Below are 144,179 nucleotides of genomic sequence, written 5' to 3'. Positions count from 1 at the left end.
CTGCTTTAGCTATTCAGGGACTTGTGTTTTATGTATGAATTTGAGCATCATTTTTACCTAGATCTGAGAAAAATGTTATTGGCATTTTGATTGTGATTGCATTGAATCTTTAAACCGCTTTTGGGAGTATGGATGTTTTGATGAAATTAACTCTTCTATTTCTTTAATGTTTTGTAATTTTTATCATAGATATTTTTGACCTCCTTAGTTAAATCCATTTCTAGTTATTTAATTTTTGTAGCTGTTATGAGTGGAGTTCTTAGAAGTTCTTTCTCAGCCGTGGCCGTGTCTGTGAATAAAAAGACTATTGATTTTGTGTGCTAATTTCATATCCTGCTATTTAAATTTTTAATTTTAATTTTTTAATTTTTTTATGAGTTTCTATAGTCACTTAGTGGTCTTTTGGTTCTGCTATATATAGAATCATGTCCTCTGCAAGCAGGAATAGTTTGACATCCTCCTTTGCAATTTGTATCCCTTTGGTTTCTTTTTCTTGCCTAATGGCTCTGGCTAAAACTTCCAGGACTACATTAAATAGCAATGGTGAAAGTGGGCATCCTTGTCTGGTTCCAGACCTTAGTGGGGATGTTTCCAACTTTTCCTTATTCAGTAAGATATTGGCCGTGGGTTTGTCATAAATTGCCTTGATTTTGTTGAGGAATGTTCCTTCTATACCCAGTTTGCTTAAGATTTACATCGGGAAAGGATGCTGTATTTTCTCAAATGCTTGATCTGTGTATTTTTAAATTATCATACAGTTTTTGTTCTCCGGTGTGTTAATGTAGTGTATCATATTTCTTGATGTGTGATTGTTGAACTATCCCTGCAAACCAGGGCTAAATCCAACTTGGTTCAGGAGAAAGATCTTAATGATGTGTTGTTGAATTCAATTGACTATTATTTTTTGAGGATTTTTGCATCTATGTTCCTCAAGGATATTGGCCTATAGTTCTCTTTAAGTGTTGCAACCTTTACAGGTTTAGCAATTAAGGTGATTCAGGCTTCATAGAAGGAGTTTGGAGGGATTCCTTCCCTTTCAATTGTTTGGAATAGCTTGAGAAGATTTGGAATTAGTTCTTTAAAAGTCTAGTAAAATACAGTGTTGAAGCCATCCGGTCCTGGGGTTTTCTTTGTTGGGATGGTCATTATTACTGATTCAATCACCACTTTGGTTACTGGTCCATTATGTCTTCATGGCTGAATTTTGGTGTCCAGGAACCTATCCATTTCGTTTAGGTTTTCCAATTTGTTGGCATACAGCAGTTTATAGTAACTCCTGATGACTCTTTTCATTTCTGCGGTATCTGATGTTACATTTCTTTTTCTTCTCTCATTTTATTGATTTCGGTCTTCTTCCTTTTTTACTGGTTAGTTGGGCCAATGGTGTATCAATTTTGCTTATTTATTTAAAAAAACAGCTCTTCATTTCCCTGATCTTTTGTATTTTTTGTTTCCATTTTGTTTATTTCTTCTCTAATTGCAATTATACTTTCCTCCTACTAATTTTGGGTTTGGTTTGTTGTTGTCTTCTGGATCCTTGAGATGCATGGATAGATCATTTATTCTGTACCTTTCCAATTTCAGACACCAATTGCTACAAGCGTCCCTTTTAACATTGTTTCTGCTGTATCTGATACATTTTGATATGATGTATTGTCGTCTCCAATTGTTCCCAGAAGTTTTTTGTTATCTCTTTGGATTACTTCTGTGACCCATTGTTTTTTCAGGAGCATGCTTTTCAGTCCCCATGTGTTTGCATATATTCTAGAGAGTCTTGAGTTCTTGATATCCAGCTTCATTCCATTGTGGTGAGAGAAGATGCATGGTATGATTTTGATTGTCTTGAATTTGCTTAGAAGTGCTTTATGGCACAACGTATGGTCTATTCAAGAGACAGTTCTATGCACTGATGAAAAGAATGTGTATTATGCAACTGTGAGATGAAAAGTTCTGTAAAGGTCAGTTAGGTTCTTTGGGTCCACAATGCCAATTAACGCTGTTGTTTCTTTGTTGCCTTTCTGTCTAGTTGGTTGATCTGTTGATGAAAGTGGGTGTTGATGTCCCCCATTATTCTTACATTGGAGTCTTCGTCTCCCTTTGGAATCACTAACATTTCTTTTAAATAGACAGGGACCTTGAGATTAAGTGCATATACATTTATTACAGTCACATCTTCCTGTGGAATGAATCCCTTAATCATTACATAGTGCCCTCTTTGTGTCTTTTGGCCGTCTTTGCATTAAAGTCTGTTTTTCTGATATTAGGATGGATACATACACCAGCCCTTCTTCATTTTCTGTTAGCATGGAATGTCCTTTTCCATCCTTTCACATTCAGTCTACGTTTATCTTTGTTGGTGACCTGTGGTTCTTGTAGGCAGCGAAAAGATGATCTTGGTTTTTAATCCGCTCAGCCAGTCTGTGTCTTTTAATGGAGAATTTAGGACATTTGCATAAAGGTTACTAGTTATGAGTAATGGCTTGCCCTGGCCAGTTTTCCAGAAATATTCACACTGTTTACTTTGGGTTTCCTTTGTACAATTACAGGGGGATTTTCTGTCTTTCGAAAGGATGACTATCAGTCTTTGTTTCTGTGTGTAGCACATCCTTAAGAGTCTTTTGTATGTCTGGACTAGCCATGACAAATTCGTTCAATTTCTGTTTTTATAAAGATCTTTATTTCACCTCCACCATAAATGAGAACTTTGCAGGACATAGTATTCTGGGTTGACAGAATCTTCCTCTTAAGTCTTGGACTATGTTCTCCGTTCTCTTCTAGCCTGTAGAGTTTCTGAGGAGAAGTCAACTAAAGTCTAATCGGAGATCCTCTGAGAGTAATCCGATATTTCTCTTGTGTACATGTTAGAATCATAAAACATAAAACATAAAATTTTACTGTTTAAAATTTGACTACACGTGTGCTAGTGAAGTTCTTTTCTGGTCATGTCTATTAGGAGTTCTATGTGCTTCCTTTACTCGTATGTCCCTTTCTTTCTCTAAATCGGGGAAGTGTTCTGTAATTATTTTGCTAAACAGGCCTTCTAATACATTCTCTCTTTCCATACCTTCAGGAACTCCTAAGACCCATATGTTGGGTCATTGAATAGTACCCCATAAATCTCAAACATTATTTTCAATTTTTCTAATTTCTTCTTTTTTGAGGGTCTGACTGAAAAATTTCCAAAGATTTTTCTTCTGGTTCAGATATTCTTTCTTCTGCATCACCAAGTCAGTTGTTAAGGTTTTCTGCTGTATTTTTTGTTAGACATGTTGAATTCTTCATTTCTAATATATCTCATTTTGATTTCCCTTAAAATCTCAATTTCATGGGAAAATTTTCCATTCATGTCATGTATGGATTTCTTCAGTTCGTGAATTTGCCTCTTATTGCTTCTGAGTAATCTTGAGATTAACCTATCAAATTGTGTTTTTGGCGTTTCATCAATGCTTCCACCTTCCCATTTGAATATTGGTGTGTTGTTGTGTTTCTTTGGGAGGTGGTCGTGTTGTCTTCCTTAACCTTGTTTCTTGAAATTCTGCATTTCTTTTTAGGCATTTGTGAAGATACTTGGTTTTTTCCTCGGCTTGCTTTTACCTATGAACTGTGCTTCTCTGGATTAGTGGAGTGTTTCTTCTTTCAGTGAATACCCAGAGGTCTGTGCTGAGTATGGCCAGGGAGCTCTGGTCAGTGCTACAGTGTGGGGCAAGTATCCAGGGAGACTCCCAAGGTGGGTGCGATGGCTCTCCTCTTGTTAAAAGAGAGGAGAGTGTAATTACTAGTGTTGGTGTAGTCGCACTCTCACCTCCTCTCTTCCGAGCTGATCAATGCCCAGGTGTTAACCCTCGGTAGGTGCCATACTCACTGTGCTTCTGCATGAGCTGCACAAAGACCCAGCCCATGCAATCAGGGAGCTCTGAGCATGAGAAGCTGTACACAGTGATTGCCCCAAACCCAGATACCCCTTGTGCCCTCTCAGGCAGTCACACAGTTCCCAGAGTTTCAGCACACAGGGCTCCTACACACACGGGGTGCAGAGGATCCACTCTGCCCCACTAGCCTGTCCTGACTAGTGAGAGGCTGAGACATTCCCAGAGCCAGCTGTTTGTGTGTACTCTGTCTAGGCAGTTTGATCCCTGGAGCCTTGATATCTTGAAAGGTGGGGGCACCTCACAGTTGTAAGAGGGTGTCCAATTCCCTGTCAGTCCTCCCAGCCAGACATAAAGCCAGTGGCAGGGAGGGGAGGAGGCACTGTGGTGTAGCAGTTAAAGCCACTGTCTGCAGTGCCGGCATCCCATATGGGTGCCGGTTCAAGTCCCGGCTGTTCCACTTCCGATCCAGCTCTCAGCTATGGCTTGGGAAAGCAGTAGAAGATGGCCCAAATCCTTGAGCCTCTGCAATCTCGTAGGAGTCCTGGAAGAAGCTCCTGGCTCCTGGCTTCGGATCGGCAAAGCTCCAGCAATTGCAGCCTATTAGGAGTTAACCTCTCTCTCTCTCTCTCTCTCTCTCTCTCTGCCTCTCCTTCTCTCTGTGTAACTCTTTCAAATAAATAAATAAATTTTAAAAAGGCAAGTGCAGAGTGTGGATTTTTCCCTCTAGAAAGGTCCTTGGATCACACTCGTGCACAATAGTCACCGGTTGCAGCCGGACTCCTTTCACAATTGTCCCTTTTCCCCACTGGTTGCTTGATGCATACATCAGTCTCTGCTGCTGGTACTGGTGTCTGAATGGTTCCTTCTCCCCGCCTGTTTCAATGTGCATGTACCTGATATGCCACAGGTGTTTTGCTGACAAGACGGCATTTTGTCCTTACCAGTTGCTGGGTGCTCACACAAGATCTGCTGTAACTGCTACCTGCTGATGTCCAAAATGGCAACTGCCCTCTCTCAAGATGGTGGTTCTCTGGCTCATGGCTGCTGGGGTCATATGTTGTGTCCCTGTTTGTTGCTGTGCATCTGCACCTTCCACACAGATCCATGGTGTCTCTCCTCCTGGGACGCAATCTCCACTGCAGATTTCTCCCCAAATCTCCCTTGAGAATGCACTTTCTCCACTTTTTAAAAACTATTTTCCCCTAGCCGAGAGCAGACTGCCCTTTCCCTCATCCACCATCTTGGAATTCCTTGTTCAGTTTTTCATAAAATGGTAAAATATTTTGTGTAGTGTGTCACCCCACTGTGCTGCGGAACACTACAGCTAATTCCTTAGATCTAAGTGTGTTTTCATTTCTGATATCTAGCCTCCCTCCATCCCTTCTCTCCCACTCTTCCCAGGCTCTGGTAACCATCATTCCCACATTCATATTGACTATTTTTAGTCCCTGCCCAAGAAGGAGAACATGTGGTACTTGTCTAATGTAGAAACCATGGATGATGTCCCTAATGCTGATAAAAGCTATTGAGAATATCTAGATGAGGCAGTTGTGGTAGGCCTCTGGAGAGGTGCACATCCAATCTTTGGAACTTTGGAATGTCACCTTACATGGCAAGAAATTTGCGGAAATTTGGCTGCAGTATCTGGGTGGGCTTTAAATGTCATCACAAGCAATTTTATGTAGAAGGAGCTTGGGACAAGCCAGACAGAAAAGGAGAAGGGAATGTGACCACAGAGGCAGATATGGGGTGATGTAACCCCAAGTCAAGAAGTGACTATGACCACCAGCAGTCTGAAGAAGTAAGGAATGTGTAGCAACATTTTCTAAGAGGTCTCATGCAATTAAAGAAGTTGATTGGCTTTTGCACCAAAAAAGCTGGCAATCGAGTAGCTTTTGCTTCTACAAAGATATGGCTGGTATACCTCATGACCTTCCGCTCAATTATTTATTTTGAGACTACCTTGATTTATGGAAATAGGTTCACAATGTCCACCCAGCTCAATAATCATGGACATATGTTTTTCACTCTGATGATCACTTTCTAATTGGTCTTGAGGTATCTCATCTTGGTCTTCTGGGAATGACCAAAAGCCAAGACAACCACTCTGTAAGAGATCTCTGACCATAAGAGAGTCAAGCTTGGGTTGCCAGTCAGGTGAGACTACAATGAGGAAGTGAAATCAAAATGCTTGAAAGAGAAAGGATTTATTACTCATGGCTTCAGAGAGTAAGGGTGAATGAGAGGTTAAGGGGACCTCTGGATGTGACAGAGAGCTCAACCTGTTGTGGGAATATAGGTAGCAAGGGTAGGGAGATCAGGTCTGACAGCCACAGCCTAAGAGCCAAAGAGCTACTGACGATCCTTGAGACAGCATGGACCGCTGATGCACACAGGTCCGTTGATTGAGGTCCATTGATTGACGGGTCCAGACAATCCACCATTTGACAGCCACGAAGACCTGCTGTGCACTATCCAACTCCCCTTTCCTTTCTGTGCATTATTCAGGCCCACCGTCCATGTAAAGCCAGTCATCCTCTACCATTTTCCATCTAGGGGAGTCCCCAATGTTGTACAATGTGGCAAACTTGGAACCAGCACTAGCTGGGAATGGTCAACGTGGCTGCAGGATGTGTTTCTCAGATGACCTTTAGGTCATTATAAAGTCAATATAAGAAAATTACCTTAGGGGTCATGCCCTCACACTCCCATCATGCACCTGATGCCATAACACTTCTGGTATTTTTTTTTAAAGCCATGGAAATGGGCTGTGCTTGAGCCTTCCTTCCCCAAATGCCACACCCTTTGAGTATTCCATTAGGATCCACTCTTATCCTTATGCTTCTGGAGCGCATATAGGGAAGGCCTAAACTTTTTGATGGGGGCTCCTTTTGATGGTTTTTTTTTTTTGATGTTGCGAGTTTCTCCTTGGTGTGAGGTGTTTCTCTGAGGCATTTTTGTATTTTGATTGTTTGTTCACACACTCTCTCTAGCTGACCTTAGATCTCAAGTTTGCACATTTTCTTTATTCTAAAATCCTGCTATCTTGTACAACTTTATGCATCCATCTTTCAATTCTAGCACAAGTGGAGGGGAGAACCTTCCATCAAGTCTAGGTAGGAGCCATTCCAGCTCGTAACAGACCTGTCAATGAGATGACAGCATGACCTGTGGAAACATGCGTTTTTGGCAGTCAACATGTTCTCCATAACGAGAAAGAATTTTTTGGCATTGGGAAAGGTAGCCAGACATTGTTGTGCTTACTATTGTTGTAATCAACATGGCCTGGGCCCTCACTGGGCTCCTGATGAATGGTAGCCTGCTGTTCTCCCTCTTCCAGTGTGCCCCTGGATGAGGGCTCACACACATCAAATGCTCCTCAGTTTTCACTTAAGCTGTCACAGTGTTCTCAGCATCACTTCTGGTTTCCAGGAAGTTAGGTGATTCAAACTTCAAACTACCTGACCTACAAAAAGAACGTTTTAGAAAACACTAAATGAAATAAGGCCCCATAGAAAACTAAAATCTCTGATCTGGAGACCCAGCCAACAATATCCACAAAAGAATAAAATTCTCCTTGACAATATTTACAAAGTTCTATTATGCTATGAAAACTGATTTAGTTTATGTTTTCCTTCAAGTTGGGTTTCAAGATAAGGCTTGAGTGGCTTCAACACTTCTTTACCACATCAACTCACAACACGCTTTAGGTCAAATCACAAGCCAACTCAAGGACAAAACTGTCACTTTAGGGAGAGACTTGGGGCCTGTACCACTGCCTAAATTTTAAAATTGACATGTAACTATACATGTGTATTTACAGGGTTCAACAGGATTTTTTTTTTATTACAATGGCTTCCCCCCCCATACCGTCCCTCCCACCCACAACCCTCCCCTTTCCCACTCCCTCTCCCCTTCCATTCACATCAAGATTCATTTTCGATTATCTTAATATACAGAAGATCAGCTTAGTATACCTTAAGTAAGGATTTCAACAGTTTGCTCCCACACAGAAACATAAAGTGAAAAATAATAGATGATTTTTTTTAAATGATGATGAAATCAGATCAGACCTATTGTCATGTTTAATCCCAGTGAGAGTCAAGTTGGGAATTGATAATTTCTTTCTTTCTTTTTTTTTTTTTTTTTTACAGAAGATCAGTTTAGTGTACATTATGTAAAGATTTCAATCGTTTGCACCCCCCATAGAAACACAAAGTGAAATATACTGTTTGATTACTCTTTATAGCATTAAGCCTCAATGTACAGCACATTAAGGACAGAGATCCTACATGAGGAGTAAGTGCACAGTGACTCCTGTTGTTGACTTTACAAATTGACACTCCTCTTTATGGCATCAGTAATCTCCCTATGCACCAGTCATGAGTTTCCAAGGCTATGGAAGCCCCTTGAGTTCTCCAACTCTTATCTTGTTTAGACAGGGTCATAGTCAAAGTGGAGGTTCTCTCCTCCCTTCAGAGAAAGGCACCTCCCTCTTTGAAGACCTGTTCTTTCCACTGGGATCTCACTCACAGAGATCTTTTTGCCAGAGTGTCTTGGCTTTCCATGCCTGAAATACTCTCATAGGCTTTTCAGCCAGCTCCGAATGCCTTTAGGGCTGATTCTGAGGCCAGAGTGCTATTTAGGACATCCGCCATTCTATGAGTCTGCTGAGTATCTCACTTCCCATGTTGGATCACTCTCCCCTTTATTTATTCTATCGGTTAGTGTTAGCAGGTACTAGACTTGTTTATGTGCTCCCTTTGACTCTTAGTCCTTTCATTATGATCAATTGTGAACTGAAATTGATCACTTGGAATAGTGAGATGGCATTGGCACCTGCCACCTTGATGGGATTGAACTGGAATCCCCTGGTATGTTTCCAACTCTACCAATTGGGGCAAGTCAGCCCGAGCATGCCCCAAATTATACATCTCTTCCCTCTCTTATTCCCACTCTTATGTTTAACAGGGATCACATTTCAGTTAATTTTCAACACTTAAGAATAACTGTGTGATAATTACAGAATTAAACCAGTCATATTAAGTAGAACAGACAAAAAAAATACTAAGAGGGATAATGTATTAAGTTGTCCATTAACAGTCAGGGCTATGCTGATCAAGTCACCATTTCTCATAGTGTCCATTTCACTTCAGGAGGTTTCCTTTTTGGTGTTCAGTCAGTTGTCACCGATCAGGGAGAACATATGGTATTTGTCCCTTTGGGACTGGCTTACTTCACTCAGCATGATGTGTTCCAGATTCCTCCATTTTGTTGCAAATGACTGGATTTCGTTGCTTCTTACTGCGGTATAGTATTCTAAAGAATACATATCCCATAATTTTTTTATCCAGTCTACCGTTGATGGGCATTTAGGTTGGTTCCAGGTCTTGGCTATTGTGAATTGAGCTGCAATAAATATTAGGGTGCAGACCGCTTTTTTGTTTATCAATTTAAACTCCTTTGGGTAAATTCCAAGGAGTGGGATGGCTGGGTCGAACGGTAGGGTTATATTCAGGTTTCTGAGGAATCTCCAGACTGACTTCCTTAGTGGCTTCACCAGTTTGCATTCCCACCAACAGTGGGTTAGTGTCCCTTTTTCCCCACATCCTCACCAGCATCTGTTGTTGGTAGATTTCTGAATGTGAGCCATTCTAACCGGGGTGAGGTGAAACCTCATTGTGCTTTTGATTTGCATTTCCCTGATTGCTAGTGACCTTGAACATTTTTTCATGTGCCTGTTGGCCATTTGGATTTCCTCTTTTGAAAAATGTCTATTGAAGTCCTTGGCCCATCTCTTAAGTGGGTTGTTGGTTTTGTTTTTGTGGAGTTTCTTGATCTCTTTGTAGATTCTGGTTATTAACCCTTTATCTGTTGCATAGTTTGCAAATATTTTTTCCCATTCTGTCGGTTGTCTCTTCACTCTCCTGACTGTTTCTTTTGCAGTACAGAAACTTCTCAATTTGAGGCAATCCCAATAGTTGATTTTGGCTTTGACTGCCTGTGCCTCCCGGGTCTTTTCCAGAAACTCTTTGCCTGTGCCAATATCTTGAAGGGTTTCTCCAATGTTCTCTAATAACTTAATGGTGTCAGGACGTAGATTTAGGTCTTTAATCCACGTTGAGTGGATTTTTGTGTAAGGTGTAAGGTAGGGGTCTTGCTTCATGCTTCTGCACGTGGAAATCCAGTTTTCCCAGCACCATTTATTGAATAGACTGTCCTTGCTCCAGGAATTAGTTTTAGATCCTTGATCAAATATAAGTTGGCTGTAGATGTTTGGATTGATTTATGGTGTTTCAATTCTGTTCCATTGGTCTATCCATCTGTTTCTGTACCAGTACCATGCTGTTTTGATTACAACTGCCCTGTAGTATGTCCTGAAGTCTGGTATTGTGATGCCTCCAGCTTTGTTTTTGTTGTACAAGATTGCTTTAGCTATTCGAGGTCTCTTGTGCCTCCATATGAATTTCAGCATCATTTTTTTCTAGATCTGCGAAGAATGTCTTTGGTATCTTGATTGGGATTGCATTGAATCTATAAATTGCTTTTGGGAGAATGGACATTTTGATGATGTTGATTCTTCCAATCCATGAGCATGGAAGATTTTTCCATTTTTTGGTATCCTCTTCTATTTCTTTCTTTAAGGTTTTGTAATTCTCATCGTAGAGATCTTGAACGTCCTTGGTTAAGTTTATTCCAAGGTATTTGATTGTTTTTGTAGCTATTGTGAATGGGATTGATCTTAGCAGTTCTTTCTCAGTCATGGCATTGCTTGTGTATACAAAGGCTGTTGATTTTTGTGCATTGATTTTATATCCTGCCACTTTGCCAAACTCCTCTATGAGTTCCAATAGTCTCTTAGTAGAGTTCTTTGGATCCTCTAAGTACAGAATCATATCGTCTGCAAAGAGGGATAGTTTGACTTCTTCCTTCTTGATTTGTATTCCTTTGATTTCTTTTTCTTGTCTGATGGCTCTGGCTAAAACTTCCAGAACTATGTTAAATAGCAGTGGTGAGAGTGGGCATCCCTGCCTGGTGCCAGATTTCAGTGGAAATGCTTCCAACTTTTCCCCATTCAATAGGATGCTGGCTGTGGGTTTTTTATAAATTGCTTTGATTATATTGAGGAATGTTCCTTCTATACCCAATTTGCTTAGAGTTTTCATCATGAAAGGGTGTTGAATTTTATCAAATGCTTTCTCTGCATCAATTGAGATAACCATATGGTTTTTCTTTTGCAGTCTGTTAATGTGGTGAATCACATTGATTGATTTGCGAATGTTGAACCATCCCTGCATACCAGGGATGAATCCCACTTGGTCTGGGTGGATGATTTTCCTGATGTGTTGTTGTACTCTATTGGCCAGAATTTTATTGAGGATTTTTGCATCTATGTTCATCAGGGATATTGGTCTGTAATTTTTTTTCAGTGCTGCATCTTTCTCTGGCTTAGGGATTAAGGTGATGCTGGCTTCATAGAAAGAATTTGGGAGGATTCCCTCTTTTTCGATTGTTCTGAATAGTTTGAGAAGAAATGGGATTAGTTCTTCTTTAAATGTCTGGTAGAATTCAGCAGTGAATCCATCTGGTCCTGGGCTTTTCTTTGTTGTGAGGGCCTTTATTACTGTTTCAATTTCTGTTTCAGTTATGGGTCTATTTAGGTTTTCTATGTCTTCATGGTTCAATTTTGGTAGATTGCATGTGTCCAGGAATCTATCCATTTCTGATAGGTTTTCAACAGGATGTTTTGATACAAGTGTATATCACTTAATGACAAAATTCGAGTAATTAGCATATCTGAAGACTCAAACATTTATCATTCCTTTGTGTAGAGAACTTTCAGACTCTTTTTTAAGCTGTTTGGAATAGACAATGTGTTCTCGTTAGCAATGGAACACCAGACCTTGTTCATGCCAGCTGTAACATTTTATCCATAGTGTAACCTAAAGAATTTCACTAACAAAATGTATAAAACGCTTATGAAGAAAACAGAACACCATTTTCCCTCAGATGATAGAAAAGGTTCAAGCATTTTCCAACTCATTTATACAGAACAACAGCGATGGACTTTGGTGCAGTGTTTATGACACCACCTGGAAACTCACATCACATTTTTGAGTGCATTTATTCAAGCCTTAGTTCCAGGTCCAATTCCAGGTTCCTGTGAATTTGCACCCTTGGAGGCGGCATCAGTGATGGTGCACATAATTCGGTACCTGCCAGCCCCAGGGAGACCTGGATTTTGTTTCAGCCCTTGGGTTTTTTCTGGTTCACCTCTGGCTGTTGGAGACATTTCATCATTGGACCTGTGTGGTATATTTCTCCCTCTCTCTGTCTCTTTTTCTCTCCCACTCCCTCCCCCTTTTCTCTCTTTCCCTCTGCAACTCTGCCTTGACAAATATTCAGGGGAAAAAATACTTTGGTGCAATCAGTATGGGTTTAGCAGTAATTTGTTGCCAGATTATTACTTTACAGTTAAAGTGCTGCGCTTCAAGAATACCTAGCTCCAAAGCATTGTCTCATGAAGCAGCAGCAGCAATGAGAGAGTCTGGAGGATGAACTAAATAGTTTTCCTTGGGGCCTGGGGTTTCATAAGGCTTGAGCTAGCAACTATGGGTCATGCAGTTCTTTGACTGTGTTGTACTTACCAGATAGGATGCTTCTTGGTTAGTGGTATGAGTACTTGTTCTGAGAAATCTCCAAGAAAATCAGTTGTGAAGAGTTCCTATAGAAGAGGCCTCAGAGAAAAAAGAAACTTAGCTGAATATACATTTTATTTTGAGTTGAACAGGGATGGGATCCTTTTTCCCTAAGCCTCCTCTATTTCTGCCTCTCTTTCATAATAAAACAAGAAGGATAAGACAGTTCTGATAATTGATATTTAATCCATACTGCCATGGGACTAAATTTCTAATTAATATAAATGAAAAAATCTCTAGCTGCATACCTGATAAATCAAATGCGGAACAATTAAAATGAACAGAAATCATTAGTTTTTTTCCTCTTCTTTCTCTTTTGTGAATCTGCTCTAATGTTGAGATATGCATTTTCACCATGGTAGTTATCATTTCACTTCTAATGAAGGCCTCCCATGAGTATTTCTTGGTGGGTCATTCCAGTGGTGGAGATTATGCCTTTATTAAGGTCCATGAATGTTAACACATTTAAAATAACTTATTAGTTATTTACTAACATATGGAAGTACACACATACACACACAGGGAGAGACAGAGAGAGACATAAAGAGAGAAAGTCAGTCATCAGCTTGGTTTGCCTACCTGCCCTCAATGACCACTGTTAAATCAGGCTGAATCTCAAACCAGCAACTCAGTCCATGTCTCTGAAATGTATGGCTGAGAATAAGTAATTGAGCCATCACTGCTGCCTCCAAAGGTCTGCAAAACAGGAATTAGAGGGACAAGCCAGAGATAAGAGCAATACTGGCATTCTGCTCTGTGATGCAGGTGCCCCAACTAGTGTCTTCGTCACTAAACCAAATGCCTGCCCCCATTTCTATTATTCCATAGGAATTCCAGTGGACCTGCCAGTTACCCAAGTAAAGGAATCTGGGCTCAAAGAGGAGAACTTATTTCCATGACTGTGGAGTTGACCTTTAGGTTTATAATGGTCAGCATCTGTGTGGTGTGTTGGGTTTGGCACTAACAGAACAGATCTATATCGAATTGGAGTGATTAGTAGATTTTTCCTCAAAGATTTACCTTTTTGTGTTTACAGCATTAAAAATCCTCTTCTAATTGTTTTGGGGAAATTTTAAGTAGGCCAAATGTGATGGAGTGTGACTGGTTTCAAACAATTTACATCAGGCCTAAAAATGGATATTGACACAGAAAGTACATTAAACAAATTTATGACAGCACAATTCATAGCCTTTCATTTGCTCCATTGAGTGCTCATTGCAAGGAGAGGAGCATGGCATGCTCTAGTATCAAAGTCAAGAATAAGGATGCCTTCACAAAGTAGAATACAAAGGGGAGTTGTGTCAACTACTCAGGAAAATCACTATAGTTCAGCAGGTCTTATGGATTGAAAGTTTACGTTCCCCCACTCCAAATTCAAATGTTGAAATTTAATCCCCAATGCAATAGTATTTGGAAGTGACGTCTATGAGAGGTGATTGAATCAGGAGAGTGGGGACCTCAATAATAGGATAAATGCCCTCTTAAAACAGACCTCAGATTAGCTAATGTTTTGTTGAGGATTTTTGCATCCATATTCATCAGGGAAATTGGTCTGTAGTTCTCTTTTTCTGTTGCATCTTTTTCTGGCTTAGGAATTTAAGTAATGCAGGCTTCATAGAAGGGGTTTGGGAAGATATCCATCTTTTCAGTTGTTTTGAATAGCTTGAGAAGAATTGGAGTTAGTTCTTTTTTAAATGTCTGGTATAATTCAGCAGTGAATCTGTCTGGTCCTGGGCTTTACTTTGTTGGGATGGCCTTTATTACTGATTCAGTTTCTGTCTTGGTTATTGATTTGTTTAGATTTTCTGTCTTCATGACACATTTTGTGTAGATAGTATGTGTCTAGGAATCTATTCATTTCTTCTAGGTTTCCTAGTTTGTTGACATACAACTCTTTGCAGCAAGTCCTAATGATTCTTTTAATTTCTGTGATGTCTGTTGTTACATTTCCTTTTTCATCTCTGATTTTGTTGATTTGGGTATTCTCCTTCTTTTCTTGGTTACTTGCATGAATGGTGTATCAATTTTGTTTATTTTTCCAAAAAAACAGCTCTTCATTTCACTGATTTTTGTATTGTATATTTCTGTTCAATTTTGTTTACTTCTTCTCTAAGTATAATTATTTCTTCCCTCCTACTTGTGAATCCAACAACACATCAGAAAGATCATTCACAGGGACCAAGTGGGATTTATCTCTGTTATGCAGTGATGGTTCAACATTTGCAAATCAATCAATGTGATAAATCACATTAACAAACTGCAGAAGAAAAATCATGATTATCTCAAAAGATGCAGAGAAAGCATTTGATAAAATACAATATCCTTTCATGATGAAAACCTTAAGCAAAGTGTGTATAGAAGTAAGATTCCTCAACACAGTCAAAGCAGTTTATGACAAACACATGACCAGCATCCTATTGAATAGGGAAAAGCTGGAAGCATTCTAAGATCTGGAACCAGACAAGGATGCTCACTCTCACTGCTGCTATTTAATATAGTAATGAACATTTTAGCCAGAGTCACTAGGCAAGAAAAAGAAATCAAAAGGATACAAAATGGAAAGGAAGGAATCAGACTATCCCTATTTGCAGATGGCATGATCCTATATATAGGAGATCCAAAAGACTCCACTGAGAGACTATTGGAACTCGTGGAAGAGTTTGGTAAAGTAGCAGGATATAAAAATCAACATGGAAAAATCAATGTCCTTTGTATACACAGACAATGTTATAGCTGAGAAAGAACTTTTAAGATCAGTCCCATTCACAATAGCTCCAAAAAGAATCAAATACCTTGAAATAAATTTAAACAAGGCTGTCAAAGATCTCTACTATAATGATTACAAAACACTACACAAATAAATAGAAGAAGACATTGAAAAATGGAAAAATCTTCCAAGTTCTTGGATTGAAACAATCAACATCATCAAAATGTCCATACTTCCAAAAGCAATTTACAGTTTCAATGTGATATTAATCAAAATAACAGCATTCTTTGCAGATGTAGAAAGAATGATGCTAAAATTCATATGGAAACACAAGATACTCCAAATACCTAAAGGAATCTTATACAACAACAACAAAAAAAAGCCAGAGGCATAACAATACCTGATTATTTCAAGATATACTTCAGGGCAATTATAATCAAAACAGTCTGGTACTGGCAGAAAAACAGACTTTAGAACAATGGAACATAATAGAAACTCCAGAAATCAATTCATGCATCTACAGCTAACTCATTTTGACAAAGGAAATAAAATCAATCCGTGAAGAAATGACAGTCTCTTTAACAAATGGTGCTGGGGAAACTGGATCTCCAAGAGTAGAAGTACAAAACTAGACTCCTTCCTTACATCTTACACAAAAATCAACTCAAAATGGATCAAAGACCTAAATCTATAACCTGATACCATCAAACTACTAGAGAACATTGAGGAAACTCTGCAAGACATTGGCATAGGCCAACTCTTTTTGGAAAACACCCCAGAAGCACAGGGAATAATAGACAAAATTGAAAAATGGTTTTACAGCAACCTGAGTAGCTTCTGCAATACAAAAGAAACATTCAACAAAGTGAAGAGGCAACTGACAGAATGGGAGAAAATATTTGCAAATTACACAACTGATAAAGGGTTAACTTACAGAATCTATAAAGAACTCAAGAAATTCAACAACAAGGAAACAAACAATCCAGTTAAGAAATGGGGAAATGGGCAAAGGACTTGAACATGCATTTTTTCAAAAGAGGAAATTCAAATGGCCAAGAGATACTTGAGAAAATGCTCTGGATCACTAGCCATCAGGGAACTGCAAATCAAAACCACAATGAGATTTCACCTCACTCCAGTTAGAATGGCTCTCATACAGAAATAAATAAGTGACAAATGCTGGTGAGGAGATAGGAGGAAAAGTACCCTGGTCCACTGTTGGTGGGAATGTACACTGGTGCAGCCACTGTGGAAGACAATATGGAGATACTTCAGCAATCTGAATATAAACTTACCATATGATCCAGCCATTCCACTCATGGGAATTTACCCAAACCAAAAGAAATCAGCATATGAAAGAGTTAACTGTACCCTCATGTTCATTGCAGCACAATTCACAATTGCTAAGATATGAAATCAACCCTGATATCCATCAACTGTTTACTGGATAAAGAAATCATTGTATATATACGCTATGGAGTACTATTCAGCTGTAAAAAATGAAATCCTGTCTTTCACAACAAGATGCATGCAGCTAGAAACCATTATACAGAGTCAAATAATCCAGTCCCAAAAGATAGATATCATATGTTTTCCCTAATGCCAGGTAATAAAGTACCTGAAGTGTAATATATTGGAGTAAAATATTCATTTTGAAAATAGATGATTGTTTATAGCCCTTGTCTCTTTTTTTTTTTTTGATAGGCAGAGTGGACAGCGAGAGAGAGAGACAGAGAGAAAGGTCTTCCTTTGCTGTTGGTTCACCCTCCAATGGCCGCCACGGCTGGTGCACTGTGGCCGGCGCACCGCGCTGATCCGATGGCAGGAGCCAGGTACTTCTCCTGGTCTCCCATGGGGTGCAGGGCCCAAGCACCTGGGCCATCCTCCACTGCACTCCCTGGCCAGAGCAGAGAGCTGGCCTGGAAGAGGGGCAACCGGGACAGAATCCGGCGCCCCAACCGGGACTAGAACCCGGTGTGCCGGCGCCGCAAGGCGGAGGATTAGCCTAGTGAGCCACGGCGCCGGCCAGCCCTTGTCTCTTCTGTTGAGGAACAGTGTTTTGTTTTGTTTTGCTTTTTTCTCTTCATACTATTGTTGAATTCTTTTACTTGGGATAGGGTTAACTATATGACAATTAAGTATACTGAAAACAGATCATTGTAAAAATTAAGAGTGGGAATCTGAGAGGGAGGGGGAGGAAGGGTTGGTGTGTGGCAGGAGGGAGGGTAGAGGGGAGTGCCACTCTATTCCAAATCTGTATATATGAAATATATGAAATTTTTGTAACTTAAATAAAATTTGAAAATAAGAGAGACCTCAGAGAGCTTTCTGATCCTTTTTGATATGTGACAATATTGTCCTGTATGAATTAATATTTGATCCCTTGCCAGACAGTAAATCAGAAGACACTAGGATCTTGGTCTCAGCCTCCAAAACTGTATATATTTTCTGGTTTTATAAGCCACTAATTAAGTACTAGTCTGTTACAGCAGCATGATTAGACTGAGACAATTCCCATCAACAGTAACCCTCGCCAAATCTAAGCAGATTCCTTTTGAAATGGACACCTGACCATTATTTCTCCCAGGAACATTAACCAATTATAGAACTTCCTTTCTAAATTTAACTAGTCAAGGGTTATTAAGGTGTCCTGGAATCACTGACTTCTCATGAAGATCGTCCTGAGACCAGGTCTTTACTTCCAAAGGTAACATTACTATTGAGATAAATCTATTTCAATGTTTCCAGTACTGCCTCTCCCCACTACAGAGCTCTAATCAAAAGATTAGCTCACCTGCTACTGGTGAGTCTGTAACCTGGTGTTCTGCACCTACATGCTTTGGGCAATACCCCAGGAAGCTCTTGCTTTTCAATGACAAGCTGTATTCGTCCATATTTTATTACTATAATGAAGTACTTGAGGCCAGCTACTTATAAACAAAAAAGTCAGTTTATGTAGCTCACAATTTTGGAGTCTGAAATTTCAGAATCAGACAGCTCCATTGGCTGATTCTCTGGTGAGGCCCTAATGATGGACAGCATCATGATGGGAGCATATGTGGGAAGCCAGAGGGATTTGGGGGTAGCCTTGTTCTTATAAGAACTCACTTTTTCAAGAGCTTAGCCAAGCTTTCACCAGAACTACCTTAAGTCTTCTGAGGGCATTCCCTCAATGACCTAAGGACCTTCCATTTGGCACCACCTCTTACCATCACGACACTGAAGACCAAACTCCCTTCATATGAACTTGGGGGACAAGTTAAAACTCTATCAAACCATAGCTATGTAGATCGTTCTGTCTCCTTGTTACATGGACCTATCACGAGGAACAGGACTATATGTCCCATTCTCTGGCTTGTGGCATGCCCCCAAACCCATGGTGATCACAAAAGGAAATCTCCTATGTTGCTCCATTGGTTGCCACACAGTGCCTTTCCTGGCCTTGATTGATACTGGTTCCAAATTACAGTGATCCCCAGAAACCCTATTAAATTGAAGTGAAGATCTTTGTTCTCTGGGTTATTACCTGACATAAAATAGAGGCAAACTAAATCAATTGTTGCCACAGTAATTTGCCCAATTTTTCAGAAGTCACAGTTCTTGCTTCCACCAGATTTTCTATTATTGGAAAGGATGCTGTAACTGAAAAAGAGGTTCAGTAGAATTAAATAAAAATCTAAGCTCTTGCTGTTACCTTTCAAAATGGAGCTCTGTAGTTCTGTCTCAGTCTTTAAAATTGTTAATACAGCCCAATATAAATTGGAAAAAAGGCTTTCAATGATTGGGTCCCATTATATAAGATCTATTCGGTGAAAATAATTATTACCACTTTGTCTCCATCTAATAGTCCAATTTTGCTTTTTCACAAACCTGAAACAAATAAATGATGACTCACAGTTAACAGCAGTTTAATGCCATGGTACAACCCATTAATGCCCCTGCACCTACAATGATCAGAATGAGCAATACTGTACATTCTTCCCCTCACACATATAATTATATCTACTGTTAAATCTACTGTTATAAATCTGTACAATATGTTCTATTTGCAGTGCATTTAATGGATTTCAGCCTCAGTTTGTATTCAGCTGTGAAAGGACACAATAAACCTTTACTCAGTTACCCCTCAGTATCTCAGTCATTGCAAAGAACCTCTGCAGGCCATATCATCATTGGATCTAGGTTTGGTATAACATTGGTGCTTTGCTCTTGCATGGAGATTTACTAGATATTCTCAAATAGGGTATAAAAATGCTCACCACTGCATTCATTGAGAATGGATGGATTATTGTTTTATCTAAGTTTCAGAATCGGGTCACTCCTACAAAAACATAGTTCCTCTCTTTACCCCTATCTCTCTCTCTAAAGGCAGACACTTGCTTTCCATTTCTTTTGCTTTCCTCCAGAATTTTTAAGTACATATCTGTAATTCTTTATGCATTTAGAAATGTACAAAAATGGGATGCATGTTTTCTCCTGGATCTATAGCTTACTTTCATTTTGAGCACTTAGTTCTCTTTCAGGGGCTAGGCAGTGGTAATCTGCTGATATGGCCATAAATTTATAGCCCACACCTGTTCTAATTTGTTGGTAGCCCTCTATACCTGTTGGTAGTCGTTCAAATTTAATCTTTTAAAAATGTATTTCTGGGTTATTTCCTTTCAAATTATATATTGTAACTTATTTAAAATAATCAATATGCAGCTGGGATTTTTTTCTGGCTCAAAAATCATGTAGTATCTTTAAGTGTTGATTTTGATGGGTGGACCTGCCAGAAAGTTCCACATTATACCACCAGCAGATTCACAATGGTTGCCTATTTCCCTTCACCTTTGATAACATGGAGTATGTTCAGACATTTTGATTTTTGCCAGTCTTAAAAAAGTCTGAAATGATCTCTCAAAATGATTTGTTTTGGAGTTCATGAATGAATTAAACTGTGTAGTAATATGTCATTTAAATTTTTTTGTTCAAAATCTGATCTTTTGTTCATTTTTCTAATAATGCATCTTTTTTAGAAACATAGATTTGTCATGTCCTGGCTTCTCACTTCCAATCCAGCTCCCTGGGAATGGCCTACAAATGCAACACAAGATGGCCTAAGTGTTCAGCCTCATCCAGCACTGACCATTGTGACAAACTGGGGAGTGATCCAGCAGATAAAAGATTCTCTCTCTCCCTCCCTCTCTTTCTCTCCTTCTCTCTCTGAATCTCTAACTTTCAAAATAAACAAATAATTCTTAAGGAAAAGAATCAAACCAGTTCTCCCACTCGAAATTAACAATTGAAAGCATGCTTGATTTTAAAATCAAAGACCCTGAGACAATGCAGAAATTCCAATATATTTTAACAGGCTTTTTAAAGTTTTAAAGTAAATTGCTTGTGGGAAAGGGGAGGGTTGCGGGTGGGAGGGACGTTATGGGGGGGAAGCCATTGTAATCCATAAGCTGTACTTTGGAAATTTATATTCATTAAATAAAAGTTAAAAAAAATTAAACAACAATAACAACAACAAAAAAAAACAAAAAACAATACATCACATGGTGCCCCATAAATATGCACAATTTTTATGTCAAATTTTTTCAAATAAAAAATTGTATTGAAATTTCTCTAAATTCACAAAGACAAAAAAAGTCACTGATGTCAAAAATAAGAGTGTTACTTTTTTTTTTCATGTTCAATTATCTTTATATACAGAACATCAATTTAGTATATATTAAGTAAAGATTTCAACACTTTGCACTCACACAGAAACACAAAGTGTAAAGTATTGTTTAAGTACTAGTTATAAAATTAATTCACACTGTACAACATATTTAGGATGAAGATCCTACATGGGGAGTAAGTGCACAGTGACTCCTCTTGTTGATTTAACAATTGACATTCTTGTTTATGGCGTCAGTAACCACCCTAGGCTTTTGTCATGAGTTGCCAAGGCTATGGAAGCCTTTTGAGTGCACCAACTCTGATCTTATTCAGGCAAGATCATAGTCAAAGTGGAAGTTCTCTCCTCCCTTCAGAGCAAGGTACCACTTTCTTTGATGGCCCGTTGTTTCAGCTGCAATCTCACTCGCAGAGATCTTTCACTTTGGTCTATTTTTTTTGCCAGAGTGTCTTGGCTTTCCGTGCCTGAAATACTCTCATGGGCTCTTAGCCAGATCTGAATGACTTAAGGGCTGATTATGAGGCCAGAGTGCTGTTTAGCACATCTGCCATTCTATGAGTCTGCTGTGCATCCTGCTTTCCATGTTGGATCATTCTCTCCTTATTAATTCTTTCAGTTAGTAATAGCAGACACTGGTCTTGTTTATGTGATCCCTTTGGCTCTTAATCCTATCATTATGATCAATTGTGAACTGAAATTGATCACTTTGACTAGTGAGACAGCGTTGGTACATGCCACCTTGATGGGATTGAATAGGAATCCCCTGACACGTTTCTAACTCTACTGTTTGGGGCAAGTCCTTGAGCATGTCCCAAAATGTACATCTCCTCCATCCCTTATTCCCACTCTTATATTTAACAGGGATCACTTTTAAGTTAAATTTAAATGCCTAAGAATAACTGTGTGTTAATTAAAGAGTTCAACCAATGTCATTAAGTAGAACAAAAACTACTAAAAGGAATAAAATAGTGAGTTGTTCATCGACAGTCAGGACAAGGGCTGATCAAGTCACTGTTTCTCATAGTGTCCATTTCACTGCAACAGGTTTCCCCTTTGGTGCTCAGTTAGTTGTCAGAAATCAGGGAGAACATATGATATTTGTCCCTTTGGGACTGGCTTATTTCACTCAGCATTATGTTTTCCAGATTCCTCCATTTTGTTGCAAATGAGTGGATTTCATTTTTTACTGCTGTATAGTATTCTATAGAGTACATATGCCATAATTTCTTTATCCAGTCTTCTGTTGATGGGCATTTAGGTTAATTCCATGTCTTAGCTATTGTGAATTGAGCTGCAGTAAACATTGAGGTGTAGACAGCCCTTTTATTTGGCAATTTAATTTCCTTTGGGTAAATTCCAAGAGTGGGATGGCTGAGTAATGTGGTAGGGCTACATAAAGGGTTTCTGAGGAATCTCCAAACTGACTTCCATAGTGGCTTTACCAGTTTGCATTCCCACCAACAGTGGACTAGTATCCCTTTCTCCCCACATCCTCACCAGCATCTGTTGTTGGTAGATTTCTGTATGTGAGCCATTCTAACCGGGGTGTGGTGAAACCTCATTGTGGTTTTGATGGCTTTGATTTCCATTTCCCTGATGGCTAGTGATCCTGAACATTTTTTCATGTGCCTGTTTGCCATTTGGATTTCCTCTTTTGAAAAATGTCTATTGAGGTCCTTGGCCCATCTCTTACCTGGGTTGTTTGTTTTGTTGTTGTGGAGTTTCTTGATGGCTTTGTGGATTCTGGTTACTAAACCCTTATCGGATGCATAGTTTGCAAATATTTTTTTTCCATTCTGTCAGTTGCCTCTTAACTTTCCTGACCATTTCTTTTGCAATACAGAAACTTCTCAATTTGGTGTAATCCCAATTGTTAATTTTGGCTTTGACTGCCTGTGCCTCCAGGGTCTTTTCCAAGAAGTCTTTGCCTGTGCCAATATCTTGAAGGGTTTCTCCAATGTTCTCTAATAATTTGATGGTGTCAGGTCATATATTTAGATCTTTAATCCATGCTGAGTAGATTTTTGTGGAAGGTGTAAAGCAGGGGTCTTGCTTCATGCTTCTGCATGTGGAAATCCAGTTTTCCCAGCACCATTTATTGAATAGAATGTCCTCGCTCCAGGAATTGGTTTTAGATCCTTGATCAAATATAAGTTGGCTGTAGATGTTTGGATTGATTTATGGTGTTTCTATTCTGTTCCATTGGTCTATCCATCTGTTTCTGTACCAGTACCATGTTGTTTTGATTATAACTGCCCTGTAGTATGTCCTGAAATCTGGTGTTGTGATGCCTCCGGCTTTGTTTTTGTTGTACAAGGTTGCTTTAGCTATTCGAGGTCTCCTGTGTCTCCATATGAATTTCAGCATCATTTTTTCCAGATCTGAGAAGAAGGCCTTTGGTATCTTGATTGGTATCGCATTGAATCTGTAAATTGCTTTTGGGAGAATGGACATTTTGATGATATTGATTCTTCCAATCCATGAGCATGGAAGATTTTTCCATTTTTCGGTATCCTCTTCTATTTCTTTCTTTAAGGTTTTGTAATTTTCATCGTAGAGATCTTTAACGTCCTTGGTTAAGTTTATTCCAAGGTATTTGATTGTTTTTGTAGCTATTGTGAATGGGATTGATCTTAGAAGTTCTTCGTCAGCCAAGGCATTGCCTGTGTATACAAAGGCTGTTGATTTTTATGCACTGATTTTATATCCTGCTACTTTGCCAAACTCTTCTATGAGTTACAATAGTCTCTTTTTAGAGTTCTTTGGATCCCCTAAATAAAGAATCATATCGGCCGGCGCCGAGGCTCACTAGGCTAATCCGCCTTGCGGCGCCGGCACACCGAGTTCTAGTCCCAGTCGGGGCGCTGGATTCTGTCCGGGTTGCCCCTCTTCCAGGCCAGCTCTCTGCTGTGGCCATGGAGTGCAGTGGAGGATGGCCCAAGTGCTTGAGCCCTGCATGCCATGGGAGACCAGGAGAAGCACCTTGCTCCTGCCATGGGATCAGCACGGTGCACCAGCCGCAGCGTGCCGGCCACGGCTGCCATTGGAAGGTGAACCAAAGGCAAAGGAAGACCTTTCTCTCTGTCTCTCTCTCTCACTGTCCACTCTGCCTGTCCAAAAAAAATCATATCATCTGCCAAGTGGGATAGTTTGACTTCTTCCTTCCCAATTTGTATCCCTTCAATTTCTTTTTCTTGCCTAATGGCTCTGGCTAACATTCCAGTACTATATTGAATAGCAATGATGAGAGTGGGCATCCCTGTCTGGTACCAGATCTCAGTGGAAATTCTTCCAACGTTTCCCCATTCAATAGGATGCTGGCCATGGGTTTTTCATAAATTGCTTTGATTATCCTGAGGAATGTTCCTTCTTACCCAATTTGCTTAGAGTTTTCATCATGAAAGGGTGTTGTACTTTATCGAATGCCTCCTCTGTATCTATTGAGATAATCATATGGTTTTTCTTCTGCAGTTTGTTAATGTTGTGTATCACATTGATTGATTTGCAAACATTGAACCATCCCTGCATGGCTGGGATAAATCCCACTTGGTCTGGGTGGATGATCTTTCTGATGTGTTGTTGCATTCTATTAGCCAGAATTTTATTGAGGATTTTTGTGTCTATGTTCACCCGGGAAATTGGTCTGTGATTCTCTTTCTCTGTGGAATCTTTTTCAGTTTTAGAAATTAGGGTGATGCTGGCTTCATAGAAAGAATTTTGGAGGATTCCCTCTTTTTCGATTGTTGTGAATAGTTTGAGAAGAATTGGAGTTAGTTCTTCTTTAAATGTCTCATGGAATTCAGCAGTGAATCCACCTGGATCTGGGCTTTCTTTGTTGCGAGGGCCTTGATGGCGATCAGTGCCTGAGCACTAGCCCCAGTGGGTATAATATTCATCTGCTCTGTCCCAAGGACCACACAAAGATTATGTGCAGTCCTCAGTATAAGCTCAGATTCCCTTGCAGTGTCTCTCACCAAGTAGCCAAGGCTACCGAGTTTGTGGCGTCTCACACCAAGACTACTCACCTCTCAGTCACACCAAGACTACTCACCTCTCAGTCGCACCATGAGTTCCCCCACGCACCCTCAGTTTTTCTTTTTTTCACAGTCCTGGTTCATAAGTTCCACACATTGACTAGGTCTTAGTATCCTGGTATTACTCCCAACCAGAGTGAGGTCTTTCTGTTTTGTTGAGGGCGGGCGCAGCCCCGAGCTGGTGTAGCTGTTACATATGTTTAAAATTGCACCTGCTCTATTGTCTTGCATGCCTTTCTAAGGCGTGTGGAGAGACAAAATTATTTCTGTACCATACCTTTTGTTTTTTCTCTCCTCTACTTAGGCTGGTCACTTTCCTCCACGGGGATTCAAACCTCGTTCCCTCTAGGCTCTTCCTGCCACTTTTCTGCCAGTTTCTCGGGATACTGTGGTTTTGCCTCACCTCTCTTCCCAGCGCTGGTGTGGAGGAGAAGATTCTTGACAGCTGGGCTCCTGAGCCGTGGGCGCTCATGTCCTCCATGTAGATCCATCGTGACTCTCTATTTCCAGAAGCGCTCCCTCTGCAGTTTTTTCCCTAACTCTTTCCTGAGACTTCACTATATCCAATTTTATTAAACTATCTTTTCTTGGACTATCAGTGAGCTCCCTCCCTATTCCGCCATCTTGGAGCCCTTTCAAGCATAGAATTTAGGAATAAAAATATACACATGTATAGCTCAACAATAAAGAAACAATGTATTTAAAATATGAGAAAAAGTTTGAATAGGCATTGCTCCAAAGATAATACTCCAGTCACCAACAATCACATGGAAAGATGCATAGTCATAAGGGTAATAAAATTGGAAACTATAATGGGATACCATTTTACAGCCACCAGGATGGTTCACTGTGTTCTTTTCATAAAATATTATTCATTCATTCATTCATTCATTTATTTTAGAGGTATAGTTACAGACAGAGAAGGAGAAACAGAAAGGTATTCCATCCACTCCCCAAATGACCACAATGGCAGGAGCTGTGCAGATCTGTAGCCAGAGGTCAAGAGGCTCTTCTGGGTCTCCAACGCAGGTGCAGGGGCCCAAAGACTTGGGCCATTGTCTGCTACTTTCATTGGTCACAGCAGGGAGCATGATATTAAGAGGAGCAGCCGGGACATTAACTGGTGCCCATATGGGATGCTGGCTCCACAGGCAGAGGCTTAGCCCACTATGCCACAGCAATGGCCCCTCATTGTGTTCTTAAAACTGTGTATATCAAATATATGGAACTGTTTTTATAGAAATACATAAATACATAAATAAATTTATTTAGAAAAGAAATTATAGAAATTTTTAAAAGGACATTAAGGAGAGTTCCTGAAAATGTGGACAAACTTGGAGTTCTCATTCATTGCTGGTGGAGATGTGCAATTGCACAGTCCCTCTAGAAAACAGTCCCTCAGATTGCTATACATAAACCTTATGAACCAGTAAGTGCATCCTACAAAGAATCCAAAACATACATCGGCACAAAAATGTATATACATGTTAATAGAGCAATATATATAGTAGTCAGAAAAGAAAACAACCCTAATGTCAATCACTTGACTAATATATAAACAAAAGTGGTATGCCCATATAACTGAATATTGTTTAACTATAAAAGAGAATAAAGTACTGATACATGTGACAGTATGTATCAACATTGTAAACATTTATGTCAAGTGAAAGAAGTCCATTACGAAGACCACAAAATGTATGATTCCATTTATACAGAATGTTCATAATAGGCAATTCCATAAGACAGGAAACAGATTAGTGATTGACTAGGGCTGGAGGTGGGGATCACTGGAGAATGATTACTTAATGGTCTGGCATTCCTTTTGGCATGATGAAATTATTCTAAAAATTGATTGTGGTGATGGCTGTGCAATTATGTGAATATACTAATAACCATTAAATTGTACCCCTTAATAGAGTGATTTTAACTGTATTTGAATTATATAACAATAGAAAGACAGATTAAACTTTGGGAAAGCTTTGATAAATGGCCCTCCAAAAAATGTGATACTAACACTCTTAAGAGTAGCATAGAATGGCATCCATTTCCCACCACCTTCTACATTTCATGTTATTAATGTTTCAAAATTCTAAAAATTTTATGAAAATTTGGGAAAATATTGGTAAAAGTCTCCCTTACATAAGCCTTGAAGGTACACAACTTCTCTTCCCTAGCATCCTTTCACAGGTCAAGCCCTGGGGATTCAGATATGAATGAAACTCAAATGGTTCCCCACTCATGGGTAGTGGGGGACATGGAACATGACAATTACAATAGAGAGGGATGGAGGGAGCCTTCAGGGCTCCAAGGGTGTTCAAGTGGCATAATCACTCAGTGTCAGGTAACTGAATGAGTTGGGGAAGTTTTCCAAGAGGAAAGAAATCCTTAAATAAGTGAGGAAAGAAGGCAGCCGGGATCAGCATCTCAAAGTGAAGTCTAACACAGTAAAGTGAGTTAGCATAACTGCATACAATCAAACTTAGCTTTCAGTTGTATGTAGTATTGAAATAAAAGTCAGGTACAAGAGGCAGAGTAACAATAGAAAAGTTTGTGTCAGTATGACCAGGAATATTTTAACTTAAGTTCTTAAGAATCCTGATGTTCCATCATGGGCCACATGTAGTCCTGGGTAACTTTCCAAGTTCCAGCCCTCTAAAATACACAAGGATATGTCCAGAGCCTTATCTATAGCTTTTTAAACATTTCACTGGGTCTTATAGCAGTGACATCTGCCCTCACATCAAAGGATCTTGCCTAGCCAATTCCATTTAGCTCACAGTTCTGAGTTATGACAGAAACTTCAACAATGATGAGGGGATTGAAGATGAAAAGCAATTGTGAAAGTCTCAGGGAATGGAGTCAGTGGAGAACCATGTGATAAACATTCCCCCAGAGCAACAATGCCCTCAGGGCCCCAGAACCCAGTATTTCTGGTTGGCACAGCAGCTAATAATTTACCAATCTTCTCGTTTCTATGCCATCACAGGATATTAGTCAGGATCATGTTACACATGGGAAAACTGAACCTTTTTTTTTTTTTTTGACAGGCAGAGTTAGACAGTGAGAGAGAGAGAGAGACAGAGAGAAAGGTTTTCCTTTTTCCATTGGTTAACCCCCCAAGTGGCCACTATGGCTGGCTCATTGTGCTGATCCGAAGCCAGGAGCCAGGTGCCTCCTCCTGGTCTCCCATGCAGGTGCAGGGCCCAAGGACCTGGGCCATCCTCCACTGCCTTCCCGGGCCACAGCAGAGATCTGGATTGGAAGATATGCAACCAGGACAGACTCCGGCGCCCCAACTGGGACTAGAACCCAGGGTGCCGGCGCCGCAGGCGAAGGATTAGCCTAGTGAGCCGTGGCGCCGGCCAAAACTGAAGCTTTTATAAAGGAAGGAATGGGTATATCTGAGCTTGAACAGAGAATTTATAGCTTTACAGGCTGAGAGAATAAAAACAGGGCTATTTGTGGTCATATGGTAGGTGAGGCCACTGTGACTAAGACTGATAGAGGAAATAGGAAAAATCTACCAAGAGGCTTTGCTGTATGGCATTATCTTGGTGCTTTCAACCGCTGTTCAGTTTGGTCCTCAGTCTGGCAGTCTCAAAAACTTGGTCTTCTCAGTGTCTCAAAACTGGAGAAACTCAGGAGGCTTACTTGTGCTGATTACCTGCAAGAGTCTGGTGTAAGAAAACCAGGATGCTACTTAAAAACGGACAGTTTATATTGACCTGCTCACTACATTCCCTCTCTTTAATGTGTAAACGTTACCAGGTATCAGGTGCTATTATGTTTTATATGATAATTCTATGAAGTAGATATTCTTATTAACTCCATTTTTGGCATGGAGAAACTAAGGCATACAAGATGATGTAAGAGACAAGTCTGCTCTGTCCACATGGGCTTCATTGACTCTATTATGCTTCTTTGGCTCATGGATACATTCTTTCGTTAGATATGTCAAAATTGTCATCCAAGTTATAGTCAGGTCTTGTCACTCTGCAAGGCATTATGTTTCACAAAGGTGATTTTCCTATCTAATTCATTATACATTTAAGTTTAATTCTCAAAATTTTATTTCCAAGTTCCTGGGAAAATTTTGTTGCTTTCTTATATTGCCTAGAAGTTTCAATCATACAAATTTTTATAAATCCAACAAATGTTTTAAAAGATGTATTTTTTGAAAGTCAGAGTTATAGACAGAGAGGAAGAAAGAGAGAGAGAGAGAAATCTTCCATCTGCTGGTTCACTTTCCAGATGGCTTCAATGGCCAGTGCTGGGCTAGACCAAAGTCAGGAGCCAAGAACTTCATCTAGGTCTCCCACATGAAAGGCAGGGACCCAAACACTTGGCCATTTCTGCTCTTTTTCCAAGGCTATTAGCAGGGAGTTGGATCAGAAGTGGAACATCCAAGATTCAAATTGGCATTCATATGGAATGCTGGCATGGCAGGCAGAGGCTTTGCCCACTATGCCACAATGCTGGCCACTGGAAATGCAGCAATTTTTAGACTTCACATTTTGTAAGTCTTTTCTATGGTTTTAGATTTTACATTAATGGCTGCATTAATTTTCCCTCTAGTAGATATCTCACAGTTTCCATAGATACTCTCTTATTAATAATAATAGCTTTATTACAAATCTTGAAAAAATATTTTTATTCACTCTCAATAACAATTATTTTTAAGACTACAGAAGTAACACATGAGTATTTTCTCCATTAAAAAAGTTGAAATTTTACACACAAGATTAATTATATCATTCCACAGTTCCTGTTACCCCACTTCTCAAGGATATCCACTATTACAAGCTAGGTTTGTATGCTTCCAGATTTTTTTCTGTGAACTTACACACACACACACACACACACACACATGCATATAAAATATATAATGCTATGTTCTGTGTATCTTTTTTTAGCATAAGCAAAACTATACTAACATTTTCAGATTGCTTTACTTATCCAAGATGAATTTCATCATCATTTTTTCTGTATCTGAGAAGAATGACCTTAGTATTTTGATTGAGATCCCATTGAATCTGTAAATTGCTTTTGGTAGTATGGACATTTTAATGATATTGGTTTTTCCAATCCATGAACATGGAAGATTTTTCCTTTTTACATGTCTTCTTCAATTTTTTTCTTTAATGTTTTGTAATTTTTGTTATAGAGATCTTTGACATCCTTGGTTAAATTTATTCCAAGATATTTAATTTTTTGTAGCTATTGTGAATGGGATTAATCTTAGAAGTTCTTTCTCAGCCATGGCATTGTCTGTGTTTACAAAGGTTATTGATTTTGTGTGTTAGTTTTATATCATGTTATGTGTTAGTTTTATATCATGTTACTTTACCAAACTCTTCTATGAGTTCCAATAGTCTCTAAGTGGAATCTTTTGTATCACCTAAGTATACAATCACATCAACTTTAAATAGGAATACTTTGATTTCCTCCTTTCCAATTTGTATCCCTTTGATTTCTTTTTCTAGCCTATAGCTTTGGCTAAAACTTTCAGAACTATATTGAACAGCAATGGTTAGAATGGGCACCCTTTTCTGGTTCCAGATATTAGTGGGAATGCTTCCAACTTTTCTTCATTCTGTAAGATGCTGGCCTTGGGTTTGTCATGAATTGCCTTGATTATATTGAGCAATGTTCCTTCTATACCCACTTTGCTTAAGGTTTTCACCATGAAGGGATGTTGTATTTTATCAAATGCTTTATCTGCATCCACTGAGAGAGTCATATGGCTTTTGTTTTTCAATTTGTTAATGTGATGTATCACATTGATTGATTTTTCAAATGTTGAACCATCCTTGCATATCAAGGATAAATCCCACTTGGTCCAGGTGAATGATCTTTCTGACGTGTTGTTGGATTTGATTGGCTAGTATTTTGTTGAGGATTTTTGCATCTATATTCATCAGGCAAATTGGTCTGTAGTTCTCTTTCTCTGTTGCATCTTTTTTCAGGTTTAGGAATTCAGGTGATGCTGGTTTCATAAAAGGAGTTTGGGAGGATTTTCTCCCTTCTAATTGTTTTGAATAGCTTTGGAAGAATTGGAGTTAGATATTCCTAAATGTTTGGTAGAACTCAGTAGTAAAGCCATCTGGTTCCAGGGTTTTCTTTGTTGGGAGTGTCTTTTTTACTGATTCAATTTCTGTCTTGGTTATTGGTTAATTTATGTTTTCTGTGTATTCAGAGCTCAATTTTGGTAGGTTGTGTGTGTCCAGGAATCTATATATTTATTCTAGGTTTTCAGATTCATTGGCATATAGCTTTTTGTAGTAAGTCTTGATGATTATTTTTATTTCTGTGGTATATTGTTATATTTCCTTTGTCATCTCTAATTTTATTGATTGAGGTCTTCTCCTTTTTTTAGGTTAGTTAGGTCAATGATGTATCTATTTTGTTTATTTTTTTCAAAAAAATAAGCTCTTAATTTCAATGATCTTTTGTATTGTTTTTTACTCATTTCAATGTTGCTTATCTCTAATTTAATCATTTTTTGGGTTTGGTTTGCTGTTGTTTTTTCTAGGTCTATGAGATGCATTGATAGCTCATTATTTGGTGTCTTTCCAATTTCTTTATGTAGGCACCAATTGCTGTAAACTTCCTCTTAACACTGCTTTTGCTGTATCTCATAATTTTTTTTATTTTGATAGGCAGAGTGGACAGTGAGAGAGAGAGAGAGACAGAGAGAAAGGTCTTCCTTTACCGTTGGTTCACCCCCCAATGGCCACCGCGGCCAGCACACCGCACTGATCTGAAGCCAGGAGCCAGGTGCTTCTCCTGGTCTCCCATGCGGGTACAGGGCCAAAGCACTTGAGCCATCCTCCACTGTACTCCCGGGCCACAGCAGAGAGCTGGACAGGAAGAGGAGCGACTGGGACAGGATCCAGCACCCCAACCGGGACTAGAACCCAGGGTGCCGGCGCCACAGGCGGAGGATTAGCCCATTGAGCTGCAGCACAGCCTGTATCTCATAAGTTTTGATATGATGTTCTGTCATCTTCATTTGTTTCCAGAAACTTTTTGATTTCTCTTTTGATTTCTTCTATGACTGACTGTTCATTCTGGATCATATTGTTCAGTCTCCCCTTTTTGTATATGTTCTAGAGATTCCTGAGTTGTTGATTTCCAGCTATTTGATTGTGATCAGAGAAGTTGCATAGTATGATTTTGATTTTTTGGAATTTGCTGACAGTGGCTTTATGGCCTAGGATGTGGTCTATCCTAGAGGAAGTTCCACACACTGGTGAGAAGAATATGTATTCTGCAACTGTAAGATGAAACATTCTGTAGATATGTTAGGTACATTTTGTCTGTATTGTCGATTAACTCTTGTTTTTCTGTTAATTTTCTAAATGCTTGATCTACCCGTTGCTGAAAGTGGGGTCTTAAAGCCCCCCATTACTATTGTATTGGAGTCTATGTCTCCCTTTAGATCCACCAACATTTCTTTTAAATAGTCAGGTGCCCTGTAATTGGGTGCATATATGTTTATATAATCACATCTTCTTGTTGAACTGATCCTTTAAACATTACGTAGTGCCCTTCTTCATCTCTTTTAACAGTTTTTGTGTTAAAGTCTATTTTGTCTGATATTAAGATGGCTACACAAGCTCTTTTTTGGTTTCTGTTAGCATGGAATATCTTTTTTGAAGCCTTTCATTTTCAGTCTGCATGTATCTTTGTTGATGAGATGTGTTTCTTGTAGGTAGCAAATATATGAGTCTTTTTTAAAATCCATTCAGCCAGTCTGTATCTTTTAATTGTAGAGATGAGGCCATTTGCCTTCAAGGTGACTATTGATAAGTAACGACTTGGCCCTACCATTTTCCCATGAATATTCCTATTGTTTACTTTGGGTTTCCTTTGTACTTTTACTGGGAGAATTTCTGTATTCACATTCTTTCATATTAATGACCATGTTTATGTGTTTCTGTTTGTAGCACATCCTTAAGCATCTTTTGTAAATCTGAATGAGTGGTAACAAATCCCTTCAATTTCTGTTTGTAATGGAAGGTCTTTGTAATGGAAGGTGTTCTGGGTTGACTTTTTTCTCTGAAATCTTAGAATGTATCTCACTATTCTCTCCTAGACTGTAGGTTTCTGATGAGAAGTCACTAGCTGTGAGTTTAATTGGGCTTCCTCTGAAAGTAATCTGGTATTTCATTTTGCACATTTTAGAATCTTTTCTTTATGTTTTATTGTGGAAAGATTGACTACAACGTATCATGGTGAAGATCTTCTCTGGACATGTCTATTAGGAATTCTATGTGCTTCTTGTACTTGGACACCCATTTCTTTCTACAAATTAGGGAAGTTTTCTATAATTATTTCACTAATAAAGCCTTCTACTCCATTATCTTTTTCAATGCCTTTAGGAACTCCTAAGACCCATATGTTGAGTCATTTGATAGTATCCCATAAATCTCCAACACAGTTTTTAATTTTTTTAATTTCTCTTCTTTTTTTGCCTAACTGTAAAATTTCCAAAGATTTGTGTTCTGGCTCAGATATTCTTTCTTCTTCCCTAATAAGTCTGTTGTGAAGGCTTTCCACCACATTTTTTAATGATTTATTTTATTTCTTTGAAAGACAGAGTTACAAAGAGAGGGAGAGAGACAACTCTTTCATCTGCTTGTTGACTCTCCAAATGGCTGCTATGGCTGGAGCTAAGCCAATTCAAATCCAGGAGCCAGTATCTTCCTCCAAGTCTCCCAAGTGGGTGCAGAGGCCCAAGGACTTGAACCATCCCTACACTGCTTTCCCAGGCATCAGTAGGGAACCAGATTGGAATTGGAGCAGCCAATACTCAAACTGGTACCTGTATGAGAGGTCAGTGCTGTGGCCTGGGGCTTTAACCCACTGTGGCGCAATGCTGGCATTTTTATTTGATCTATTGAATTCTTCATTTCTGTTATTTCTTTTTGATTTCTCTTTAATATCTCAATTTCAAGGAAAAACTTTCATTCATGTCATGTATGGATTTCTTTAACTCATGGATTTGCTTCTCTTACATCTGAGTAATCCTACAGTCAATTTTTTGAATTCCATTTATGGCATTTCATGAATCTCTTCATCTTCATCCTAGTATTGAAGTGTTGCTGTGTTCCTTTTGGGAGTCATGCTGTCTTCCTTATTCTTGTTTCTTAATTTTCTGCATTGATTTTTAGGCATTTGTAGAGACACTTGTTTTTTTTTTCCCTCTGATGGGTTTTACCTTTGGACTATACCTCTTTGGCTTAGTGGAGTGTCTGCTCTCCCAGTGAGTACCAAGAAGAGTGTGTTGGGTGTGGCCAGGGAGCTCTGTTCAGTGTTCCAGGGTGGGAGCAGTGTCCAAGGTGACACCCAAGTTGGACATGGTAAATCTCTCTCTCTCTCTCTCTCTCTCTCTCTCTCTCTCTTATTTTTTTAAATTTGAGGGTAGGGTTTGATCAAATCTGTTGGTGTAGTCTCACACTCGCTCATCTCCTCTCCTCCAAGGCAACCAATGCCCAGATGTGGTAGCTCCAGTGTGTGCAATATTCATCCAAGATGCCACAAAAACCACACAAATGATCTGTGCAGTCCTCATTGTTAGCATGGATCCTGCTGCAATGACCCAGTCCAGGCAATCAGAGAGCCCTGAGCACGTGGAGCCAATCACAGTGACTGCTTAGAGACTCAGCCACACCATGTACCCTCCCATGAAGCCACAGTGTTTCCACAGTCCAGCACACAAGACTCCTACAGTCATGGTGCACTGAAGATCCACTCTGCCCTGCCAGTCTGTCCAGTCCATAGAGAGACATGAACGTTCCCAGAGTCAGCTAGGTACTTCTCCCTGGAAGCTTAAACCCCAGAGTCTGTGACATGTTGGGAGACTGGAAGTACCTCACAGTCCTATGTCGTGCCCACTCCCTTGTCAATTCTCCCAGCCAGGCTCAGGCATTTCCTCTTGGCTAGTTGCTGGGCCTGCAGATACAAGCTGGTGCAGCTGTCCAAAATGGCACCCACCTTATCTCAGTTAGTTACAGGACACCATTGTTGGGTATTGAGGGAAAATATGCCCCTTTTTTTTCTAGGTTGGCGGGTACACTGTCTCCCACAGGGCTCCAAGCTGGACTCGTGCCAGGCTCTCCCCACAGCTTTATTGCCTGTAGCTTGGGCTGCTGCAGTCTGGTCTCATCTCACTATCCAAAGCCGGTGCTGAGGCTCTTGACTGCTGGGGTCCTGTGACGTGTCCATGTCCATGCTGTGCGTCCACACCCTCCACGTAGATCCACAGCATCCCTGTAAATGCAGTTTCTACTGCAGTTTTCTCCCTAACTCTTCCCTGAGATTGCACTCTCTCCACTTTTTTAAAACTATCTTCCTGTAGACTAGAGCAGTAAGCTCCCTCCTTATTCTGCCAGCTTCTCCCTGCTCCCTGACTTTCAAATAAATATTAAAAAAGAAAATTCCCATTTCACCTTATCCTTACCAGTACTTTATAATATTAAATATTTATTTTCACTGATATGATGAGTGCAAATTCACACTAAATTTTAGCTTTCATTTTCTTGAATACTAATATAATTGAGTATCATCTAATGTTTATTGTAATTTATGTTGCTTATTTATATTGTTTATCTATTCAGTTTATTTTATTGTCTCTTCTTGTTCATAAATTCTGTTCATTTGTTTAGTCTCTATTAGGTTGTTTATCTTCTTCTCATGGAGTTAAAGAAAAAAGTATATATTCTGGATTTTTATCTATTTTCCTAAGATAAATCTAAAAGAGATACTGCAATGTTTTCCCATAAGGAACTTTTCTATGAATACTATTTATGATTTCTCATATAATTTTTATTTTCAATGAAGTAAAATCTATGATAATTTTCCTTCTGTCTTAATTTAGAAAGTCTTTTTAATGGTTTGAAGTATTGTCCTTCCTCTATATGTATCTACCTGGAACCTGGAACCATGACCTTAATTAGGAGAAGATAGTCTTTGCCAATGTAATTAAGTTAAGGATCTTGGCCGGCGCCGCGGCTCACTAGGCTAATCCTCTGCCTTGCGGTGCTGGCACACCGAGTTCTAGTCCCAGTTGGGGCGCCGGATTCTGTCCCGGTTGCCCCTCTTCCAGGCCAGCTCTCTGCTGTGGCCAGGGAGTGCAGTGGAGGATGGCCCAAGTGCTTGGGTCCTGCACCCCATGGGAGACCAGGATAAGTACCTGGCTCTTGCCATCGGATCAGCGCGGTGCGCTGGCCGCGGCGGCCATTGGAGGGTGAACCAGCAGCAAAGGAAGACCTTTCTCTCTCTCTCTCTCTCTCACTGTCTACTCTGCCTGTCACACAAAAAAAAAAGTTAAGGATCTGGAGATAAGATCTTTCATTTAGACTTTCAAATTCTCCTGCCCCAACAGACATTTATCTGAAGCAAATCTCAGAGCAGAGTTTATATATTCTCTTTAATAAATATATACATACAAAAGATAAGAGTTTATTAAAAATAATCACACTGTCATTATTATATCTAAAAGTATAATTCCTTATTATCATCAAATATCCTTTCTCACCCAAATTTCCCAGGTGTTTCATACATGCTTTTGTGTGCGTAAGTGTGTGTGTGTATGTGTGTGTGTGTGTGAGAGAGAGAGAGAGAGAGAGGCTTAATAGCTTGTTTGAAACAGGATCCAAATAAGGTCTATTCATTACATTTGATTCATGCATCTCTTCAGTCTAAGTTTCTTTCAAGCCATTGATTTTTCTTCTTATCTCTCTATTTCTCTTTGCAATTTGTTGAAAAAATCAGGTCGTTTGTCCTGTAGGGACTTTGCTGATTGCATTCCCATGGTATCATTTAACATGTCATCTGTTGCTTTTCCTACAAATTGGTGCTTTATTTTAGAAGCTTAGTTGGGTTCAGGCTCATAAATTGTATGGAGTTCTCCCTCAAGAGTCACATAATGCCTCAATAGCTATGTCTCTTAATTTATTAAGGTGGTGAAATAGTGATAGCCTATCATTACACATTCATTTATTAGCTGAGATTCTTTTATAAAGATAAATTTCCCCTCACGTGCCTAGTGCTACAGTTTGCATAGGACAAACAGTTTATTCTTTCTTTTGTAGGATAAACAGTTTATTCTTTCTTTTAGTTTACTGGTTTTCAAAATAATTAATTGGTTCCCTATAATTTTTGTCAGTATTCTGATAAACATAGGGACTTAAACATTTGATTTATTTCAGTGCATCACAGTTATTCTCCTTATTGATGCTTAAATTGTCCCATTTTTTTGGCCTGTGGATCCTGTGTCTTTTGGTTCTGGTAGTATGTGATGGTCTCTTTGATTTCTGAGCCTCCACATCTTAGAGACTTTACTTGTACATTTTCTGCCCTAGACTAGAATTAACCCATTTCTTCTGGGAGCGCTGGTTCCTGGTGATGTAAAATGGTGTTTGGAAATAATTTTCTGGACCCTGGGCATCATGCTTCTTCCAATTCAAATTCAGTGCTATTTAATTTTTATTTAACTTCAACAATCTGTATCTTTTCTCCCACAGCTAAAATACTGGTTGTCAAAACACAACATAATCACTCATTTGCTTTATACCACAGTATGCAAACAACTGCTTCAGAATAAGAATATCAGCACTAGTGCCAGCATTGTGGCACAATGGGTTAAGTCATCACATGCAATGCCAGCATCCCATATTGGAGCAGCAGTTAGAGTCCCAGCTGCTCCACTTCTAATACAGTTCCCTGCTAATGTTCCTGGGAAAGCAGCAGAAGATGGTCAAATTATATGGGTCCTTGTCACCCAGGTGGACTTCCTGGCTTCTGTCTTGTGGCCATTTCAGAGTGTACCAGAGATGGGAGATCTCTCTCTCTCTCTCTCCCTCCTTCTGTCACTCAGTCTTTCAAATAAATAAATGAATCTTTAAAGGAAAAGAACATCAACACATACCAACAAAATGTTATTACTAAAAAGAGGTTTTTTTTTCAGATTATTTTGTACTTACCCTAAAATACATCCTGCTAGGGTTATACATTATTTTGCTGTATGTTAAACACACTTATTATTATTATGTTGCCATTTGGATACATAGGTTCATTTGATTCACTTTGATTTTGTATTTAGGGGTTGAATGTCAAACATATTATTTTATGGTAAAATAAAATATTTCTTTCTTTCTTTTTTTTTTTTTTTGACAGGCAGAGTGGATAGTGAGAGAGAGAGACAGAGAGAAAGGTCTTGCTTTTTGCCGTTGGTTCACCCTCCAATGGTCGCCGCGGCTGGCACACTGCGGCCGGCGCATCGCACTGATCCGAAGGCAGGAGCCAGGTGCTTCTCCTGGTCTCCCATGGGGTGCAGGGCCCAAGCACTTGGGCCATCCTCCAATGCCCTCCCGGGCCATAGCAGAGAGCTGGCCTGGAAGAGGGGCAACCGGGAAAGAATCCAGCGCCCCGACCAGGACTAGAACCTGGTGTGCCGGTGCCGCTAGGTGGAGGATTAGCCTATTGAGCCACGGCGCCGGCCGAAATAAAATATTTTGTAATATATTTGTATTGTTCTAAAATCAAATCTGCAGAATAAGACGTTTCTGAGAAAGTCTAGCCTTTATCACTGTTTTTTCTTTGTTATTCCTCTCTATTCCCAAAGGTAACCATTTTTCTTTATTTTATGGTTTAACTTTCTTAAACATAACAAGCATACTTTTTTTTTCAATTTTTCCTTTTTTGTGTTGGTGAACATTATGTTATCCATACTTTCTCCACCTTGATTTTATTTAAATGAACAATATATCCTGAAGATCACTCTATCAGAGTGTATAGAAATTGTACTTATTTTTTTTCACAACTGTATAGTACTTCGTTGTGTGGTTGTACTAGAACTATTTTTTTTTTGTACCAGATTTCTGGATGAAATTTTTTGGTTGCTTGTACTCTTTTACTATTATAAATAATGTTACAACCAAATAGTCTTGATCATATTTCTAATCAATTCTGATATTTTGCTTCTTAATTATGAGTTCAATATGATTGTCACATTTTAAGTTTTGCTACCATCTTGCTTTGTATTTTCTTTTTATTATATTTTAAACTTTTATTCTCTATCCTTCCTTCTCTTAGATTGATAACTTTTTCTGTGCTCTTTTGTCCTCTATGCTAATTCATAAACTATAGTTTGCATCTCTATTTTTTGATGGTTGTTCCCAGTTTTTAATATATGCACTCAATTGTAAATTGTTTTAACATGTGTAAAATTTAACATTTGAAGCCTTCTTTCAAACACAAGGTTTGTAAAATGCTTTATCTACTCACAGAATGGATTTTCTCTCTTCATCCAGTTTTAATTTCATCTTTAATTTTACTTTACCTTTTCTTGGTTAAAATCCCAAACAACAATAAGAGGTATTTAGTGAAAATTATTGCTTCTACTCCTCTTTCATCTTTCTTATCCACTCTAACTCCCCCTAATCAGTCAATCCCAATAAGCACATGTTTTTCCAGATTTCTTTATGCAATGTTGAGTATACATTCTTATTTCCTTTATGACACATTAAAGCACACTATGCACTCTATTTGGTATATAGATTATTTTATTTAGCAATACATCTTGGAGATATTTTCACATCAGTGCAAATAGAGCTCTCTCATTTTATTATTTTCATAGTATTCCAATATACGGATAATCCTTAATTTATCTAACTAGTATTTTGTCAATAGAGAATTGCATTGTTTAGAATCCTTTGCCATTATTAAAAGCGGGAAATAAACTTTTACATATTTTATTGTATATTTGCTCAGATGTTTTTGTAAGTACCCAGAAGTTGGATTTCTGGTTCAATGGGAAAAAAGTATTTGTATCTTTCATAGATACTACCAAATTGCCTTTTATTTGAGTATTGCCAGTTTGCATTAAAAACAGGAATGTGTTAGAGTGTTTAATTTCTTATAGCCTTTCCAATAAAATGTGCTATCAATTTGGGGAATGGTTGCTATTCTTAGTGGTTATATTTTGTATTTTTCTTATCATGAAGAATATCAAGCATCTTTGAGGGTTATTTATATTTCCTTTTCTGTTATTTGTTCATGAAGTTTGCTAATTTTATATTGGGTTGTTGATTTAGCAAATTCCAGGGCATCTTTTATGGCATTTGGATTTTGAATGCTACTTAGAAAGATTTTCTCCAAAATTTCAAGGTTAAGAGGGAATTCTCCTATGTTCCCTTTTCTTTTTAAGATTTTTAAAATTTATTTGAAAGACAGAGTTACAGAGAGAAAAGGAGAGAGTGAGAGCGAGAGCAAGAGTGAGAGAGAAAGTGATCCTCCATCTGCTAGTTCACTCCACAAATGGTCTCAATGGCCAGGGCTGGGTCAGGCTGAAGCCAGGAACCCAGAGTTCTGTCCTGATCTCCCATGTGGATGGCAGGGACCAAATATTTGGTCCATCTTCTGCTGCTTTCCCAGGCAACATTAATAGAGCTGGATTGAAAGTGGAGCATCCAAGACTCAAATCAGTACTCCAATATGGGAGGCAGGCACCATGCCACCAGCCCCTCCCATATTTTCTTCTAGCACTCTTTACTTTGTTGTCTTACATTCATCTGCAGTTATTCTGGTGTACATTCTGAAGTCATTATCTACTTAATGTCCTTAGATAGCTACCCAATTTGGGAAAAATTATTTATTGAATTGTCTATCTTTGCTCCACTAATTTAACATGCCATCTTTATCATATTCTAGATTTTAATATTTACTTGATTTTACTTATGAACCATCTATTCTTCTTAATTGTTCTGTGTGGGGAGCAACTCAGACTAGACTAAGTTACTCGAATTAAGACTTATTCTATGCATCTGCTCTCCCACAATATGGCGCTGAGAAGGGAGAAACAGCTTCTACACAGCTGCCTCTCGCCAACTTGAGTGATGACCTGCAGGAGCTGATCCTGCTCCTGATTGGAGGAGAGCAGCGTACTTGGCGTGTGGGTAGCAGAGTTGGGATTGGTGGAAGAGGACTATAAAGGAGGAGAGAGACAACATGCACCAGGAACATCTAAAGGGAACATCTATCTGAAGGAACACCTGAGCAGCCCCCGAGAGAGCCGGCCGGCAGTGTGCCGCTCCCCCGCGGAAGTGGGGAATGTGGCAGGGGGAACCGCCCTTCCACGGAGGCGGAAGGGTCGGTAGCCAACCCGGGAAGAACCAGCAGCAAACCCGGGGAGGGCCGAGCAGACAAAAGAACAGCGCAGGGTCCTGTGTCGTTCCTCCATGAAGAGGGGGAGCGACAGTTCTGTATATCTATTTATGTGTTGATGTCCTTTGTTTTCAAATATTGAAACAGTAAATGTTTTTAATATCTAATATGGCTACCCTCCACTATTCTTTTGTTCGGTACTCCCTAGTGATTTTTGCTTATGTATTTTTCCATGTGGAATGTAAAATCAGCTTATTAATTAAAAAGTAGACTGTTGATAATTTCATTGAGATGGTTATAAATTACAAATTATCACATTGTACAGGATAGCAATAAAGTTCCGCAACATAGGCAACTACATACAAGAGTATTTCATAAAGTTCATGACAAAATAAAATTTAAAGATAAGTTTGGAGCTGGCGTTGTGCTGCAACAGGTTAAGGTACCACCTGTGACACCAGCACTGGTTCAAGTCCCTACTGCTCCATTTCTAATCTAGCTCCCTGCTAATGCACCTAGGAAAGCAGTGAAAGATGGCCCAAGTGCTTGGGCTCCTTCCACCCATGTCGGAAATCCAAATGGAAATCCAAATGGAGTTTCTGGCTCCTGGCTTTGACCTGGTCCAGCCCTGCCCATTGTGGCCATTTGGGGAGTAAACCAGTGGATGGAAGATCAGTCTTTCTCTCTCTGTCCCTCGCTCCATGATTCTGCTTTTCAAATAAGTAAATAAATACCTGAATTTTTTATAAGAAGTAGTAAGTGTCAGTGTCAAAAAGCTTAAATCCGGCAGGCGCTGCGGCTCAATGGGCTAATCCTCCACCTGCGGTGCAGGCACCCCGGGTTCTAGTCCCAGTCGGGGAGCCAGATTCTGTCCCAGTAGCTCCTCTTCCAGTCCAGCTCTCTGCTGTGGCCCAGGAGTGCAGTGGAGGATGTTGGGCCCTGCACCCACATGGGAGATCAGGAGAAGCACCTGGCTCCTGGCTTCGGATCAGCACAATGCGCCCGCCACAGCGGCCATTGGTGGGGGGGTGAACCAACAGAAAAAGGAAGACTTTTCTCTCTGTCTCTCTCTCTCACTGTCCACTCTGCCTGTCAAAAAAAAAATCCATGCTGTTCTTTTGCAATATGCGTTTTCCATGAACTTTGTGTATACCGCTCATATAGTAAGGGTAAGTGAACACTACATTAAAATATATGATGTTTCTTATTGAGATGTTTCTTATTAGTAATGTTTCTTATTGGTAACTTCTTATTAATAATGCATATAGTTCATCGCACTGTGCAAAGTTGCAATCACAATGCATTAATGAGTATTTCCATTAATCCTTGCACCATGTATCTGCCACATATTGCCTGAGATATTTTAGTATCTGACTTTCGCTGGATAAAATTCTGTCTTTATCATACCCCTGTAATATATATGTATGTAAATGTGATATACATAAATGTTTTTAAATTTCTTTATAATAAAGCTATAAAAGACCAAGAAACTGCCACAGATCAGAGGAAACTAACCAGCCATGACAATTAATATGCAGTGGGGAATACTGGAACATATCCTAGAACAGAAAAAGGACTTAATGGAAACATTGTGAAGTACAAATAAAATCTTATAGTTAATAGAAATGTACTACTGTACAATGAAATATATGTTAGTTTTGATAAATATACTACCATGATATAAGATGATAACATAAGGAAAAAAAGGAAACTGGGCAAGGAGTTTATGGCAGCTTTCTGTTTTATCTTTGCAACTTTCTTAATCCAAAATTATTACAAGCTAAAACATTTATTTTTAAAGAAGAACTTTGTTGCTAGAATTTATGGGCACCCTGTCATAGTTATGTTTATCTCCTTCACCAGACTACGAGCAATGCCAGAGCATGGACCATTCAGCACTACTCTTGTTGTCCATCAGTGGTTACCGGGGACACCTTTAAGATGATGTAGACAAGCCAAGAAGACACAGAGAGGTTCTGGTAAAAGTAGCAACTTGTCATTTTCCCTTCTTTACACAGAAGCCCATTCTGTATAAAAAAACAAAGATATAGCTGACAAACATTTTTATTTTCACCATCGTCTGTCCAGGCAAATTTAAAGAAAAATATACACTTGGGAAATGTACCCTAAAATGTTGACAATCCCCTCTTTACTCTACATATTGACCTTTTTCATACATTTAATAAATATCCATTTGTAAAATCTTTGGTACAGAAACTCTGAGAAATGGAGTGAACAGTAAAAGGTTTGAAGTCAGGAAATTGGGTTCTAGTGTGGACTCTCACTTCTTGATTTTGTAATCCTGGGTAAATGACCTAATCTTTTTGAGCCTGTCTTTTCATCTCATAAAAAAGTACATGTGATCTGCATTACAAATCTAAGACACTATGTTACTTTCTCTACCTCTTTGTGAGTGTGCAATTTTTTTTCTGTTATTCTTGCTTTTTCTAATATTCCCTCTGTAAGAGGCACTACTCCCTACTCAATGGCTAAACCAGAACCTGAATTACCCTTGGCTCCTTCCTCTCTCCAACACCTCCTTCCTCCATGTCAAAATTGTTATGCAGTCCTGTAGTTTCTACTTCTTAAATATGTATTGTCCCTGTCCTCTCATCATGATACTCATTGCCATGGCCTTAGTTCCTCTCCAGGCTATCCTAATAGCCTCTTACCTGGTCTCTTTGTTTTCAGTTCTGTTACCCACTTTACATACTGCTGCCAAGTTGATCATTCACATGCAAATGTGGTTCTGTTACTGCCCAACTTAAAATTTACCCATGGATTCTCCTAGCCTTTTGAATGAATCTAAAATCTTCAGCATGACCTGGTGATACAATCTGTGTGTGTCCATTCAGCTGCATTTCTGTCCAGTCCCTGCTGTATCCCCATGCTTTAGCTTTCTCAAATCATTTGCAGTTGCCTGAAGTCACTGCTTATTTTCTGCCAATTATGCTACTCCCTCTTACTGGAAGACATCCCTTCATCCATTTTGTTATTTTTAAAATAATTTGTTCATTTATTTGAGAGGCAGAGAGAATGATAGAAGAAGAAAAGGAAGGGAGAGGGAGGAAGGGAGGGAGGGAGGGAGGGAGACAGAGAGACAGAGAGAAGGAGAAAGAGAAACTGCCAGTTGGTGGTTCCATCTCCAAATGCCCACAATAGACCTGGGTGTGGGGCCAAAGCTGACAGCAGAAACTCAGTCCACGTCTCCCACATGGGTGGCAGGATCCCAATTACTTGAGCCATCACCACTGCCTCCCAGGGCAGATGCTCAGCTGCTGTTGTTTGGGCCATTATCCAATGACTTTGGCATCCCTACTATCCCTACTGGATCAGTGCCAATTACAAACAATAGCAACAAAAGTAAAATCCTGCATGGATTAGCAAATTTATCCTGCCACCATTATCTACCAGATACAAATACAACATAAACCCTTTAAATAAAATGGTGCCTATAAGTGTGATGATAATGGCCCTACAAGCAAAATTATAGAAGATCATAAACAGACTCTTCTAGAAAAAGTTTGTTTCGTGGTCAGTTGTTGTGACATAGTGGTTTAAGACATGGACTGCAATTCTGACATCCCATATGGATGCCGGTTTGAGTCCTAGCTATTCCACTTCTGATCCAGCTTCCTGCTAATGTGCCTGAAAAATCAAAGAAAGATGATTCAAGTGCTTGGTCCCCTGACCCATCTCATGGAAAACGATGGAATTCTGGTTCCTGGCTTACTTATGGCCCAGCCCTTGCCATTGTAGCCATTTGGGGAGTACACCAGAAGATGAGATTAATTCTCTCCCTCACTCTCTGTCTTTCTCTTTCTCTGTATCCCTTCCCCCCATCTAACTCTGCCTTTCAAATAAGTAAATAAATCTCAAAAAGAGAACATTTTGAATGTAGACTTCCTCAAATCTACTATCAGGAAAAAATATCTCAAAACTGTGGCACATTTAGGAATGGGGCATTCAAAGGGCCTAAAGATGCCTTTTCTAGTCCAAATTCTGGACCATTAATTTCCCAGGGCTGTCTCAGTGAATATCCCCAAACCTTTTTAATGGTAACCTCCAGCTCCATACAACATAGAGACTTGGCAATCCATTGATGTCCTAGCACCTTCCAGGGACACATGGCTATACACAATCCATGTTGCCTCAAAATAGTCAATACACGCTGGCTAAATTGATAGACTCTCAGGTCACTTGGATTCCTGGGAACCTTAGTAGATTCAAATGAGAGATCCTTAAGATTACAGGCCATAGAACAAAAGTCATAAAAACCCTGAACCTTCAGCATTGGGACTTCTACTTTGAGTGATTTCACCATGGTCCTAGTCCCCAGTAAGTTGGCCTCCCTGATACCTGACATGGTTGCCCCGACCCAAAGAACAACAGATTAGCTGAAATCCACAACCATTGCACTTATTATAGGGTGAGCCAAATGGATGCCTGTGGAATTTCCTAGGTTGATGAAAGTTGTGGATTCCTCAAATAAAGACACTGTTGGGCACCAACTCATGGATTTCTAATTTTGACTCCTCATTCTTGAGCCTGATATGGTAGATGGCTTGCATCTGGGAGACAGTTTCTCTTTCATTTCCAGGTCATTTGGGCAATATTACACCTGTGGTTTAATCCCTATAACCCCATAGAATGGGCTTACTACCCTATTCTGCATAGCCATCTGGATAAACAAAATATAGCATGATTCTACATTTGTAGTGCTTCCTTGAGCTACCTTTAGTATGCTCATGGTGATAGACTGACACTGACTTGGGACTTCAAGTCTTGGATCTGGCTCAATAATTGTATCGGAAATGGGATCCCACCACCACATCTCAGTTGACAACTAAAGCCCCTCTGTACAACAAATTCCAAAGGATTACCATAGCCCAGAAAATATAATTCTACGCTCCCAGGTTTCAAGCTTCTCCTCTTGTATCCTCCTCACTGTATGAAATGAACCCCACATTAATGACCATCTTCACTTAATAGTCACCATATCCACACTAATATGACATATCTCATTCCTGATAGGACTGAACTTTGTCCTATTGTGGCTCCTGAGGTAAAGCAACTGCCTAAGGCTGTCCCTTGTGATAATATGTACCTACTTTTGGCTGAAGATTCATCCCAATGGGCTAGGCATCCCTCAATGCCAGCCCTACTGTCTGCCCCTCAACCACATAACTCTCTTATCTGCAGCATGCCTACTTGCTGACACTTAAGTTTATGAAACTAAAGACTTAAACTCCTAGGATTTTTCTGTACTATTCAAGCCAGATCAATGGGAAATCGTTGTTATAAAATTTGTTCCCAGGCCCATGAGTCCTAGTCATGATCTATCCAATGCATTGCCTTTGTTGGTTTCTTGTGCCCATATGGTAGCACTGGATTCCACTCTTCCCATTACACCACCTGTTAAAGAGACTTGAGCAGTTAGAATCCCCAGAGGGAAAGGCTTCATGTGGGCTACACTCCTGCTTGATGTCACACCTCCTTAAACTCACTTGTAGCAACCTCACCTGCACAGTGCTAATCCTGCTTTCCCTCCAACAGCCACCACGCTCCCATGATTGATATAAATTAGTCTTCTCCCAACACTATTAAAAATCCCAGAGAGTGTTCCTATTCTCTATATACATTTCCAAGTGTACACCCCTACCTCACTTCATCCCTCCCTCAGGGACTACCTCATTTGAAATATGCCTGAGTGAGCAATAAGCACTCAAGATCAATTGCTGACTCTAGTGTGGTAACTTTAACACCTTTAATGGGACAGGAGCAGAAGACTCTGGCTCTGTAACACCACCCATAGAAGAATAACTCAACAAGCTGGGATGTATTCATAGGATGCAGCACCACTCAGCAGTAACATACATACTATTGATTAACATAATATGGAAGAATCTTAAACATACCATGGTGAGCAAAGGAAACTGGGAGAAAGGAGCATATTCAATGATTCAATTTATATAATGTCACAGAATAGGCAGCACCAATCTATGGTGACAGAAATCAGACAAATGATTCCCTCTGTGGGAAGTGGTCGGTGTTGACTGGAAAGGAACACCAAGAATCTGGGGTAATTGACATTGTCTGTATTCAGATCTGTAAGAAACTGAATACATTAGACAAAAAACTGCACTTCGGATTTGTACAATTTAGTGTATATAATTTATATAATTTGCCTCAATTTAAAAATGCTCTCAGTAAAATCACATAAACAAGAATAATGTCTGCAAATACTAGCTGATAGAATAAAAAAGGGAGAGAATGATCCAACATGGGAAGTGAGATACACAGCAGACCCATAGAATGGCAGATATCCTAAACAGCACTCTGGCCTCAGAATCAGCCCTTAAGGCATGCAGATCCGGCTGAAAAGCCCATGAGAGTATTTCAGGCATGGAAAGCCAAGACACTCTGGGGAAAAAAAAAAACTAAATGAAAGATCTCCACGAGTGAGATCCCAGTGGAAAGAACGGGTCATCAAAGAAGGAGGTACCTTTCTCTGAAGGGAGGAGAGAACTTCCACTTTGACCATGGCCTTGTCTAAATATGATCAGAGTCGGTGAACTCAGGGGGCTTCCATAGCCTTGGCAGCTCATGACAAGAGCCTAGGGAGATTACTGATGCCATAAACAAGAGTGTCAATTTGTTAAGTCAACAACAGGAGTCACTGTGCACTTACTCCTCATGTAGGATCTTTGTCCTTAGTGTGCTGTACATTGTGATTTAATGCTATAACTAGTACTCAACCAGTATTTTTCACTTTATGTTTCTGTGTGGGAGCAAACTGTTGAAATCTTTACTTAATGTATGCTAAACTGATCTTCTGTATATAAAGAGAATTGAAAATGAATCTTGATGTGAATGGAAGGGGAGAGGGAGTGAGAAAGGGGAGGGTTGCGGGGGGGAGGGATGTTAAGGGGGGGAAGCCATTGTAATCCATAAGTTGTACTTTGGAAATTTATATTCATTAAATAAAAGTTTAAAAAAAATAGAAAAAGAAAAAAATAGCTACCCCAGCTATTTTGTTTTGTGTTCTACCCTTTCATTCTCAATTTCTTTATGTGCTTTTTACATCAACTCATTTATTTGGTCTTATTGTTTAGATCCAAGCTGAGAGTATTTTTAATTGGTGAGTTTTGCAGATTTATAATGATAAATCATTTTACACTAGGTAGGGCTTACTCATGTCAATTATGTCATCACCTGTGGACAACTCATAGCTTGACAACCCAAAATATTTGGATGCTTCACTGAACAGAAGGTGGAGGAGGTGGACACCTGGAAATAGAGCCACATAGGAGATCTTCCTCTTCTGGTCAAGGTTACATTGAAATTGCCGATGAAGAATTTTTGTGCAGATGGAATGCAATGTACATACAGCTACTTTTGAGAGGCAAAAAGACAGGGTACTACTGCTACTTTCAAGAGGTAAAAAGGGTAAGAGAAAGAGAGAAAAGGACAGAGCTTCTGTCTTCTACACAGGTTGCAGGAACCCTATTGCATGAGCCATCACCAGTGTACCTCCTAGGGTTTTCCTTAACAGGAGGATGATGCCAGTAGTTGGTACACATATGAAAACAATGCACTGCAATTTAAAACAGGAGTCTCCCAATTGGCTTCTTAAGCACTAAATTAATTGTTGACTTTATAGATACTCTTAAGGCAATTTAGAAAAATAAAAACTCAGAGGGAAACTCACTAGCCCATAAATTACGCATAAGGTAAAGATATGCTAATTAGAAGAGCATTGTGTTAACTCCGGGCTAGATACTAGATCAATGAAAAGGAACACATACCTCAGAGAGGAGACTTATATATATATGGAATTTAGTAAGCTTAGAATTTGTTGGCATAGAAAGTCAACCTTGAAATGAAAAAGTCCATACTCCAAACAATCAAGATTAAAAATCCTACTCCAGGAAGGTGCTGCGTGTGGCTCAATAGACTAATCCTCTGCCTGCGGCGCCGGCACCCCAGGTTCTAGTCCCGTTGGGGCACCGGATTCTACCCCAATTGCTCCTCTTCCAGTCCAGCTCTCTGCTGTAGCCCGGGAGTGCAGTGGAGGATGGCCCAAGTCCTTGGGCCCTGCACCCACATGGGAGACCAGGAGGAAGCACCTGGCTCCTGGCTTCGGATCAGTGCAGTGTGCTGGCCGTGCCGGCCGCAGCGGCTATTGGGGGGTGAACCAATGGAAAAAGGAAGACCTTTCTCTCTATCTCTCTCTCTCACTGTCCACTCTGCCTGTCAAAAATAAATAAAATTAAATTAAAAAATCCTACTCCAAAGGTGACCACTCTTAAAAAACTGATGAGTATCTTCCCAGAGCTAGCTCCATGCATTTATCCTAATGCATTCTCACCTACAGGCAAGGTGATTGAGCTTTTCTGTCTCACTAAATGATGTCAAATTCTGAATATTTTCCATATTTTTAAACTCAAGAATAGATATTTTTCATGTCAGTACATGTAAATGTGCCTTAATCTCTGAAACTTATGCAGAATACTGAGTCACACTGTAGTTTTTAATTCATACTTCTGTTGATGAATTGATGAATGTTTCTATTCTTTCCCATTTTGTTTGTTAATATGAACAAGAGGGCAGTGAGAATTCTTCAGCACATCTCTTGCGAACTGGGTTGGGTCATTGTCTAGAATTAGGATGGCCAGAGTTAGCAATAAAGGTACAAGATAGCAGTCAAACTGAAATCCTGTATAAGCAATGAGTAATCGTTCAGTATTTAGTAATTGTATTACTGTGCCTCCAGTAGTGCACAAGACACACTTATTCTTTTTTTAATAGAAAGTTTTTATGTAATAAATATAAATTTCATAGGTACAACTTTTGGATAATAGAGGTTCTTCACCCCATACCCACCCTCCCACCTCTAAACCGTCCCACTTCTTATTCCCTCTCCCACCTCATTCTTCATTGATTCATTTTTAATTATCTTTATATACAGAAGATCAACTCTATACTAAGTAAATATTTCAACAGTTTGCACCCACATAGACACACAAATTATAAAGTATTGTTTGAAGACTTGTTTTACTGTTAATTCTTACAGCACAGCTCATTAAGGACAGAGTTCCTACATGCAGAGCAAGTGCCCAGTGACTCCTGTTGTTGATTTAACAACTGACACTCTTATTTATGACATCAGACACATTTATTCTTGAGAATGTGTTTGCCTTTGATCTGGAATTCAAGTTTAACTGAGAACCCCACATTTTATCTGTCAACTGTAGCTGGATGGTCATCTGTAAATGAATTTTTGCTGTAAACTGCATACATATTAAAATATGATAGATTTTTTTTACTTTCAGTCTAAACTGTATTTTACTATATTTGACATCTGTCTTTGAGAAAAATTTCCAATGTGATGGAGAAAAATTATCTCTCTATTGTTTTAAAAAACATTTGTCTAGGTCAGCTCCGAAAAGGCAGAAAAGGGAGGGAGCTCACTGATAGTCCAAGAAAAGATAGTTTAATAAAAGTGGAGATAGTGTAGTCTCATGGAAGTGGTAGGGAAAAAACAGCAGAGGAAACTTTTCCAGAATTAGAGGGACACAGTGGATCTACAAGGAGGGCACAGGAACCCATGGCTCGGGACCCCAGCTGCTGAGATAGTCTCCACACCAGTGCAAAAACAGAGTTGAAGCGAAACCAAGGTATCCCGAGACACTGGCAGAAAAGTGGCAAGAAGATCCAGAGGGAATGAGGCTTGAAGCCCTGTGGGGGAAAGTACACCAGCTTAACTAGAGGAGAGAAAAAAATAAAAAGGATGGTACAGACATGATTCTCTCTCTCCACACACCTTTCAAAGGAATGAGAGACAAAAGAGCAGGAACCATTTTGTACACATGTAACAGCTACACCAGCTCAGGGCTGCGCCTGCCCTCAGCCAAACAGAAAGACCTGACTCTGGTTGGGAGTAATAACAGGATACTAAGACGTAGAGACCTAGTGAATGTGTGGAGCTTATGAACCAGGACTGCTGAAAAAAAAAACTGAGGGTGTGTGGGAGAACTCAAAGTGTAGCTGAGACGTGAGTGTCTCAATGGGAGACACAACAAGCTCGGGTGGCTTTGGCTACCCAGTGAGAGACATTGCAGGGGAATCTGAGCTTACACTGAGGACTGCACAGATCCTTTGTGTGGTCCTTGGGACAGAACAGACGAATATAATACCCACTGGGGCTAGCACTCAGGCACTGATCACCATTGAGGAGAAGAGCTCAGCTGAGTGGAATTACTTCCTTTCTGAATAAAAAAAAAACAGAGGGGGAGAAGATTTTACCACGACAAACCTGGGTGTGTCACCTTTGGCACACCCTTAACCCTGAAGAACTGAACAGAGCTCTCTGACCACGGAAATGGATATAAAAAATGGATAGATTCCTGGACACAGACAACCTACCTAAATTGAACCATGAAGATAGAGAAAACCTAAACAGACCCATAACTGAGACAGAAACTGAAACACTAATAAAGTCCCTCCCAACAAAGAAAAGCCCAGATCCAGGTGGATTCACTGCTGAATTCTATGAGACATTTAAAGAAGAACTAACTCCAATTCTTCTCAAACTATTCACAACAATCGAAAAAGAGGGAATCCTCCCAAATTCTTTCTATGAAGCCAGCATCACCCTAATTTCTAAAACTGAAAAAGATTCCACAGAGAAAGAGAATCACAGACCAATTTCCCGGGTGAACATAGACACAAAAATCCTCAATAAAATTCTGGCTAATAGAATGCAACAACACATCAGAAAGATCATCCACCCAGACCAAGTGGGATTTATCCCAGCCATGCAGGGATGGTTCAATGTTTGCAAATCAATCAATGTGATACACAACATTAACAAACTGCAGAAGAAAAACCATATGAATTTCTCAATAGATACAGAGGAGGCATTCGATAAAATACAATACCCATTCATGATGAAAACTCTAAGCAAATTGGGTATAGAAGGAACATTCCTCAGGACAATCAAAGCAATTTATGAAAAACCCACGGCCAGCATCCTATTGAATGGGGAAATGTTGGAAGAATTTCCACTGAGATCTGGTACCAGACAGGGATGCCCACTCTCACCATTGCTATTCAGTATAGTACTGGAATGTTAGCCAGAGCCATTAGGCAAGAAAAAGAAATTGAAGGGATACAAATTGGGAAGGAAGAAGTCAAACTATCCCTCTTGGCAGATGATATGATTTTTTTTGGACAGGCAGAGTGGACAGTGAGAGAGAGAGACAGAGAGAAAGGTCTTCCTTTGCCTTTGGTTCACCTTCCAATGGCAGCCGTGGCCGGCGCGCTGCGGCTGGTGCACCGTGCTGATCCCATGGCAGGAGCAAGGTGCTTCTGGTCTCCCATGGCATACAGGGCCCAAGCACTTGGGCCATCCTCCACTGCACTCCGTGGCCACAGCAGAGAGCTGGCCTGGAAGAGGGGTAACCGGGACAGAATCCGGCGCCCCGACCGGGACTAGAACCCGGTGTGCTGGCGCCGCTTGGCAGAAGATTAGCCTAGTGAGCCGCAGCGCCGGCCGATATGATTCTTTATTTAGGGGATCCAAAGAACTCTAAAAAGAGACTATTGTAACTCATAGAAGAGTTTGGCAAAGTAGCAGGATATAAAATCAGTGCATAAAAATCAACAGCCTTTGTATACACAGGCAATGCCTTGGCTGACGAAGAACTTCTAAGATCAATCCCATTCACAATAGCTACAAAAACAATCAAATACCTTGGAATAAACTTAACCAAGGACGTTAAAGATCTCTACGATGAAAATTACAAAACCTTAAAGAAAGAAATAGAAGAGGATACCGAAAAATGGAAAAATCTTCCATGCTCATGGATTGGAAGAATCAATATCATCAAAATGTCCATTCTCCCAAAAGCAATTTACAGATTCAATGCGATACCAATCAAGATACCAAAGGCCTTCTTCTCAGATCTGGAAAAAATGATGCTGAAATTCATATGGAGACACAGGAGACCTCGAATAGCTAAAGCAACCTTGTACAACAAAAACAAAGCCGGAGGCATCACAACACCAGATTTCAGGACATACTACAGGGCAGTTATAATCAAAACAACATGGTACTGGTACAGAAACAGATGGATAGACCAATGGAACAGAATAGAAACACCATAAATCAATCCAAACATCTACAGCCAACTAATATTTGATCAAGGATCTAAAACCAATTCCTGGAGCGAGGACATTCTATTCAATAAATGGTGCTGGGGAGAGAGGCAAGATGGCGGAATAGGAAGGGAGCACACTGATAGTCCGGGGAGAGATAGTTTAATAAAAGTGGAGATACTGCAGGTTCAAGGAAGAGTAGGGGAGGAAACAGCAGAAGAAACTCTTCCGGAACGCGTGATTCACAGCGGACCTGCGTGGAGAGCGTGGGAGCCCACAGTTCGGGACACCAGCGGCAGACTCAACACACCAGCACTGGAACGCGAGGTGAGCCGAACCTCAATAGCCCGAGACACCAGCAGGCAAGCGGAGAGAGGAGACTAGAGGGAACGACCCTCCGGGGGGGAAAAGTTCACCAGGCTAACTGGAAGAGAGAGAGAGAAAAAAAAAAAAGGTGACTGGTACGGACACGGGTTTCTCTCTCTCTGCTCACCTCTCAAGGGCGAGCAAGACAAAGAGCAGGCGCCATCTTGGACATACGTCATAAGCAGAGCGACCTCAGGTCTGCACCGGCCCTGAGCCTAGCAGAAAAACCTGACTCTGGGCGGGGCGAATTAACAGGAGATTAGGACCTAGTAAATTTGTGGTGCTACTGAACTGAGACTGTGAAAAAAGAGACGGTGGGGGAGAGAACTCACGGAATTCACGTGAGCACTCCCCAGAGAAGCTACAATTCCGTAACTTTGGCAACCCAGTGGGAGACTGAAGGAGAATTTGAGCCCCCTCTGAGGGCCGAACAGATTCCCTGTGTGGTCCTTGGGAAAGAGCTTCCGATCTCTGGCTCCTGTGGGTATATCATTTGCCTGCTAACTAACTCCAACTTCGTTCAGCTGTGCGGAATTACTTCCCTTTTGAATCAAAAGAAGAAAGAGAGAGAGAGAGAGAGAGATTTACCACGCCTAACCTGGGAGTGTCACCTTTGGCACACCAAACAGAGCTCTCAGGCCACACCCATCTCAAGCCCTAAGGCTCCATCAAAAACAGATAGTCCACTTAATCTAGAGTCATAGTATAACAAGAAAAAGCACCACAGTGAAGAAACCAAATATCTCCAATATGCCAAATAACAAATGCAAAAACCGAGGTAATAAAAACAAGGAAGTCACCATGACGCCCTCAAATGAAAAAGACACCCCAATTCAAGATTATGAAGATGATGACATAGAAGAAATGCAAGAAGCAGATCTCAAAAAATTGATAAGAACATTAAGAAGTTCTCAAAAACAAATTCTTGAACTACAGAAATCCTTAATGGACAGGATAGAAAATCTCTCTCGTGAAAATGAAATATTAAGGAGGAATCAAAATGAAACGAAACAATTAGTACAACAGGAAACTGTGATAGTGACTGAAGTGAAGAATTCAATAGATCAAATGAAAAACACAATAGAGAGCCTTACAAACAGAATGGGTGAAGCAGAAGAGAGAATATCGGACTTAGAAGACAGAGAACAGGAAAGGATACAGTCAGACCAAAGAAAAGAAGAGGAAATTAGGAATCTAAAACATATTGTCGGGAATCTTCAGGATACTATTAAAAAACCCAACATTCGGGTTCTAGGAGTTCCTGAAGGCATGGAGAGGGAGAAAGGATTAGAAGGCCTTTTTAGTGAGATATTAGCAGAAAATTTCCCAGGTTTGGAGAAGGACAGAGAAATCCTAGTACAGGAAGCTCACAGAACCCCTAATAAACACGACCAAAAGAGATCCTCACCACGACACGTTGTAATTAAACTCTCCACAGTGAAACATAAAGAAAAGATCCTAAAATGTGCAAGAGAGAAACGTCAGATTACTCTCAGAGGATCGCCAATCAGACTCACTGCTGACTTCTCATCAGAAACTCTACAAGCTAGGAGGGAATGGCGAGATATAGCCCAGGTACTAAGAGAGAAAAACTGCCAGCCCAGAATATTATATCCTGCAAAGCTATCATTTGTGAATGAAGGTGAAATAAAGACTTTTTATAACAAACAGAAATTGAAAGAATTTGTCGCCACTCGTCCAGCCCTGCAACAGATGCTTAAAGATGTGTTACACACAGAAACACAGAAACACGGTCATCAGTATGAAAGAAGATAAAGGAAGGAAACCTCACAGCAAAAGATCACAGGGAATTCAAAGCATATATTAGAACTTATCTTTGGCAAATGGCAGGGCAAAGTTACCACTTATCATTAGTCACATTGAACGTTAATGGCCTGAACTGTCCAGAAAAGACACCGATTGGGATTTTCTTCTTAACCTGATGCAATTTTAAATGATGCTTAATTTTGTTTTTAAATTTCAAATCCTAGCTCTTACCCATACATGGAACAACAATGAAATTGTACATGTAATTCGCCACTTTGCTACACTAACTTTGTTCCAGGGGTACTTATGATGTACTTTTGAATTTTCTATACATGCAATAATGACATTTGCTAGCAGTTTTATGTCTTCCTTCCCAATATGTATGCATTTTGTATCCTTTCTTTGTGTTACTCCACTGTCTAGTAATTCCACCATAATATTGAAAAGTAGTGGTGAGAAAAAGACACTTCCCCCTTTCTCCAACTTAAGGGAAAACTGTCCAATTTCACTATTAAAGCTGGTTTTGGTAGATATTCTTTATCTAGATGAGGAATTTCTCTTCTGTTCCTTGTTTGCTCAGTTTTTTTATGCCAAATATCTTCTACAAAAGTTGATGTAATCATTTAACATTTTTGCAATCTGTGTAGTATGTCCAATTTATTGATATTTTTAAATGCTGACAGCCTTGCTTACGTGGGATAAATACCACTTGCTTGTACTACATAAAATTGTTGGATTTTACCTATTATTATTTTGCTTTCTATTTTTATTTTGCATCTTTGTTCATGTGAAATGTTTTTCTATAGTTTTCCTTTCTTAGAAGTTTAACAAGTTTTTTATTAAGGTAATACTGATTTCACCAATTGAGTTATAAATTATTATCTACACTTCAGATCTCAAGAGGAAATGGTAGAGAGTTGTCCTTTTTTGTACTTGGAATGTATGGTAGAATTCAACTATGAGTTACTCTTGCCTGATATTTTCATTCCTTTTTTTTGGTGGTGGTGGGAAGAAGTATGCATCTTTGATTCAATTCTTTTAAAGGAAATTGGCCTTGACTGATTATATTTCTTTTTGTGTAAGTATTGGCAATTTGTGTTTCAAGCAATTGTTCTGTTCATTTAAGTTATCAAATTTTTGTGCATAGTGATTTTAGTAGCCCCTTATTATCCTTAAGTTTCCATGGAACATTAATGTTCATTTCCAATGATGGCCACTCTTTGATTTCTGATACTGGTAATTTCTGTCTTTCTCTTTTCTTAATGAGCATGGAGAGAGGTTTATGAATTTGTTATTTCACTGAAGTATCTTTTGGTTTTGCTGATTTTCATATATTATTTTCCTATTTTTCAATATTATTCATTTATACTTCAATTTTCATTCCTTTTCTTTTTCATGCTTCAATTGTTCTTCTTGCTACAGTTTCTTAAAATTTATTATCTGGGAACATTCTTCATGTGTTTTGTGAACATTCACAGTTTCAGGTGTATTTTGTTGTCCAGACTGTGGTCCATCCATGGAAGCTTGATCTTGTTGGACAAAGAATTCTGTAAATATTATTAGACCAAAGTAATTGATAAGGCTATTAAAGCCAAATTTATGCTTCTGTTTTTTTGCATTTTTGAACAGCCAATTAATGGAAGATTGATGTTCCCAAATATAATAGTGGAACTTTCTCTCTCTCCTTGAAATTTTGTCAATTTTTTAAAAATATTTATTTATTTGAAAGTTAGGGTGTCTGGGTAGAGCAGCAATGGGGAGAGACAGAGAGAGCACACGCGCACGCGCAAGAGAGAGAGAGAGAATGAGATAAAGAAACAGAAAGAGAGAGAGATCTTCCATTCACTGTTTCACACTTGAAATGGCTGCAATACCTGGAGCTGGGCAGGCTTAAGCCAGGAATTCCATCCTGGTCAACCATGCAGCAGAAAGACAGAGAGATGGATTGAGAGGGGAGCATCTAGAATTCCAAACAGCACTCCAAAATGGAATACAGGTGTCCCAAGCAGTGGCGTACCCTGCTTTGCCAGAATGCCCACCCTCATTCTGTAGGTTTTTGAAGTGTATTTTGCAGTTCTGAATTTAGGTGTATACACAAATTTGCTAGGTTTTAAAGCAACGGCTGCCTAATCATTAAGTAATCTTCCTGTTTGTCTCTGATAATTTTCCTTGTTCTGAATTCCATTTATCTGAAATTAGTGTAGTACCTCCAGCTTTCTTTCAATTAGTTTTAACATATCTTTTGCTATCGCTTTATTTGAACTTGTCTGAATCAGTATATTTAGTGAATGTCCAAAAGACAAGATGTAGCCGAATATTGTTATTATACTCACTTTGTCAATCTTTATCTTTTAATGAATATATTTAAAGATTCACATTTAAGCCTTTAAATAAGAAGATGGTCTTCATCCTATTTCACAATGGTTACTGTTCCTCTTCCCTGTCATAGCTAATAAATGATGTTTCTAAGCCCTCTACTGTGAAAAGTTGGTGGGATTCCTCAAGATAAAGCAAAGTATTGGATCCCTAATCCATGTTGCCTGGGAGTTTCCCATTCATGGTAGGAATGGCCTCCAGCCACTGGGTAAAATTGCCTTCACACAAAGTTACCCTCTAAGTGCTTCAGCCAGGGCTCTGTTCCAGATAAGCAGGTCCCAGCTGTGATTCCAGCTTTACGACCTTTGATGATTCCTGGGTGCTCATTGCATTGTAACTGCAACTCCTTAGTGTGCCCAGAGAAGCTGTTGATATTTGTTTTGTTTAGCTTATTATTGTTGTAATGAGGAGAGTAATGACTTTCAAGTCTTTTCATTTCGGAAATGATACTTGAAAGAACTTCCACTTTGACTATGATGTTTTCTAAATAAGATCGGCGTTGGAGCCTCGGGTGATTACTGACGCCATAAATAAGAGTGTCAATTGTTAAATCAACAACAGGAGTCACTGTGCACTTACTCCCCATGTAGGATCTCGGTCCTTAATGTGTTGTACTATGTGAATTAGCGGTATAACTAATACTCAAACAGTACTTTACACTTTGTGTTTCTGTGTGGGTGCAAACTGTTGAAAACCTTACTTAGTATATACTAAATTGAGCTTCTGTATAAAAAGATAATTAAAAATGAATTTTGATGTGAATGGGATGAGAGAGGGAGCGGGAGATGGGATGGTTGCGGGTGGGAGGGAGGTTATGGGGAGAAAAAGCTGCTATAATCCAAAAGCTGTACTTTGGAAATTTATATTTATTAAATAAAAGTTAAAAAAATAAAAAAAGAAAAAAAAAGAAAAAGAAAAAAAATACAAAGAGTGGGAATAAGAGAGGTAAGAGATGTGCAATTCAGGACATGCTCAAGCTGACTTACCTCAAACGGTAGAGTTAGAAACATACCAGGGGATTCCAATTCAATCCCATCAAGGTGGCATGTACCAATGCCATCTCACTAGTCCCAGTGATCAATTTCTGTTCACAATTGATCATAACGATAGGACTAAGAACCAAAGGGATCACAGAAACAAGAATAGTGTCTGCAAATACTAGCTGATAGAATCAAAAAGGGAGAGAACGATCCTACATGGGAAGTGAGATACACAACAGACTCATAGAATGGCAGATGCCCTAAACAGCACTCTGGCCTCAGAATCAGCCCTTAAGGCATGCAGATCCGGCTGAAAAGCCCATGAGAGTATTTCAGGCATGGAAAGCCAAGACACTCTGGGGAAAAAAAATAACCTAAATGAAAGATCTCCACGAGTGAGATCCCAGTGGAAAGAATGGGTCATCAAAGAAGGAGGTACCTTTCTCTGAAGGGAGGAGAGAACTTCCACTTTGACCATGGCCTTGTCTCAATATGATCGGAGTCGGTGAACTCAGGGGGCTTCCATAGCCTTGACAGCTCATGACAAGAGCCTAGGGTGATTACTGATGCCATAAACAAGAGTGTCAATTTGTTAAGTCAACAACAGGAGTCACTGTGCACTTACTCCTCATGTAGGATCTCTGTCCTTAGTGTGCTGTACATTGAGATTTAATGCTATAACTAGTACTCAAACAGTATTTTTCACTTTATGTTTCTGTGTGGGAGCAAACTGTTGAAATCTTAATGTATGCTAAACTGATCTTCTGTATATAAAGAGAATCGAAAATGAATCTTGATGTGAATGGAAGGGGAGAGGGAGTGGGAAAGGGGAGGGTTGCGTGTGGGAGGGACGTTATGGGGGGGGGGAAGCCATTGTAATCCATAAGCTGTACTTTGGAAATTTATATTCATTAAATAAAAGTTAAAAAAAAAAGAAAAAAAAATAAATGGTGCTGGGAAAACTGGATTTCCACATGCAGAAGCATGAAGCAAGACCCCTGCTTTACACCTTCCACAAAAATCTACTCAGCATGGATTAAAGATCTAAATGTATGACCTGACACCATCAAATTATTAGAGAACATTGGAGAAACCCTTCAAGATATTGGCACAGGCAAAGACTTCTTGGAAAAGACCCTGGAGGCACAGGCAGTCAAAGCCAAAATTAACAATTGGGATTACACCAAATTGAGAAGTTTCTGTATTGCAAAAGAAACGGTCAGGAAAGTTAAGAGGCAACTGACAGAATGGAAAAAAATATTTGCAAACTATGCATCCGATAAGGGTTTAGTAACCAGAATCCACAAAGCCATCAAGAAACTCCACAACAACAAAACAAACAACCCAGGTAAGAGATGGGCCAAGGACCTCAATAGACATTTTTCAAAAGAGGAAATCCAAATGGCAAACAGGCACATGAAAAAATGTTCAGGATCACTAGCCATCAGGGAAATGGAAATCAAAGCCATCAAAACCACAATGAGGTTTCACCACACCCCGGTTAGAATGGCTCACATACAGAAATCTACCAACAACAGATGCTGGTGAGGATGTGGGGAGAAAGGGATACTAGTCCACTGTTGGTGGGAATGCAAACTGGTAAAGCCACTATGGAAGTCAGTTTGGAGATTCCTCAGAAACCCTTTATGTAGCCCTACCACATTACTCAGCCATCCCACTCTTGGAATTTACCCAAAGGAAATTAAATTGCCAAATAAAAGGGCTGTCTACACCTCAATGTTTACTGCAGCTCAATTCACAATAGCTAAGACATGGAATTAACCTAAATGCCCATCAACAGAAGACTGGATAAAGAAATTATGGCATATGTACTCTATAGAATACTATACAGCAGTAAAAAATGAAATCCACTCATTTGCAACAAAATGGAGGAATCTGGAAAACATAATGCTGAGTGAAATAAGCCAGTCCCAAAGGGACAAATATCATATGTTCTCCCTGATTTCTGACAACTAACTGAGCACCAAAGGGGAAACCTGTTGCAGTGAAATGGACACTATGAGAAACAGTGACTTGATCAGCCCTTGTCCTGACTGTCGATGAACAACTCACTATTTTATTCCTTTTAGTAGTTTTTGTTCTACTTAATGACATTGGTTGAACTCTTTAATTAACACACAGTTATTCTTAGGCATTTAAATTTAACTTAAAAGTGATCCCTGTTAAATATAAGAGTGGGAATAAGGGATGGAGGAGATGTACAGTTCGGCACACGCTCATTCAGACTTACCCCAAACAGTAGAGTTAGAAACGTGTCAGGGGATTCCTATTCAATCCCATCAAGGTGGCATGTACCAATGCCATCTCACTAGTCAAAGTGATTAGTTTAGGCTCATAATTGATCAAAAAGATAGGATAAGTGTCAAAGGGATTACATAAAAAAAACAGTGTCTGCAAATAATAATTGTTAGCATTAAAAAGGATAGAATGATCCTACATGAGAAGTAGGATATACAGCAGAATCATAGAATGGTAAATGCCCTAAACAGCACTCTAGGCCTCAGAATCAGCCCTTTAGGCATTCAGATCTTGCTAAAAAGCCCATGAGAGTATTTCAGGCATGGAAAGCCAGGACACTCTGGCAAAAAAAATGACCTAAATGGAACATCTCTGTGTGTGAGATCCCAGCAGAAAGAACAGGCCATAGAAGAATTTGGTACCTTTCTCTGAAGGGAGGAGATAACTTCCACTTTGACTATGGCCTTGTCTAAATAAAAACGGAGTTGAAAAAAATTTTAAAAAAACAGAGTTGGTGAACTCAAGAGGCTTCCATAGCATTGGCAGCTCATGACAAGATTCTTGAGCAATTACCGACATCGTAAATAAGACTGTCAATTGTTAAATCAACAACGGGTGTCACTGTGCACTTACTCCCCATGTAGCATCTCTGTCCTTAATGTGTTGTACTATGTGAATTAACAGTAAAACTACTACTCAAACAGTACTCTATACTTTGTGTGTCTGTGTGGGGACAGTCTTTTGAAATCTTTACTTAGTATATACTAAGTTGATTTTCTGTATATAAAGATAATTGAAAATGAATCTTAATGAAGAATGGGATGGGAGAGGGAGTAGGAAATGGGATGGTTGCGGGTGGGAGGGAAGTTATGGGGGGAAAAGCTGCTATGATTCAAAAGCTGTACTTTGAAAAAAAAAAAAAAAACAAAAGCTGTACTTTGGAAATTTGTATTTGTCGCTCCCCCTCTTCATGGAGGAACGACACTAAACCCTGCCTAGGCTTCATATCCGAGTCACGGCACCATTATGTCGCTCCCCCTCTTCGTGGAGGAACGACACAGGACCCTGCGCTGTTCTTTTGTCTGCTCGGCCCTCCCCGGGTTTGCTGCTGGTTCTTCCCGGGTTGGCTACCGACCCTTCCACCTCCGTGGAAGGGCGGTTCCCCCTGCCACATTCCCCACTTCCGCGGGGGAGCGGCACACCGCCAGCCGGCTCTCTCGGGGGCTGCACAGGTGTTCCTTCAGATGTTCCCCTTAGATGTTCCTGGTGCATGCCGTCTCTCTCCTCCTTTATAGTCCTCTCCACCAATCCGTGCTCTGCTACCCACACGCCGAGTACACCGCTCTCCTCCAATCAGGAGCAGGTCCTACAGTTTATTGGTTGAACTGGAGGCAGCTGTGTAGAAGCTGTTTCTCCCTTCTCAGCGCCATATTGTGGGAGAGCAGATGCATAGAATAAGTCTTAATTCCAGTAACTTAGTCTAGTCCGAGTTGCTCCCAGTTGCTCCCCACAATATTTATTAAATAAAAGTTGAAAAAATTTATCCGATTATTAGTGGAGTTAAATTTAAAAATTGTTGTGTATTGGCCAATTTTATTACTGATTCTTGTGCTAGGGGATATCCCCATGTGCTTTCCCTGTTTTCTGATTACATTTGCTTTCTTTCAACAGGCAAATTTGGGCAGCAAGAGGACTGATAGTAAGGTATACAAGCTCACTTTGCTGTTCATGTCAGCAGACAGCACAAGTCAAAACTGATGTCATCACTCATCCAGAGTATGCCTAGCATATAAGCTGCTATCAGCTCTAATCATTCTCTGGTTGTCTCTCTTCTGAAGCATAAAGGATTTTTTTTTCTTGCTTTTACTTGCAAGGACCCTCTTTGATCTGTTTATGAGTGGAGTGGCAGCTTGCTTGATTTTTGCTGAGCTGAAGTGACTTTGTCATGGGAAATATAGAAAATACTGTGAGTAAATTCTACAATGGAGGTGGAGGGAGGAGAGTATTCTGTGGAGCAGAGTTCTCCTCCAACTCCCAGGTAAACCTTCCCCATGGCCAATGGACAAGGTTTGGAGAACAATGTAAAGATGCTTCTGTAGTACTTGCATATCTTAAGAAGAGTCAGCAGGCAAAGATTAATCAAAGAGAATTTTGGAGAGAATTTCATTATTCACTGAATTTGCAAGGAATTGTAATCCATCTGTCCTGTACATGTTTTCTACATTTCTTCCTGAATTCTTTGCAATTAGAAATCCATCATGGGAGAAAACCCATGTAAGTAATTTTTTTTTTATTTTTGACAGGCAGAGTGGACAGTGAAAGAGAGAGAGAGACAGAGAGAAAGGTCTTCCTTTTGCCGTTGGTTCACCCTCCAATGGCCGCTGCGGCCGGCGCATCGCGCTGATCCGAAGCCAGAAGCCAGGTGCATCTCCTGGTCTCCCATGCGGGTGCAGGGCCCAAGGACTTGGGCCATCCTCCACTGCACTCCAGGGCCATAGCAGAGAGCTGGCCTGGAAGAGGGGCAACCGAGACAGAATCCGGTGCCCCGACTGGGACTAGAACCCGGTGTGCCAGTGCCGCAAGGCAGAGGATTAGCCTATTGAGCCATGGCGCCGGCCCATGTAAGTAATTTGATGGATGATGATGAAGTGTTTTGATGAAATTTAAAATGTACTTCCAAATTGATAAAAAAAAAAAACTTCAAATGCTTGGTTTATGGAAAACATCTCTGTCTGTGAGTCAAGGTTCAATCAAGAAGCTGAAATCATGCCCTGGTTATTCAAATGGAGAATACTGACTGCAAAGATGAGCTAAGAAGTAGAAGACGGTTTACTGCTGAAGGAGCAACAGATGACATTAAGGTGTCCAGAAACAATGATTGCAGAAGAGCAACTACCACTTCTATGATGAGGAAGAGAAGACAGTAAAGGAGTAGCAGGTTCTGCCCTGCTCCCATGCTGAGAAGATGTTTGAGATAGCATAGCTCCCAAAAGAGCATGCAGCCTGCTAGAGGTGTAGACAGTTGCCAAGGAAGATAGGCCTTTCCTGTTTGGTAAAACAGGTTGCTATTGCAGGGTGGGGATGGGTGGTGGCACACGGGAAGCATCAAGCTACTCAGAGGCAGATGATGATAGGGAAAGCATAGCCTGACTTGTGGATGGAGCTTGTATTTTTTGGCCTCTGATCTCCTGCAGTGAATAACATGTAATGCAGACTGCAGGTGGAAGGGAAACATTTTCATGCTGGGATTTATGGGATCACTCCAGTGCTCTCTATTGACATTCTATGAGTTGGCAAAGGAGAAAAGTTAACAGAGACCAGCCCTAGTATCACAAACCGGTGCAAAGAAAGGTTGATTTGGACTTGACAAGCAAGTCAATAACTTCAAGAATTAGTATCAGAAACCAACAGCAAGTTTAGGCAAAATCCAGTAGGGTTTTTCTATAAAAGTATCAACAAGAAAGGTAGTTTCTCACATCTTTTAAAGGCTAACATCATACCGTAGTCCTAGTCAATGTGATCAGAGAAAGGAAAACAAATAGTACACCAGGAAATGGGAGTGATTGACTGGAAAATGCAACGGAGACCACTGAAAATGTAACATAATCAAGGAGACTTGCGAAGATGTTCACAAACCAGATAAAAAGTACAAAACCATGAGGCTTCCCAAATACCAGTAGTAAAGCCCTTAGAAGATTTAATGGCTAAAATATCAAATTAATGGCAGCAATAAAACTAAAAACAGTTCAGTGGACAAACTTAAGAAATGTATCACAGATATATAAAGCAAGTATATAAACATTATTAAAGTACTCTGTTTAAAGCAGTAATTGGGTTTGGGCATGGTGGCTCAGTAAGTTAAGCTTCAGATTGGGAGGCCTGCATCCCATATGGGATTGCACGGTTCAAGTCATGGCTACTCACTTTTGATCCAGTTTCCTGATAATGTAACTGGGGAGGCAGCAGGTGATGCATCATGTGCCTAAGTCCCTCTACCTATCTGGGAAACCCAGATGGAGTTCCTGGCCCAGCTCCAACTGTTTTGGGCACTTGGAGAGTGAACCAATGGTTGTAAGATTCCATCTCTCTCTCTCTCTCTCTCTCTCTCTCTCTCTCTAACAAAACTAAACAGTCAGTGAAGGGAAAGTCTACTTAAAATTTAATCAGTGATTTTTTCCATTTGAACATTTTTATCCTGAAGTCATTACACATGACAACATTCTCCAAAATATTTGAAGCGTTTTTTTGTGAAAAATAAAGATTATGAGAGGAAACTTGGTCTGCACAGGTAATGGAAACAATTTCTAATTCTGCATAGAATCCCTAGCAATGAGATTTATTTATTTTTTTGATTTATTTGACAGATAGAGATGTAAATCAATGGAAGAAATTTGAAAGCCCTGGAGCAGAAGTATCAATATTATATGGCTATGTAGCAAATGTAGTGGTGAGAAATACAATTTGTTACAGCAGTGTATCCTTGGGTGATGTGCTAGGAGGTTCCACGGGCTGCTATCTGAAAAGGTAAGGCTGAAAAATGGGGTGTCTCCTTGCAGCACCTGGCACTGTTAAGGGAGTGCAGACTTGTGGCACCTGATGAGGTATAGGGGTGAACTCGCTGGGGCAGAGAAGTCTTGTTCTCTAGGCTTGCCAGGGGCTGAGCTCCGAGCAGGAATGTCTTTCAGGTCTCTGCATGTCAGACGAGAGGCAGAGGAAGAATGGGGCCGGGTGACATGGGGGTAAGACAAGCAGAAGGGCCAGGCCAGGTGCACAGTGAGATCCCAGTGGCCACAGACTGTGGGCTGTCAGGTAGGGAAACACCACAGCAGAGCGGGGACGTTCTGCTCCCCACACCCACGGATCCTGAAGCAGAGGCGATTCATCTCCAGCTCCCCAGGGAGGGCGCTCACTGACTCCCCAGGTCCTCCCTCCAGGTCGGCAGGGCCCCGGGCTCCAAGCCACGTGGGTGTTCTGAGCAGAGCAAAAGAGAGTCCGCCGCCACCGCCGAAGTGCAGTCCTGGCCAGCTGCGGGGCAAAGCAGCTCCAAGCCGATTTCCTGAGGGGGACATCCAGGGACTGCGGCTGGGGGAAGTCGCCACAGCACAGGAGGGGCGTCTCGTGGGGACTCTCCCCCCCGGGGAAGGAGGCAAGCCAAGCCAGTGCGGAGCAGTCCCTTCTCCACAGTGACACTCCGCAGTTACCGAGTGTGGACGGCGGGCCTGGCTTCAGGCTTCTCTTCTCTGGTAAGGCTCCCCGCAGGAGCTCCACCTGTGGGAGTAGCATCCTGGCCGCTGCCAGGTCCCGATGCTCCACCGCCCGCTACCACAAGAGGCACTGCGGGGCGGCGCCCGCACGGTCCCACGGCCGGTAAAGAGCCTGGAGGCGGGGGCCACTGCTCAGCCCCCACCTTCTCGGCTTCCCCCTGCTCCTGTGGGCCAGGAGCGGTGGCCTCTGACGTAAGAGCCTGGCTCGGGGTCTCGCCAGCAGCAGCTGCAGTTTCGGTGGCAAAGTCACCGTCCATGTGGTTTCGCATGCCGCCCTCTTCTGGCCTCAGCACGCTGGCGGATGCGCATCTCCACCCAGCATTCCTGCTTCCTGGGCAAGCCAGAGCCACAGGTGAGAATGGCCACGGTAGAGGTGATGCCCGAGGCCTGCAAGTCTCAGAGGTCCCGTGGCCTCCTGCTCTCCTCCTCGCCAGAAATCCCCTTCAGGGGTGCCTGCAGTGGGGACACCACGTGCTCCCCGCTTTGGAAGCATGGAGCCCCTAATCAGGGGCTCCTGGAAGTTTCTTTGTGGACCCCAGCTACCCCTAGCGGGCCCCTGAATTCTGGGCCAGCCACAGCATCCCTAATGCACAGGCCCAGAGACCTTGTGAGCTTGCAAGTGGCCGAGCTGGTGCAGTTGCTGCTGGTTAAGAACCCGAAGACGGCACCAACCCAAAGGGCTGACGCACTGAAGTATGTCACCCCCAAAGGTCCAGAAGCACCCTCTGACATTTCCAAGAGAGCCTCTGACCTCCCCCACGCTAGTGTTTGGGTTCTAGGTGAAGGAACGCGATGCAACAGGGCACTTGTACGACCTGATCAGAAAAATCCTACCTGCCCTGGAGTAGAGCCTTGCAGGTGGCCAGAGCGCTCAGACTAGGCTCCTGATAATTCCCCAGACTTGATCTTCAGGTAGGCCAGCTGTGTCCCAGAGGAGGTAGTCTGGGAGGTGTTGAGGGTGTTGGATATACGTTTGACTAGCAAGCATTTCATCTTTGGGGAGCCCACGAAGCTGGCCACCCACCAAGCTTATGTGCCACCCAAGAAGCTGGTGCACAAGGACATGTCCAGCCGTGATCCCATGCTCCAGGTGTCCTTGTGGGGCCCTCAGAAGAAGCAAGACATCCGGAAGTCCCAGATATTGTGGCCCAAGTGAATGAATGACACTCACTCCAGATCCTTTTCATGGCAGCAAATGAGGCCTTGGAAGAAAAGGAGGAAGTACCCCGGGCCTGAGATGCAGCTGCTGTTGGTGAGGTGACAAGTGCCAGTGTTAGCACCAGTTCCAGAGCCAGGACCTATGCCCCTGCTGAAGCAAGCATCAGCCCCACTGCAATTGCAAGTGCCAGTGTCAGTGCCAGGGCTAGAGCCATGGCTGGAGCTGTGATCAGCACCTGGGACAGTGCCATGAAGGTTGCTCTGTTCCAATCTCAGGCTAGTGTCAGGGATGGGGAAGGCTGAGACTGAGCTTTCCCTTGGTTTTGCTGTGAGTAGTCAAAGGGCCCTTGGGGCAGTGGGCACTGGGGCTGTGACTTATGAGGTCTGGAGAGGCGGGAGTTGGATTAGGGACAGCACACTGACCAGGGTGTCTATGTTACAGCTGTACTTGTTTCTGGGCGGCTTAGCTTTGTTTGCAAAGTATTTGTGAGTTATCATGAACATTTCTTCTCATGGTAAAGTATTTTATTGGCGTCAGCTGGTTAGAAACTAAATGACAGCAGTATGATGGCAGAGTTGAAACAATAGGCACACCTAAACATTCTTCCCAAATGCTCAGTTCTGCAGATATTTGGTTCAGGATTGAGGCTGGGCATGTAGGCCTATGGGTCACTTTGGTCAAATGTTTCATTTTCCTTTGATTTGCAAAGGAGACGGTTGCTATTTGATCAGAGAACTAGGGCCACTATGTCTGAAATACATTAGAACATTGGAACGAGGTGGTCTTTGAAAGTTGGAGAGAATTGACAGTGAGTCCCTCCCCCAAGACAAGCCAATGAAACAGAAAGTTGGTGAGTCTGGCATACACAGCTGTAGACTGCAGTGTTAGTTTCCTTTTCGCGGTATGGTATTCCCACACGTACATTACAGCCTATATTTGCACGGATTTGCTTAGATCTCCAGAATATAGGGCAAAATGGAAAAGTTTAGAACGTGCTCACTGACTCATTATTCAAACATACATTTCCTGACCAGGTGCTATATGTGAGGCCCTGTGCTGGGGGCACTGGAGACACAGGAATACACCTGCCCTGGCCCACAGCGAGAGTCTCAGTGAGGCTGTCATGTAAATAACGGAGCCACAGGTGGCATTTTGAAGTGTTAGGCGTTGGGGTGGGGATATGAACCAGGTGTTAGGGGAAATTGGGAGAGGGACGTTGAGTGTTGTGTGCCGGGCGTCTGGGAGCGAGGAGGGCTTCCTTGCAGTGAGATGTCAAGTGAGGTGAGAAGCACTGGAGCAGTGGACAGTAACAATGCCCTGAGGCAGCGAATTGTGAGCATCTGGAACATTTTCTTTCTCTGGGGAGCAGATGAGTCAGACCTTGGGGACACTGGGGGTGGGGACATGTGCGGGAGCCAGGATCATCAGTTGTTGGACTTGAGGGCTGAGAGAGAAATGTGGGAAGTGAAAAAGGAATCTTTGGATCAGGTGTTCTTGGCTCTTGGATGACCAAGTGAGAAGGCTTCATCTTTGGTGGGTCTGGAAGCCATTCTGCACTTGACCCTGTGTAGTTATTGCAGCAAGCATCGGGTGCTGTACATTCATCACCACTAAGCAGCACCAGGTGATAGGTGAGAGTCATTCTTCAGGGCCAGCTGCTGGGAGTCACATCTGCCCCTATAGCCCAGGGCCGCCAGGGCTCAGCATGTTCTGAAGCTACTAGTGTGACTGAAGTGACCTTGTTTAAAGATTTATTTATTTGAAAGGGAGAGTGACAGAGAGAGAGGAAGAGATGGAAGGAGGGAGGGAGGATAGGAAGGAAGGAGGGAGGGGGAAGGGAAGGAGGGAAGGGGGAAGGGAGGGGAGAGGGAGAGGAAGAGGGAGAGGGAGAGGGAGAGAGAGAGAGAGAGGGAATTCAGCCTGCAGGTTACTTCGCCTATTGTCTGCAACACCCAGGGTGAGGCCACGGTGAACCAGGAACCAGGAACTCCTTCCAAGTCTCCCACATGAGAGGCAGGAACCCAAGTATTTGGGCCATGGTCTGCAGCCTTCCTGGTGCATTAGAGGGAAACTGGATAAGAAACAGAGTAGCTGCACTCCAAACAGCTCTCCCATATGGGATGCCCACGAAGCAGCAGCTTAACATGCTGGGCCAGATGCCTACCCCTGCTGTTAGATTTTAATAACAAAGGTCTGGACATGAGCATGTAAGGGCAATCCTGTTTATGTGGAGGGGACCTGCTTGTAGGTGTTAGCGATCTGGCCAGGTTAGCCTGGAAAGGAATCAGGAAGAACCTGCAGGGCCAGACTGAGGAGCTCAAACCTAACTGGGTTGGCCCAGGAGCTCCAGAGGTTTTGTGAGCAGGGAGGGCTCCGGTGAAAGCACAGCCTCTCCCAGTGTCAATGCCCACACCAGCGTGGTTTGTAAAGTGCTACTGGTGTTCTTGTCTTGAGAAGGCCCTGGTGGGTGTGACGGTTGTCAAAATTGGCCTAGAATTACTTTCAGGACTTCCCAGTTGCTGTGCATGTCTACGTCTCTGCCTGTCAGCCTTGGGAAGCCTTTCTGTGGTCCTAGAAGCATACACCTGGGATCCTAGCCCCAGTTCTCTCAGGGTCCATTCCAGGGTGTGTGGAGCTCAGGGAACATCACACTGCAACCTGTCACTCAATTTCTTCCCTGGGCACCAAGGGCAGGGAGTGGAGGGAAAGACATCATAGTATTTAAGTGGGCCATCTGAGGTGAATGGGAGAAGTGTTTTGTAAGAGCACTAACTGGGTTTGTGTTGCAGATAGTTGGGGCTGATGATGTGCACATCAATCTAAGGTCTTTTCACGACAGGCCGAGTCCCCTACCCCCCCATCGAAGGACACACCCATCGCCAGATCTGCAGGGTGTAAATGTGTTTGCACAGGGAGAGATGGCAGCTTTTCCACATTTCTGCCTGACTTGCCCTCCTCCAAGTTGCAACACGATACTCGTAGAGATGCAATGGTCAATGAGCCACAGCCCCAAGAGGTTCTTTAGAATAGGCAATACTATTCCATGACCAGGACCAAGTCCGTGGGTCCCAATATGTGGGTATGTCTTAAACTCTTGCCCATCTGCAAAGACCAACGTCACTGCTATCAATATAACATCTTTCTGAAAAGGCATGAGAGAGACTTAGTTGCAGAAAACCGCCAGTGATTTGCAGGTTTCTTTCATTCTTGGGAAAAAGAAGAGAGAAAGCAGGGCAATGAGGGAGGTGGTCCACCCTCTTGTGGGAGGCCCCCTCCATAGTGTGTCTCCCCTGGACAGGCAGGAGCCCTAAACCTCCTGACCCTGCAGAGCCAGAGCCGAAGGCCCCAATTTGGAGACCCCAGTGGGATCCGGCTCCCCCTTTCCATAAGAAAACTCTTCATTGTGATTTGATGGAAGCCACTGTGAGACCCAGTCACTCATTACTCAGACACAAAGGGCCACCCTTCCTACACTTGCTTGAGTGACTCTTGGTGCAGCAATTTCCAACAGAGCCTCCTTCTTGCAGGTTGGTTGAAGGGGCAACTATGATCTATAGCCTTCCTAGTGGACTTCTGCCATGGATATTATGTGGCAGGACACATCATGTCAACTCAGGCATGAAGGATGCTCTCATCTTATGAAAATGAGCACTCTGTACTGGAGATGAGGCCATTGGTAGTGGAGGTTCTGTCTTGTGGTTCTTGGGAGTGTGTCATGAGAGCATGGGCCCAAGACCTTTTCTTAAGATGCTCAGGTTCTTCCTCCACCTGACCCCTCCCAACCTCTATGGGAAATCCACCCAGTGCTCCTTAAGTAGGAAGACTGTGTGCATTGCTAGAGGGTGAGGGATCTGATTCCTTCTTCCTCCCTGCACATGAGGGACACTGGGGTCAGAACTGTCACCTGTGGACACTGCACTGCTGATTGGCCATGACCCATTTCCACCACAACCAAGGAACAAGCAGCTCTGTCTCAGGAAGTGGATGGACAGCCTTCCAGAGTGCAAGAAGAGGCTACCTCCTCCCATTCACTGCCTCCCTCCTCCAAGACCTCAACCCCAATTGAAGGCTGACATTAGTGGGGAAAGTCACCTGAGGAATAGATGGACAGCCTTACAGGGTGTGAGAAGAGGCTACCTCCCCCCATTCACTGCCTCCCTCCTCCAAGGCATCAACCCCAACTCAAGGCTGACATCCGTGGGGAAAGTCACCTCATATATCGAAACCAAAGCAGTCAAGTGTTCCAGGATTTATTAAGGGCAGGGGCGGAGGAAGTAGGGAAAGCAGGGAGTCTGGATAGCAGAGGGGTCTTGGTCACTGCTCATGGCTATGTTTGTGGCTCCTCCTCAGTCGCAGTTTTCGAGAGTCCGGTATCCTCCCCTACAAAGGAAAGCAGAGGGACTGGTGAGCCCTTGGCAGCCCTGGGGAATTCAGGGCAGGGCTGGCATCCTCTTGGTGGGACAGGAAGTGAGGCAATGGGCTGGGCTGAGAGCAGTGAGAGGCAGGGACTGGCTGTGAGTTCTCACCTGAAGCACTTGGTGAAGCCTGCCAGGACTCTCTGGAACCGGATCCTCCAAGACCCTCGCAGAGGAGCAGGCTCCCTGAACCAGCCGGTGCCACTGGATGGGTGCTGTGTGGCATCGGACCAGACAAGCACATTCCCAGGGCCTTCTTGCAGGCCTTTTACAATCTGCAAATCAGAGTCAATAGCCTCATGTTAACAGGCCCTGCCTTCCCCCAGCGCCCACCACCTGTTCCCATAGCTATTTTGTGCATCCTCGACACTGTTTGAGGCCCGTGGGATACACCAGCGACCAGCACAGACTACACCCAGGACCCTGGAAGACACCCTGCGACAATGATGGAAACCAGACTCACCTGGGCAGCAGGAGGAATGAAGGGAGAGAAGATCATGCTTCTGTGAGTGTGGGTGCAGCAAGAGGAACAACAGGACCCCCTGGAGACCAGCGCAGCTTCTTACTGTGCTGGGTGCAAATACGCCTGCCCCAGGTTCCAGCCCCTTCCGCAGCCCCCCTCTTCTCTGTCCCCGCCCTATCTTCCTCCCTCCTGCAGCCCAGTGCACTGTGCTCACCCAGTGGATACTTTTCTGGTATGTGACCTCCCCTCTGCTCCTGAGTGTCTTACTCCCAGCCTCTAGAACATCTCTGTTTATCATTTTTCCTTCCTCTGGTGCACCCGGCAAACTCCAGCCAGGTTTCTTACTCCAGAGCAGAACAGCTCGGGGCGGGGGCTTCGTTGTGAAAACACAATGAGCTACCTCTAAGGGTAGCTCATTTTCGTGAGTCGTTCAGTATGTGTTGGGTCACTCACGGGTCCACTTTGCTTGGGAACATTCCACTTTTTTTAAAAAAGATTTTTGTTTATTTATTTGAAAGTCAGAGTTACACAGAGAGAGAAGAGGGAGAGAGAGAGAGAGAGGTCTTCCATCCGATGCTTCACTCCCCAGATGGCCGCGATGGCCGGAGCTGCGCCGATCTGAAGCCAGGAGCCAGGAGCTTCTTCCAGGTCTCTCACGTGGATGCAGTGGCCCAAGGACTTGGGCCATCTTCTACTGCTTTCCCAGGCCACAGCAGAGAGCTGGATCGGAAGAGGAGCAAGAGGAGCAGCCGGGACTAGAACTGGTGCCCATATGGGATGCTGGTGCTTCAGGCCAGGGTGTTAACCTGCTGAGCCACAGCGCTGGCCCTGAGCCATTCCACTTTTAAAACTGAGTCCCTCTCCCTCTCCCTCTCCCTCTCCCTCTGCCTCTCCCTCTCCCTCTCCCTCTCCCACCCTCCCTCCCTCCTTTGTAATTGTGACTTACAAATAAAAATAAAAATGAAACTGAAGCCCCTGTGTCAAAATATGCCTCCGTGTTTCGGGCAGACAGGGACAACAGGCCACTGCTTAAGTTTCCTTTTCCTGTGTGTTGGTTTTTCCACCGTGAAGACTTGAACCCTATAGATGAAGTTGCAAGAGTTATGTATAGTTTTCTGAACCACGGATGGGTGTTGAAGGCTCTGCATATCTTCATCCTGTGGAGACAAGTGCAGCCTGATGTATTTGAGCCCTGCATATTTGTCAACTGCAAACCTACGAATGGACCACGGCAATCACCTCTGCCCTTGTGGTGCCACGCCAGAGTTCTAGGTGGAACCAGAGTGGTGGAGATGAGGCCAGGAAGTGTGCAAGAAGAGAGTGCCAAGAACCCTAATAGCACTGAAGGCTTTCACATGAAGATCCCTTTCCTGCAGTGAGACCACTGGCTGAAGAGACCTACTGGCTGAAGAGATTGTAAAATTTATGGGCATTGGAACCAAGTCTGAGTGGTCCTTTGAGCTTGAGGAGGGTGTTCTATTGCTCCCAGACAGCCCTGAGATTCTTAGAACTCTTGTGCAAATCACAGGTAAACAGCCATTAGTGTTCATTTATGTAACAAGCCCACAATTGCAAAAGAATCCTTACCAAAATCTTGTGACTTTCCCAGCCCATTTTGCCAAATACCAGGAAACCCCGTTGGGAAGTGAATAGATCTCCTGTCCTGGAAACCTCCCTTTCTTCTTGAATTCGTTCTAATTAGGTTTTCTCGAACCTACCCCCTGCAGCTTAGGGTTTAGTTGAACATGAGCCCATGAACAAGTGAAAGTGATGTCTCTTGTTCTTATATATGACTAGCTAGATAACTAAAGTCACCTGGTTTGTCCATTGTGTCTAAATGCTTGATTAAACTAGGTTTAAATCGCTAACCTAAAAACAAAACAGTGAAGACCCCAGTAACCAATGTCGTCTCCATGCACAAATTCCATCCTCACATAAGGACACTCCACTGGTAAGTAGAAAGCTTCTTCCAACTCCTGAAGAGACCCCTACATTCCCGGGGAGCAAAGACCCAAATTCTGTGCTATATCCCTAATCAAACTCTGGCTTTCCCTTGGTGCACTTGTGGATGTAACAACTGACCACCAGATGGCAGAACCACATGGAAATAAAGTCCCTCGTCCCCCTCCGCCTACCCCCCTCCCAGTCCTTTGAGCCCCCTTTGCTGCAGTTATGGAGTGAATTTTCCTAGGGTCACAGATCAATCCCAAGGTCAGGATGCTCCCTGGTATGCCCAGGGTCTGGGCCGGGGACCCTGACGTCTGTAATGATGGTTAAGGCAGTGATATCTATGGGCAGGAGTCACAGGCTGGGGCACTCAATCCACCTGTGCATGGTGATGTGGTAGTAGGCTGCACGAGGGGCCAGGCATATCAGTCGGTTTCTCAAGGCAGCCACCTTGGAACACCGAAGGGACATTTGGATAGCAGGGACGCAGGGCACTAGAAAGGCAAAGTCAGCAACAAAAACTTTTGTCGACTGCTGTGGACTGGATTCTGTCCCCCCACAATTTACAGTGTGGCCACAGGAGGTATTTCAAATGCTGGAGGAAAACATGGAATTAATTTTAGTGCAGACAACCCTGAAATCCATGCTGAGGTTTTTTCATAACGGAGGCATTCCATGAAGGTTATGAAGACCCCTCGTATTTAGAGCTGGGGCTTTTGGGAGGCAGTGAAGAGTAAATGAGATCCTAAGGGTGGAGCTCTGATCTGATGGGATTTGTGTCTTTATTAAAGGATACACCAAACAGGTTGGTCTCTTTCTCTCAGCTCACAAGCAACAGGGAAAGGCCAAATGACGATCTAGGGAGAAAGCAGCAAGCCGCTGAGGCGGCCCTCACCACAAACTGTAGCCACCAGCTTCCTGATCTCGGACTTCCCGGCCTTCAGAACCCAAAGGAATTAGATTTCTGTCGCTGATGTCACCCAGTCTGTGTATGTTGTCATGGCAGCCTGAGCAGACTAAGTCACAGATGTTGAGATTTTCCAAGAGACGAGTCCCAAGCTGGTTTGGGTGGCCAGACTGCTCCTGCCCTGGAGCCTCAGGCAGGGTGAAGCTGACGGCCTTGCTCAGCCTGCTGCAACTTTTTCTTCTGAGTCTCCCTCGAGAAAATGAGTGGCCTCTGTGGAACTGCCGTGACAGGACCCCGAGTTGTACAGGGTCAAGGGCGGGCTGTAAGCGAAGGTAACAAGACCCCTCACACTGTGGATGAGAGTCACATCGAGAAGCACTCCCCATGTCAACCCCAGCTGCACAAGGAGCTGACCTGCACAAGAGTGTAGGGCTTCAAGAACCAGTTGAATTTTGCATTTGGAATGAATGCTGCAGGGAGGAGGCCCCTGGACCCTGTCTCTCCTGGGATTCGATGGCATGCATTACAGGTAACTGCATGTGTGAATGCACTTGGTCCATCGGAGGAGCTCAATAAAATTTTGTTTCTCAGAGGCTGCTATGAGAGGGGAAGTGAGTCTTATTTTTGCAAGTAACAGCATTACTTTTTTATTAAAGCCTACCAAATAGGAGTATGTCGCTTACTTTTCTAATGTCTTATTTGCATATGGAATCTTTGTGTACATTCTCACTGCACACCACTCAAAGAACACAGGTGAAACAGTGCTCTTTCTCATTCACCCACTCCATTACCAGCCTCCTTATGATCAGTTTCCTCAATCACCACAGTTATGTTCACATCCATGCCCTCATAGAAACACCTGCTTCTGTTTACTGGGATCCTGAGGAAACATATTGACCAGCTACACCTGTTGTGTGGTACTGGGTTGTTGCATTGTATACTAAGTCTGGGTGAACATTTCCCAAGAGATGGTGGAGAACCGTCTCATCATCTCTAAGTTCTGCATAGTGTTCTATGCGGTGTGCCCCGATTCTTTAACTATTTCCACACACAGTGAACTTCATTTTCTTCCAGTCTTTAAAGGTTTCAAATGTTTCTCCAATATCCTTGCTCACAGAGGTTGTGTCTCCCCAGGGATGAGACACAGAAATGGAATTGGGAGAAAAGACTATATATGAGGGTACTTCAACAAGACCCTGGAAAACCGTGTTGAGAGACATGCTTGTTTTGCTGCAAAATTTTGGAAATCTGCTCATAGCTTTTCATTAATACACATATTCCATTAACTTGTGAATAAACCCTCATGCATTTGAACACTAAATAGCCCTTGATAAGTGGATTTCAAAGAGGAAGCACCAATTGATATCCTCAGGACGAGAGTATTCACTGTTTTCCCAATTGTACCGTTTTCTTAAGATTCATTTTTACTGATTTATTGGCTAGGCTAGCGATGGGGAGGTGGGTAGGAAGAAAGAGGGGGAGAGAAAGAGAGAGCAAGAGAGAGTCATTGAGAGATACAGAGAAAAAGATCTTCCTTCCACTACTTCACTCTCCAAAATGCCTGCAATAGCCAGTACTGGGCCAGTTTAAAGCCAGGTGCTAAAAACTCTATCCAGGTTTCCCACGTGAGTGGCATGGGCCTGCATATTTGGGCCTTTTCCCACTTCCTTCCCAGGTACATTGGCAGCACGCTGGATCAGAGGTGGAACAGCTGGGGTGCACTGGCATTCTGACATGGGATGCCGACATCTCAAACTTCACCACAAGTCTGCCACTGCTCTCAGTCCCTTTTGATGTTACCGTCTCTTAAGGATTTGCCAATTCAATGGCTGATACATAAGAGATGTTGAGAAAAGACCTCCTTTATGTTATTGAACCTAAATCCGGTACTCGTCACAAGAGAATCCAGTAACTCAGAGGACAAGGACTTAGAGACAGAAAAGGAAACAATGAACTCAGTCTTCTGCCAACCTGGGAAGTGGTGGACCAAGGCTGTGGGGAGCAACCCGGACTAGACTGAGTTACTGGAATTAAGACTTATTCTATGCATCTGCTCTCCCACAATATGGCGCTGGGAGAGGAGAAAACAGCTTCTACGCAGCTGCCTCCAGTTCAACCAATAAACTGTAGGACCTACTCCTGATTAGAGGAGAGCAGCGTACTCGGCGTGTGGGCAGCCGAGTTAGGATTGGCGGAGGAGGACTATAAAGGAGGAGAGAGACGGCATTCACCAGGAACATCTACGGGGAACATCTACGGGGAACACCTGTGCAGCCCCCGAGAGAGCCGGCCGGCGGTGTGCCGCTCCCCTGCGGAAGTGGGGAATGTGGCAGGGGGAACCGCCCTTCCACGGAGGTGGAAGGGATAGTAGCCAACCCGGGAAGAACCAGCAGCAAACCCGGGGAGGGCCGAGCAGACGAAAGAACAGTGCAGGGTCCTGTGTCGTTCCTCCACGAAGAGGGGGAGCGACATAATGGTGCCGTGACTCGGATATGAAGCCTAGGCAGGGTCCTGTGCTGCTCCTCCACGAAGAGGGGGAGCGACACAAGGCCTTAACATCCAAGCTGTGGGAAGTGGCAGGCTAACTTTTTGTTAACATCCAAGCTGTCCAGTAAAGGAAAGGGGACCAAAATGTACATGAGCAAATACAGAATGAGCTGCGTGACCAGGGTCAGGTACTGGTATGAAAGGGGAAGAAAGTCCTCCAGTCATTCTGCTGCCCACTGGAGGTCTAATGGTCCCTCTCTCATGGTCATGCTGCTCTAGTTTTGGCTACCAACTGATTTTTAAAAAGATTTATTTATTTGAATGGCAGAGATACAAAGAGGCAGAGGCAAAGAAAAAGAGAGAGAAAGGCCTTTCATCTGCTGGTTTATTCCCTAGATGACTGCAAGGCCTGAAGCTGTTCTGACCCAAAGCTGGGAGCCAGGAGCTTCTTTTGGGTCCTCCAAGTGGGTGCAGGGGCCCAAGCACTTGTACTGCTTTCCCAGGCCATAGCAGAGAGCTGGATCAGAAGTGGAGCAGCCGGGACTTGAACCAGCGCCCATATACACCATCAGAATTTTAAGAGATTCAGAAGGAAACAGAATTATTAATCAATAGCAAGCAGGCACAGCTTCTGGTACACTTACACAAACCCCGAGAGTCCAGGGCAAGGCGTCCCTGGGAGCCTCTGCTCCTCGGGTGTGGCCTCCAGGGACTGTGTGGGGGTGGCCAGCAGAGGGACACGCACAGCAGATGTGAGAGCAGACAGTTTAGGGGTGCACGTGGCAGCTCTGACAAGGTATCCAGCAGTCCTGGGGGGTCGTAGCGGCGTCGGTGAAGGGTTCCAGAACAGATGCCTGAAAGGCGTGCTGACGCACGGTAGATGGGAAAGGGGGAAGGAACAGCAGGCAGCAGAGCTCATGCTGTGGAACAGGAAACAAGCAGGCCCAGGGAACAGCGCCTGTGCGGGAGTCAGGATTGGCCTCAAGGGGGCCACGCAGACGGTACTAATTGTGCCCCATGGAGACCCTGAGTTCCTTTCCTGAAGGCCTCCGGAGTGAGGGTGCTGTCTGGAATGCCCAGGCCCAGCCCCCGCGGAACTTGGTGAGCACCTGCAGACCCTGACCTAGAGGTTCTGAGGTCTGTCCTGGGGTGTCAGGCAGACATGCGTGTCCTCTAAGGACTTGGCCTGGGGGACTGCAGCCAGCTCACCCGTTTTGGAGCACTGGGCTGTGAAAGAGGCCACTTTGGGCAGGATGAGAGGCCAAGGCGCTCACAGCACATATTAGGGGATGGAGTCAGGGGAATGTCTTTGTGGGTGGTGATACAACACGTGCACAGCACAGCCCTGTGACCAGGCAGCTAAGTGGCTGGAGCTATCCAGCTGCACCAAACCCCATCTTGACCATTTGGTTTTCTACTGTTTGGTGCCAGGCTATGCCTGCTGATTACCCACGGGTAGGGTGGAGGGTGACCCCACCTCAGGCAAGGATCCTCCCTGCAAGCCCTGTGCTAATGGTAAGCAGAGAGCAAGTAGCCCACAAAGACTCATCTCTCAGGTTTGGGCCTCAGCAGACGCAGTGGGAGCCCTAGCTGTTGCTGAGCCCCACACAGTCTCACACCCCTTGCTCTCCCTCCTCAGGCAGCCCAGTTTCCATTCTGGAATGCAGAGGGGCCTTGGCATCTACAGGATGATGGCACAATGTCCATATCTGGGAACAAGCAGCTCCCACTGTCAGGGGTGGGGTGGGCGGAGGATGCTCAGGGCTCCAAGCTGCAGGAGATAAAAGGGATACTGCATGCCCTTGTCCCACATCAGAGGAGAGCACAATAGGCCTTAGTGTCCATGACCGTTAAATCATTTTTAAAGTATCAATTTACTGGGACCATGCTGTGTGTTAAGCCACAGGTCAGGCACTGTTGTTCCAGCACAAACCAGAGTTGGGAGAGTTGTGCAAAGGGACCCTCACAGTTGTCACTTTAGTGTGCTCAAGGCTATGATGGAGAAAGTAGATGGTACGTTTCTGTGCACAGCAGAGGGAGTCAGTGACCGAGACTACAGTGATCTGGGAAGAAGGAAGTCAGTGGGAAAATTAGGGGACAAAAGGACAAGTGGAAGGCTGAGTATGGAAATGGTGATTCCAGAGGAGACCCATAAGTTCAAAGGCCCCGTGGCAGGGCAGAATTGAAAGCCTTTCTTTTAGACTGTGGACAAATGGCAGCCATGCTGTGCAGAAAGGAGATGCTGTATGAGAGAAGTAGAGTTGTGATGCCCAGCTGAGGTGTCTGAGGGATGAGAGGCAAGGCCAGAGAGAAAGGGGGGGTTTGTACAGAATCATGCCGTTTGGATCTGTCTGCATGGCTGGCGTGGCTTGTGTCCCGTGATCCTGTCCCCGTGCAGTGTTCTACAGTGCATCCTGGGTCGTCCAAGTGCACCTCCTCCAGAGCATAATGGAGAGCTCAGAGTGAGACCCAGCTGTGGTCTTTCTTAGAAGGCAGTGGCCAGATCCTGTGCTCTGTGTCCTGGGGGATCTGCAGACCAGTGCATTATGAAGACAAGGGTAGAGGATTCTCTAGAATAAAGGCAGGAAAACACAGGGAAGGGCTGTTTCCAGGAGGGTATGAAGGAAGTGAGTGAAAAGAGGCATCATCGGGGGTAGGGTCCTGGAATCAAGCACCAGGGACAGAAGAAGGTGATGGGAACTATGGAGGAAGCAAGGCTGGAGGTGACAGTGAGGAAGGGAAGGAGTGTGAGAGGAAGGGAGGGAGGGACCAGGGCGTGTTATCCTTTGCACGAGGGATATGGGCTCTGAGCTGGCCCACTCTGGGAATGCCTGTGTCCACCAGAAAGTTTAGGACAGTATCTACTCAGATAGGCCTCCCTTCCAGGAGAACACAGGTTTTATTCTCCTTGCAGGGAAAATATTTTGGTGGCAATGGATTTTATTTTTGAGCACTGGAATTGTGGGTCACAGGGATCTTCCCTAGATGAGATTGCAGGGCCCATGTCAAGTAGTATATAGTATATTTTAATAGTATATTAAAATGAGCTGCTTTCACTGAGGGCCTGCTATGTACCACCCACTCTGCCATTGGAATTGTATAAATCAATTTGTCCTATCTGATAGCCCTGTCAGGTGCAGCTCAGTCAGATCTTACAGAAAGGCCTGCTGAGGTCAGAGACTGAAGTGACTTGCTGAAGTCACACAGCTGATTAGTGACTAAGTGGGGACTTGCCCCTGGGTCTGCCTCAAATGTGGACACACCCCACATCACCTGTCTTCTTAGAAGCCCTCCCAGCCAGAGCTGGCCCTCCAGTCCCTTTTACCCGGGCCCAGCCTCTGTGTATTAGTCCTGTTGTATTAAGTATCGCCAATTGCTGAACAAGAAGTCACCTCAAACATTGTGGCTTCCAACTACAAACAATGACTTTTATAGGGTGCTGTGGATCAGGGTCCTGGACATGGTTTAATTGGGTCCTCTATTTCCCAGGCCCTCAAAAGTCTATCAACAAATTGTCAGCCCACGGTCTGTGGTCTCCTCTGTAGACTTGACTGGGGGAGGCTCATCTTCCAAGTCCTCTCTTGTGGCTGCTGGCAGGACCAGTTCCTCAACAGTTGTGGGCTCGAGGGCTTCAGTTTCTGTCTGGTCATAGCCAGAGATGGCCAACTGTTCCTCACCAACTGGTTTGCTCCATCAGGCAAATGGGCTAGATGAGCCTGAGAGTGAGACCATGAACGTGAGCAAGATGTAAGGAAGTCAGGCTCGCTATAGCCCAGCCTCAGAAACAACGTGCACCACATTTGTCCCAGCTCTTGGTTAGCCACAGGTCTGATGGCTGGCATTGTGGCACATCAGGTTAAGCTGATGCTTGCAAGTTAGATAACATATGAGCTTCAGTTCATGTCTTGGCTGCCCCAATTCCAAACTAACTCCCTTCAGTGCACTGGGAAAGCAGTGGAAGATGGTCAAAGTACTTGCCACTGCATGGAGTTCCAGAATCCTGGCTTCTGTCTCAACCAGCCCTGAGCATTGCAGCCATTTGAGGAGTGAACCAGCATATGGAAAATGCCTCTTTCTCTGCCTCTACTTCTCTATTAATACTCTCCCTCTCTCTGTAACTATGCTCTTCAAATAAGTAAACAAATCTTAAAAAAAAAAAAACAAGAAGCAAGTCAGTAGGTGCAACCCCCCCAAAGGGGAAGGAATTCCATAGGAACCCTGAGTGCCAGGAGGTACGTATATCTGGGAGGTGTTTTAGAAGGCTGCCTACAGTACATGTTCCTATACCTGACTCAGTACCCCAGCCCCTTAGGGTGTCACACTCTCTGATGGAGCAAAATGTTGATGGACAAGCTTGGATGATGCTGCATGACCTACTGAACCTGCTGATCTTCCAACAGGCTCATAGGATGGGTATGCCAAAGGTTCATATCTTCTGGGTCCTTCCTACCCTATTTCCATCAGCAGTGTAGGGTCACTGGGTCCATGACTGTGAGAGCAGCTGCCAAGAGACCAGCCCCCTTTGTAAATTAGATGCTTGTGACTCTTGGGAAGGGCTGGGACCCAGGGTGGGGCTGCCGGCCTCCCCTGGTGAATTGGAGCTGCAGAATTAAGATTCTCCATGGATACAGGGCACACCCAGTGAGAGCAGGTTATAGGTGGGTGAGGCCTGGTTCCCAGGTCATCTGTAGAGGCAGCTGGGAGGCTCTTGTTTTTGCCCTCTGGGTTGGATTCTGTGTGGAAGTCCCCAGGTCCTCTCGGATGCCTTGTGGGAACATTTCTAAGGCAACATAGGAGCGCTCATGCCAGAGAGGCAGCTACTCTGACACTGCATGGAGACCCAGCAGTGGTCACACACTCAGGGTGGAGGAGCTGCTCTAGGGAGCAGAGAAGGAGTGCAGCTTGGGGGTGTTTTATGTGGATTCACAACAGTTTGCTCAGAAGCATGGGGGGCTCTGAAGCACTTAAAGCAGAGCGTTATGACCTGTGGGTGGTGGCTGCCCTACTATTCTCCCTGATTTTCTGATCCCTTCAAATATTGCAGCAGAAAAACTCTGAAAGTGGGACACAGAACAGAAGGAGGGACTCCCAGGGTCACTGCACCCCTGTTTTTCCAGGTGCCTCTCAGAGCCACGTGCATTCATTTGAGGGTCCTGGTGCAGTCTGGAGTCTCCCAGGAACTGGAAGTTTCCATGAGGTTGTAAGTTCAGGAATGCTGGGGCTGGAGATGCCTGGCAGAACTTTACCAGCAGCAAATCAGTTGCAGAAAAGCCTGGACTTCTCCCAATTCCAGGAAGCCCCCACCTGACTCAGATCTTCCCCTGGGGCTCCTTTGTTGCAAGGTACAGCAAGAGCAGCTTCCGTAGGGACCTAGGATCCTAAGAGAAGGCAAACAGCCCGAGATAATGGATCAGGCCATGTACTGGGGACGTGCCTCGAAGGTGTGGTGCTGGTTAATGTGATCAGATAACTCAACTTCTCCAAAGCCTATTCTGTTGATTCTGCCAAGTCGACCCTCTACCTGGCCCCACCTCACTGCCCCTCAACCCACAACCCACCTTCTGCCCCAGGCCCTCAACTGTCACCCAGTAGCTGCCCATCAAGCTCCCGACATGACGTGTTTTCAGACAGCACAACATCTGCCCTCTGTGAGGGCACAGTGCTATCTCAGCAATGCTGAGAACAAGCAGTTCTGTTCCCAGGCACAGAAGAACCAACCCATGTGGCTACTACTGTTACACTGTGTGTCCCCCAAGCGGCCCTCCCTGCCTCCTCCACCAAAAGGGCTGAAATACAAACCAGAGGAGGGACATGTCAGTTTGGAAAGGGACAACTAAAAGCACTGAACCAACAGAGTTAAGTGTGAATGTATTTATTTCAAGGCCAGCAACAACAGTGGGGAAAGCAGGGCAGCAGGGTAGCAGATCGGGCTTGGTCCCCATTTATGGCTTGGTCTGCGGCTTGACTGTCTGAATTTCATTGTGCCTGGAGCTTGGGAGCCTTGGGGAATTCAATGCAGGCCAGAGGTTCTCAGAGTAGGGCAGAAATGGAGGTATGTGGGCTTAGCTGTAAGCAGTGACAGAGGCAAGGGCTAGCTCTCATCACTCTCATGAAGCATATGGTGAAACCTCTTAGGGCTCTCTGCAGCCAGCTCCTCCAAGACCCTTCTAGAAGAGAAGTGTTCCGGGGCCAGCCTGTGCTAGGCCAAATCAGGAACCAGGAATGCCATCTGCGTCTACAACATGGGTGGCAGGGATCCATGTACTTGGTACATTTTCTGCCCCCTCCCGAGTTTGTGATAATAGAAGATGAATCATAAGCATTCCAGGTAATCTAATAGGAAATGAGGGTGTCCCAAGGGATCACATATCCACATATCATAACATCTGACTTTAGCGGTAGTTCTTGAGACAGGCTACTCAGTCAGTCTCAGCGCAGGCCTGGGAACTCTCCAAAGTCCTGACCTTGAGGCTGCCAAAAGGTGTGTCTTGGACTTCAAATAGGTTCTCAAACCCTGGGGTGGGCCTTGACACTAGGTGCAATGTAGTCTCAGACCCAAGAGCTTTGGACTCCTTCTCGTTTCTTCCCTTGTGGACAACTCTCTTTGGGAGTTTACGCATTGCTTTCATTGTCCAGTCCACTTCACAATGGCATGAGGTTAGTGAAATGCATCCCAGTTTTCAAATGTGGAAGCCACGGCCCAGAGGAGATGTAGGCCCTGGGACCCAGATTCTTTTTTTTTTTTTTTTTTTTTTTTTGACAGGCAGAGTGGACAGTGAGAGAGACAGAGAGAAAGGTCTTCCTTTTGCCATTGGTTCACCCTCCAATGGCCGCCGCGTCCGGCGCATCGTGCTGATCTGAAGCCAGGAGCCAGGTGCTTCTCCTGGTTTCCCATGCGGGTGCAGGGCCCAAGCACTTGGGCCATCCTCCACTGTACTCCCGGGCCATAGCAGAGAGCTGGCCTGGAAGAGTGGCAACCGGGACAGAATCCGGCGCCCCAACCGGGACTAGAACCCGGTGTGCCGGCGCTGCAAGGTGGAGGATTAGCCTATTGAGCCACAGCGCCGGTCAGGACCCAGATTCTAAGGTGAAATCCTAACCCATGTGAGCAAGACTCCAAAGCCATGACCATGCTGGGGCCATAGAATGTTGTAGGTGAAACGTGAGGCCCCTTCACTTCTCCCCAATCCTAGTCATAGAAAGAATAATGTACACAGCAAAAATGAGCCTCCATTTGGCTCCAAGAAGAAGCCCTGTCTCAAATTCCACAAGACATGGTTTTGCAGAAGTAAGGGCAGGATAATGGGCCTGCTGTCCAAACTTGGAAGAACACCAGTATATCTGGTGTCCAGTACCTGAGAGAAGACTAACCGTGACTTTGACTCTCCTTCCCTAGGGGAAAAAATGCTTCTGAGCTCACATTCCAAATACCTTTGTGTTAGGTTGGTTAACCCCAGCTGAGATAAAATGGAAGGAGATGCGATAGACCACCAGTGATCTTTTCAGCCCCTCATAGCCCTCCTCTGTGTAAACTCTCAGCAGCTATTGCCAAAGCCATCATAATTTGCAAGCAATTGGCTGCTGGTGCATGGCCTGAGAGCTAATGGCACCCAGTGCCAACACCAAAGGCCTTTCCTCCGGGCAGCTGCTGAATGTGAGCTGTGGGTTCCCCAAGCATCAGCTACTCTGTGGAGGGTCATGCCACTGGATCTCCACAGCCCTTCTGGGAAGCAGAGGACTCACGCTACACACTGGACTCATGCTCTCAAGTAGGTAGCAAGATATAAGAGCTTCTCAACTGATCAGGGAATCGGTGAACAGTAATAAGCCCCTGGAACAAAGTGAGGACATGGATGGAATTCCAATCTTTTACTCATTCATCCTGTCAATGTCAGAAAGCACAGAGCTGTGAGTGTAATGGACACTGTTACTACTATAATCATCTGCTGCCCACTAGTGATCATTCGCCCAGTTGTTTAAATAAGTTGTGGGATTGAGGGGCGAATGTCTTCAGGTTGCCCAGGATTCACTGGAATATAGCACCTGAGAGCTGAGGGTGGCGGGGGCAGAAAAGCAAACTTACTCTCTTGCACCCTTGCTCACTCTAATGCTCTTTTGTTCTCTACAAGTGCTGAGAGATCCTGGTGGGGGGGGGGACATGACCTCATCCTTGTCCTGAGACACTGTGCGTTCAACTCACCCACATTAGCAATCCTGCAGGTACAGGAATGTTCAAATGATGTGCATAGGTGTGGGGACAGATGTGCAAGCCAAAGAGCAAAGCCTAGAATTTAGGTTCCATCGTGTTTCTGAAACAAACATGCAAAACTGATAACCCATACCATTCGCCACTGCCGACCTATCTTGTCTCCTTCTGGCACAAGTTGCTCTGCATGCTTAGGAAGCCCACAATGCAATACAGAATGGAAGCTGTTCTTGAGATGCCTGAGTTCACACGTTTCCAGCCAGGGATAACAGTAAGAGGAGGCATGTTTGACTCCTTTGGGCTGAATCTCAGACCTCCACAGCCAGAGATGAATTGAACATAAGGTGCTGACAGTCTATTTTTGAATGTGGCGTCAAAAGGAGAGACAACAAAAGAGAAATAAGCAAATAGTGCTACATCAAACTCAAAAGCTTCTGCACACAAAAGGGAGCAATCAGCAAAATGAAAAAGCCACCGATGGAATCAGAGAAAACATTTGTCAACCACATATATAATGAGCAACTAATATCAAAACAACCTCAAATGCTCAATAGCATAAAGACACACAACACAATTTAAAGTGGGCAAAGTACCCTGCATAGAAATTTTATCAAAAAGACACCTGCAAGGTCATGAATTGCGTGCAAATGTGCTTCCCAATGAATCATCAGGGAAATGTAAGTCAATCCCAATAGATTTTAACCCAAACCTGTATAGCTTGGTATTATAAAGGTGATAGATAAGTATTATCAAGAATGTAGGTAACACTTCTCCCACTGCAGATAACACTTGTCCAGCTTTTGGAGTGTGTAAATGGCTACAGCCATTATACAACACAGTATCCAGTTTCCTCCAAAAAACTAAAAACAGAGGTACCATACAAGGGTTCTTCAAGAAGTTGATGGAAAATATGCATTGTGAGAAACGTGGGTGTGGATTTCACACCAAGCCCTAATCAGGATGAGACATCAGTTTGAAAAGAACCCCTGTCAGAGAAACATGAATTCTAAAATTGAAGCAAGAACAAACATCAAATTTTTGGTGTAGTTGCCTGGAAGCATGGTAAGATTTCTGATGCTTCAGGGAATGTTTATCGGGATAATACTTGAAGAAATCAGGAGCACAGACATGGATAACTCACTTTTAGGAGTGATGAGATCATGTTGAAGATGATGCTTGCAGCAGCAGACTGTCTCGACAATTTATGAGGAAAAATTAATTTCATATCACTCATATTGATAAGAACTGGTGATTAATGGCAGAAACAATAGACATTTCAAATGGCTCAGCTTATGGCTGGCAAAACTCTTGTGCCCAGAGCAGCTGGAGACATGACCAGAGTATTCAATGGAAATTTTAAACTAATGGCATCAAGATCCTGAAGACTTGTCAAAGAATTGTAACAGGAAATAAAGCATGGCCTTTCCAATATGATCCTGAAGACAGAGCAGAACCAGTACACTGGCTACCAAGAGTTGAAATGGATCCAGTGAAAGCAAAAGCAGATTCATCAAGAGCAAAGGTCACAGCAACAGTTGTTTTGCAATGCCTTCAGCATTTTGCTTGTTGACCTTCTTGATAGCAAAGTGTTATAGCATCTGCTTAATCTGCTTATTATCAGAACATTTTGAAACAGTCATCCAATGCTGGAGCATAACAATACCTGGGGAATCTTCACCAGAAAGTCACTCTCCACAACAGCACTCCTGCTCAGTCTCCCCATCAAACTAGAGCAAATTTGCAAGAGTTGCAAGGAATAATCGTTAATCATCCACCATCCAGTTGGGATTTCATTCTTTCCGCCTTGTATTTTACTTTTTGTTTCCTAATATTAAAACATCTTATAGAGCACTCATTTTTCTTCAGTAACTTATGTAAAAATGACTGCATGGACGTGGTTAAATTCCTAGGACTCTCAGTTCTTTACAGGTGGACTAAATGTAGCTGTATCATCAACACAAATGCCGTGAACTTGAGAAACAAACTTTATTTTTTATTTTTATCTTTTAATCTCAGTTTTCTAAGATTGTTTGCAGTTTCCTCTAATAATATAGTTATCTCTCTTCTTAGGTACAGATCAGAAGGAGATGAAATCAGTGCCTTCGGTAAGAACACCCAATTTCACTGAAACAATGTTTACAGTAGCCCAAGTTCACTGATACAATGTTCAGAGTAGCCCAAGTTCACTGAAAACAATGTTCACAGTAGCCAGTATATGAAACAACCTTTTATGTGTTTATGGGTAAATTGATAAAGCAGTGTGTGTGTGTGTGTGTGTGTGTGTACATATATAGGTATGTGTGTATGCCTATCCATGTGAATATGTGTACACATGTAAACATACACATGCAGAGGAATATCATTCAGCTATGAAAAATACGAAAATCTTGCAATATTTAATTTGAATGAATCTGGAGGACAGTTTACTTTCTGAAATAAGCCACGCACACAAAAGGCAAACACTATATGATGTCACCTACGTGTTAACTCTAAGAAAGCCCAACCCAAAGAAACAAAGAGTAACCCCTCGGGGTGGGGGAAATGGAGAGATGTTGCTCCAAGGGTCCACCTCTCATTTACAAGATGAATAAGCTCTTGGAAATGAATATACCACACGGTGACTATGATGGACATTGTGTATACATGTATATTTATTTATGCTCAAGTAAATGTGTTATGGATTATCCTATTTGTACCTTTTTTTTACTTTTTTTTTTTTTTGACAGGCAGAGTGGACAGTGAGAGAGAGAGAGAGAGAAAGGTCTTCCTTTGCTGTTGGTTCACCCTCCAATGGCCGCTGCGGCTGGCGCACCATGCTGATCCGATGGCAGGAGCCAGGTACTTCTCCTGGTCTCCCATGGGGTGCAGGGCCCAAGCACTTGGGCCATCCTGCACTGCACTCCCTGGCCACAGCAGAGAGCTGGCCTGGAAGAGGGGCAACCGGGACAGAATCCAGTGCCCCAACCGGGACTAGAACCCGGTGTGCCGGCGCCGCAAGGCGGAGGATTAGCCTAGTGAGCCACGGCGCCGGCCTGTACCTTTATTTTAAAAAAATATTTATTTATTTATTTAAATGAAAGTCAGAGTAACACAGAAAGAGGAAAGGCAGAGAGAGAGAGAGAGAGGTCTTCTGTCTGCTGTTTCACTCTCCAATTGGCCCCAGTGGCTGGAGCTGCGCCGATCCAAAGCCAGGAGCCAAGAGCTTCCTCTGGGTCTCTCACATGGGTGCATGGGCCCAAGGACTTGGGCCATCTTCTACTGCTTTCCCAGGCCATAGCAGAGAGCTGGATGTGAAGTGGAGCAGCTGGGTTTCAAACCAGTGCCCACATAGGATGCTGGCACTTCAGGCCAGGGCATTAACTTGCTGTGCCACAGCGCCAGCGCCTGTACCTTTATTTATTAACATTTTACATAAATATTTTATATTTTCATGGGTATGCAATATATTAAAGAAATTAATTTATACACTAAATTTATGATATTAGTTTATATTTATATAAAAGTAATACATTTGGTATATTGCCATCCTGGTTGAGCATCCATTGTGTGAAATGGAGGGCTGCAGATTTCAGAGCTTTCAGATTTGGGCATGTTTGCACATAAGACTGCGTATTGAGCTGTCTTGAGTAGGGAATCCAAGTTTAAACATGAAATGAAACTCATTTATGTGGCATATACACCTTTGCCCTTAGCCTGAAGGTAATTTTACATAGTATATTTGGTTTACCCACATTTTGACTATGATCTGTCACACGACATCAGGTGCAGAATTGTTCATTTGTAGGATCCCATGAACATTTATCAAGTTTCTGATTTTTGGTTTCTGGATTAGAGTTTCAACCTGTAATACATACATGCATGCTTAAATATATGACGTATAATACATGCGATCCATTATGTAGACTACATTTTAGTATATAACGTATTGAAATGTAGATACATATAATATGTACACACATTTTATATCCATACTGATACATAGTTACTAATGCTATATTTGTTATACATACTTAGAATTTGCCAAGAGAGTAGATCTTAAGTGTCACCAAAAACGGTGACTGTGTGAGTTGATGGATGTGGTAATTGGCTTGATTGTGATAATCACTTCACACTATATATGTAAATCATCTTGTATTTCTTTAATATCTAAGAGTTTTATTTGTCAACCAGATCAAGGGAAGGATGGGAGGAACAAAGGCCAAGACAAAGCCCATAGCTAGGAGAAAGTGACTGACTGGAAACATGTGGGGTGCATGAGCTGAGTCCTAGGAAGGAGAAGCACCTGCTGCAGGTCAGACAGAGAGCTCAGGGTCCCCCCAGAGCTGAGAGAACAGGAATGTCAGTGGGAGGGCACAAGGGCTCCTCTGTGTGTGGGTAGGGAGCTGAAGCAGGAAGCATGTCCTGCTAAGAGGCCACAGAGTCCATGGGGCTGTGTGCAAAGAGGGAGGCTGGGAAGTCTGCATGGCCCATCCAAGAGTGCCTGAGGTGGGCAATGGCAGCCAATAGTCACATCAGCAGCAGAGTTGCTGCTGCCAGAAGATGCTGTGGAGTGCCATGTGGTGTCAGGTTGGCATCTGGTGTGAAGTGGGCGTCTGCTTCGTTCTGGATTGGACAATATTAGGGTCATGTTGGGGAACACTGAACAGGCTGGGATTGTGCTGGAGGAGGGGGCATAGGCGAGGGCTCCTTGTGGCCGAGTCCTGCTCCATGAAATCCCACCTGTGCCACTGGCGTTCAGTGTGTCTGCCCAGTTGTTCCGTTTACCTACGAAATGTCACCATAACATTCTTGGTTTCTACACACACATGCTATGAGCAAGCAAATGCACCCAAGGGCACACACACACACACACACCCTTGCACACAAACAGGCATGCGTGGTCTCCTGCTGACACTCCAGCTGAGTACAGTGACTGAGCTCATGCTATCTGACAGCAGCTACGATGGAGCAAACACCCAAGAGGCTCCCTGGTCCCTGTGATTGTGGAGCTCCTCTGCTCTGCACAGGGCTGTACCTCGTGGTGTGACTTCCCAGCCTCATGGGAGAAGTCATGGAGCTGAGCTTCCCCACTCACGGAGGACACAGCACAGGGGAGCATAGGTTGTGTGAGGAGACGGTGGGTACCTGGGCCATCAAAAAATCCATGGAGACACCAGATCTGAAAGAAAGCCAGCACACTACGACTCACAGCTTCATCCGTCCTGCACCTGTGGCTCCCACCTTGGCTGTCCTCCCAGGATGTAGGAACAGGACTATGGGGCCTCACAATGCCATTGCCTACCTGAGCCTTGTCCCACTTTCTCTACCTTGTGCTTAAAGACCCTGCACATCTGCACAAGTAAGGACAATTAATTCCCACAGCACGCCCTGTTCAAGCAATTCCTTATTTTCTGGTTTTCACTGGGGACTGCCTGAGTGAGTCGGGGAAGATTTGTGTCTTCCTGTGTCCTGGTTAGCTTCATGATAGCAAAAGCACATCCAGTATCCTTCTGCCTTGCTCTGGTGATTATCTGAGAGGGCCTCCTCCAGGTGGCTGAGTGAAAGGAGCAGATGTGCTCCTTACCTCGTCTGCAGATATTATGTCACCGTACACACCAAGGTCACCTTATAAAGGCAAGGGACCCTCTGCTTCTGAAAAGGCAGGAGCTGTGTTGGCCCTGAGATAATCGGTTAGAGGGGATCTTTTGAGTCATGACACGGGGAGGCCTGGGTGCTCTTCTGGAGTGCAAGAGTCTAAAACCTTGGGATCCACAGGTTCTTTGTCCACCAGAACCTCCCCACCTCTATAGAAGCACTGCCTAGTGCTTCCTAGATCGGTAGATTTTGTATTGCTAGAGGAAGGCATGGAATCGAGATTACTTTCTGGTTCCTGCTTATGAGGGGCCCACAGGGGTCAGAGCTGTAAGCTGTGGACACTTCAGTGTTGCTTGGCTGCAGTCCATTGCCAGCTCAGCTCAGGGACAAGCAGATCTGCCCCAAGAAGGGGTGGGCAGATTTACGCGGCACAGGCAGAGGCCAGCTCCTTCCCTCTGATGCCCATTAAATACAAAGCTTACAACCTGAGATCACTTGAGGTCACTGTTGAAGGACACCTCATGTATCACAAAGCAAAAGCAGCCAAGCGTTCCCACACTTATTTCAGGCCCAGTGACAGAGCCATGGGCAATTCAGGGGCCTTGGGTAGCAGAGGGGTGTGCTCACCATTCACAGCTGAGTCTGCAGTTCTCTTGTCTAAGGGTCTGAGAGTTTGGTGTCCTCCCTTAGGAAGGAAAGCTGAGGGACAGGTGGGCCCTTGGCAGCCCTGAGGCATTCAGGGCAGGAGTGGCATGCTCTTGGTGGGATGGGAATTGAGGCAGGTGGACTTGGCTGTGAGCAGTGAGAGAGGGAGGGGTGGCTGTGAGCTCTCACCTGAAGCACTCTGTAAAATCTGCCAGAGATCTCTGGTACCAACTCCTCCGAGACTCTCCAAGGAGAGCAGGCTCCCAGAGCCATCCTGAGCCACTGGATGGGTGCTGCATACTGTCAGACGAGACAAGCACTTTCTCAGGGCCCCTTGTGAGCCTTTGCACTCAGCAAATTATTGTCAACAGCCTCATGCTAAGGGACCCTGCCTTTCCCCAGCACCCACTACCACATCCCACAGCTATTCTGTGCATCCTTGGCACTGCTCATGTGTGGGACATACACCAGCGACCAGCGCAGAACACAACTCAGCCCCCAGAAGACACTTTGGGACAGTGATGGAAATCAGATCACCAGCAGGGGGAACGGATGCTTCTGGGAATGTGTGCTGTGGCAGGAGTGAACATGAGGATCCCCTTCAAGAGACCAGCAAGTCTTCACTGTGTTGAGTGCAAATATGCCTGCCCCAGGTTCCAGCCCCTTCCGCAGCCCCCCTCTTCTCTGTCCCCGCCCCGTCTTCCTCCCTCCTGCAGCCCAGTGCACTGTGCTCACCCAGTGGATACTTTTCTGGCATGTGACCTCCCCTCTGCTCCTGAGTCTCTTACTCCCATCATCCAAACCGTCTTTCTGTTCACCCTCTTGGTCCTTGCAGCAGGCTCCAGCCAGGTTGCTTCTTGCTGCACAGACAAGGCTGAAGTGTTCAGACCGACGGTGAGTTGCCATTTGGTGGAGATGCCACAGACAGGAATGTCCGTGTGGGCACCTCCCCCAATTTGGGTCACAGGTTTATGTCCCTCAAAGGTGTGGGGAGGACTTGGGGTCCTAATGATTCATGAAAGTGAGGAGGGTGAGCGAGGAGGTGGCGTCCAGAGCCCAGACTGACAGCACACCTTTGCATCTCAGAGGGTGGTGTGAGGTCTGTGTGAGGGGCCACATGTGGTGGATGCTGGGCTGGAAGCTTGGGATGTGGAGGTGTGCAGAATGTCGGGGCCAGGGGTGGGAAGGGCCAGGCCTAGGTTTAACTGAGAGCAGAACAGCAGATGTTGAGGGTCCTTGTTTCCCAGCAAGACTCTTTCGAATTCCATCTCGGAAGCTCAGGTTTCAAGCAATGCTGCCAATACGTGACCCTGTGTACCAACCCAATTGTGGGGTCTGCAGCACTGACTTCAAGAAAACTCCCTGTAAACAGCACAGTCCCCTGAAGGGGAAGAGAGGCCGGTGGCCTCGGAGTCTTTTCTTTGGGTTTCAGCTGAGAGTACTGTTGGGAAAGCGTTGCCTGCACAATCCTGAGGACACAGGGCTCATCTCCTCTGTGAGCCCATCCCGCACTCTGCCCTCATGGGGATCCATCGCTACTTCAGCCATTTTGAGGGCAGCAGAAAACACGAGTACAACAGAGAGTGGAGAAGGAAGCTTAGAGGCCTACGGGAGGACTGAGGGCACCTCCCTCCCAGGCTTGGGAGTGGAGCTGGTGAAGACTTGCCAGAGGAGTTAGGCCTGAGGTGAGTGCCGAAAGAAGCCACCGAGAAACGGAGAACAGGGAGAGCATTGCTGCGGAAAGCCCAAGAAGATGCTTTGAGTTTCTGCTTCTGAGAGTGAGGAGGCCAGGTTTTCTGTTCTAGCTGTTAGGAGCAGGACGGCCAGTCGTGAGTTCCTGGGACAGGGTAAGGGAAGTGCCTCCCAGGGATGCTCATCCCGGCTTTTGTGAGAAGGAAAGGTGTATGCTTTTAAAAACATTGATGACAATGCAATGCTTATGTTTACGTTGGCTTCATGCTTCTTATGTCCTGCCTTGCTTAAGCTCAAGACAAAAATATTTCCTCCTATGTGTTTTGAAGGCTTTAAACCTCTGCAGTTTATCCTTAGATCTTTTATTTATTTTTGAGTGAGCATTGGCATGTAACGTGAGATACTGAGGTTTGATGGCTTTCTTTCCCTCATAGAGAAGCTCTTTTTCCCAGCACCAATAGCTAATTATCCATTAATTAAATGATCTCAGAGTTTTCCCCCCAAACCAGCTTACGCTATTTGTGTAGGAATGTTCCTGAGCTCTCTGTTTTGGTCTTTGGTTCATATATCTGTTCTTATCGTCACACCACGCTGTCATAGTTACCAGTCAAGGGGCTTGGTGATGTCCATTCTCCATCTTTGTTTTTCTCCAAGTGGCTTTGGCTGTCCTGTGTCTTTTGATTTCTACTTAAATTTGATAAAAGCTTTTCCTTTTAATCATGACTATGATTCTCCTGTAGTCTATAGGAGAATAGACTTCTTGGCCCATCACACATCAGTCTCCACCGTATATCTGCATTTCTTTACTCCTTTAGATTCCCTCAGCAAAGTTTTGTGATTGTCAGCACACATGTAATTCAATATTGCATCTAAATTCTCAATCCATGTTTAGTTATTTTACCCCCATTGTTAAATTACATGAATAATTTTTCAGTTTAACATTATTTGTTCCTAGTGTATTGATACATAGTGGGTTTTTTTAATATTGGCTTACCATCTTGTGCTGTTGTTAAAATGCTTACTAAATCCAAAAGAAAAATATTTTCTATCCTAAATCACTTAGTATATTTCATATAAACTGTTAAGACTTTGCAAATGCAGACAAGTCTTTGCATCCCCCTTTTTCACTTTATCCATTTTCTTGCTTCCTTCCTTTCTTTGTTTTTCTTTCTTTTCTTCCTTCCTTCCTTTCTTTCTTCCTTTCTTTTTTTCCTTCCTTCCTTCATTCCTCCCTCCTTTCCTTCCTTCCTCCCTCCCTCCCCCTCTCCCTTCCTCTAACCTTTCCTCCTTCCTTCCTCCTTCCTTCCTCCTTCCTTCCTTCCTCCCTCCTTCCTCCCTTCCTCCCTCCATTCCTTCCTCTCTCCCTCCCTTCCTCCCTCCATTCCTTCCTCTCTCCCTCCCTTTCTCCCTTCATCCCTCCTTTTCTTCCTTCCTCCCTCCTTCCTTCCTTCCTCCCTTCCTCCTTCCTCCCTTCCTGCCTTTCTCCCTCCCTACCTCCAACCTTCCTTCATCCCTCCTTTCCAACCTTCCTCCATCCCTTCCATCCTTCCTTCCTCACTCCGCCCTCCTTCCTTCCTCCTTCCCTCCTTCCTTTCTTCCTCCTTCCTTCCTCCCTCCATCCCTCCTTCATTCCTCCTTCTTCCCTCCCTTCCATCCTTCCTTCTTCCTTCCTTCCTTCCTTACTCCCTCCCTCTTTCCTTCCTTCCTTCCTCCCTCACTCCCTTCCTCCTTCCCTACTTCCTCCCTTCCTCCCTCCTTTCCATCTTCCTTCTTTCTTTCCTTCCTCCTCCCCTCTTTCCTTCCTCCCTTCCTGCTTCCTCCCTCCCTCTTTCCTTCCTCCCTTCCTCCTTCCTCCCTCCCTCAATGAAATTAAGAAAATGTTTCATGAAATGAAGGGATAATTCAGCAGAGTTAGAGATAATGAATGAGAACCAAAAAGAAATCTTGCAACAGACTACTCAGGCAAATGAAAATTTTTGAACTTGAAGGCAAATGCTATGGAATTTCCATATCAGAGAAGACTTTTTCTCTTTAATTTGCAAAACTAAAGAAAGGTTTCCACATCTACAGGTCACTATTAAGGTAAGAAACATTTCAACTATTGGGATTCGTGAAGAAATGAGTGGAAGACATATAGACAATCTAGTCAATAAAATAATAGATGGAAAATCTCTAATTTTGGCAAAAATATGGACATGCAGGTCCAGGAGATCCAAAGGACCTACCAATAGATTTCACCATTAAAGCTCCTTACTATATGATCTTATAGCCACACTGTAAAGAGAATTTTAAAAATAATACCATATGTTCTCCCTGATCAGTGACAACTGACTGAACACCAAAAAGGAAACTTGTTGAAGTGAAAGGGACACTATGGGAAACGGTGACTTGATCAGCATAGCCCTGACTGTTAATGAACAACTTAATACATTATCCCTCTTAGTAGTTTTTTTGTCTGTTCTACTTAATATGACTGATTTAATTCTGTAATTAATACACAGTTATTCTTAAGTGTTGAAATTTAACTGAAATGTGATCCCTGTTAAACATAAGAGTAGGAATAAGAGAGGGAAGAGATATATAATTTGGGACATGCTCAAGCTGACATGCCCCAAATGGTAGAGTTAGAAACATACCAGGGGACTCCAATTTAATCCCATCAAGGTGGCATGTACCAATGCCATCTCACTAGTCCAAGTGATCAATTTCAGTTCGCAATTGATCATAATGAAAGGACTAAGAGTCAAAGGGAGCACATAAGCAAGTCTAGTACCTGCTAACACTAACCGATAGAATAAATAAAGGGGAGAGTGATCCAACATGGGAAGTGAGATACTCAGCAGACTCATAGAATGGCAGATGTCCTAAATAGCACTCTGGCCTCAGAATCAGCCCTAAAGGCATTCAGATCTGGCTGAAAAGCCCATGAGAGTATTTCAGGCATGGAAAGCCAAGACACTCTGGCAAAAGATCTCTGTGAGTGAGATCTCAGTGGAAAGAACAGGTCTTCAAAGAAGGAGGTACCTTTCTCTGAAGGGAGGAGAGAACCTCCACTTTGACTATGACCTTGTCTAAACAAGATAAGAGTTGGAGAACTCAAGGGGCTTCCATAGCCTTGGAAACTCATGACTGGAGCATAGGGAGATTACTGATGCCATAGACAGGAGTGTCAATTGGTAAAGTCAACAACAGGAGTCACTGTGCACTTACTCCTCATGTAGGATCTCTGTCCTTAATGTGCTGTGCATTGAGATTTAATGCTATAACGAGTACTCAAATAATATATTTCACTTTGTGTTTCTATGGGGGTGCAAACTGTTGAAATCTTTACTTAATGCATACTAAACTGATCCTCTGTAAAAAAAAAAAAAAAAGAAAAGAAAAGAAAAGAAACTATCAACTCCCAACTTGACTCTCACTGGGATTAAACATGACAATAGGTCTGATCTGATTTCATCATCATTAAAAAACATCATCTATTATTTTTCACTTTATGTTTCTGTGTGGGAGCAAACTGTTGAAATCCTTACTTAATGTATACTAAGCTGATCTTCTGTATATTAAGATAATCGAAAATGAATCTTGATGTGAATGGAAGGGGAGAGGGAGTGGGAAAGGGGAGGGTTGTGGATGGGAGGGACGGTATGGGGGGAAAGCCATAGTAATCCATTATTCGTACTTTGGAAACGTATATTCATTAAATAAAAGTTAAAAAAAAAATAAGAGCCAAAAATAGTAATAGCAAAGCCACATTGAAGGGAAAGTCCTTAGTATAATAGCATATTTCTAAGGAGATTCATTTCAGGCCAGAAGAAAATGAGGTGACATATTCCTCATGCTGAAATAAAAGAACTCTCAATCAAATATATGTACCCCACAATGCTGTCCATCAGAAATCAAGGAAACATGAAGACTTTCCAAGACAAGCAAAAACTTGGACATTTTATCATCACCAGGAAGTCCCTAGAAGAGAGACTAACAGGAATTGAAGGAAAAATAACTACATTCATGATCAACTATGAAAATAAAATTTGCAAGTAGGCAGAAATATAAATACAAAAGAAGAAAGAATCAACACTTGGCACTATAGAAAATAGAAACCAAAGAAATTAACACAAATAGAAGCAGAAGCAAGCAAAGAATATGCAATGTAATCAAAGCACTGAGAAAGAACAAGGGTAAGTTCTTTCTAAGAAATAATAAGATTGAAAGTAAATACATTAATTTCCCCAGTTAAAAGATACAGACTGGATTGAAATACTAAAAAACAAACCCACTACTTTTTTTAACTTTTATTTAAAAATATAAATTTCCATAGTACAGCTTTTGGATTACAGTGGCTTTTCCCCCCATAACCTCCCTCCCACCTGCAGCCATCCCATCTCCTGTTCCCTCTCCCATTCCATTCACATCAAATTCATTTTCAATTATCTTTATATACAGAAGATCAATTTAGTATATACTAAGTAAAGATTTCAACCGACTGCACCCACACAGAAACACAAAGTATAAAGTACTATTTGAATAGTAGTTGTACCATTAATTCACATAGTACAACACATTAAGGACAGAGATCCTACATGGGGAGTAAGTGCACAGTGACTCCCATTGTTGATTTAACAATTGACACTCTTACTCATGATGTCAGTAATCACAAGCCAGAATTGACATATATTATAGGCCAAAGCTCTTGTCATGAGCTGCCAAGGCTATGGAAGCCTGTTGAGTTCGCTAACTCCGATCTTATTTAAACAAGGCCGTAGCCAAAGTGAAAGTTTTCTCCTCCCTTCAGAGAATGGTACCTCCTCCTTTGATGGCCCATTCTTTCTGCTGGGATCTCACTCACAGAGATCTTTCACTTAGGTCATTTTTTTTTTTTTTTGCCAGAGTGTCTTGGCTTTCCAAGCCTGAAATACTCTCATGGGCTTTTTAGTCAGATCTGAATGCCTTAAGGGCTGATTCTGAGGCCAGAGTGCAAGCAAGCCCACTTCTGAGCTGCCTACAGGAAACTCCCTTGACCAGCAAAGACACACACACTTCAATAACAAAGGGGAGGCGGGCCCCGCGGCTCACTAGGCTAATCCTCCGCCTAGCGGCGCCAGCACACCGGGTTCTAGTCCCGGTTGGGGCACCGGATTCTGTCCCGGTTGCCCCTCTTCCAGGCCAGCTCTCTGCTGTGGCCAGGGAGTGCAGTGCAGGATGGCCCAAGTGCTTGGGCCCTGCACCCCATGGGAGACCAGGAAAAGCACCTGGCTCCTGGCTCCTGCCATCAGATCAGCGTGGTGCGCCGGCCGCAGCGCGCCAGCCGCAGCGGCCATTGGAGGGTGAACCAACGGCAAAGGAAGACCTTTCTCTCTGTCTCTCTCTCTCACTGTCCACTCTGCCTGTCAACAAAAAAAAAAAAACAAAGGGGAAAAAAATTTCTAACAAATACAAAGCAAAATCAAGCAAGAGAAGCTAAACTGATATCAAGCAAAATGGGTTTTAGGTGAAAATATGTTAAAAAAAAAAAAAAAACCACACACACACAAAGAAGAATCCTCTATTAAGAAAAAGGAGCCATTCCGACAAGAGGAATGGAGCACAACAAATACATTTATTCCCAATGCTGGAGTTTAAATTGCATCAAGATGCAAAGATAGAGACAGGCACTGAGACAGTAACAGTTGGGTCTTCAATATCGCACATCCCTAAGTGAGAAGATTAGCCAAACAACACACAAGCCAGAATTGACATATATTATAGGCCAAAGGGACCTGATGGATATTGACAACACATTTCACTTAGAAAATGCAAAATTCAGACTCTCCTCATCAGCATATGGAACACGGCCCAGTACAGCCCTTGTTTTTACCCCCACAAAGGAAAGCCCCAAAAACTCAAAAAGAAGCAATTCATAGTATTAATCTTCTCTGATCCCGCTAGAAGAAAACAAGAATTCAACAAGATGAATTTTAGAAACTGTAAAAATCCAAAGAAATTAAACTACATGTACTCAAATTACCATTGGCACAATGAAATAAAAAGGGAAAATTTAAAATGTCTTGAGACAACTCAAAATGAAAAAAGCATCACACACCTACAGGGTACAGGAAAAGCAGTACTAAGAGGATTAAAGTAATAAGTAGCTACATCAAAAAAGAAAAATATATATAATAATGATTTTAAATAAACCTCAGCATATCCCATACAACCAGGAAAGTAACAGATCAAACTAAAAATTAGCAGAGGGAAAGAAATGTGACGATCAGAACAGAAACAAACAAAACAGAGATTAGAAAATAATAGAAAAGGCCGGCGCTAAGGCTCACTAGGCTAATTCTCTGCCTGCGGCGCCGGCACCCCAGGTTCTAGTCCCGGTTGGGGCACCAGATTCTGTCCTGGTTGCTCCTCTTCCAGGCCAGCTCTCTGCTGTGGCCCTGCACCCGCATGGGAGACCAGGAGGAGCACCTGGCTCCTGCCTTTGGACCGGCGCAGCGTGCCGAAAGCAACATGCCGGCCGTAGCGGCCACTTGGGGGGTCAACCAATGGAAAATGGAAGACCTTTCTCTCTCTCTCTCTCTCTCTCTCTCTCTCTCTCTCTAACTCTGCCTGTCCAAAAAAAAAAAAGAATACAAAAGATCAATGAAATAAAAAGTTGGTTTTGTGAAAATATAAACAATCCGATAAACCATTAGCTGGATGAAGCAAGAAAAAGGCCAAAACAAATAAAATCAGAAGTGAATAAACAGACAAATTAACTGATACCATAGAAAAGCAAAGGATGCGGCCGGTGCCGTGGCTCAATAGGCTAATCCTCCCCCTTGCGGCGCTGGCACACCGGGTTCTAGTCCCCGTCGGGGCACAGGATTCTGTCCCAGCTGCCCCTCTTCCAGGCCAGCTCTCTGCTATGGTCCGGGAGTGCAGTGGAGGATGGCCCAAGTGCTTGGGCCCTGCACCCCATGGGAGACCAGGAGGAGCACGTGGCTCCTGGCTTCGGATCAGCGCGATGCGCTGGTCGCAGCGTGCCAGCCACGGCGGCCATTGGAGGGTGAACCAATGACAAAAGGAAGACTTTTCTGTCTCTCTCTCTCTCACTGTCCACTCTGCCTGTCAAAAAAAAAAAAAAAAAAGAAAAGAAAAGGATCATTAGACGCTGTTATGAACAATGCACCAACAAATTGGAAATCACGGACGAAATAGAAAAAAATTTGGACATATAAAACCTACCAAAATAAAGCCACAACAAAGAAAACCTAAACAGAGCAATAATGAGATATGATTGAATTCATAATAAAAAGAGAAAGGAAGAATGCTGAAGCTGTGGGCTTGGTTGTGGGGATGGGTAGAACTGCCCCAAGAAGAAGGGAAAATTTGGCTAGAGAAGCACAGCTTGAAGATTCAGGGTAACCTAAACAGGGAGTTTCTCCTACTTCTTCCCCCTTTCCCTGGCAAGCCTCTCTCTCTCTCACTCTCTCTCTCTCTCTCTCTCTCTCTTCCTCCCTCTTTATGTTTCTCTGTCTCTCTCGTCTGGATCTGCAGTATTGGTACATTCTTCATTCTGACTAGTGTGGAGCACAGCTCCTGTACTCAGGAGTAGTGTTAGGGGCTGCTCAGAGCCCTGTTTCCTGGGTAGACCCATCTGGTGGGGTGAGATAATAAACTTAGTCCTAGTGCAGGGTTAATGCTAGGGGCACAATGTCTCTGTCTTCCTGGGGGCCAGCATTCTGAGATGATCCCTTCTCCCATAGCACAACACAGAATCAGGTTACTCTGGAATTCAGTGGAGGGAAAGATGATTAGACATCCTGGCAGGGAGATGCAAGGCATAAAATAAACAAAAATTCATTAAATAAAGAAAATGAATCAAGGAGCTAAATTTAAGGCCTGCAACTATTAAACTCCTTGAAGAATACCTGTGGACATACTGCAATACATGCCAATTACCAATTTTTATTTTTAGAAAAAAACTCAAATGCACACACCACAAATGTGAAATGAGACAAATGCAATTACATGAAAGTCAGATGCTTTCTGCACAGCCAGGGGAAAAAACTCGATCAAGACACAATCTACAGCCGGCGCCACGGCTCACTAGGCTAATCCTCTGCCTTGCGGCGCCAGCACACCGGGTTCTAGTCCCGGTCGGGGCACCGGATTCTGTCCCGGTTGCCCCTCTTCCAGGCCAACTCTCTGCTGTGGCCCGGGAGTGCAGTGGAGGATGGCCCCAGTGCTTGGGCCCTGCACCCCATGGGAGACCAGGAGAAGCACCTGGCTCCTGCTTTCGGATCAGCGTGGTGCACTGGCCGCAGCGCACCAGCCATGACGGCCATTGGAGGGTGAACCAGCAGCAAAGGAAGACCTTTCTCTCTCTCTCTCTCACTGTCCACTCTGCCTGTCAAAAAAAAAAAAAAAAAAAGACACAATCTACAGAAGGAGAAATTGGTTGCAAACTGTTCAGCTGTCAAGGGATTGTTATTCGAAATAAATAAATAAGGAACTCAAACAACTGAAAATAGCAAATAATCAGACTAAGAAATGATCATGGGCAACTGTAACTCAGTGGGTTAAGCCACCACTTGGGATGCCCACATCCCATAGGGCAGTTTGTCTTCCAAGTCCTGGTTACTCTGCCTCCAATCCAACGTCCTGCCAATATACTCAGGAGGCAGCACATGATGGCTCAAGTTCTAGAGCCCCTGTCACCTTCATAGTAGACCTGGATTGAGGTCCTGGTGCCTGACTTCAGCCTGTCACAATCGTGGCTGCTGTAGGCATTTGGAGGAGTGAAACAGCTAATAAGATCTCTCTGTTTTGCTCCCTCTTTGTATTCTTGTGTGTCTGTGTGTGTGTGTGTCCCCACTATCTCACTTTGACTTTGCCTTAAAAGTAAAATAATATTTAGAAGAATAAATGTTCAATGTTCTTAATGGACATATCCCAAAACAAGATTTATGCGTGGTCAAGAAGTAGATAAAAAAAATGCTCAACATGCATCATCTCCAGGGAAATGCGAATCAAAATCACAATGGCATGTTTTTACTTTATTTTTTTATTTTACTTTTTTTTATTTTTTGACAGGCAGAGTAGACAGTGAGAGAGAGAGACAGAGAGAAAGGTCTTCCTTTTACCGTTGGTTCACCCTCCAATGGCCGCCATGGCTGGCGTGCTGCGGCCAGCGCATCACGCTGATCCGAAGCCAGAAGCCAGGTGCTCCTCCTGGTCTCCCATGGGGTGCAGGGCCCAAGCACTTGGGCCATCCTCCACTGCACTCCCTGGCCACAGCAGAGAGCTGGCCTGGAAGAGGGGCAACTGGGACAGAATCCTGCGCCCCGACCGGAACTAGAACCTGGTGTGCTGGCACCACAGGTGGAGTATTAGCCTATTGAGCTGCGGCACCGGCCCACAATGGCATGTTTTCTCATCCCAGTTAAAAATCATTATTTTCAAAAAGACAAAAACAAAAGTACCAAAGGATGGTAAAGATGCATAGAAAGACACTTACCCACAGTCAATAAGGATGTAAATATGCAGTATGCTTATTTTTACACCATTTTTCACAGTGCATATGCTAATTTCTTTTTGTTTGTATAAATTCCCAAGATTGGAAAGGCTGAGTCATATTGGAGGTCCATATTCAGATTTTTTAAGGTATCTCCACACTGCTTTCCACAACGGCTGCACCAGTTTACAATCTTACCAACAGTGAAATAGGGTACATTTCCCCCCACATCTTTACCAGCATTTTTTGTTTGTTGATTTCTGTATGACAGCCACTCTAACAGGGGTGAGGTGAAACCTCAATGTGGTTTTGATTTGCATTTGCCTGCTGGCTAGTGATCCAGAGCATTTTTTCAAGTGTTTGTTGGCCATTTGAATATCATCTCTTGAAAAATGCCTGTTCAAGTCCTTTTAAAATTTCTTAACTGGATTTTTTGTTTGTTGTTGTTGCTGAATATCTTGAGCTCTTTATAGATTCTGGATATGACTTTTATCAGTTGCATAATTTGCAAATGTTTTCTCCCATTCTGTCAGTTGCCTCCTCACTTTGCTGAGTGTTTCCTTTGACAAACCCTATTTTTAATTTTGGCTTTGATTGCCTGTGTTTCTGGGGTCTTTTCTTTGCCTATGCCAATGTCTTTCAGAATTTCCCTAATGTTCTCTAGTAATTTGCTGGTATCGGGTCATAGATTTAGATCTTTGATCCATTTAGAGTGGATTTTGTGTAAAGTGTAAGGTAGGGGTCGTGTTTCATACTTCTACATGTGGAGATCTAGTTTTCCCAGCACCATTTGTTGAAGAGACTGTCCCTGCACCAAAGACTGATTTTAGCTACTTTGTCAAAGATAAGTTGGTTGTAGATTCATGGACTGATTTTGGGAGTTTTTATTTTGTTACATTGGTCTACACATCTGTTTTTGTGCCAACACAAGAATATTTTGCTGACAACTGTCTTGTAGTATGTCTTGAAATCTGGTATTGTGATGTTTCCAGCTTTGTTTTTGTTGTGTAAGATTGCTTTAGCTATATAGGGTCTCTTGTGCTTCCATATGAATTTTGGCATATTTTTTTCTATGTATGAGAAGAATGTCATTTGTATTTTGATTGGGATCACACTGAATCTATAAATTACTTTCAGTAATATGGACGTTTTGTTCAAAGCTGAAGAAGGGAGCATAGCTTGGGCAATAAAGGAGCCAAAGGAGCTCCTGTAACCACATGGTGGTGAAGGGCACATTCCAGTAGTGTGTGATCAGTGGCTGATCTAGAAGTTCGTTGATCGTCAGCCATTGGGTGAGGTGAGAGACTGGTCAAAGCTAATTGACTTATGTGGGAAGTTTTGGAAGGGGAGCAACAAGGAGCCAGAGGGAGCCAGAGAGAAGGCTAGACAGGAACAGAGGTTTGACTCTGGCTCCTTGTCCCAGCTGACTGATTCTGAGCTGTTGGAGGCCGGGTAACCACAGACTGGCATCTGGAATTTGACCCTCCTTCCCTATGCCTGATCTTCCATGCCTACTTCCTCCTTTACTTCCCCATCCCCTGCTCTGAATCATTAACCCCTTGATCTGTATTCACCTACAAGAGATCTCCCTCTCTGTCCTGCCATCCCTTCCCACCTGTTGCCTTCATGGGAAACCCCTTCTGGGAGGCCCTCTCCCACCGATCTCCTCTCCATAGCCCTGTGTCCCTGGCCATGATTCCCTCCGATATGGAGAGAAGGGAAAGATTGTGTTCCCTGAGGCGATGAGACGGGGCATGCAGCAGGATCCAGGCTGTACAAGCTCCATTGTTTATGTGTAGAAAGTAGAACAGAAGAGAACAGGAAGGCTATGGAGTCAGTACATGGACTTGTGCGATCGCAGATGTATGGGCCCAAGAGGAAAATCTGTGCAGTGAGAAAATAGATGTCTAGTGGCCAGGGCAGGGCCTGACACCTCAGTCAGTGCATGTAATACCTGCTGAGTAAGGAATCCATGGAGTGACTAAAAGGATAAAAGAAAATAATAATGGATAAAAGGCCAGGAATCCTGGAGTACAGTAGAACATTGTGGCATGTGAGAAAATAAGGAGTTTAACGGTGGGGGCCAAGGGAGAAATCAAGATTAAGGTGGAGTGCAAGAAAAAAATCAGGATAGTGTGTGAGGGGAAAACTGAATATAAGGCATACTTGTGGGTGATAATAGAATCTAGCACAAGGGGCATAAATCAATATGTATGGAGTGCATGAATGAAGGAGCTTAAGAAGAGAGTTGCTGACACAGATGCCAGGAAGGGTAATTGGGTTTGGAAGATCACAGGGAAAATCATTAGAAGGTAGGATAGCTATTTTTGAAGGGATCCAGGAGCACATGTGTATTCCTGAAAAGGGATTCATCTAATGTAGAGTTTATGAGAGCAAGGAAGACAACAATCAGATTGCATGTGTATAGGGGACCCATACCAAGAAGTTCAGGAAAGGAGGGTATTCATGAGTGGAGTTCCCTGGGAAGGAGATTATAGAAGCAAGGAAGTTAGAAGGAAGGTTGGACAAAGCCATGGGAAAAGAAGGGAGGGGGCAGTTTGGTAGGAGTGATGAGCAAGATGGAGAAGAATCCAGCCACCTCACATTGGGTTTTCTATGGGCAGTGGAAGATGATGGGGAATAGATCATGTGGCCATTCTAACCTCTGCTCCTGACCCTAGAACCATGGAACCCAAAGAAATATTTGCTGTGCCCAGTGGCCTCTCCAACCTCAAATACACAACAGTGCATGAGACTGGAGCTTCATGGGGGCTTGAACTTGTCCCCAGAAGAGCTGTAGTTCTCTGTAACCGCTGTCACAACCATGGCGTCATTTCCCAAATCATGGGCCAGGAGCATATCTGCCCCTTCCAAACCTGCCAGTGTCACAATTGTGTCTTCTTCTCGTGAGTATGGTATCTGACAAGGGGAAGGGTCAGGTCTCCTCTAAATGTGACTAAACTTTGACCTGTAATCTTTTACCATAGGGAGCACCAGAAGGCCTTTCCTGCAGTGACTACCTCGACTAGGGAGCAGGGGGCACAGCAAAAGAAGCATCCTGCTCTTGGACTGAACAAAAGCATGACTATTGCTCCTGGGGTGCCCGTCTACATCAATAATATGGCCATGGGAGCAGGAATCCACAGTGAGTGTCTGGCAAGGGAGGCGGCCTGAGTTAGGGTGCAGGAAACAGAAGTAGTTTGGTCATAATTCCAGTCACTAAATTATGGTGTGTCCCTGGGCAATTTACTGGTTGGTTTTAGCTTTCCCAAGTATAAAAAGTCATGAATGTAGTCAGCCAAGCATAGAAAGGAAAGATATGAGAAATGGGTGGTGGAGACAGAAGACCCATGGTGAGTTAGATCTCAATTTTTGGGCTGTGGTAGAGAGGCATGAGGTTGATGGGATAAGAGGTGGCATGTGGAGGCTCACCAAAGTGATTCCTGGTCTTACACAGCTGGAAAGGTGAACATCATACCCCAGCCACAGGCCTACCCTTGCTACATCTCCAATCAGGTAAGGAGAGTCTGTTGCCAGTTGGGGAGGCTCCCATCCATCCACTGCCCACACCCTTTCCTCTGTATCCCAAAGACATGGGTTCCCCCTCCACCCACCTGCCATGTGACTTTGGGCAACAACACTTTTTTTTACCCAAGGCTTGATTTCCTCTGTTGCAAAAGACAAGGTCAACTGGCTGGTTTTGAAAGTCTTCAGAGATCTGAAGTCATGGGCTCCTGTATTTATCCCCAAACATGTACATACCTCCTGTCCTGGACAACCTCACACATGACTGCAGCATGTATTCTCTTGACCTACAGGGAGCACTCTCAGGGGTGCTGCTCTTCAGCCAGTCTTCAGAACCTACATTTCTTCCCTGCACTCCAGTGACCACGGAACCACAACTGGTATTTACTATTTCCGGACAGCCCCAAGGGCCCCCTATCCTGCCTGCCACGTGAGTAGAGTACCAGCCATGAACTGGTTGTGTCTTGTGCTATCATTAGCCCAACCTTGTGCTTGATTCCACAAGTTAAGAAAAAGCAGGGGAGGAGGCTCAGAAGGAGGAGGAAAAGGTAAAGGCCATGAAAATGGTGGTATCTTAGACTAATATGCAAGGACAGGGTTCTCGCAGATTTGCTGATACCTATTTGTGAGACCTTGGGACAGAAACTTTGTGTGTCCCACCCTGTTTGCCTATCTGTGATCTGGGGACAATATTGTACACTCATAGCATTGTAAAGGGGACCACATTGTCATCCTTCAGCAAATGGGGGACGTCGTTCCATATGAACCAGATGACAGGCTAGAGGGCCCATGCTGCAAAGCAAGGCCGCGATGGGGAGGGCCATTAGGCCCTTGGGAATGCCCATGGATTCATTAGAGTCAGATTCCTGTGGGTGAACCAAGCTCCTCCTTCAAGACCCATGGGGATCAGGCAACATGGAGGTGCAAAGCAGTCCATGAACAGGGACAGTAATTATGTCTCTCTATGTACTTTGCAAATTAAAATATGGCCACCTGTGCTTTCCCATTATCTTTTGTGTGGTCTAGTGGTAGAAACACCGGTAGGAATTAGTGTCTCAAGATATATATGCAAAATAGTTTTGGAATGAAAAGCAGATGGAACAGGAGGAGAGACTTGTCCAAGCCACTACAATATTGTCCCATGCACCTTTGGATTGCTACATGCAGACAAGAAACTCTGCCCCACCATCTGTCTACTGCTGCTATTTGTCTGCCAGAGGGTTTAATCCCCTGGCCTCTCCTCTCCTTGATTCCAGGTCCTCAAGTTTTATCGTTCAGTCCTGTGCCACTCTTGACCCTCTTCTGCAACCACAGGTTTTTTTGGGGGGAGAGGATTGGGGTCCAGAAACCTGGCAAAGGCTGATCTTAATGTATGGGAAGAGAAGACAGCCTTGGGGGTGGGGGGAGGCATAGTTGGAGGTCACTGGAGGGAATAGAAGGATGAGGGGATGCTTGTCCCATTGGAAGAAGGTGTGATTTTCTAGCACTGTTCTTTGATAACTTTTTTTTGCAGGTCCCCAAAGCCTCTGAGCAGGCATTGGTTGTTGCCTCTGAGTGGGAGCGAAGGCTGGAGGCTGCTGAAGCACTGCTGGCTCTGAGAGACTCTATCCCAACACCACCTGACCCTAGGCCTTTGGCACAGCCCTGTGGCCTACCAGGTAGTCGGCTCATTGAAAGGGGAACTCTGAGATGGGGATAATTGTGAGAGGGCTGAAGGTGGGATGGAGTCGTCAGCAGCCAGCATGTTCTGAAGGAGAAATCAGGATCATTGGTTGACCTTCCTCATTACTGGGCACTACAGCTCCTCAGTGTGACTCCAGACAAGGAACATTAGGGTTGGCCAGTGAATTTGAGACTCTGAGGCTTTGTGTTCAATGACAAGGGTTCCATGTCCTCATATCAAGAAACAAGGATACTGAGCCTTTGAGAGTGGCAGGGACTAGATCTGTCGCTCCCTTGCCCGCAAAGGAACGACACTGCTCCCAGCTGATCGGTCTTCAGTAGACTTTTATTTTAAACAGGATAGAAAAAGAAACCCTTGAGCAAGGGGAGCTCCGAAAGAAAGGGGAAGCTCCCGTACCATATCACAAACAGCTTATATAGTATATCATTGCAGAAGCATGTAATGCAAGCTTAGTCCATGCTACAGTCCATGCAGCGACGCTCCAATCGGGTGCCTGATCACGCACAGTCCATGCGTTCCTTGTCCAACCATAAAGGTGATCACGCGCCTTCATCCAATCAAGCTCCTGGTCACGTAGCAAGCAACTCGGGTGCTAACAACAAGCTTCCACCTGGTGTTTTCTCAGCCTTGGTCAGTGGGAAAAGAAGTACGGGAAGCCCCAAGGCCATAGTTGTTTTGACTCTAGCCTGGGGTTATGAAACGGTCCCGATATCACAGCTCAACAGAAACCATAAACATCCACACAGCAGTAACTAATGCCAGTGGTCAGCAAGCTAAGCCTTAACATGTGGGCCCATGGCCAGCTCATGGGTCCCCACAAGATCTATGCCATGCATCCTAGAAAATGGGATAACCAGGCTCTTGATCTCAGCATGGTCTGGGATCTCTCCCCAGACCACCGTAATCTGCTGTGGCCTGGGCAGGACATGGGGAGGTCCAAAGGGCTTGGTCTGCACAGGATTATGATCCCAACCTTTAGGGTCTTTCTGTCCAGTCTCCATGTGACGCTTGGGTGCCTTCCTACATTGTGTTGTGCAAACTAATGTCAATGCTGGGTCCAGATAAGATGGGCTTCAGGAGCCATGAGGATGAGAAACATCTGGGGAGGCTGAGGAACAAGGCTGAGTACCCCTTGACAAGCATGTTTGGTGGATCCTGGTGTGTGAATGAAGCAAGAGTTCTGAAGGAACTGCTGTAAAGTAAGGGTGCAAGCTGAACAGGTTACCAGTCACAGAATGAGATCCTTAAGCAGTAACTGCAGGAGGTGTGGAGCCAGGGATTGTTTCTGAGCTAGTGAAGAACATATTCCTAAACCCTGGGTTTGAAAGAGAAGTAGTAGCTGTCCTGGATGGGGTGAGGCAGGAAAGACTGAAATGTGAAAAACAGAGGAGTTCCAGAGCCTGTGTAGTCCTCATGATGACAAATCTATGATGGAGCTGGAAGACAAAGAGAGGAGACCCAGAAGGGGATATGGGTGTGACCTGACTCTGAATCTGTCCTTTCTGTCAGCAGCTCCTGCTGGAGAAAGAACACTCTAGCCTTTTGTTCCCACACTGTGTCCCAGGGTATCCACCTCCAACTCATTGCCTATTGGATATCTTAGAGACATCTCTCTATGAGCTAGGACCCCAGAGGATAAGGCATGCCTAGAACACTGCCTGATTTAAGTGCAGAACATCATTTGTTAGATTTTACATGTATTTTACTAACTTGAAGACCCTTATTAATATGTGGGGCAATTTGTTGTGCCTCCATTCCTTACTCCTTTGGATACTTGGATCTTTTTGTTTGTCTTATTGAAACATAGTTATATACCCTAACCAGATGAATCTTTCGCTGGGGTTCCCAATTAGTTCATATGACAGCCTGTTTATTTTTCTTAGATGGGGAAAATACACTGTACACTCATATCTGTATTCATGCATGCATAAACATGATGTTAGCTTCACTTTTTATCTAGGTTTGTGCATGTGAACAGATAGTAAACTCTTATTTTAAGTTACAGAGATATATGGATATTTGTGAACCATACCAGAACTGAGATGATCCTGACTATAACACACTTGTTCAATCCATAATTCAAAATGAGCATCATCTTTCCCAATAAGTGAGATCTCTTATCAAGGCTAGATAAGACGAGGATAGAGGAAAAAGTTGGGGCATTGATTCACTTTACAATGGAGCACCTGTCCTCTGCTAGCATTGCCTGTTTCCAGTTGTCCACTTGCTAGGAATTGCAATTATCACAGGATCAAGCAAAACATGTTAAAGTAGGCTCTATATGCTATGGACAACTGACAGTGCATGCTATACCTAAAAGGGCAATTGCTGCTTTGTTCAAGCTGTCATGAGGAAATGTGGGCACATTGTTAGCAACTCACAGATTTTACAAGAGAAGATGTAAGTCTAGAGTTCTTTGTTAAGATACTCAGTTTTTAATCATTGGCTGAGATTTCATCATTTAGCACTGTTATGTGAATGAAACCATATGTCAGTATAAGACATCTCCAGCCAATGGCATGCCAGTTTACTTTGGGTCCAAAGTGAATTGCACAGTAGGGGAACTGGGGCCAGTCATGACCACAAGAACCAAAGAGGGGAATTGAGTTCCAACCAGCTCCTACTTTGAGTCACTCATGCAGTATGTGGAACTGTTGCTGTCTTTGATGTAGTCTGTGCCCACTGCATATGAAGTATATACAGCCTCATAGCACCTCTACAAGCCACATCTAATTCTGCCATTTTACCTATAGGGAAGCACACTCAAAAGATGGAAGTCACTTTCACCTAGGGTTTCAGGAAAAAATTTTGGTGAAAGATCTGGAAAAACTCCCTTGTCTTTACCAGTCACTGATGAGTTATTAATTATTTTTGCAAAATAAATCATTGAACAAAAGATTCAAAAATCAAAGGAGCCTAGAGAAGTTAGGAGATTTATTACAAGGTATGTAGATACTTTATTTCCTCTTCAGCATATTGACCTATAGTAATCAATAAGAATTTCCAGACAAGTCCTTGCTTCTCAATCCTCTGCAGGAGTCCTAAACATGCTAAGCATCAGAGATGCCCACCAAATCACAACAGCCAGAAATCACAACTGGACATGCCTGGACATCCACTCATTTCCGCTATTTAACCCCACTTGTTACTTCCTCTCTCTCCTCTATCCCTTTTTTTCCAAGATAATTGATAGTGTTGACTTGCAGTTGCAACTTGTCCTTTCTTTTCTGAGGCAGTGAGCAGTCAGAGGTTTATATCCTCTATCTGATGGCAGAGATTTAAACACACAAATCACTCAGGATGTGGAATAGGCTTAAGTCCATCTCACACCTCTCTTCCTTCCCCGATTATTTACCTGAATACAGGATCCCACAACCGCCCCTCTTCCGTTGACACATGAACAAGTACACATGATCTAAGGGGAAGGAAACAAGGGAATCTGGAAAAGGACTGATGCCCTAATATTCAATTGTGCCCTAGGGCACCATTGTCCCACAACTCACTGGGTGAAAGAGGAAGTGTATTTTGGTGGAAGGACTTGGCATGAGAAGAGGGAACACAGCAGAAACAAATTAATGCAGGTTGGGGGAAGGAGTGAGGCCTTTTTCTCTCTTTCTTTTCATTTATCTGAGGTCCAACACCATTTCCCTGCAGAGCTTTTCAAACCTGCTACTGGCACACCACACACACAAACACGCACACACACACACACACACACACAGATGTCACTTTTTATATAGTCCCTTAATGGCATGTTTTGGAGATCTGAGGACATCTTTGTAAATCTTATTCTTTTGCTTATTTCTTTTGGGGTGTACTGCTTACTCTATTTCACTTATTTAAGACCTCACTTTGCAGAGCACTATGAGGCATGTCTTAACTCTCTTATGCTATGGAATGGCATCAGTTCAATCTGAGCATATCCAATAAGCCCATAGGAGAAGTGAATCAATTGCAACCCACAACTAGAAGGAAAAGGTTTTAACAGGCTGTGAGTATGGAGGGGTAGTGGGAAATGCCTAAGTTGCCATATTTGCACTTATAAGACACAAAAGCAATGCCAATGAATGCAGAGATGAGGAGGCCGCATTGTGGTGTAGCTCCCAGATTTTGCTCCTGAGAATGCAGTGACAGATGGCTTGGGTCATTGTGCCCCTGCTATATACATAGGAAACCCAAGTGCTCTGGGATCATTGATTTGGCCTGGTGCAGTCCTGGCCATTGTGGTAATCTGGGAGTGAAGCAGAGAATAGAAGATCTCTCTGTCTCTACCTGTCTCCATCTTTCTCTTTGTCTCTACCTCTTATTCTCTTTGTCACTGCGCCTTTCAAACAAATAGATAAAAGTAAATCATTAAAACAAAATAAATGCAGAAATTGGGAAGTGGTCTATTCCTAACATTCAGCTATGATAAACATAAACTTCAGGAACACAAACATTAGTAAAATGGACTGGCTGTAATGGTCAGAGCTGAGTGAGGCTGAATCCAGGGGACAGGAGCTTCCTTCAGGTTTCCCACTTGGGTTGAGGGTCCCAAACACTTGGACCATCTTCTGCTGCTTTTCAGCAGGGAGCTAGATCAAAATTGGAGCACGTGAGATATGAACCAGCCATATGGGATGCTAGCGACACAGGCAGCAGATTTGCCCACTTTACCACAAAGATGGTACACAGCCACACTCTCAACACAGACACACACATACACAATGGTGGGAATCAGGAAACTAAAAGCTTTGTTTCTTTTCACAAGAATCAGCTTTATTGCACTTTTGTTTCTTTTTTATTCATTATATAAAGGAAACAGATTCCATGTACCTCATATATACAGTTTTAAGAACATAATGATATTTCCCAGTCTCCCTTCTCCATACTTTCTTATTTTTCTTTTAATTTTTGCGATGACATACTTCCAATTTACTTTATAATCATAAACTTAACCCTCAACTAAATAAAAATTTCAGCAAGTACTAAATATAAAGTACTTAGTATAAGTACTAAGTATAAAGACCACTGTTCTTTAGGAGTATAGACAAGGGCTATAAACAATAATCAAATTCAAGATATCAAATTCACTCATATACATAACTTTCTTGTATACATTATATTTTAGTTATCACAAATCAGATAAACAATATGACATTTGTCTTCTTGGGATTGGCTTATTTCACTGAGCATAATGGTCTCCCGTTGCATCCTCTCTGCTGCAAAAAAGAGAGTATTTAATCGTTTTTTTAATGGTGGAATAGTGTTGTATTGTGTGTGTATATATATATATATATATATATATATATACCACAATTTCTTTATCCAGTCATCAGTTGATAGACATCGGGGTTGATTCCATATCTTAGCTATTGTGAATTGAGTTAGTATAAACATAGGGTACAAATACCTCTTTCATATTTCCTTTAGGTAAATTTCCAAAAGAGAGATGGTTGGGTCATATTGTAGATCAATTTTCAGATTTTTGTGGAATCTCCATACTGTGTTCCATAATGGTTATACTAGTTTACATTTCCACCAGCAGTGTTTTAGGGTACCTTTTTCTCCACATCCTCACCAGCATTTTTTTTTAATTTTTTAATTTTTTTTTATTTTTGACAGGCAGAGTGGACAGTAAGAGAGAGAGACAGAGAGAAAGGTCTTCCTTTTCCGTTGGTTCACCCTCCAATGGCCGCTGCGGCCAGCACACTGCGGCTGGCACACCGTGCTGATGCAAGGCATAAAATAAACAAAAATTCATTAACTAGATAAATAAATAGAGGACCTAAATGTAAGCCCTATAACTACTATATTCCTGGAAGTACACCTGGGATGCACACTTCAGCACATTGTGACCAGAAATTATTTTTTGAATAAGACCTCAAACGCACAGGAAACAAAGGTGAAACAAGACAAATGGGATTGTATGAAAGTCAAACGCTTTCTGCACAGCAAGAGAAAAAACTGAATCAAGATACAACCTACAATAAGGGAGAACTTGGTTGCAAACTCTTCAGTTCTCAATGGGTTATTATTCAGAATAAATACGTAACTCAAACAACAGAAAACAACAAAATAGCAAATAGAAATAGAAATGATCATCTGTAGGGGGAGTGTTGTGACTCATTTAGTTGAGGCACTGCTTGGGATGCCCCACATCCCATATATGGAAGTTCCTGTTTCAAGTCCCAGCTATGCCATTTCCAATGCAACTTCCTGCTAATGCACCCAGGAGGTAGCAGATGATGCATCAAATACTTGAGTACCTGTCACACAAAAAATAGACCTGGAATGACATCTTAGCACCTGACTTCAGCCTGTCACAATCCTAGATGTTGTAGGTATTTGAGGGAGTAAACCAGTTGTTCAAAAGATTCCTTTCCTTTTTTTTTTTTTTTTTTTTTTTGACAGGCAGAGTGGACAGTGAGAGAGAGAGACAGAGAGAAAGGTCCTCCTTTGCCGTTGGTTCACCCTCCAATGGCCGCCACAGCCGGTGCGCTGCAGCTGGCGCACCGCACCGATCTGAAGGCAGGAGCCAGGTACTCATCCTGGTCTTCCATTGGGTGCAGGGCCCAAGCACCTGGGCCATCCTCCACTGCACTCCCGGGCCACAGCAGAGAGCTGGCCTGGAAGAGGGGCAACCGGGACAGAATCCGGCGCCCCGACCAGGACTAGAACCCGGTGTGCCGGCGCCGCAAGGCGGAGGATTAGCCTAGTGAGCCATGGTGCCGGCTTCCTTCCCTTCCCTTCCCTTCCCTTCCCTTCCCTTCCCTTCCCTTCCCTTCCCTTCCCTTCCCTTCCCTTCCCTTCCCTTCCCTTCCCTTCCCTTCCCTTCCCTTCCCTTCCCTTCCCTTCCCTTCCCTTCCCTTTCTTCTTTTATTTCCCCCTCCCTGTCCCTCCCTCCCTCAGTATTTTTTCATGTGTCTCTTGGCCATTTGAATTTCTTCTTTTGAAAAATGTCTGTTTAAGTACTTTGTCCATTTAAGAACTGGATATTTTATTTTTTTGTTGAATTTCTATATATATATTCTGCTTATTAATCATTTATCAGTTGTGTAGTTTACAAATATTTTCTCTCATTTTGTTGATAGCCTCTTCACTTTGTTGAGTGTTTGGTTTGCAGTACAAAAGCTTCTCAATTTGATGCAATCCTATTTGTCAATTTTGGCTTTGATTGACTGTGCCTCTGGCGTCTTTTCCAAGAACGCTTTGTCTATGCCAATGTCTCGCAGTATTTCCTCAATGTTCTCTAATAATTTGATGGTATCTGATTGTACATTTAGGTCTTTAATCCATTTTGAGTGGGTTTTTGTTTAAGGTGTAAGGTCTTGCTTCATACTTCTGCATATGGAGATCCAGTTTTCCCAGCAACGTTTGTTGAAGAGACTGTCCTTGCTCCAGGGATTGGTTTTAGCTCCTTTGACAAAGCTAAGTTGGCTGCAGATGCTTGACTTTCTTTCTGGTATTTCTATTCTGTTCCATTGGTCTATTCATTTGTTTTTGTACGAGTACCAGGCTGTTTTGATTATGACTTCCCTGTAGTATTTCATGAAATCTGGTATTGTGATGCCTACAGGTTTGTTGTATAAGACTGATTTAGCTATTCGGGTTCTCCTTGTTTCCATATGAATTTCAGCATCATTTTTTCTATATCTGAGATGAATGTTCTTGGTATTTTGATTGGTATCACATTGAATCTGTAAATTGCTATAGTATGGATATGTTGATGATATTGATTCTTCCAGTCCATGAACATGGAAAATTTTTCCGTTTTTTGTAGCTTCCTCTATTTCTTTAAATTTTAGTAATTCTCACTGTAGAAATCTTTTATATCCTCAGTTAAATTTTTTTCCATGGTATTTGGTTTTTTTGGTAAGTACTGTGATTGGGATTGATCTTAGTTCTTTCTCAGCCTTGGCATTGTCTGGGTATACAATGGCTGTTGATTTTTGTGTGTTGATTTTATATCCTGCTACTTTACAAAACTCGTCTATGAGTTCCAATAGTCTCTTGGTGGAGTGTTTTTGATTCCCTATATATAGACTCATGTCATCTGCAAATAGGAATAGTTTGACTTCCTCTTTCCCAATTTGTATCCCTTTGATTTCTTTTTCTTACATTATGACTCTGGCTAAAACGTAAAGGACTATATTGAATAGCAATGATTCCAGATCTCAATGGGAGTGCTTCCAACTTTTCCCTACTCAATAGGAGGCTGTCCACAGGTTTGTCATAAATTGCCTTGATTGTGTTGAGCAATCCTTCTATACCCAATTTGCTTAGAGATTTCATCATGAAAGGGTGTTTTATTTTATCAAATGCCTTCTCTGCATCTATTGAGATATTCATATGGCTTTTGTTCTTTAATTTGATAATGTGATGTATCACATTGATTGACTTGCAAATGTTGAGCCATCCTTGCATATCAGGGATGAACCCACTTGGTCCAGGTGAATAAGTTTCTCATATGGTGTTGGATTTGATTGCCTAGTACCTTGCTGAGTATTTTTGCATCTGTGTTCATCAGGGAAATTTGTCTGTAGTTCTCTTCCTCTGTTGCATTTTTTTCAGGTTTAGAAATTAAGGAGATGCTGGATTAATAGAAAGAATTTTGGAGAATTCCTTCCCTTTCAATTGTTTTGAATAATTTGCGAAGAATTGGAGTTAGTTCTTTAAATATCTGGTAGAATTCAGCAGTGAAGCCATCTGGTTCTTGGATTTTTTTTTGGTATTACTGATTCAATTTCTGTCTTGGTTATGGGTCTGTTTAAGTTTTCTATGTCTTCATGGTTCACTTTAGATAGGTTGTATGTGTTAAGGAATTATCTATCTCTTCTAGGTTTTCAGATTTCTTGGCATACAGCTCTTTGTAGTAACTTCTGATGATTATTTTTATTTCTGTGGTGTCTGGTGGAGATCTTTTCTGGTCATGTCTATTGGGAGTTGTATGTGCCTCATGTACTTGGGCTTCCCTTTCTTTCTCCAAATTAGGGAAGTTTTCTGTTATTATTTCACTAATAAGGCCTTCTAGTATATTCTCTCTTTTCCATGCCTTTAGGAACTCCTAAGTCTCGTGTGTTGAGTCATTTTATAGTATCCTGTAGATTTCTAATAGTGCTTTAGCTTTCTAATTTCTTCTTCTTGTTTTTGGTCTGACTTTAAAATTTCCAGAGATTTGCTGCTAGCTCAGATGTTCTTTCCTTTGCCTCATCAACTCTGTTGTTAAGAATTTCCACTGCAATTTTATTTGATCTATAGAATTCTTCATTTTTAGTATTTCATTTTAATTTCTTTTTAGGATCTCAATTTCATGGGGAAGTACTCATTCATATCATATATAGTTTTATTTAGTTTGTGAATTTGCTTCGGATTGCTTCTGAGTAGTCCAATGATTAGTTTTTTGAATTCTGTTTCTGACATTTCCTCAATCTTTTCACCTTCACCTTCTAATACTGAAATGTTGTAGTGTTCCTTTGGGAGGTTCATAGTTTCTCCCCAATTCTTGTTTGTTTGTTTGTTTAACTTTTGCCTCTGTTTATCAGCATTTGTAGAATTCTTTTCTCCCTGGTCAAACAGGCACAAAATACCCCACGCATTGCAGCCTCATTCGCTTCTCATTTGTGCTGCACAGGTTGGAGAGTCCCTCAGGTGGTTCTTCGCCTCTGTAGGGGTGACTTCCCCTCCCCTCTTGTTGCCAAGCAACTGGCATGGTGCAACTGGCACAGGAGTTGGAGCCTCTGTCCTTGCCTATGTCTAACAATGGTGTCAGCTCTCCCCCTGCTGGCCACAGGTCTCCACTGAAGCAGAGATAAGGGGAGGGGCAGAGACACACTGCCTCTTTTTTCTTATTCCTTTTTTCTTTTTTTCCCCCCTATTTGTGAGTGATCAGCGGAACTCCAAAAGCAGTTAACCAAACTCTCCCTCCCATTGTATAAGCAGCAGGCCCATGGAGTCCCCTCTCATCTGGCTTGCCAGAGTGGGCATCCTCCTCCCCAGATATGGGTCTTCTGTTGTGTTGTTGCCCTCTTAGCATGGGTCTGGACCACCTCCACTACTTTGGGAGGGTCTTCCAACACAGCTCTCCCGCAACTGTATCCTGAGAATGTACTCTCTCTCCCTTCTTAAATATTAATTTTGCCCCACCTAAATCAGACCATCCTGTCACTATTACATCTTGGAACCCTCAAAAGTGAAACTCTTACTCCCAGTCCTTAAGGATGTAAGCATGTAATGCTGTTATGGAAAAAAGTATGGAGATTTGTTTAAAAGTAGAACTACCTCATTATTCCACATGGCTATTACTCAGTAAATATCCAAAGGAAATAAAGTCATTATATCAGAGAAATAGATACCTGCATGTCTGTGTTTTTGCAGCATTATTCATAGTAGCAAAGGTAAAAAAAATCAACTCAGATGTGCATGGATGTAGGAACTAAAAAGTGTGGTATATACATGCAATGGAATAATATTTGAGTGTAGGAAATTATGAAATCTAATCTTTCAAGGCAACACGGAACTGGAGAGCATTGTTTTAAGTGAAATAACCAAACAGACATAGACAAATACCATATTTTATCTTTGTATGTGGAAGCTAACAATATTGACCACATAGAAGTAGAAATTAGAGTAAGGGCCACTTGTGGGAAGAGGAGATGGAAGTGGGGAGATTTAGAGGGTATATAATGGGAACCAAAAACCACTTTGAGGCTGGGGAAGTAGTTTTAGTGTTGTATGTCACAGAAGGCATCTAGAGTCTACAATTACAAAATGACTGGAGGAGAAGTGATTGAAGGGTCCCAACAAATAGAAAGGATATTTAAGCACATGGGAGTGCTGTCATGATTTGATCGTCACCCATTGTTTTCTTGCACTGATAACGCTGAACACCATATTTAAAGACTTATGTTATGCATCAATGGAAAATGAACAAAAGGCATTTTTGAAGTGGTTTGATGGATTGAGGTGAGAGGACCCAAAAGAAACCTGAAAACTGAATGCAAAGGATAAAAATAGATTGCATTGTTGCCTCCACCTACCCCATCTAAATTGTCAAAATGATGTTTGTATCTAAGCTGTATTCATCCAAGGAGAACAAATATATTTCAACTTTAGGAAGATAAGGGATGAAAGACTAGTTTGAGAGAAGTATGTGTTTTGCTACAATGTCTGTTGTGTGCTCTACATGCCAATCCCATGGGCATGTTTAAATTTTGAAAACCATGAAACATCCTTGTAATGCATAATTCTTGTACTCTTTTAAGACAGATTTCCTGAAGGTTTTTAAAAATGCTATACATAACAGTCACTTTATGTCGCTCCCCCTCTTCGTGGAGGAACGACACAGGACCCTGCGCTGTTCTTTCGTCTGCTCGGCCCTCCCCGGGTTTGCTGCTGGTTCTTCCCGGGTTGGCTACTGTCCCTTCCACCTCCGTGGAAGGGCGGTTCCCTCTGGCCACATTCCCCACTTCCGCAGGGGAGCGGCACACCGCCGGCCGGCTCTCTGGGGGCTGCACAGGTGTTCCCTTAGATGTTCCCCTTAGATGTTCCTCTTAGATGTTCCCCTTAGATGTTCCTGGTGCATGCAGTCTCTCTCCTCCTTTATAGTCCTCCTCCGCCAATCCTAACTCGGCTGCCCACACGCCGAGCACGCCGCTCTCCTCCAATCAGGAGCAGCTCCTGCAGCTTGTCAAGTTGGTGAGAGGCAGCTGGGTAGAAGCTGTTTACTCCTCTCCCAGCGCCATATTGTGGGAGAGCAGATGCATAGAATAAGTCTTAATTCCAGTAACAGTCTAGTCCGAGTTGCTCCCCACAACTGTACCCATAGATTGAATACACAGAATCTTGGATATTTTCACACATGATTTGTGGCAAAAATTTTTGAAACTAGGAATGTAAGGACTGGCTGCTATGCTGCTAAAAAGACAAAAGAAAGGGGGGAGGGAAGGGAAGGGAAGGGAAAGGAAGGGAAGGGAAGGGAAGGGAAGGGAAGGGAAGGGAAGGGAAGGGAAGGGAAAGGAAAGGAAAGGAAGGGAAAGGAAGGAAAAGGAAGGGAAAGGAAGGAAAGGGAAGGGAAAGGAGGGAGAAAAAAGAAGGAAGATAAGAAAAAAGAGTACACAGGGAAAACATTTTAATATGTACATGTTGCACCATTATATTTAAAATCAGGAATAACCAAGAGAGACCTTTTTTAGTACTTGGTGCAAAGTAAACACAATAAGAAGACCCTCAGTTGAGTTATGTTTTTGTTACTCAAAGTTAGAGAGAAAATGCCAGAAGGCCTATAGACAAATTTTTGACCATATAATAGAGGATATCATGGTGGCTGAGTTGAAGATCATCATGCAATTGAAAAATTCAAGTGCATTCTATTAATCAGATCCACACAATTTGACATTGTAAGCAGATATCAAATACAAGAGCAGCAACACTCTAAGAATCATGGGAAATGCAATAAATGGTATACATGTTGTGAATTTGTAAAAGATTAAAGTTAATCCAAATGGAAAGATTAAGACTGTGAAGACCCACATAAAAGAAGAGACATTGCAATTCGGTGGCTAAGAAGGATGGCTATCTTACAGAGAGCCAATTCTGAGTGTATTCATACAAAGAATGGGAGAACACACATTCACAATTCCTGACAACTGGGCATTAAGGGAACTTTTTTTTCTTTTTTTTTAACTTTTATTTAATGAATATAAATTTCCAAAGTACAGCTTATGGATTACAATGGCTTCCCCCCCCCAATAACTTCCCTCCCACCCACAACCCTCCCCTTTCGCGCTCCCTGTCCCATTCCATTCACATCAAGATTCATTTTCAATTCTCTTTATATACAGAAGATCAGTTTAGCATATATTAAGTAAAGGTTTCAACAGTTTGCACCCACACAGAAACACAAAAAGAAAAATACCGTTTGAGTACTAGTTATAGCATTAAATCACAATGTACAGCATATTAAGGAAAGAGATCCTACATGAGGAGCAAGTGCACAGTGACTCCTGTTGTTGACTTAACAAATTGACACTCTTGGTTATGGAATCAGTAATCACCCTAGGCTCTTGTCATGAGTTACCAAGGCTATGGAAGCCTTTTGAGTTCACCAACTCTGATCATACTTAGACAAGGTCGTAGTCAAAGTGGAAGTTCTCTCCTCCCTTCAGAGAAAGGTACCTCCTTCTCTGATGACATGTTCTTTCCACTGGGATCTCACTCGCAGAGATCTTTCATTTAGGTCAATTTTTTTTTTTGCCAGAGTGTCTTGGCTTTCCATGCCTGAAATACTCTCATGGGCTTTTCAGCCGGATCTGCATGCCTTAATGGCTGATTCTGAGGCCAGAGTGCTGTTTAGGACATCCACCATTCTATAAGTCTGCTGTGTATCTCACTTCCCATGTTGGATCGTTCTCTCCCTTTTTTATTCTATCGGTTAGTATTTTCAGACACCTGTCTTGTTTATATGATCCCTTTGGTTCTTAGTCCTATCATTATGATCAACTGTGAACAGAAATTGATCACTGGGACTAGTGAGATGGCATTAGCACATGCCACCTTGATGGGATTGAATTGGAATCCTCTGGTATGTTTCTAACTCTACCATTTGGGGCAAGTCAGCTTGAGCATGTCCCAAAATGTACATCTCTTCCCTCTCTTATTCCCACTCTTATATTTAACAGTGATCACTTTTCAGTTAAGTTTCAACACTTAAGAATAACTTAGCTAGTCCAAGTGAAAAATTCATGAATGTTGTCAACCAAGTGATTGCAAGAAGGAAAGATCTGGGGAGTGAGTGGCAAAGAAAAAAGGTCCATGGTAAGATAGACCTCATTTTGGATCTGTGGTAAAGAGGCATGGGGTTAATGGGGTGAGAGGCGGCATGAGGAAGCTCACCAAAGTGATTCCTGGTCTTACACAGCTGGAAAGGTGAACATCATACCCCAGCCACAGGCCTACCCTTGCTACATCTCCAATCAGGTAAGGAGAGTCTATTGCCAGTTGGGGAGGCTCCCACCCATCCACTGCCCACACCCTTTCCTCTGTATCCCAAAGACATGGGTTCCCCCTCCACCCACCTGCCATGTGACTTTGGGCAACAACACTTTTTTTACCCAAGACTTGATTTCCTCTGTTGCAAAAGACAAGGTCAACTGGCTGGTTTTGAAAGTCTTCAGAGATCTGAAGTCATGGGCTCCTGTATTTATTCCTAAACATGTATATACATCCTTGTCCTGGCCAACCCAACACATGACTGTAGCATGTATTCTCTGACCCTGCAGGAGACACCCCCAGAGGGACTGCTCTTCATCCAACCCCCAGAACCTACATTTCTGCCCTGCACTCCTGTGACCACTGGGCCACAACTGGTATTTGCTATTTCTGGACAACCCCAAAGGCCTCTCTTGCCTGGCACGTGAGTAGAATGCCAGGGATGAGCTGGTTATGTCTTGTGCTATCATTAGCCCAACCTTGTGCTTGATGCCATGAGTTAGGAAGAATTAGTTGAGAAGGTTCAGAATGAGGAATAAAATGAAGAGTTGTGGGCAATGCAAATGGCAGTATCTTAGACTAATTTGCAAGGACAGGGTTTCCCCAGATTTTTTGTTATCTATTTCTGAGACCTCGACCAGAGACTTTGTTCCATCCTCCTTTTCCCTGCCTGTGTTCTGGGAACAAAATTGTATGTGCATAGCATTGAAATGAGGACTAGCAGTAGGTCTGTCACATCATTCACTTTCAGAAAATGGCAGATATTATTCAAAATGAACAAAATGGGCCTGAATGTCCATTATGCAAAGCAGGACCCTGATAGGGAGGGCCATCATGCTCCTTAGGAAATCCCAGGGGCCCATTTTAGCAAAATTCCTATGGATAATCCAAGCTCCTCCTTCAAGTTTCATGGGGATTGGACAACATGGATTAGTGAACCAGTTATTGAATAGTGATGGTAATCACAGCTCTCTAGGAGCTATGCAAATTAAACATGACCAACTGTGTTTTCTCATCATCCTTCATTAAGTCTAGAGGGAGACAAAATGGCTGGGGTTAATGCCTCATGTAGATATGCAAAATAAGTATGTTATGAAAACAAATGAAACAGGGAGAGATTTCCCCAAACTAAGACAATATTGTCCCATGGACCTTTGGATTGCCACATGTAGACAACAAGAAACCCTGCCCTACTTCTGTTTACTTGTGCTCTATCTGTCAAAGGGCTTAATCCACTGGCTTTTCCTTTGCTTTTTTCCAGATGCTCCAATCTGATCCTTCAGCCCTGTGCCACCGTTGACACTCTTCAACTGCAGCCACAGGTCTTGGGGAAGGAAAGGGGTCCATAAATCTGTCAGGGGATGAGTTTAAAGAAACAGAAGAGAAGACATCATCGGGGAAGGCATAGCAGGGGATAACTGGAAGTAATATGGAGCTGAAGGGACATTTGTTCCATTGGGCATAGATGTGACTTTCCAGCACTGTCCTTTCCTTTGCAGGTCCCCAAAGCCTCTGAACAGGCATTGGTTGCTGCCTCTGAGTGGCAGCAAAAACTGGAAGCTGCTAAGGCGCTGCTGGCTCTGAGAAACTCGCGCCCAACATCAACTGACAACTTGCCTTAGGCCCAGCCCTGAGGCCTATCAGGTAGCTAACTTATTGAAAGGTGAACCCAGATGTGGGGAAAACTGGGAAAAGGGCTGCAGGTGGAATGGGGTCACCAACAGTCAGCAGATCCAAACCGGGAATTCAGGATTAATGGCTTGACGTTCTTTGTGGTTGGGTATTGTAGCTCTTCAGTGTGACTCCTCACATGGTACTTGAGGGTTGCCCAGGGAACTTTGAAATTATGAAGCTTTGTGTTCAGTGACAAGGGACCCTTGTCCTCATTTCAAGCAACAAGGAAATCGAGCCTCTAGGTAATAAGAACACACATCATAGCAAGTAGGAGACCCAGTTTCTTGATCTCAGCGTGGGGCTCTCTCCCCAGAACACTGTGGTCTGCTGTGGTCTGAGCAGGATACAGAGAGGTGCAAGGCACTTTGTGCAGAAAGGATCTGGACCTGCCTCTAGGGTCTCTCTGTCCAGTTTCCGTGTGGAGCTTGGCTGTCTTCCCTTATTGTGTTATGTAGCCAAATGATGACCTATAGAAGCTCTGGGAGGAAGAAACATCTGGAGGGTTGAAGGGCAGGGCTGGACACCTTCAGGTGAGCATGGTAGATGGTGTCTTGTGTGGGAGTGAAGCAACAGGTCTAAAGGAACTTCAGGAAAAAAGGGTGCATGGTGCACAGATTATGAATCACAGAGTTGGATGCTTGACAAGCAACTACAGGTGGTCATTTCTGAGATAGGGTGTGCATATTCCAAGAGCCAGGGCTTGACAAAAAGGTGAGTGGTGGCTGTTGTGGATGGATTCAGGCAGGCAAGATTGAGATGGAGAAAACAGAGGAGTTTCAAAGCAGGTGCAGTTGTCACCATGAAAGTTTATGATGGTGCTGGAAATCAGAGAGGAGACCTGGCAGAGGATGTGGCTGTGATCTGACTCTGAATATATCCTTTTTGTCTACAGCTCCTGCTGGAGATAGAACACTCCAGCTATCTGTTCCTTCTCTGTGCCCCAGGCCTGCAACCTCCAACTCAATGTCTTTTGGACATCTGGCCTGCATCTCTCTATGAGTAGGACCCCAGAGGATTAGGCAAGTCTAGAGCACTGCCTACTGGATATCCTGTTTTTAATTGCACAATGGCCAGTGCTACTCATGCTGAACATTAATAGTTAGAACATTCAGATATTTTATAAACTTGCAGATCATTATTAATATGTGGAATATTCTTTGATTGAGGTTGGATACCATTGTACCATCCCTACTGCTATGGATACTTGGATCCTTTGTATATCTTTGATTAAAAACAGAATTATATGCCCTAACCAGATGGATCTGTCATTGGGGTTTGCAATTAGTTAATATGCCAGTTTGTTTATTTTTCTTGAAACTGGAGACATACTCTGTACACTCACATCTGTATTCAAGCGTGTGTAAACATGATGCTGGCTTACTTTGTGTCTAGGTTTGTGTGCATGAACAGGTAATAAACTTATGTTGTAAGGCATGGAGATGTATGGATCTTTGTTAACCACACCAGAACCAAGATGATCTTGACTGTAACACACTTGTTCAACCCACAATTCAAAATATTTATAATATTTCCTAATAAATGGGATATTTTTAGCAAGGCTAGATAAGAAGAGGGTAGAGGAAAAAGATGGGACATTGATTCACTGTATAATCAAGTTCCTTTCCTTCTCTGTCATAGCCTGTTTTCAGTTATTCAGAAGGCTAGGAATGATGATGACCACAGGATCAAGCAGATCACGTTAAAGCAGGCCCTACTGGGTATGGACAACTGGCAGTGCATGCTCTCCCTAAAAAGGCAGTCGCTTCTTGGTTCAAGAAATTTATTGTCATGCAATTATGTGGGCACATTGTTAGTAATGCTGTTTTTTTAAAAGATTTATTTTATTTATTTGAGACAGAGTTACAGAGAGAGGTAGAGACAGAGAGAGAGGTCCTCCATCCACTGGCCCACTCCCCAAATGGCCGCAACGGCTGGAGCTGTGCCGATCGGAAGCCAGGAGCCAGGAGATTCTTCCAGGTCTCCCATGTGGGTACAGGGGCCCACGTACTTGGGCCATCCTCCACTACTCTTCCAGGCCATAGCAGAGAGCTGGATTGGAAGAGGAGCAGCCAGGACCAGAACTGAAGCCCAAATGGGATGCCAGCACTTCAGGCCAAGGCTTTAACCCGCTGCACCACAGCGCCAGCCCCAGTAATGCTGTTTTACAAGACAATCTGGATTCTGGATTTCCACATAAATTTACTCTATTTTTCATTGTTGGTTGAACTGTTTACATTCAGCACTCTTTGTGAGTGAAACCAAACATCAAAGTAAGATATCTCTGGCAAACAGCATGCCAATTCACTTTGGGTCTAAAGTGAATTGCATGGTTAGGGAAGCTGGGACCAGTAAAGATCAGAAAAATCAAAGAGGGGTAATGAGTCCCACCAGCTCCTACTTTGAAGCACTCATGCAGTATGAGGAAGGGTTGCTGTTTTTTGTGTAGTTGTACTCCCTCTATGCTAAGCACATAGATGGAACCTCTCCTAGTAAAGTGTCATTCTTACCATCTTATCTATGGGGAAGCACACTCAAGGAATGAGAAACACTTTTACCCATGGTTTCAGGAGAATTTATGGTTAAGGATCAGGAAAAACTCCATTTTCTTTGCTAGCAACTAAACAGCTAGTAATTATTTGCATAATAGATCATTGAACAAAGCTTCAAAAATCACGACAGCAGACAGAAGTCAGCAGATTTTTGTGGCGGTATGTAGGTCCTTCATTTCCACTTCATTGTATCTATCTGTAGTAATCAACCAGATATTCCAGGCTAGTCCTTGCTTCTTAGTCTTTAGCAGGAGTTATAAACATGCAAAGCACCAGAAATACCCACCAGACAGCCAGAAAGTCAACTGGACATGTCTGGATAGATGTTTATCCCCACACTGTAACCCTCGTTCTTCCTTCTTTCTCTTTTTATCCAAGATGATGGTAGTGCTGACATTCAATGTCACTTTGTACTTACTTTTCTGAGATATTGAGCCATCAGAGTTCTCAAACTTCTCTCTGATAGCAGAGAAGTCGACATTGACAGAGCCCACTGCCTGTGGGTGCTTCACCAGGCAGTTTGAGTCCCAGAGCCTGTGGTATGTTGGGAAGCCAGGGGCACCTGATGGGTGCCCAGTACCCTGTCAATCCTGCTATCAAGACTCAAAGTCAGTGGGGACCATGGATTTTTCCCTCTGGTAGAATCTGTGGATCACATATGTACACAAAAGCCTCTGGTCGATTGTTGCCTTCTCCCTGTCAGTTGCACCAGAGCTACTGCCACCATTACTGCTGAGAAGATGCCATCTTGTCTCAGCCAGATGCTGTGCACACACAAAAGTGCTTCAGCAGCTGCTGCTTATGCCCAAAATGGCATGACACCTGCCCTCTTTCAGCCGGTTGTTGGGCATTGTTATGAGGGGATGGTGAGAGAAACATGCCCCCCTTTTTTGACTGGCTCCATGGATACCCTCTCCCACTTAAGGCTCCAGGCTGGACTCACGACACACTCTCCCAGTGACTATATCAGCAGTGGCAGGGGTTGCTGCAGTCTAATCTCACCTCAGTCTCTGAGGCTGGTGTTTTCTTGGGCTTTTGGCTGCTGAAGTCATGTGTGATGTCTGTGTATATCTGCACCTTGCACACAGATCCATGATGTTCCCCTTCCTTCCATAGAATTTCCATTGTGGTTTTCTCTCTAACTCTGCCCCTGAGAATGTACTTCCTACAAGTTTTTAAACTACTTATCCCTAGCCTAGCAAAGTACACCATTCCCTATTCTACCATCTTGGAAAATCGAAGGAGACTTCTTTCAAAATAGGTCTCACTAACTGTTCCTGGTTATGTAGAACTACTACTGATGATGTCTGTCCAAGAATAGCCTATAGTGTATGACAATGTATAAATTATTAATACAAATGTAATGATCTGTACAAATATTGAGCAGAAGGAAAGTCAAAGGTATTTAAAAATCTCCAGTGAAGGAAAAAAATACAGGGCAGGTATTCTCACCTATGAAGTTAATATGAATGACAACTTTGCAACTGTAAATTATAAATATACATTAATGGGTGTACAATACATAAGGACATAAACTGTGACATTGATAAGATTTATGCAGATGGAGCTGCTAATTTGTAGACTTTTGCTATGCAAAGAAAATGTTTGTTATTAGTTTCAAAGAGAAGGCCACAAAAAGTGTTATATGCAATGGCTATCTTTGTGCCAGTGGAAATAGCTGCAGATTACACACAAATGAAAGTGATGAAGGAAACAATTCTGATTACTGGAAACACTGGTCATGGAAAGTGCAGGTACAGAGGGATGAACACAAGGTGAGCCATGAAGCAGAGAGAAAACTAGGCCAAACTTGATCTCAAACAATCATCAACCCTGCGATGAGTGCTCCTTCAGCAGATATCTAGAGGTGTGTGTTGGGTGGATCCAAGGGGCTCTATCCAGGGCTTGAGGGTGGGACAAGAGTCCAGAATGACAGCCCAGTTGTACATGGCAGATCTCTAATCAGCATGGGGGAGGGTATGATGACTGGGCCACTAGAGTGCCCTCATCCTGATGCAGCCCTAGGAGATAGATTGGCTCTGTGACACTGCTACCAAACATGATGTACTCAAGCCATCTGGTGAATCTGCAGTTCTTTCTCTGATGGTGCAAGTATTCTGGCCACAGACTAATCAGGACAGATCAGGGAGTAAGTACATAGTTTATGTGGTGCATTGTCCAGCAGGACATGCCCACAGTGAAACCTTACCCTTACACGGCCAATACAGCAAAGGACATGAATCCACTGTCACATTGTAGTTTCCATTGTGCCACTTATGGTGCTCTTTTCCTTTAATCTGCAAAACCAAAGATAGTCTCCAACACTTATGAACCACCATCAGATAAAACCTCTAGACACAGAACTACTGGCCTGCCACCTAAAAGTTGTACCCAACCTTGCCCCTATGAAAGCTCTGTACATCCCCAGGCCCCAGTTTTCCTCCAGTGAATACTAATGGATTCTCTGGATAAGAAGAAGCTGAGTTAAGATGTCTTCTCATGGGGGAGCACCAGATGGAAGTGCTGATCAAAAAGGTAGACAGAGCGAAGTAAGTGCTCAAAACAATGGGGTCTTGTTCCCTGAGATTCTCAGAGGTATCTGGTATCATGCATGGCATCTGGGGATGCTCTGTGAGGGATGAGACTCTGCATGGTCATATTCCAGTCTGACTGGGTGACTTAGATACTTCACTTGCTGGGAAATGATACCAGGGTTAAACACAGATATTGATCCTGGTGGCTAACTCAAATGTGATCCCAAAGAGGCCATATACAAGGTGCTGCACATGTTGCAGGTTCCCCCCACCCCACCAGGTAGCCACACTTATCCTCCAGGCAGCTGCAGGCCCTCACCAATAGGTGTTTTGTGCAGAAGTACCTAAAATAATTGAGTGCTATTGAAACTCTATTCACAGTTTCTTTACGGTCAGTTAACCTGTAAGCAAGGGTTATCCTGTGTTTTCCCACAGAATTGATGGAAATGGGATGTTTGGGCCATCTGCATCTGGGACCACTGCTGGTGCTGGAGAAATGCTCAGTGTGAGTGAATGTGTCAGCAGCAAAACTATCAACAGCAGAACTGTGTCCTGTCCCTGAAATGAAACAGCAAGGTGTGTCAGCCTATGTGTTTAGAGGGCTGCGAAAAGGGACCTAAATAAATGGACTCTTGGGTGCTGATTTCTGAGCAGTGAAGAGGATGGGGCACATATTTCCTGTTGTGTCATAATCCATTTCCACATCTGTTACCTAGTGGAGTAGATTTCCAAATGACTACTTGGAATGTGTTACCTTAGATGCTGCTACACTGTTCTGTAACATCTAATAAACTGTTGAGTTGTGTTTGTAGTGTAGGTTGACGAGAGGAATCAATCCAATGAAATTCAATGGCTGCGCCACAGCACCTGCCCGGCTTCCATAGCCTAGGCAACTCATGACTAGAGCCTAGGGAGATTACTGACGCCATAAACAAGAGTGTCAAATTGTTAAGTCAACAACAGGAGTCACTGTGTACTTACTTATCATGTGGGATCTGTCCTTAGTGTGTTGTCCAATGTGAAGTAATGCTATAACTAGTACTGAAACAGTATTTTACACTTTGTGTTTCTGTGTGGGTGCAAACTGATGAAATCTTTACTTAGTATATACTGAATTGATCTTCTGTACATTAAGATAATTGAAAATGAATCTTGATGTGAATGGAATGGGAGAGGGAGCGGGAGATGGGAGGAGTGTGAGTGGGAGGGAAATTATGGGGGGGGGAGCCATTGCAATCCATTAACTGTACTTTGAAAATTTATATTTACTAAATAAAAAAAATTTTTAAATTAAAAAAAATTCAATGGCTGCCTCTGTACCATTAAGGATAAGGAGATTGGCTGGTATTTGAAAGGCAATGGGGAACTATGTACTTATGCATAATTGGTAAATTCTTGTGTTTTATGGCAACTGGTTGTTGTTTGAAAGATTCCTGGCAAAAAACTTGAAGGGTGGAGGTGGAGATGAAGAGAGGAAGAAGAATTGCTGAGCTCCCTTGTGTGCTAAGTTTAAAATTCTGGTGTTCACCTGGATTGTCCTGATTATCTGAAAAGGTTTAGACAGGAACACCCATGGAAATCCAAGGCAAGATTGTCAGCTTATTCACTGCATACTAACAAAACAACTATAATTTGTCGTGGTACATGAGGGTAGGGGCATGAACAACACACACAATGTCTGTTCCAAGAATGGGGGTGACAATAGACTGGCACACTGGAAAGAGTCTTGAGTGCTAATCAAACAGCATTATCCATATAGTGTCCTGGAGGTGAGGCTGCCTGGGGAAAAAAGAGAGATCCTTTGCAGTAAAATGTGTCAGTGCTATGGAAGACATGTGCAAAGGACAGTGAAGCTGCCATGGGCTCAACAAAATGAAAGTATCTGCAAGTGTCCTATGGCAAGACTGTGGTTAAATCTTGACCCACTGGGGCTGGTCTTGTGGTATAGTGAGTTAATTTACTGCCTGCAGTGCTCACATCCCATGTGAGTGCTGGTGTGAGTCCTAGCTCCTCCACTTTCAATACAGCTCCCTGCTAATGCACCTGAGAAAATAACAGAAAATGACCCAAGTCCTTGAGCTCCTGCAACCACGTGGTAGACCCAGATGAAGCTCCTGGTTCCTGATTTTGACCTGCTCAGCTCTGGCCATTGTGGCCATTTCAGAGTTAAACAACAGATAGAAGATTTCTCTCGATCTCCATCTCTTTGTGTATTACTCTACTTTTCAAGTAAATAAAATAAATATTCTAAAGAAATCTTGTATTTTCTCTTTTGGATCTGGGATGGGAGGGGACAATGCAGTGAATTGGGAAGTGGTGGGAAGGAAGAGCCATAGCCATATTTTCAAGCTATAGGTCTAAGGACAGAAAGTTCATTGCCTGAAAAAGGTGAAAAGAGCCAAGATTTTACCCAGAAGTCCTTTCTACAGGCAGCACAGAAAGGGCTGTGTGTTGGGTTAACCACACCCTCACCCCCTTCGCTTGGGTGCAAACATTCCCCAGCTTCATGAGGTGGTGAGTTGGCTGCATTAGAAGTATGTGTGCGCACCGCGCTGATCCGATGGCAGGAGCCAGGTACTTATCCTCACCCTGACTGTTGATGAGCAACTTAATATGTTATCCCTCTTAGTATTTTTTGTTTGTTTGTTCTACTTAATACTTTTTGTGGAATACTGTAATCAATACACAATTATTCTTAAGTGATGAAACTTAACTGAAAAGTGATCGCTGTTAAATATAAGAGTGGGTCACCAAAGGAGGTACCTTTCTCTGAAGGGAGGAGAGAACTTCCACTTTGACCATGGCCTTGTCTGAATATGATCAGAGTCAGTGAACTCAGGGGGCTTCCATAGCCTTGGCAGCTCATGACAAGAGCCTAGGGTGATTACTGATGCCATAAACAAGAGTGTCAATTTGTTAAGGCAACAACAGGAGTCACTGTGCACTTACTCCTCATGTAGGATCTCTGTCCTTAGTGTGCTGTACATTGAGATTTAATGCTATAACTAGTACTCAACCAGTATTTTTCACTTTATGTTTCTGTGTGGGAGCAAACTGTTGAAATCTTTACTTAATGTATGCTAAACTGATCTTCTGTATATAAAGAGAATCGAAAATGAATCTTGATGTGAATGGAAGGGGAGAGGGAGTGGATAAGGGGAGGGTTGCGGGTTGGAGGGACGTTATGGGGGGGAAGCCATTGTAATCCATAAGTCGAACTTTGGAAATTTATATTCATTAAATAAAAGTTTTAAAAAAATAAATAAATATAAGAGTGGGAATAAGAGAGGGAAGAGATGTGCAATTCGGGACATGCTCAAGCTGACTTACCTCAAACGGTAGAGTTAGAAACATACCAGGGGATTCCAACTCAATCCCATCAAAGTGGCATGTACCAATGCCATCTCACTAGTCCCAGTGATCAATTTCTGTTCACAATTGATCATAATGATAGGACTAAGAACCAAAGGGATCATATAAAGAAGACTAGTGTCTGCAAATACTAGCTGATAGAATAAAAAAGGGAGAGAATGATCCAACATGGGAAGTGAGATACACAGCAGACCCATAGAATGGCAGATGTCCTAAACAGCACTCTGGCTTCAGAATCAGCCATTAAGGCATGCAGATCCGGCTGAAAAGCCCATGAGAGTATTTCAGGCATGGAAAGCCAAGAAACTCTGGGGAAAAAAAAACCTAAATGAAAGATTTCCGCGAGTGAGATCCCAGTGGAAAGAACGGGTCATCAAAGAAGGAGGTACCTTTCTCTGAAGGGAGGAGAGAACTTCCACTTTGACCATGGCCTTGTCTAAATATGATCAGAGTCAGTGAACTCAGGGGGCTTCCATAGCCTTGGCAGCTCATGACAAGAGCCTAGGGTGATTACTGATGCCATAAACAAGAGTGTCAATTTGTTAAGTCAACAACAGGAGTCACTGTGCACTTACTCCTCATGTAGGATCTCTGTCCTTAGTGTGCTGTACATTGAGATTTAATGCTATAACTAGCACTCAAACAGTATTTTTCACTTTATGTTTCTGTGTGGGAGCAAACTGTTGAAATCTTTACTTAATGTATGCTAAACTGATCTTCTGTATATAAAGAGAGTCGAAAATGAATCTTGATGTGAATGGAAGGGGAGAGGGAGTGGGAAAGGGGAGGGTTGAGGGCGGGAGGGAAGTTATTGGGGGGGGGGAAGCCATTGTAATCCATAAGCTGTACTTTGGAAATTTATATTCATTAAATAAAAGTTAAAAAAAATAAAAAATAAATAAATAAAAAAAGAAGTATGTGTGCAACTAGGGATGCAGCAACTAGAGGGCACTATCAGTCCCTCCTAACACTGGAGGACGCCAGGCCTTTTTGCAAGCTGCAAGTGCTTCTGTGAAGGAAGCCCACTGGCACATAGGATGTCCAGATTGGGCTGGTCTTGCCAAATTCTCAGAAACTTGCCTAATAAGGAAATGGTAAGAGCCCATTGTCGTTTTCTGAGCACCAATCATGCAATTAGCTCTTTCATTCACATCTGCTTTCTCAACTTGTCTTAATGACACTAATAGCCACTGTACATATTCTCAATGAAAAATATTATGACATGTAGTTCAAATGCAGCCCTCCCTTGACCACCCCACTGCCTAACAACCCATGAGCCAGGGGGTAAGCACAATCACCAGTTTGTTGTGTTTTCTTTGTCAAGTTGTTTGTACACATACATTTGTAACTACCAAAACATGTGTCAGTGTCAGATTTGAGAGAATTTCATAGCATATATATATACTATTTAGATTCATGGTAAAATGGCCTCTACACTCAGTGCCTTTGAAGGTTACTAGGGACAACGAGAAAAGATACACTGAAAATAGTTGTAAAGTTCTTTTATTTAAACAAAATGTGGGTGGTTTCTGAATCTCAGTGACAAAAGCAGCAACTATGGTGGTGGTATTGTGGTGCAGCTGATTACACTGCCAATTGCAAAAGTGGCATCCCATTCCTACTACTCTACTTCCCATCAGACTTCCTGCTAATGTGTCTGGGAAGCAGCAGATGATGACTGAAGCATTTGAGTTCCTGCAACCCATGTGGGAGACCCAGATGGAGTTACTGGCTCCTGGCTTGGGCCAGCACAATCCCAGCTATTGTGGCCATTTGGAGAGGGAACAATGGATGGAAGATTCTCTCTCTCTCTCTCTCTCTCTCTCTCTCTCTCTCCTGACTTTCAAATAAGTAAGTAAATAAATATTTTTAAAAGGGGTAAGTATTTACTGCAAAAAAACAAAAACCAAGGCTTTTTACATCCACAATGGGGACCTTTCTGCACACATCATGGGGCAATTTGACATTTGTGATTCAAATATGCCTGTGATAACTGTGACATTGCAGTGTTGAGGTGTTGCAAGGCAAAATAATCAGCCACTTGCTGCTTGCCACCACACAACCAATTCATCAATGTCCAGAGTTGGTACAAAAAGACGGTTTAGTTTTAGAAGCTGGCAGTCAAGGAAAGAGTGATCACTGAATCCAAATTATGCTCTCTTATGCTCTGCAAGCCAGCAGAAATGGTTTGTAAAGGGAAAGTGTAGCTACAGGTGGAGGTTAGTAAAAACAATTAGGCCAGTCAACTAATAATTAAGCAGATTTTCAGGTTTTATTCTGATGGTGGTCCATCTGGGATATCCAGGGCATCAGCCAACTGGAAGTTTCTTGATAATAGTGCTCAGTTGTTTACAGTTAATGGTTGCATACTTTCTCCTTAGCTGGATTTGAAATCTATCGTTTGAAGTTTTCTGCTTTCAGTAGGATCCTGGAATTCTTACGCAAACATTATTCCCACCAGCTAGTCAGAGATAAGTTACAATTTCTGTAATTGGTTTTTTGTTGTTCAAATATGAAAAAGAGAAGAGAAGATATCTTCATTAAGGTTATAGAAATATCTACCACATTCTTTCTTTTTTAAAAAGAATTTCTTTTTTTAAAAGAATTTCAGACCCATCAAAAGATGTCAAATATAGTACAGCCGGCACCAAGGCTCACTAGGCTAATCCTCCACCTGTGGTGCCAGCACCCCAGGGTTCTAGTCCCAGTCGGGGTGCAGGATTCTGTCCCAGTTGCTCCTCTTCCAGTCCAGCTCTCTGCTGTGGCCCGGGAAGGCAGTGGAGGATGACCCAAGTGCTTGGGCCCTGCACCTGCATGGGAGACCAGGAGAAGCACCTGGCTCCTGGCTTCTGATCAGCTCGGTGCACCGGCCACAGCGGCCATTGGGGAGTGAACCAACGGAAAAAAAGGAAGCCCTTTCTCTCTGTCTCTCTCTCTCACTGTCCACTCTGCCTGTCAAAAAAAAAAAAAAAGATAGTACAGAGACTTCCCATATGGCTCTCACCCAGCTTCCCTCATGTTTGCATCTCATACCTCCATACTACATTTGCACAAATAAAGAAATTAACATCTCTACACTACTACTAGCTAAACCGAGATCTTTATTCACATTTCTCCAACTTTTCTGCTACTGGCTTATCAGGTCCAGGATTCAAGATAAGGCACCATGTTGTATTGACAATTTTAGGTTCCCAATCTGGGACAGCTCCTTCATGTTTCCATCTTTGTAAGGCATCATATTTTTAACAAGTTCATAGTGCTTTACAGATTCTGTAAGAAACAGCACTTCAAAACGTTGCCCTATGGATTGATAGTTAGGTTGTTTGATTTATTTTTATATTCCATACAGTGATGGAATACCCTCAGGCATGCCATTTTCTTCATGGTGCCTCCAATGCACCTCCAATGCACACCCATTCACAAAGGACAGGAGCTTGTCCATTTACCATAACTTCAGGATCATTCATTGTTACTACTCCTGATACTTTTGGCTAATCTGGTGTGTAATCAATGTTTCTCTGTTGTAATTTTGTTGAGCTCATACTGGGAGATTGAGCACATTCTTCATTGACCTTTAATATTTCCATTAACTTCCACTTGTAATCATTACCGATTTCCTATTTTAACATTTGGCCTTGTAAATAGAGCACATAGGCAGAAGAGATTCTCAAACAAGAGTGTTTATCTCAATGTCTTGTTCCTAAGTGAAATGGTAGTTTTACCACCATCTACAGTTAAGCTTACTCCTTCAGTCCATCAGAAGACCCCTGGCCCCATATACAGCCCTATTTCACCTCTAGATCTCAAAGCACCAATGTCAATCACTTCTCTGACCTTTTGGAAATAATTTCCTTGACCTTCTTTCCAGTTTGACCTTCCAAATATGCATCCCTAAGCATCAAAATTATCTGGTACTCCTGCCTCCCTGTTTTGACTTTATTTAAATAACATACTACACTATGCACTCTTTTGTTATCAGGCTTCTTTTACTAGATAGTATGCTTGTGAGATTCATCCGTGTTGCTGGATGTCAGCATAATTGGTGCCTGTCCATTACCTGATATTATTCTCCTTTGTGAACGTGTCGCATTTTATCTCTTATTCTGCCTAATTTTTCTGCTTAGGGGCTGTTATAAGTCATCCAAGTACAATTGTACTTGTGCATGTATCTTTGTACATGTGCACATATTCTTTAAAGATTTATTTATCTATTTATTCATTCATTTGAAAGTTAGAGTTACACAGGGATGAGGAGGGAGAGAGAGAGAGAGAGAGAGAGAGAGAGAGAATCTTTCATCCTCTGGGTCATTCCCAGGATGGCTACAACAGCCAGTGATGGGCCAAGATGAAGCCAGAAGTAAGAAGCTTTATTCAGGTCTCACACAGGGTGGGAGGACCCAAACGTTTGGATCATTTACACTGTTTTTCCCATGGGGTCATCAGGGAGATAGATCAGAATTATAGCAGCTGGGACATGAACTAGTGCCCATATGATGCCAATGACACATGTTTCAGCTTTACCCACTATGCCTCAATGTTTGCCCCTTGTGCACCTATTCTTGATGGTTATATATATAGGGATTTCAAGGCTGTTTGCTATGAGTGTCTTCACCTGTAATAGCTCCTTGAAAACTATTCTTCAAACTGTTTTTGCCAAATAACTTCCCATCAGCAGTGTCTGGTGTTTCCATTGATCCATATCCTATCCAACAATTGTCAGCCTATTTACTTTTTGCTATTGACTATTTGCGCTGTAGTATCACCTAATGATTTAACTTTGTCTTACTTTCTTTGACTACTAATGAAGCTGAACTACTTTTCCTATATTCCACTTCCCTTTTGGTGTACCCTTTGTGGAGTTCTTGCTCAACTTATTGGTAGTTTTTTATAAGAGGATTGCTTGTGCCCTCCACACTGATACATAATGGTTGCTATGTTTGAAGCCTAGAGGCTCCTGTTATCTCTAAGATGAATATGTGCCTTGGATGGTCTGCTGAATTCAGACAGGAGTGCTCTTCCTGACTCTGGTCTTGGGTATCTGCTGTACCAAGGTTCACATTCTGGAAAGACCCCTCAATAAGCATTCATGCAAGGAACATTTGATGAGCATATACAATAACAATGGGAATGCAAAGCATGCTACTAAATTATCCCTGTATTCAAGGTCCTTCCTTTTAAGACAAAGAGAAGAGATACTGAAAGAGAGAGAAAGCTGTTGACTATAGGTTTGGAATGTTTGGACCTCCTATCTGGATTGTCCTGGTCTGCTGCTTGTCACAGATTTCACAAGAGTCATATTTGTTTAAAACAGATAACTACAGTTCTGTAGTTAAGTACTCTTTTACTGTTGGAAATTCTCACACTGAAAATTCCTTGTCTAGTCTCTTTAAATGTCCATTATGATTTACTTTGTTGGTGGCAACCCTTTTAATTTTCATTCATAACAGCATTTTTAATTTTATTTTTAAAGAGTTCTATGTTACTTATTTTAATAATAGTGTTACATAGAGAGAGGAAAAGAAAGAGAGAGAAAGAGATCTTCCATCTGCTGATTCACTCCCTTATTGGCCTTACTTGCTGGGGCCGGTCTAGGCCAATGTCAGGAGCCAAAAACTCCATGCTTGTTTCCTACGTGGGTGGCAGAGCTTCAAGTACTTGGATCACTGTCCACTGCCTTCTCAGGCACATTAGCAGAGCTGCATAGGAAGAAGGGTGGTTGGGACTTGAAGAAGTTCAGCCATATGGGATACTGGTGTTGCAAGAAGTGGTTTAACCTGCTGTACTACAACACTTGCCCCCATCTCCCTATTTTATGCAGAGTAGATGTGTTTGTTCTCCTACATGACTGATTTTTTTCATGCTTGCACCTGTATGTTACATTGAGTTAATGCATGTTTTTGAGGATAACATAGTGAACACAAAGATGGTACACAGTCAGACATGCAACACATATATACAGATGCACACACAGCGGGAATCAGGTAACAGTTTTGTTTCTTTTCACAAAGATCAGCTTTATAAGATTTTTGTTTCTCTTTAAATTTATAGAAAAGGTACAGGTTTTATATAGTTCATATATACAGTTTTATCAACATAATGATACTTCCCACTCTGCCTACCTCCTCCACCAACCACCCTTCTAATTATATTCTTATTTCTCTTTTAATTTTTGTGATGAAATATTTTCAATTTACTTTATATTCATAAGCTTAATCCTCCAGTAAATAAAGAATTTAACAAGTAGTAAGTAGAAAGATCATGCTTCTTCAGCATAGACAAGGCCTACAAACAATAATCAAATATGAAGATGTAAATTTCACTAGTAAATTTTACTTTCTTATATCCCTTATTTTACTTACCCCCAAATTGTTTTAAGAAATTATATTTTTTTCTTTTGGATACTAGCTTAGTTCACTTAGCATAATAGTCTCCAATTACATTCTTCTTGCTCTGAAAGACAGGATTTCTTTATTTTAAAACTTTTATTTAGTAAATATAAATTTCCAAAGTACAGCTTATGGATTACAATGGCTTCCCCCCCATAACTTCCCTCCCACCCGCACCCCTCCCATCTCCCGCTCCCTCTCCCATCCCATTCACATCAAGATTCATTTTCAATTCTCTTTATATACAGAAGATCAATTTAGTATATATTAAGTAAAGATTTCATCAGTTTGCACCCACACAGAACACAAAGTGTAAAATACTGTTTGAGCACTAGTTATAGCATTAATTCACATTGAACAACACATTAAGGACAGAGATCCCACATGCGGAGTAAGTACACAGTGTCTCCAGGATTTCATTCTTTTTAATGCTGAGTAGTATTACATCATACATATTATATATAATTTTCTTTATCCAGTCATCAGTTGATATGTATCTAGTTTGGCTCCATATCTTAGCTACTGTGAATTAAGCTGCTATAAACATGGAAGTACAGATACCTCTTTCAAATGCTCATTTCCTTGCCTTTGTGCAAATGTCCAAGATTGGGAAGGCTGGGTCATATGCTAGATCAACTTTCAGATTTCTAAGGAATTTCCATATTGTCTTTCATAATAGCTGTACTAGTTTTACATTCCCACCAATAGTGTAGTTATGCATCCTTTATTCTCCATATCTTCACCAGCATTTGTTATTTATTGATTTTTGGATGAGAGCCATTTGAACTGGTATGAGGTGAATCCTCATTATGTTTTCTATTTGCATTTCCCTGATAGCCAAAGATTGTGAGCATCTTTTCATGTTTCTATTGGCCATTTGTATTTGATACTTTGAAAAATGCATTTTCATATCCCTTGCCAATTTTTTAATTGGAATTTTTTTTGTTTTGTTGTTGTTGAGTTTCTTGGACTTCTTATATATTCCGGACATTAATCTTTTATCAGATGTATAACTTGCTAGGCTTATCATTTGGTTTGTGTACATTTACTTTAGTCACATCTTCTGTTGAATTGATCTCTCAAACATTATATAATGCCCTTGTCTCTTTTAACAGTTTTTGGCTTAAAGTCAATTTTGTGTTGTATTATTATATCTACTCCTGCCCATTTCTTATTTCAATTTACATGAAATAACTTTTTACATTCTTTCACTTTCCAGATGTGTGTATCTTTGTTAGAGAGATGTGTTTCTTATACACAGCACACAGATGAGTGTCTTTTTTTTTATCTAATCAGCCAATATGTATATTTTAATTCTAGATTTTAGGCCATTTACATTCAAGGTTATTGTGGTAAGTAATGAATTGTCCCTGCCATTTTTCATAAATATTTCTATTGTTTGTTTCATATATCCTTTTTACTTTTATCATGTTTTCTGTCTCACATTCTTTCATGATGCTGATTATCTTTCCCTGTTTCTCTGTGTAGAGCATTGTTAAGTATAATTTGTAAGACTGATCAGGTGGTGAAAAATTCTTTCAATTTCTGTTTATTTTGGAAGATCTTTATTTCACCTTCATTTATAAATGAGAGCTTCACTGGGTACAGTATCCTGGATTCAACATTATTTTCCTTTTGGTACTTTTACTATGTCTATCTATTCTCTCCTTGCCTGTAGGATTTCTAATAAGAAATCGGCTGTCAATATAATTGGAGTTCCTTTAAATGTAAAGTGGCATTTCTCTATTGCATGTTTCAGGATCACTTGTATATGTGTTGTTTTGTTTTGGTTTGGTTTGGTTTGGTTTTTTTTTTTTTTTTTGCAAATTTGACTATAATGTGTTGCTGTGAATATAATTTCTGATCATGTCTAATAGGGGTTCTATGCACTACCCGTCCTTGGATGTCCATATCATTCCCCATATTGGGACATTTTCTGGTAGTATTTCATTGAATAAATCTTCTAAGATATCCTATTTTTCCATACTTCCAGGAATATATTTGGTCATTTGTGTGTATCCCATCTATATTAAACACTGTATTTGGTTTTTGCAATTTTCCCCCTTATTTCATATATTTCCAAAGGTTTGCCTTCTAGCTTTGCACGGTATATTTTATTTGACATATGGAATTATTTATTTTTAACATTTAATTTTGATTTTTCTTTAATGTCACTATGTCCTAGCAAAATTTCTCATCTGTCATGTAGAGATTTAACTCTGAATTTGCTTCTCTGTATTTTTGAGTAATCTTAAAAATATCACTCTTTTGAATTCCTTTTCAGGAATTTCATCTCCTTGTCTTCACAATATAATATTTAAGCATGTTTATATCCCTTTTTATAAGTCATATTTTCTTCCTTGTAGATATTTCTTGTGTTTCCATATTGTTTTCATGCATCTGGGGAAATATAGTTTATATCTCCTCTGAAAGGTTTATTTTTTGAAATGTGCCTTTATGGCTTAGTGGAATGCTTCCTTCTTCAGCAGATATCCCAAAGTGTGAATTGGATGGGGTCAGTGAGGTCCTACAGGAGCGTGAGGGTGGGGCAATATCCAGAGTGACACCCAAGTTGAGCATGGTTTATCTCCTCTTTCTTCACCGTAGAAGAGAGTATGATGGCATTGGCTGGTGTGTTCGCTATCCCAGCCCCTCTTGGCCAAGGTGAACAAACTGCCCAAGGTGAGCACTCAGTGCCTGCACACCCCACACACTCAGGCACAAGAACCACACAAAGGAGCCATGTGCTCCATAGTGTGAGTGCAGAACCCTCCACACGACAATCTCTAGCACTCAAGGAGCTCCAAGCATATGGAGTTCGACCCAGTGAATGCTCATAGACCTAGCCACACCACATGCCCTTCTCAGTTTCCTGGTCTATCACAGTCACAGGATTCCCACAGTCACAGGGTGTGGGGAGCCCACAGTCATAAGGCACAGGGCATCCACACTTTGCTATGTAAGTTTCTCCATCAATGGAGAGAGCCGCCCTGTTCCCGGAGCAACCTGCTTGTCTGACAAGATTAAGTTAGGGAGGGATGGGGAGAAATGTTCCCTCCCTAAAAGGAACTAAGTGGGTTCCCTCTAACCCAACCAACTCTACAGATTGTACTCAAAGTCAGTAGACCATGGATTTCTCCTTCAGACAAAATCCACCAGTGGCACAGACTGCAACAGACTTCATTCACGTTATTCTGGAAAGATGGCAATTGCAACCCACTGAGTCCCTGGGCACCTTGGTTTATGGAGGAGAGGAAATCAATGTGGTCCCCTCTGCATGGTTAGGTGGGCACCCTGCACTCTTTCTGCTCTTCTGGGTGGACTCAAAGTCAGTGGGGACTGCAAGGTTCTAACTCAGACAAGATCACCAGTTTTTTTGCACGCAGACTTTTGCAGGTTATTCTCACCTCGGTCTGAAAAGATTGTGTCTAAACCAGTCACAGGAGTTGCTGGTGGCATCCTGCTAGCTGCTGCATTTCTGTACAGACTGCACTGCTCAGTAGTCTCTCTTCTTTTGTAGGCTTCCAATGGAAACTTCTCTCAAACTTCTTTCAACACAATGAAGAAAAATCTTTTCCTCTTTGCTAGAGCAGACATGACATCAACAAAAAAAAGAAGATGTGTGTGTGTTGGGGGGTGGGAATGGAATGCCTTCCTTTACAGTAAAGTACCTGCCAATGAAAGTAGGAATGAGTGAAAGCATTAGAAAATGAAGAATTTTTGGAGCCAGCATTGTGTCATAGTGGGTAAAGATGCCACCTGTGACACTGGTTCTTGTCACAGCTGATCCACTTCCAATCCACCTCCATGATAATGGACTGGGAAAGCAGCAGAAGGTAGTCCAAGTGCTCGGGAACCTGCCACTCACATGGGAGATTGGAGAGCATTCCTAGTTACTGGCTTCAGCTTGGCCATTGTGGACATCTGAAGGGTGAACCAGTGAATGGAAGATCTTTCTCTCTCTCTTTCTCTCTCTGTCAATCTCTCTTACTCTAACTCCGAGTTTAAAGAATAAATAAAATAGTCTTTAAAAAATAACCAATTTTAGACAACTAACAGAGCACCTAAAAGGAAACCTATTGAAGTGAAATGGACACTATGAGAAAAAATGGCTTGATCAGCCCTTGTCCTGACTGTCGAGGAACAACTTACTATTTTATTCCTTTTAGTATCTTTTTGTTCTACTTAACACCATTGGTTGAACTCTTTAATTAACACACAATTATTCTTAGGCGTTTAAATTTAACTGAAAAGCGACCCCTGTTAAATATGAGTGGGAATAAGAGAGGGAGGAGATGTACAGTTTGGCACATGCTCACGTGGGCTTACCCCTAATGGTAGAGTTAGAAACGTGCCAGGGGGTTCCAATTCAATCCCATCAAAGTGGCATGTACCAATGCCATCTCAGTAGTGAAAGTGATCAGTTTCAGTTCATAATTGATCATAATTATAGGATTAAGTGTCAAAGGGATCACATAAACAAGACTAGTGTCTGCTAATAATAACAGATAGAATTAAAAAGGAGAGAACAATCATGGGAAGTGGGATATACAGCAGACTCATAGAATGGCAGATGTCCTAAACAGCACTCTGGCCTCAGAATCAGCCATTAAGGCATTTGGATCTGACTAAAAAGCCCATGAGAGTATTTCAGTCTTGGAAAGCCAAGACACTCAGGCAAAAAATAAAAATGACCTAAATGAAAGATCTCTGTGAGTGAGATCCCAGCGGAAAGAACGGGCCATCAAAGATCAAAGAAGGAGGTACCTTTCTCTGAAGGGAGAAGAGAACTTCCACTTTGACTATGGCCTTGTCTAAATAAAATCAGAGTTGGTGAACTCAAGAGACTTCTATAGCCTTGGCAGCTCATGACAAGAGCCTGGAGTGATTACTGACGTCATAAGTAAGAGTGTCAATTGTTAAATCAACAATGGGAGTCACCGAGCACTTACTCTCCATGTAGGATCTCTGTCCTTAATGTCTTGTACTATGTGAATTAACGGTATAACTAGTACTCAAACAGTACTTTATACTTTGTGTTTCTGTGTGGGTGCAAACTGCTGAAATCTTTACTTAGTATATACTAAATTGATCTTCTGTATATAAAGATAATTGAAAATGAATCTTGATGAAGAATGGGATGGGAGAGGGAGTGGAAGATGGGTTGGTTGTAGGTGGGAGGGAGGTTATGGG

General features: G+C 42.6%; 2 protein-coding genes across 2 annotated transcripts; one reads left to right on the top strand and one right to left on the bottom strand.

The window, feature by feature from the left end:
• Positions 1–71,724: 71,724 nt before the first annotated feature.
• Positions 71,725–72,532, bottom strand: LOC127484791 (protein FAM236A-like). Its single transcript, XM_051826902.3, has 3 exons — positions 72,356–72,532; positions 72,004–72,167; positions 71,725–71,857 (listed from the first exon to the last, which is right to left on the bottom strand). The coding sequence occupies exons 1-3, from the start codon at positions 72,389–72,391 to the stop codon at positions 71,824–71,826; spliced, it is 234 nt and encodes a 77-aa protein (XP_051682862.1). The 5' UTR covers positions 72,392–72,532; the 3' UTR covers positions 71,725–71,823.
• Positions 72,533–92,889: 20,357 nt separating this feature from the next.
• Positions 92,890–125,569, top strand: LOC103351879 (doublesex- and mab-3-related transcription factor C1). Its single transcript, XM_008272811.5, has 12 exons — positions 92,890–93,015; positions 105,976–106,200; positions 106,282–106,439; positions 106,752–106,810; positions 107,113–107,249; positions 108,076–108,133; positions 108,333–108,477; positions 122,401–122,459; positions 122,762–122,895; positions 123,733–123,793; positions 123,971–124,115; positions 125,038–125,569. The coding sequence occupies exons 2-11, from the start codon at positions 105,980–105,982 to the stop codon at positions 124,091–124,093; spliced, it is 1,155 nt and encodes a 384-aa protein (XP_008271033.1). The 5' UTR covers positions 92,890–93,015; positions 105,976–105,979; the 3' UTR covers positions 124,094–124,115; positions 125,038–125,569.
• Positions 125,570–144,179: the final 18,610 nt, after the last annotated feature.

The sequence above is a fragment of the Oryctolagus cuniculus genome, chromosome X, assembly GCF_051225735.1.
Source record: "Oryctolagus cuniculus isolate XC-2025 breed Fujian yellow rabbit chromosome X, ASM5122573v1, whole genome shotgun sequence".
NCBI classification, from domain to species: Eukaryota; Metazoa; Chordata; class Mammalia; order Lagomorpha; family Leporidae; genus Oryctolagus; species Oryctolagus cuniculus.
Note: the sequence above shows the minus strand (reverse complement) of the source record. Positions and strands in the feature narration are given on the sequence as shown.

Coding starts and splice junctions, on each gene's coding strand:
- LOC127484791 (XM_051826902.3), bottom strand. CDS start 72,391: ATGATCTTCTCTCCCTTCATTCCTCCTGCTGCCCAG. Junction 72,168..72,355: donor TCATTCCTCCTGCTGCCCAG/GTGAGTCTGGTT, acceptor TCTGATTTGCAG/ATTGTAAAAGGCCTGCAAGA. Junction 71,858..72,003: donor GGCTTCACCAAGTGCTTCAG/GTGAGAACTCAC, acceptor TTTCCTTTGTAG/GGGAGGATACCGGACTCTCG.
- LOC103351879 (XM_008272811.5), top strand. CDS start 105,980: ATGGAACCCAAAGAAATATTTGCTGTGCCCAGTGGCCTCTCCAACCTC. Junction 106,811..107,112: donor CTTGCTACATCTCCAATCAG/GTAAGGAGAGTC, acceptor CTTGACCTACAG/GGAGCACTCTCAGGGGTGCT. Junction 122,896..123,732: donor AGGCCTCTCTTGCCTGGCAC/GTGAGTAGAATG, acceptor GCTTTTTTCCAG/ATGCTCCAATCTGATCCTTC.